Source organism: Opisthocomus hoazin, chromosome 3 (genome assembly GCF_030867145.1).
Source record: "Opisthocomus hoazin isolate bOpiHoa1 chromosome 3, bOpiHoa1.hap1, whole genome shotgun sequence".
NCBI lineage: Eukaryota > Metazoa > Chordata > Aves > Opisthocomiformes > Opisthocomidae > Opisthocomus > Opisthocomus hoazin.
In genome coordinates, this window is record NC_134416.1 from 106,473,076 (window position 1) to 106,596,184 (window position 123,109).

General features: G+C 43.8%; 5 protein-coding genes across 5 annotated transcripts; 4 read left to right on the forward strand and 1 right to left on the reverse strand.

Annotated features, from left to right (window-relative positions):
- Positions 1 to 7,168: 7,168 nt before the first annotated feature.
- Positions 7,169 to 12,201, forward strand: LOC104331186 (ovalbumin). The gene is made up of 7 exons (XM_009936471.2): positions 7,169 to 7,336; positions 7,941 to 7,991; positions 8,574 to 8,702; positions 9,373 to 9,490; positions 10,737 to 10,879; positions 11,057 to 11,212; positions 11,806 to 12,201. The coding sequence occupies exons 1-7, from the start codon at positions 7,169 to 7,171 to the stop codon at positions 12,199 to 12,201; spliced, it is 1,161 nt and encodes a 386-aa protein (XP_009934773.2).
- Positions 12,202 to 22,491: 10,290 nt separating this feature from the next.
- Positions 22,492 to 30,204, forward strand: LOC104331182 (leukocyte elastase inhibitor). Its single transcript, XM_009936467.2, has 8 exons — positions 22,492 to 22,515; positions 23,606 to 23,783; positions 25,073 to 25,186; positions 26,841 to 26,975; positions 27,378 to 27,495; positions 27,973 to 28,115; positions 28,666 to 28,821; positions 29,706 to 30,204. Exons 2-8 carry the CDS (start codon positions 23,616 to 23,618, stop codon positions 30,108 to 30,110), a joined length of 1,239 nt encoding a protein of 412 aa, XP_009934769.2. The 5' UTR covers positions 22,492 to 22,515; positions 23,606 to 23,615; the 3' UTR covers positions 30,111 to 30,204.
- A 2,851-nt stretch (positions 30,205 to 33,055) lies between these two features.
- Positions 33,056 to 41,399, forward strand: LOC104331218 (heterochromatin-associated protein MENT). Its single transcript, XM_075417173.1, has 8 exons — positions 33,056 to 33,114; positions 34,415 to 34,591; positions 35,495 to 35,581; positions 35,980 to 36,117; positions 36,643 to 36,760; positions 37,472 to 37,614; positions 38,748 to 38,915; positions 39,899 to 41,399. The coding sequence occupies exons 2-8, from the start codon at positions 34,424 to 34,426 to the stop codon at positions 40,310 to 40,312; spliced, it is 1,236 nt and encodes a 411-aa protein (XP_075273288.1). The 5' UTR covers positions 33,056 to 33,114; positions 34,415 to 34,423; the 3' UTR covers positions 40,313 to 41,399.
- A 3,853-nt stretch (positions 41,400 to 45,252) lies between these two features.
- Positions 45,253 to 77,396, forward strand: LOC104331217 (uncharacterized). Its single transcript, XM_075417264.1, has 21 exons — positions 45,253 to 45,300; positions 47,111 to 47,334; positions 48,329 to 48,415; positions 50,041 to 50,178; positions 52,864 to 52,981; positions 53,564 to 53,706; positions 54,839 to 55,006; positions 55,829 to 56,210; positions 60,839 to 61,011; positions 62,036 to 62,173; positions 63,213 to 63,330; positions 63,565 to 63,707; positions 65,346 to 65,513; positions 66,408 to 66,803; positions 68,880 to 68,952; positions 69,501 to 69,676; positions 71,600 to 71,737; positions 72,584 to 72,701; positions 73,286 to 73,428; positions 74,187 to 74,354; positions 75,098 to 77,396. The coding sequence occupies exons 2-21, from the start codon at positions 47,167 to 47,169 to the stop codon at positions 75,497 to 75,499; spliced, it is 3,558 nt and encodes a 1,185-aa protein (XP_075273379.1). The 5' UTR covers positions 45,253 to 45,300; positions 47,111 to 47,166; the 3' UTR covers positions 75,500 to 77,396.
- Positions 77,397 to 85,380: 7,984 nt separating this feature from the next.
- On the reverse strand, positions 85,381 to 112,843 carry WRNIP1 (WRN helicase interacting protein 1). The gene is made up of 7 exons (XM_075417176.1): positions 112,290 to 112,843; positions 102,002 to 102,193; positions 100,810 to 101,054; positions 93,354 to 93,583; positions 87,604 to 87,759; positions 86,634 to 86,713; positions 85,381 to 86,150 (listed from the first exon to the last, which is right to left on the reverse strand). The coding sequence occupies exons 1-7, from the start codon at positions 112,812 to 112,814 to the stop codon at positions 85,875 to 85,877; spliced, it is 1,704 nt and encodes a 567-aa protein (XP_075273291.1). The 5' UTR covers positions 112,815 to 112,843; the 3' UTR covers positions 85,381 to 85,874.
- Positions 112,844 to 123,109: the final 10,266 nt, after the last annotated feature.

Sequence of the window (123,109 nt, forward strand, 5' to 3'; positions counted from 1 at the left end):
GTCAGATAGTCCCATCCAGCCTGTTGCTGGCCTGTGGGATGCGATTATTGAAAGAAGCCATGAAGGCCACATCAAATTATGTCAGATCATATATGCTTGGGGGAGCATTAAGAAATCACCAGTTCTACAATGAAGGCTGAGCCATGTCAGGTTAAAATTAATGTAAGACTTGATATGGGACATCCCATTGACAATGAAGAACAGTGAAAAATACCCCTGTCCCAACCTGTGGGAGATCAATGCAACACTGCAGGCAACACTGTCAGTGTCTCCAGAATGGCACAGCACTGCTGCAGAAAGGTGCCAAGTGGGCTATGAGTTCCTGTTTGAAGGAGCTTGACCAGACATCTCATTTTATTTGCCCTGGGGAAAAAAACACAGTCCCACGAAACAACGGAGAGAGAAACCATCGTTGAGAACCACAGCACCAAGGTCTGCACTGACAACCAGTTACACAGTCAGTTGCAGTCGCTCTGGGTAAAATGATTTCTCTCTCTGTGAATGGTTGCTTCTGTCCCTCACGGAGAGGCAGCTTCCAGATTCACAGTGTGGAACGAAGACAAACACAGAACAATTAACAAGCTCCTTCCTACTGGCAAAAGAGCAGGAACAAGGAGGAGAACAAAATCTGAAGTTCTGCGTGGGTTGTTGTGATTGAGTGAGAAGCTTGGGTCTGTGAGCTGACCTGGACTTCATATCCTTTTGGATAAAAAGTACCTTTTATACTGTCAGGTATCCAAGGCTCAGGTACTCCAGAGCCTGTTGGTTTAGGGACAGCTCCACAATGAAACGCCGGGCAGAGCGAAGGGCAGCAGGGCCTTCGCTGACCTCTTTCTCGGGACAAGCATTGTCAAAGCAGGATGTGCGACAGAACTGTTCGCGCTGCTTTGCACAGCTGTGCTGGACAGGCAACCCATGGCCCGTCATCCCAGGCAGCCTTCCAACTGCAGGAACGTTTGCTTACTCTTCCAGACCACACGTCAAGCAGAGTATACAAGACCTTTCACGTGTCAACGCTATCCTGACAGCCCATTCTCATCCAGATCTTCATTTGCTCATGGGTGGATTCTGTTGCTTGCAACTGGCCTTGCCCACAGAGTTCTCTTCCAACCCCTACCATTCTGTGATTCTGTGATCAGTTTGACCACAGAAAACCAAAACAGGCCTCTACAAAAGAGTGCAGCATGTCTTTCTCACACACTGTCAAAGCAGAGCTTCTTATCCTCCATGACTTTGTTTATTGTGGGTGTGCTCTGAACCTGAAACTCCCAGCTCCTGAAGAGAAAACACGGCTTTTGTGCAGCTCATGAAACAAAGCTCTGCATCAAACACACACAAAACTGTTGCGCAGGTCTGGAATCAGGACACTACACAGAAGTAAAATTCACCAGGTGTTAAAAAAACCTCTGGGATCATATTTATTCTATACTTGCAGTGTGATGGTGTAAGAAAATGATTACTGACAAAACTGCAGCTGCTTCCTGGATATGTTTGTAGGTACTAAAACACCATTTGTGATAAGCTGAGCCTGTGACACAGGTCTGGAGACTGATGTAATTCACATACGATAAACCAGATTAAGGGACAGGGAATCATGGTTGTTTAGGAGAGAGGCCTAAGGGACACCCGGAAGGCAGATTTGACTGAGTTAAATGTACTGGTCAGGTCTTCTATGCGGCAATGGAAGACCAGTGCAGTAGAAATAGAAATAAACCCCTGTGAACAAAAAGTGGCCCTGAACAAAAAAGGGATAAAGAGTGAAAACAGGGGCACATATCTGAGATTCACTATAAACAGTGTGAGAATACAGCTTACTATGTGTAGATACACAGACTCATAGAATCATAGAATATCTCAAGTTCAAAGGGACCCATAAGGATCATCGAGACCAACTGCCTGCTCCTTGAAGGACTACCTAAAACTAAACCATTTGACTAAAAGCAACGTCCAGACACTCCTTGAACTCTGACAGCCTTGGTGCCATGACCACTGCCCTCGGGAGCCTGTTCCATTGACCCAGCACCCTCTCAGTGAAGAACCTTTTTGCTAATGTCCAATCTGAACTTGCCCTGACGCAGCTGCACTCCATTTCCTCGTGTCCTATCGCTGGTCACTATGGAGAGGAGATCAGCACCTCCCACTCCACTGCTCCCCCCGAGGAAGTTGTAGGCTGCCATGAGGTCACCCCTCAGCCTCCTCTTCTTCAGGCTGAACAAGCCAAGCGACCTCAGCCGCTCCTCGGAAGTCTTGCCCTCGAGGCCTTTCACCATCGTAGTCACCCTCGTCTGGACACACTCTCGCAGTTTGATGTCCTCCTTATATTGAGGTGCCCAAAGCAGCACACAGTACTCAAGATGGGGCCCACACCAGTGCAGCTCAGAGTGAGACAGTCACCTCACTTGTCTGGTTAGTGATGCTGTGCTTGATGCACCCCAGCACAGGGCTGGCCCTTTTGTCTGCCAGGGCACACAGCTGACTCACATTCAACTTGCCATCAACCCAAACCCCCAGATCTCTCTTCATGAGGCTGCTCTCCAGCCTCTCATCCCCAATTTTTATGTATAACCAGGATAACCCCATCCCAGTTGGAGAATCCAGCACTTGCTCTTGTTAAATTTCATATGGTTGGTGACTTCCCAGCTCTCTAGTCTATCCAGATCTCTCTGTAAGGCTTTTCTACCCTCAAGGGAGTCAGTCCACAGCTCCTCCTGGTTTAGTATCGTCCCCATATGCTCACTTTGCCATGTTCTCTTCAGTATTTTCATCTTGAGTGTTAAAGGCCTCCTGATAATCATTATTTTGTGGGCATGAAGCTTGAAAGCAAAGCAAGGTGTTATACACTCTCTGTGACTCTCAGGGCCCACGCACACCTCCTGGTATTTTATTATAAGCCAGATATTCTCCAGTCACCTAGCATTAGACAGCACTTCTGCACCTTCTGATGTCTGTGTTACCACCTCATATCCCGAGCTACACAAACGAAATGGGGACCTGCTCTGCTAGCAGATACAAAAGAGGGAATGTGGGTACTTGGTCAAGTGTTCAGCGCCTTGGTTCACTGCTACACCAAACTGCTGGGTGACAAACACCCTGTTGTTATTCACCACTCTAAAGACAGGTTATGGTGAAGTGTTAATAAAAGCATTTATTCATAACATCCAAAGGAGGCAACACACTGACCAATATTCATAAAAATGTAATAAAAAAAAAAAAAGAAAAGCTTAATCATATATGCCAGGTTTATTTTGGAAATATGCTGCCCTTACTGACCTGACCTGGTGTCTGCGCAGACAAAATGGCTGATAGTTTTGGCCATAGTGGATAAGCTGCCCTGTTTCTGTAGTGGAGACAGAAATTATTCAGGATCCTCCATCTGAAAATTTAGCCAAGCGTAGAGCTTCTCCCAGAAAGTCTCCATTAAAATAGCACCATATTCTCTTAGTTTCACCATACTCTCTTAGCTTCCTCCTCGCAGGGGAGGCCGAGCTAGTAGCTGAGGGACCAGCTGAGCAGCCCAGTCCCCTGGCTGCATCCATCTGACCTGTTCTCAGACCAGGCCTCTAGAAAGGTTGAAATTTTCTTACTAAAACTGCCTCCTTACCATCTCCCTCTCAAGGAGATCTTCGACCATTCTTCTTAGCTATGGTAGCCCTGTCTTAACGCTTGAAAGTATCTGGAAGCATCCCTTTGAGGCTGGATGTCTTCTCCAGCACCTAGCTGGCTGGTAAACAGTTCCTTGCCTCAGTGAGAGGCAAAACTGTCCTTCTTTTCCTTGTTATTTCACTAGGATGTTTCAGTGTGGCACCACCACACGGTCTACATTGATCTGCATATTAATATACAGGTATGAAGAGCTAAGCAGAATACATGCACACAACTTGTTACTGCTGTTTGATCGACCAGACGGTGGAGATTTTTGATAAACAACGCACCCGCGAGACTCAATCCCGATTCCCTTTCTCCATCAACATACGAATACATATTTTATAGGTATGGATAATGTTTTCTGAGAAGCACTGGTATCACAAGAATGGGCAGACAAGATTTTTAGGCTTTCTTAAAGGCTGAAATAGAAGCAGTAGGCCTGACTTAAAAAAAGTGAGAAGAATTCTGTGCTTAAGTGTAGATGCCTATCTCTCAGACTGCCTGTGGGAAAAGAAAAAAAACAAACCAAAACACTTGGCTCATACTTGTGGAGTAGACATCTAACAAAAAGTAACACTTCCACTATAATCTGGTCTTGCTTAAGTCCTCAGACTGCCTTCGTGACAACACGGCAAGGAAAATGCAGATTTCTACGACATGTTTATTTTCATAAAAGGAAGGAGACTGAGGCAAAGAAAATTGACCTGTTTAAACTTTGGAGAGCAGTACAAGAGCCTGCCTCTTCCCCTTAACAGACATCACAGTTATCTCCACATATGTTCTAAAGAATCATGTTGTAGTGACTTTGGCATTTCTGCACCATCCCCCCGTCCCCGCTGTTTTCTTAAATCACATAGTGCTTTACAGAGGTCAGAATGGTTTCCTCACTGTTTGTCCATTCTATTATTTCAATACAGAACAATAGCTTTTATACTTGAAATGCTTTTATAACTGAAATATGTTTGCTATTGTATATTATGATTGTCTCACAGACCATGAACGCTCCTTTAGCTGGATTTCACAGTTCCTCCGTCATCTGCCAGGCCATTAAGTTACCCATGGAAGATCTGAGAGATACATTGCAAGCACATACCAGAAACACATTTGGAATTGACTACTTTTTGCTTTGTCTGGGGCTATGTTTTCTGTTACTCCCTGAGAATAAAATAGTTTGCTATAAAACCTTCACACACATCAAAAGATCTTTGTTAAATATCCCAACATTTCAAAGAAAATGTGCTTGCTTTTGACTGTCATCTCAATTTGTTTTCTCACATGCACCCTTCTTTATTTCTTCAGTTTTGTTAGTAGAATAATAGCTCAAGTCCTGTTCTCACTCATCTTCTGTCCAGCATGGCTCAGCTGTATTTTGTACACTCAAAAAGGATCAACTGAAAGAGTTCGGGTCTGTCACTAGAACCATAATAACAAATTGACTATTGACAAGTTGACTAATATCTGCTAATTATGTTTTCCATCACTAAGGACTTCACATTTTTTGCTCATATTAACATCCCAGTATCTAGTTGTGAATGAGGCTTAGCGGCTTAAAGGAACATAAGCACTATTTCCCAGAATTTTCTCCAGTTCAACAGTCCTGATGGACTGGTGGAAAACATTCTGTTATACAGAATAAAAACCTAATATTTACTCTTCCTTCAATCAAAAATGGACCCATTGAAAGTAAACTCTGACCTAATCCCATTAAATTATTTTTATGGTGTCAAAGGTCAAACTTCTGAAGGGCAGCAGTGGATGGGTCACCATTCAGACTGTATAAATTCCCAAGGGCTCAGCCAGTCTGTCTACATACAGCTGGAAAGCTGTATTGCCTTTGGTGCTAAAGCTCGAAAGGTAAGCATTTCTCTAGGAAAATTTACCTTCTCGCTATATTATTTATCGCTTATGCCTAAACTTTAAAAAGAGCACTTATTGTGTTATTTTTGGTATCTATCAGGACAGAATATTTACACGATATTCTCTACAAAAACCTCCTCATCTGTGCGTATGCGTTCTACACTATTTTATTATGTGTAAAACTTGAATATTTATTTACAGGAGACTTCAAAAAGTTTATTCTTTGTGCTTAAAATATTATTCTTTTCAGAGCAGATTATCCTCTCACTCAGTATCTTTTCAGTTTCATAAGTTTGGTTGATTGACCTCCGGTTCAACAGAGCGCGCTGAGAACAAAACTGTGGCCTTCGGTGAATTTGCCAGGTTTATTTTAGTGTGAAATTTTTCTAATAGTTGCATCCCTGGAAAATACATCTGCTGAACACTACAGAAGATAAAAATGTGTGTGGGTGTACAGACTTACATTTCTACAATAATCTATAAAGATGAACTTGTATACAGCAAGGAAAGTGAGAGAAAAGTGTGTGCGACTGTGTGCGTATACTCATGTGCATGGTCACTAAAGAACTCGGTGGACTTTAATACTCCAAAGACAAGCTTGAGATTCTGGCATTAAGCACCTGCATAAGGGGCTGTGTTTTGAAAGACAACTTTCACAATTTCTGTAAATCACAGGAATGAAACTAGATTCATGCTGACCTCAAAAGTTGTACTTTATATAAGCACAGTGGCTACACAGGGCCTACACTGTCCAGAGTTTTATAGCAGCCTCAGACAGAAACAAATCTAAAGCTTTTACTGGTCTATGCCACAAACAAATATTCATTTAACAGTGCTGTATTATGGTAGGCATTGCTAATTATATCGTGTCTGCATTTCTATTCTATCTGAATATCACTAACAAAATTTAATTTCTCAGAAAGATTATACTGTAGCCTATATAGATATATTTAAGCAAAGCAAGCTATATCTGAAAGCACAATAGGGTAGAATATGAACTTTGTGCATCAGTCTCTCTCCTAGACTAGATGACCTTAGACAAATTATAATGTCTATCCATGCTTCCATTATTAAAACAAGGGTAAAGATGCAAGCCTTTGAAGATCTACAGACAGTAAGTACTGTGCAACAAGCAGATATTTTACTGCACTTGTTTATTCTTAGAAAATAAAAATAGTCAGCCAGCCTCTGCTTTTACTTATATCTGCTCAAACCCAGAGCAAAACTACTAAAATTTGTGCTTTAAATTTCCAGCTTTGCAAGCATGTCAAATACAGATCATGTTTTCTTGTTTTCATCATAGGTACTACAAAGTATCAAGGAATTCTAGCCTTCACCGAATGAAAATAAGTATAGGCAATTTTTGTTTGTTTGCTTTGAAAAGATAAACAAAAATCACATATAGATGTAAGACCTCTGAAGAACTTTGCTGCCAAAAAGGCAACTGAATACAAATGCAAAAGAAATAGATTTACGAAGACAGTTCCTAACATGCAGAAGAGGTGGGCACGGCAATGGGCATGTTGCCACAGAACGACTTCAAAACTACTTGTTTATATTTCATTGCCCAAAAACTACAGCTAAAATGCACTGTGTTTGTACAGTATTCCATTATTACATTGTCATTGTACTTCTGCTGTTTGCTCTAGGCAACACCGGTTTCACAATGGGCTCCATCGGTGCTGCAAGCACAGAATTTTGTTTTGATGTATTCAAGGAGCTGAAATTTCAGCATGTCGACGAGAACATCTTCTACTCCCCCCTGACCATCATTTCAGCTCTGTCCATGGTCTACCTGGGTGCAAGAGAAAACACCAGGGCTCAGATAGATAAGGTGAGGCTACAGTCAAGGATTTAAACCTTCCTGCTGCTCAGCAGAGCCATAGCATTTAATTATATAATAATAACCCTTGCGTAGCTCAGAGGATAAAAAATCCGAGTCCAAAGTTATCAAAAGATGCGGCCATTTCAAACTCCCACGGTGCTAAACAAATGCATCAGCCAGAAATCTGGAAACTGGATTTAAATTTTAATACTATCATCGTTAGCAGTAGGGTTCTCAAAGAGAACAGCACATTCCAGTGGTCCTTCACTTAAACTAAGGAAAGTAGGCAAAATCTCCAGGGAAATAGCCAAGACATGTCTCCAGTGTGCAAAATGTTTCCTACAGCTCTCCATTCCTCCATAGAGTGGCTGGTTTGTTACCTGGAAGAAGGTTAGTATGAGTAACAGCAGGCACTGGAGCTGACTTGTAGATGCTCAGTAGAAAAAGAGATCATCTAAGTGGACAACAGCATGCACAGATGGATTGCAGCTTTTGGGTCATCCGGCTTCTCAGTTAGCCAACAGGTTTACTGCAAACATCGTGTGCTAATCTCAGTTGCATAACCTTTTTTGTCATACCTGTTATTTCAACTACTGTTATTTTTCAATTACAGGTTGTTCACTTCGATAAAATCGCAGGATTTGAAGAGACTGTTGAATCTCAGGTACAGAAATAATTTCGTGTCCTTCTCTGTGTCGCTTTCTCCTGGTAGCAAAACCTAGCAGATAGTGCAGTCTCCCAGCTGTTCCAACCCCTCTCTGGTGAGCAGCTGGTGCTCTGCATCCAGCAACTGGGGGAACACATTGTTCATAAGAACAGAGAGAGAAGAAGGTAACAGATGATTCAGAACAAGGAGAAGAGGAAAATCCGCACCAAAATCTTGTGCAAATAGGGAAAATTATAGATATATGTACACTTAGGCAATGTAGCTGTATGTTACCTTTTAAAAGGGACTGGTTGGGAATGGAGGAAAGCCTACCTCATCTGCTCGATTACTGTAGCAGGTAATTAAGAGCCCCCAGAGAGAGGTATAGGGAAATTACAGTAGGAAAACAGCAAAGAATTTTACATATTAGAAAATTACCACACCAGTGTAGTTATAGCAACAAGACATACAGGATGAACAACAGTTTTGTAAGCAGAAGTGTTTGAACTACTTTTCTCATACAGCAAGAAAAACCTCTTCAGTACTAAAACTAGAATAACCTCATCTATCTTCTTCTTTGTATTCTTGGCAATGATTCAGTGCGGCACGTCTGTGAGCGTCCACACTTCGCTTAAAGACATGTTCGCCCAAATCACCAAACCAAGCGACAATTATTCACTCAGCTTTGCCAGCAGACTTTATGCTGAAGAGACATACCCAATCCTGCCGGTGAGTTGCTCTAAGATCCGACCTGAGTGTATCTCCATGTCAAAGCCTTACCATTCTGTAACGCAAAAGCACTGCCACAAGGCCAGGTTCTGCTAAAGAAATTTTCTTCCACACGGAAGACAGGATTCACAGCTTCTTTCTATCACAGTCCTAACGCTCTACAGTCCCGAGGGAAAATGTACCCAGGCAAAAAGATGTTTGTGCAAAGTACAGCCATGAGTCAGTCATGTCAAGGTATAATTAATACAGGTAACTTTTGCTGGAAAGAGTTAACTCCAACTGTTTTCTCAACTTGTAAAACAAACTTGAAAAATAAATTCAGATTCTCAAAAATATTCCAAGTTTTTCAACTGAAAGCAACATTTAATTTGATCTTAAAGGAGAATGCCATTGCAAAATAAAAAGTTAAAATGTGGGCGAGATGAAAAAAAACCCGTACTTTGACTGAAATGGATGCCATTTACACAGAAAACATCCTAAAAAATGCAAGCATACACTCCTGCTTGAAGCAACGAATGTCAAATCTTTAGATATTTGTGAACTAGAATCATGGCTTACTGATTAGCCTTAATAAGCAGATTATTCATATCTCTCAATTTCAGTCTTGCATTTCAAACTTGCAAAATGTTTTGACATTCTGATCTGAAAACTGCATACTCTTTCTTTGCAGGAATACTTACAATGTGTGAAGGAACTGTACAAAGGAGGCTTGGAAACTATCAGCTTTCAAACAGCTGCAGATCAAGCCAGAGACCTCATCAATTCCTGGGTTGAAAGTCAGACAAATGGTAAGAGCAAGCCAAGTATCGGCATAAGTATTTTCCCTGCTGTCACCATGTTTGAACAGCATATAAGAACACTTAAGTTACAAGAGAAAAGAACCCAAAACCTTTCCCTCTGTTCCTGCTCCTGGATAATCAGTTCCCAGATACGGAACTATCATTTAACTTTTTTTTTTATGTAATACTTCCAGTCCTGATGAAAAGGAGAGCACTAGAGTATGCTTTGTAGACAGTGACAAGTGGCTTGACACTAATGTTGAGAATCTGGATATCCTTTGATCAGCATGTTTTGCCCTCAAGCTTCCCAGAGTTGTTGTGTGCCTGTTAAGTAGGGCATGCAGTCTTAAGGTACTTGAGAAATCTTACCAGGTAAAGGGCAATCATAGAAGCAATCATTGAATCGTTTAGGTTGGAGCAGACCTTCAAGATCATCGAGTCCAATCATTAACCTAACACTGTCAATTCCACCACTAAACCATGTCCCTAAAGTGTATGAAATGCACAGGAAAAGGTACACCACAACTGGGATTATTACCCTACTGCATATCCACGTGGTTCCTCCATTCTTCCCGTCTCTTCCTGGCCCCCTCAAAATATTCATTTCCCTCATGCTTTAAACACACGGCCTGAGCAGCGAACACAGATAAAAGAGGCTGAATTTTAACTGAAATGAAAATATTCACCATCACACGACCTCTGGTGTGGTGACATACTTTGAAGGAGAAAACCAGGCCATGATTAAGCTACTGGTGGGAAAGGACTTAGGGAGGAGCTTGCTACGTGCATGAGGAATGCAGAATAAACAGGAACAAAATGTAAGAAGAAAGCAGAGTAAAAGTCCGATTTCATTTCCTGTTACCTTCTTTATATGGACTTCTCCTCTCAACTTTGTTTTGAAGCAAGTGTTTACTGTCTGAGTTGGAGACCATCCTGGGATAAGACGTTTCAATGGTTCTTCCTATTGTCACCAAATATACAGCTTTACTTATTTTGTAACAAATAAATCTCTCTATCTTATAACTCTCATTATAATTCTTTACAGAGAGGGAAACAACAGCTATTGCCAACAGCAGTGAGCAAATCAACCTCAAAACTACAAGATTACAGCTGCAAAAACAAAATAATCTCCCTGCCTCTACACCTTCCTCCTCACAAATTCTAAACCCTTCATTTAACGTCGTGATGGCCAAGTAAGATGTGTTATACACAGATGTGTTATATACATGTGTTCTCTTTTCCTATTCATTTAAAGGAATGATCAAAAACATCCTTCAACCGAGCTCTGTGGGTCCCCAGACTGAAATGATCCTTGTTAATGCCATTTACTTCAAAGGAATGTGGCAGAAAGCTTTTAAGGATGAAGACACCCAGGAAGTGCCTTTCAGAATGACTGAGGTACGTGGGCACACATCACCTTAAAGCTGTGATCTTCTAGAGTTTATGAAGTGAGTAGACAAGTTGTTACACAGCCTTCCTGCACAAGAGCAATCAGTAGTTTTAATCCTAAGTAGACATACCTACACTCTAAGAATAATCTTTGTGAAAACTATCTTAGCTTCTTTGGTTTTGCAGCAACAAAGCAAACCTGTGCAGATGATGTATCAGACCGGTTCATTTAAAGTGGCAGTGGTGGCTTCTGAGAAAATGAAGATCCTGGCGCTTCCGTATGCCAGTGGGCAGCTGAGCTTGTTGGTGATGTTACCTGATGATGTCTCTGGCCTGAAGCAGGTATGGCCCTGGCAGTTGGGTTTCGGAAAACCATAAACACACTGAAATTTAGGTGCTGCAGAGCCCTTCAGAATAAATTTATCCTAAAAAACTTCACCAGCACAGATCTGAACACTGGAAACATGGGGTTGTTGCGTAGAAGCATGCAGCTGTCTGAGTTGTCCTGCAATAGTTCATGCTGAGCATGGACTGTTTGAGGAGCTGCTTTAGTGGGTTAAATACTGGTCACTGCAGAACAGACTCTCCTCAGCTAAGCAGCTGTTATTCCAGCAGCTTGAACTCCAAAGGTCTTACGTGTTCATTCTTGCTAACTAAGGAGCTTTCTGGGAAGTTCATGTTAGCTTTACTAGTTGTAGTTGTTTAAAAAAATTAATTGGCACTGAGCCTATTAAAGAAATACAAAGCAGGACAGAGCAGAGAAGAGGGAGTCATAGTTTGCTTTCCTCTCCTAGATACACTAATCTGTATATACACAGAAAAAATGCCAGGCCAAGAGCAGTCAGTTTAAAAGAAAAAAACAGCACTGGTATGCCACTGCCACAAAGGAAGTTGTGCTCTCATCTCAGAGATCTCATTCTCTTGTGTCCTTGTAGCTTGAGAGTGCAATCACCTCGGAAAAACTCATCGAGTGGACCAGTCCCAGCATGATGGAAGAGAGGAAAATTAAAGTGTACCTGCCACGCTTGAAGATCGAGGAAAAATATAACCTCACATCTGTCTTAATGGCCTTGGGTATAACTGACCTGTTCAGCCCTTCAGCCAACTTGTCTGGCATCTCTTCAGCAGAGAGCCTGAAGATGTCTCAAGCTGTCCATGAGGCATTTGTGGAAATCTATGAAGCAGGCAGTGAGGTGGTAGGCTCAACAGGAGCTGGGATGGAGGATTCAAGTGACTCTGAAGAGTTTAGGGTTGACCACCCTTTCCTCTTCTTTATCAAGCACAACCCAACCAACAGCATCCTCTTCTTTGGCAGATGCTTTTCCCCTTAAAGACAAGAAAGCTGAAAGAGTTTCTGTCCCTCACAGCAAGACCCAAAGCACTGCAGTATCAAGGGTAAAAAGAAAGGCATACTCTCTCTTTCATCCATATTTTCTAAATCCGGAAGGCTTTCTTTAAAAAAAAAAAGTTAAATCAGAGAAATTATGCCATGAAAACAGGGGCCCTTTGCCTTTCCTTTCCGCATGGAGTAATATTATTTACTCATGAATGAAGGGTTAAGGGACTGAAAACTGAACAGAAAGACAGCATGAGCACGAACAGAGATGTTACTGGTGCAAGTTAACAATAACATTGCCAAATCACCACACTGAAAAATCACAACCCCATTTATCAGCAGAAGTTTCGTGGAAAAACACGCAGCCTTCCAATTAAGCCAGGTTTCTCCATGGCCAGGCTTCAAGGTGACTTGTCTGGAATTAGTCACTTGAAAACTCCCAGATTAAATTCCAAACTGTCAGCAACCATTCCTACTCTGACAAGGCAATTGCTTTTTCTTTGTGCTCCTGATACTGCAAGGCTCTTCCTCTTTCTAAAGATGAGTTATAGAAAAAATATTTCTACAGAAATTCATATTTCTCCTTAAACCTTTTTCACTCAATCATCATGACCAAATATGGCATGTTACTATTCAAATTGTTTTCCATGTATCCAGATGTAATGGGTCTTGTGGATGTACTCTTTTGCTTCTTGAATCATAATAAAAATATGTTTAAGCAGATGTATTTCATTTGGAGTATTTCAAATGCAACCTGGATGGGGTTATCCTGGTTATACATAAAAATTGGGGATGAGAGCAGCCCCGCAGAAAGAGGTCTGGGGGTCTGGGTTGATGGCAAGTTGAATGTGAGTCAGCTGTGTGCCCTGGCAGACAAAAGGGCCAGCCCTGTGCTGGGGTGCATCAAGTACAGCATCACTAACCAGACAAGTGAGGTGACTGTCTCACTCTGAGCTGCACTGGTGTGGGCCCCACCTTGAGTACTGTGTGCTGCTTTGGGCACCTCAATATAAGGAGGACATCAAACTGCGAGAGTGTGTCCAGACGAGGGTGACTACGATGGTGAAAGACCTCGAGGGCAAGACTTCTGAGGAGCGGCTGAGGTCGCTTGGCTTGTTCAGTCTGAAGAAGAGGAGGCTGAGGGGTGACCTCATGGCAGCCTACAACTTCCTCGGGGGGAGCAGTGGAGTGGGAGGTGCTGATCTCCTCTCCATAGTGACCAGCGATAGGACACGAGGAAATGGAGTGCAGCTGCGTCAGGGCAAGTTCAGGCTGGACATTAGCAAAAAGGTTCTTCACTGAGAGGGTGCTGGGTCAATGGAACAGGCTCCCGAGGGCAGTGGTCATGGCACCAAGGCTGTCAGAGTTCATGGAGTGTCTGGATGATGCTCTTAGTCCTATAGCAAGGAGCAGGGAGTTGGTCTCGATGATCCTTATGGGTCCCTTTCAACTTCAGATATTCTTTGATTCTACAATTCTTTTACCAGAGTTTGTTCATTGCTTAGAGACAGATGAGGAACGACACTCTGTCTGAACTCTGGGTTAAGATACAACATTGAGACTGATGTTCTGCCAGGGAGGGACCAGCATGACCCATAATCCCTCATGCATGCAACTCAAACTAGTCAGATATAACACTTCCAGCACAAGCCATGATTCACCCAGTTTCTCTGAAGCAGGAGTTGACAAGCAGTCTGGAAGCCAGCTGGATACATGCAGGATCTACATCCCACTGAGACAACACCACTGCCTTGGAGGACACATGGGGATGGGAAATGTTTTCGAGTTATCTTTGCTGTGTATTTATAAAGCTTTATAGGCTTTTATTTTCTAACTAAAGAAAATAATCATGCTAAAAGAAGCAACGTCTATGGCAAGTTATAATTTCTCTCTGCAATGGATTATTCTTCCCTTTGTCACTGAGACAAGAAAGCAAACAGACCTGTGAGGAACTGTCGCAGAGAAGTATCAGAAGAGCAAAAGAGAATGTTTTTTTGGGGGGGTGAAGTTCCTGCAAGAAAGCTATGCTCTTTCCTGACTGCAGCATGCACAGTTGGGTGGTCTGTGGTGGTATGTTTTTTCAGTTCCACCACACGGTATTTTGCTAGTTCTACTTGTTCTGGCTACTCTCCCCCACCCCACCACCCCGAGATAACGCATACTTTGGCAGTACCTAAGGTAGCAAACATGATCTTGCAAAAGAAGGAAGATAACCTGACACCACCTTCACTGGTGTATAAATAGTTCAAATACTTTCCTTCACTTTCCTGTATATAAGTCAGTTGCTAGTCAGGAGATAACAAATGGGGAAATTTATTGCAAGAGAGATAACAATGTGTTTACTATTGTCCTGGAGATTCTGTTGATCTGGTCATGGAAATAGGGTACCTAAAATCCTCAGGACACTTAATTCTCAGCAGATTTGTTCTATTTGCACTATTTCTAGGCCGTTGTAGTTCTTATCAATTAAAACTCACTTCTTCACAAACAGAAGACGCAAAGAGGTACACCTAATTCCTGTATGTAGACAGATAGATTCAGAGCGGCCTCCCGATTTCTGCTGATGCCTCCTGCCAGCACAGCAGCAGGCAGTCATATTCTCGTTCTCAGTAGTCACATCCTTAACATTCTCAGCCCTATGTTTTCAGAGTATGAAAATTTTGAAACCTTTCTTGGATTTGGTGAATCACACACCCACTGAGGAATGGATGCTGGAGTCCTCAAATCTCAGACACAGAAATATTTGTCTAACAGTTAAAAACTTCAGCAGCCTTCCACACCTGAGGCACTATAGCTTCTGTCATAACAGGCACATAAAGGACAGGGCCTGGATGTAGCCCCGGGTTGGGTAACAGGCATCAGACCTCCATCACTCAGCATGGAACAAGTCCTCTCCTTTCTGCCAACAGAGAAGGCTACAGCTTTCTCTCTCCACCTCAAAGAAGCAAAATAGTCAGCACCACGTCCCAGAGACTTTGGCTTTCTGCTGTGTCAGGAAGTACAGCTGGATCGCCCTGTCTTCCACCCCCAGTATTTCTTTCAGCACAAGTATGGAAGAAGGCTCAGACTCACAGCTTTAGAACCCGCCATAAGAGGCTTTTACTGCTCTGCCGCCACACCTCATACATATTTGCAATTTCTCACATGAAAAGAGACACGATTAATTCAAAGGATTAGTGGGTTGTGCAGATACCAGACCACACTTGTTCACCTGCCTGCAGTCTTACAGTAGGAAGGTAATTCACGTAATGAAATTCCATAGAGATGACAGAAGTTGACCCTGGAGCTCTATTGTTTATTACAGTCCTAATTCTTCAAATTTGTAAGAATGTAAGTAATACATTGCTAAGTCGAACAAGTCAGTTATTTGCAAAAATTGGTCTCCTGAAGTTCACAGAATTAGAGAGCAACTTGGGTCAGAAAGGGCAGCTGCCAGTCATCTGGTCTTCAAAGTTATACCAGGTTGCTCAGGGCCCTTACCAGTCAAATGTTGCATATCTTTAAGGTTGGAGAATCCACAACCTTCTGTTTAATTTCATTTTAAACATAAATCCAAATCTCACTAATGTAGAAGTAGTGTAAAGCATTCAGTCAGCTTAGTTTTCTCTGACCAAATGAGAGCTGGCCACATGTGGGAATGAGCCTCACCAGTTCTTCCATTTTGCTTCTCCCATGGTCAGATCACCAAGGTCTCACTGTCTCTCCTCACTTTTAACTCTCTTTGAACCAAAGTCTATACAGTATCTCTGTAAATCCCAAGCAGTGCTTAGTTACCCCATGAACAGTAAATTCCTAGGATGCTTAACAATGCTTAGGAGCAAAGTTGAGATAATACATAGTTTCATGCTACACATTTTTAGTCCCAGTAGCGTAATGTACACTTTGTCTCCATTTCGCTGTATGTGGATATAAAGGTGCTATCACTTGTACCTGGCCTCCCTTTCCTCACTGTTGTACTCTTAAACATCACAAGATAAAGATTCTAATACCATACAGTCTGTCTTGTGACATGAGCAAATGCTCACAATTGCATGCAAGTCCTGGGAATAAAAAGACTGCAAACTAATTTTGAGCTTTTATTTTTTTAACTCACACAGCACTTTCATACTTTTTCTAAATGTTAGCAGTAGCAACCCAGAGTCCAAAATCAATGCAGGCAAACAATGAACTTTGTTTAGTTTTAGTGGCACCTTACAGATGCCAGGAACAGGATCTTGGAGGTGAGCAAATCCTTAGAGTGAAAGGCTGACTTCTTAGTCACACAGGTAAAATCCCAATGCTGTGGGTCTGAGAAGAGGTCAATATGAATCGGAAGAATAGTGAGGTGTTAGGTAAGCTCCTGTAAGGAAGGCAGACATATAGGAGTTAAAGGTGAACGAATTAGAGGAGGAGGAATAATTAAACTTCACAGGGCTGTGTGTAAGAGCAGTTCCTCTTTTCTCTTCCCTTTTTTCTCTCCTTCTGTCATCTTTCCCTTGGGCGTGGGTCACTGCTGTCCAGCAACCCCCTTTCCCCAAGGCGCTGACGGCCCTGCCCTCACCATGTCCTCCTTTATCCTCCTTGCCCTTCAGCAATCTCTATCCACTTCTTGGGGCAGTGAGGGGAGAGGGCAGGGCTGGGGTCAAGCCCTGTTTTTAAGAGGAGAAGTGTCAGGGAGAGGAAGGTTTGAGACTGAGGAAGAAAGTGGGAGGAGGGTGTTGCCTCTCCTGCTGCCTAGAGGGATCATCTGCCATGCGATGAGGCCGTGCGCTGCGCAGCTGCAGAGCCCGAGCTGCATCTCAGCTGCATCTGCAGGAGGCAAGGCAAAGGCCCATTCCTCCAGCCACAGAGAGCAAGTGCTCTGCCTCTCCTTACACACACTCTGCTAGCTTTCCTTAACCTGATGTTGCCTCCACACTGCTGAATTCACATTAGTCTTGGTCTATGGCTTGGTCTGTCTATGTTCCCAGACAAGGAATTAGCCACCACAGAAGCAAGGGATATTAAGAAAGCCTTGGCAGATAAAGCTAAAGCTTTAGAAAATGCAGGGAGATAGACCGAGAAGAAAGAAAAGTTTTCAGCAGCTGAAAGAGAAAATCGCATTAGTTTTAAATTACACAAAGCGAGTTCTGCTTTTGGCTTTTTGAAGAGCACAAATACCAGTCCAAAAGATAAAGGAATCATGAAGATCTGGATGCAGCTGAGCCACAACTGGAAAGGGCAGCTCCAAAGAGCTTGGAAATGCTTTGGTAAAGAAGAGCAGCTCACCCAAGGTCCTTGTCAGTCTGAGGGGGAAATTCCACTCCAAGCCCCCTTTTGGGGGTTACTCTCTACCAGGACAAAGGTCCTTTGTCCTGCCTTTGTATGTGCACTTAACCAGGTAGTTCAGATCAGTCCCAAGGGTAGCATGAAACCACAAAGGGCCAGCAGGTGCCAAGCAGATCCACGAATAGCTAAGATTTCCAGTACACTTCCACAGGAGAGTATCAGGGAAATTCTCCTGATGAAACTTCTGGAAATACCAACTGCCTTGTGGAAACCCTGCTCATTCCACTAGGCAAGAATATCTGCAGTTGATCTGTATGAAAAAATCGCAAATGTTTAAATGGGATTCTTAAAAGAGAGCCCTTCCTCTATACCCTCCTTTGGCACATCAGCACAAGGCTCCTGTTTAGGATGCACTCTTGTTTAGAATTATGTTTTGAAGATACATTGACTTGATATTCACATTCTTCGTCCCACAACATAGCATATCTTACACTATAGAGCTGCAGCCTGGGAAACTCCCACAAAGCAGGGATCAGCTTTCTGATTCAGTAGTCGTGCAGTTGACGTAGTTACACCCTTTGAAAGGTTTCTTCGGAAAAATGACAAGTTGTGGCTAAAGTGCATACAAGCCACACATACACCATTACTCATAACGCAGTACTATGTATCATGATTTAGAAATTCAGGTCACTCTTCATATTTTTAATGTTAACTGCTACCTGGGATACTTTAAACGTGCTCACCGCCTGAGTCACTCAAAGGAAAACTGCACCCTTGCTATGTGAAAACAGGGTGCATATTCATGAATAGATTATCTCTTTTCAGATATAGAGATCAGTCCTTTCTCAGAAGTGTTGAGCTTCTTAACAGAGCTGAATTTCTCAGGATAAACACTGCCTTTATTAATTACAGTGTCTAAGCCAAAGCATGTAGACCTAATAGTAAAATATGACGAATTGTGCCAGCACTGTCACATTTCACCACACCTTTACTTTCTGCAGGTGTGGAGCAAAATACCTCAGTAATATTTACACAGGAACCTCACCACACCCTCTGGCAACTCATAAGGTTTTAAATACTGTTAGAGTATGTCAGTGAGGATCGCTTGGCAAGGGAAGGCTTGCAAACTTACTCGTAGGAGGTACATAACAGATAGCTATCATCTGCTCTGTTTCAAAATAAAGACATGTGTGTTCTCAAGCAAAGCTTTAAAGGGAAAAAAGATACCCAAAGAGCTAATCTCTCTTTAACTGAAAAAATATTTGAAACTTACAGGATGATACAAATTTATCCTATATAAAAATCTGTTCTAGCACAAACCAAAATCACCAGTCTAAGTGATGCATATACATTATTTTTTTTTTAGTTGATAAGGTTAGAAAAAGCTCATGTCGTGCTCCCAATTACATGATGACAGAGACATCACCCAGAAGACAGTCCTCCTAAGCACAGAAAAATTCATGTACCTGGTCACTCAGCACCCTTACTATTTCCCCAGTTTCCATGCCCCTGTCCTTCTTACAGTTTTGGCCCTTGTCAATAACATGACTGTTTTGAAACTAAACATTAAAATTTTAACTTTAAATCACACAGATCAGATTTCAAAACCCTTCTCCTTCCCATGCCTCTTTATCTCCTGAAGTCCTTTTAAAGGTTTTGGGACATTTAAAACCCTTTCATGTTTAAAATCTACTGACTTGCTCTGGGTGAGCCAAAAATGTGAAAGGAGTGCTTTGCTGGCTGAACCAGAAATTCTTCTCTCCCAAGGAAATAAACAGTGTTTATACTGGTAAAAAATATTTGAAATGTCAGGGAAATTGAACAGCTTTCCTTCAAATGTCACTTTTTCTTTTGATGTACCTGAAATTTAGAACATGTTAGTTTTGAATTAAATCAGATCTCCAAGAGCTATACAGAATTGATAGCTAAAATAAGCTACCAATGAACGTGAAAACCAGCCATGGAAAACTGTATCCTAAAATACCATGTGAAAGCAGAAGCTACCATCTTTCTGTGACAGAAAGTCTTTCTCTCAAGATGCTCAAAAGCCTTTAAAATGTTCTGTTTAGACAGCAGGCATTTTGCCTGCTCTTGAGCCCAGGTGCTCATGAACAGAACAACACGCTGCGTAGAAAAGTCACAAAGACTTGTGCAAAGTTACACTGAAACGGGAGGAAAACTAAATGCACTTGTATAGCTGAGATCTGGCCAGGGCACTGATGTCCTGCCAATATTTGTCCTGACCAAATGGAAACAGGAATGACCACAGTGAAAGAGCCCACAGGTTTACTTCCCACAAGAAGGATACTATTAATACAAATATAAGGCTTCTAGTGTGCTGCTGTGTTGACTTAGCATAGAGTGGGAGGGAGAGAACTGCTGCTACTGAGTCAGCAGCAGCACCACCCATTGAGCCCTGCCCTCTGGTGATTCTAATTTTAAAGAATATTGGAAAACATTATCGATCCATTACATTGATTTAGTATATGTTGTCCTTTGAGACGAGTATAACTTTAGTTACCCGGTGTGCTTTTTTTTTTGCTAATGACCAGCCATGCCATTCAAGAGGTGTTTTCAAAACGCAGCTTTAGAATCTTGTACAAAAGCACAAGCCTCTCATTCAGTCTAACCCAGGATTTCGGCATAAACAGAACACCTCAGCCGCTTCTTGTACAGCAGCAAGCAGTATTATAAGCTAGCAAATTAAATTCACCCCTGCTTTAAAACCACAGTAATTTAAAATCCTCAGTAATTGCTCCAAGGGATGAAGTCTATCCAGCGTACCCATCACTCGTTCAACAACATGGCTAAATTTGCAAAGATTACTCAAATCATTTAGGCTTTGGAAATCACTTAATGCCAATGTAAACAGTCTACAACTTTCCCAGGCGCAATGGAAGCAATTAATTCTGCAGGGAACACCTCTCCTACGCTGTGCTGCTCTCTGGAAAAACGTAACAGATGCATCTAATTACAGCTCACACTGAAACATGCTGGTTTTCTGTAGCTACAATTTCGAGACACCCACGGGGCAGGAAAACATCCTCTTATTAAAGTCACGCAGATCTTCACAAGTAGGAAAACAACTTTAACAAAGCTTTCGCTTCCCAAAATATACTGATGCAGAAGGTTCACCATCGGCAAGGCACCCTTTGCAGCTGCACACTCCCATGCCCTACACCAAATTTTGCAGGTACTCCCATGGCTCATTCCTCATAAGTGGATCCTCTGTGCCAGCCACTGACCTACAACACAAGCCCATGTTAAATGCATGCTCACAGACAGCAGGGCAGAAGGAAAGTCTCAGAAGCCAGCTTACGCCGAGGAGATGGACCTTGTGAGTGAGTCTTTCTCACTGTCGAGGAGGCAGCCCTGGAGAGACAGGTAGCTCCTATCCAGGTTTTCAAGGTGGTATTATCAACAGTGCAGAGAGTGAAGAATGGAATAAACAGCAATGGTAGGATTACACAGGGCTTTTCAGTTAGAGGTCAGAATGAGGACGGACACCCACAAAAAGGACAACGAAGAAAGGGACAGCATGACTGAAAGGAAAATCAGGGAAGGAGATAGATATTCTAGCAGCCAAGGCAACAAGAAAAAAAGGATTTGACAGAATCTACATTTCTGGAATGGAAAATAAGGAATGCATCTCTGAGGTGCTACACTGGTCAAACAAACAGCAGCTTTCACAGAATCACAGAATCACAGAATCACAGAATCACAGAATAGTAGGGGTTGGAAGGGACCTCTGTGGGTCATCTAGTCCAACCCCCCTGCCGAAGCAGGGTCACCTACAGCAGGCTGCACAGGACCTTGTCCAGGCGGGTCTTGAATATCTCCAGAGAAGGAGACTCCACAACCTCCCTGGGCAGCCTGGGCCAGGGCTCCGTCACCCTCAGAGGGAAGAAGTTCTTCCTCATGTTCAGACGGAACTTCCTGTGCCTCAGTTTGTGCCCATTGCCCCTTGTCCTGTCACTGGGCACCACTGAAAAGAGCTTGGCCCCATCCTCCTGACACCCACCCTGCAGATATTTGTAGGCATTTCTAAGGTCCCTTCTCAGCCTTCTCTTCTTCAGGCTGAACAAGCCCAGTTCCCTCAACCTCTCCTCGTAGGAGAGATGCTCCAGTCCCCTCACCATCCTCGTAGCCCTCCGCTGGACTCTCTCCAGTAGCTCTTCATCTTTCTTGAACTGGGGAGCCCAGAACTGGACACAGTACTCCAGATGAGGCCTCACCAGGGCAGTGTAGAGGGGAAGGAGAACCTCCCTCGTCCTGCTGGCCACACTCTTCTTGATGCACCCCAGGATCCCATTGGCTTTCTTGGCAGCCAGGGCACACTGCTGGCTCATGGTTAACCTGTCGTCCACCAGGACACCACGCAAGCAGAAGAAAAAAGAAGTCTAATCTAAGACCCACTTCAGGTTCTAGTGATGTTGCCACTGACAATAAAAGCAACGGTCTGGCGCCTGTTTCTCAAACTTCATTATCTCACAGTGACAGCTTTCCCCTGGTTGCACAGTCTTAGAATCCTCCAAGATAAACAAAACCCATTTTTCTAAAACAGAAACCCACCAGGAGTGACAAATGCTTTCTTAGTAAGAAATGGACAATAGGAAAATGCACACATAAGAAGTCAGTCCTTTCTCTGCCTGTCTGTTCCTTAGAAATAATTTCAATTAGACGAAGCATAAAAGAAGTAGGTCAGCAACTACATGTTTTTTTAAACCCTCCAAACTGCAAAAGAAAGGTTGTTTAAAGTAGTGCGGCTTCAAGTCGTTACTAGCCTGTTGCCACAAAAGTGTTTACAGAAATACTTCTGCAGTCAGTTTTGTGAGGTTCTTGTGTGATATCATACTCACCATCACTTCACATCCTACTCTCGGATGATTCAGTTCTTCCAAAGCGATGTGGCCTTTAGGGCATAATGAATTGCAGAGTCATGAGTCATAAGAACCTTGGCAGAACTGGCCGGACAGACTATAAATTCACCGTACCCTTCACGTGAACTCCAGACACCTCGGAGATACCCAGAGCAGCAGTGTTCCTCCCCGCACAAAACAAGGTACTGTAATGATTTCTAGAGATTATTTATTTCACGTACTCTTGGATGATGTTGCTTTATTGACAAATGCATAGATAAAAAGGAAGCAGGGATCTGAATTGGAAACAGCAAATACTTGGGAAAGTAATTTACTAAGATGGCACAGGCATGGTCTAGAAGGTGGAAGTCTTAAAAATATGCAGGAAGAGCAATTCATTGTACAGAGTTCTGTAATTTCTAGAGCTCACTGGCTAGCACATGTATCACAGCAGAGTAAGAACTGCTGTGTTTGCTTAAGTCAGCTAATTTGTTCTTGTGCTCCTCAGTTCTTAGGAACATCGGGTCAGCTCCTGGTTTGCATGCTACTCAGGACACAGGGTCTTTATTCTAAGGCCATCCTATACCATCCAGAATAGCTCCTGGTCCCTGCCTAGAGCTCTCAGCTAAACCTGCAATGCAGATGGCAAATAGCAGCACTTGTGGTCTACTGAATATGGAAACCTTGTCCTGCAGAAGAACTGGGAAGCTAGGATCCAGGCTACTGCTGTAAGACAGAGTTTCAGGACATGGGTGAATGTCAAAAAGGGAATTCAGGATGCTTAGCGTGCAATAGTTGGGGCAGTGCTTGCACAAGCATTGGAAGGAGTATTTTGTCCTGTCTAAAGGAACAGTTTGACTGTTACCAGGGTATTTGTTCACTACAGTTAGGAGCATCAAAGGGCTCTTGCACAAATCGAAGCATAGAAGTCGTCATAAGAGACAGTCTCTCAGTATCCTCTAGCCCAGGCACTAGTGAGTAATATTATCAACTGTCACTCCAAGGTGCTGTAAAGGACAGTGCAATAAATGTCCTGGCAAACAAATACAAAAGAAGGTTGGAGGCTGCTTTTTCCCTAACCTACGTGATAGCTAGTGTCACCAGTGAAACAGCACGTGCTAAACCGTATGTGACTTTATCAAAGGTAATCATCCTCGTTCTTCATACAAATAAGTACCTTCAGAAAGACTTTAAATCACAAAAGAAACTTCAAAAACTGAAGACAAACTTGCAGACACACAGCAGTCATAATTAGTGGTTCTCTAATAGCATCTTTTTTCCCTTTTTGTGCAGGTTCAGAACAATGGAAGCTTTGAATAAAGCAAATACAAGCTTTGCTCTTGACTTTTTCAAATATGAGTGCCAGGAAGATGGGGACAGGAATATTTTGTTCTCCCCTTTCAGTTTATCAACTGCCTTGGCTACTGTTTATTTAGGAGCCAAAGGTAACACTGCAGATCAGATGGCAAAGGTGAGTCTGGGCTTCAAAAAGTAGCTGTCTGAAAGGGCTGATCTCTTTGAGTAACATCCTCTATGCAAGAAATCTACTGTGATAGAACTGAGGAAAGCCATAAGCAGAAAAAATACTTTAATCAAAACTCTATACACATATATGCCAGCTCCCGCTTCACCCCTGATGTGCATTGCAATGAAAAGACCAGTTCTCCACTTGTGCAGGTCAAAGAAATAGTCTAGTCTAGCCTCTGGAAACAGGCCCCCAACAAATGAGAGAAGTGGCACTGGTGACATTGACTCCTTTTAAATCTCACCAGCAGAAATAAGGGATCTTTATCCCAAAGCTCAGCAACCTGAGCACTCACCAGGGAGTGGGAGACCTGGATTCTCCTTCTACTCTGCCACAGACAATTCCCATCTCGTGTCTCACTTCTTTGGAAACGACCCCCCACATAAAGACTCTCCCATATAGCTATTCTAAGTCTTGCACTTTGCTAAACATAAGTCCACGTTCACAGGATCAGAGAAGAAACACGGTGAGGCTACAACCCTTTCGTTGGGGTATGTATTTTACAGCCAAAATCACTTACTGAAATCCCTAAGTCTTATTTGTGCAAAGTTCATAGCTTCAGCAGGCAGCAGTGGGAACAGCCCCGACGCACACTTCCCTAGCCCCTATCACCTAGGAGCTGAGGCTTCTGAGCTTGCATCTGCTAAGGCAGAAGTCATCCCAGCTGATAAGGCAGTGATCTAGCTCCCGATTGACAGGACAACAGAAAGCCAGCAGGGTGACAAAGGAAGGAGTGGTCTTCTGCTAGGAAGCAGGGAAAACAACAACAAAAAATGCATAGCTCTTCTGAAAAATGTTCCAAGGTGGGACATGCCCCTTTGTAGCCTGGGTAAGGTGCACATATCCAGAGCAAGAGATTTAGGGCATGAAACCACATCATTTTCACACATAGCAGCGCTCCATTTAGATTTCTGCTTTGGTAGTCTCCTTCTGGAGATCATCGGTTCTTCCCAGGCATTAAGTGCTCAGCCTGGGGCACGACTCAAAGCAGGCAGATTCTTCTAGAAAGGCCAGCTACATCAGAATTTTGCCCTGCAGCCCTCAGCTTAGTGTGCTCAAGCCATTGTGTATACATGCGCCTCAAGACCTAAGATCTCATATTCAGTCAGGACTGGACACAAGAATAAAATCTGAGTTTGACTCTCTTCATTGCCAGTCCCACGACATCACTGAAAGATTTTACTGAAACAGCAAATTTTTTATCGTTGCCTTTATTATTGATTTTTCCACTACAGGTACTTCACTTTCACAAAGTTGAAGGAGCCAAAAACGTCACCACAACCATTAAAATGCAAGTCTACTCCAGAACGGAAGAGCGTCTATCAAATCGATGTGCCTGTTTCCAGAAGGTATCTCACCAAGTCTAGTGATCAAGCTATGGGCATGGTCGCCTCTTCTCTTGCTTGCATTTTGCTTCCACGCTTGCATTTATTTGCCTTTGTTTGCCTTCCTCGGATGTAGCATACACAATTAATTGGTACAGCATCCTGTGATAACTTCACGTAATGCAATACTTATTACATGCTTCCCTTTTTTAGGTAGAATTGCAAAAATTAACCTCAAATTTGCAAAATTTAAAATTTAATGTTACCATTCTCTGTCAATAGATCTCGATCTTTTTCCTTTAGCTTTCAGGAGAGATTTCTTTCCAAATTATTACTGTTAAAAAGCTAGCTATTTAGACACGACATGTTCTTTGAACAGGACGGTTCCTACCTCAGAGAGCTCATCGCAAGAACAGAGCTGCCCTCCCACACATTTGATTGCAGCATCAAGACAAAAAAACCCAGAGTCTTCACTTTCCCAGGCTACCTATGCTTGGTGACAGCCTTCTTCAGAAATTAGTCTCCGTTTCAGCTGACCAGTTAACAAAATAAATTGACATGCTGGAATTTCCCCAGTTAGACCAGTTGCTGGCAAATAACTCTTAGAGAAACGGAAATCATTATATTCCCGAGATCTTTCTGTGACAGACTGTCCGGCATCTTGTATCAAAGTGTACGTAATTAAAGACTGCAAAAAAATACAGAAATGTAATCCCTCTGAGTCAGTAAAGGCAGATCTTCCTCACTGACAATTCAGCCATGGCAGCATCAAGCTCTTCCCCCTGCTCTTTCCCATCATCCTGACTCTTTGTGGGAGTGAGCCACTTCCCTGCAGGCTGCCCACAAAGCCCCAGTGGCCGCGAGTTCAGACGAACGGGAACTTGGATCTGCATCCCACAGCCAAATCCTGGGGCAGGAAGATTTATTTTAGGGGCTATGTCAACAACTCCTTTGCACTGCATTAACAGGAGGGGGGTTGTTCCTCATGAGTAACGCTTGTCTGAATTGTAAGAATTACAGAGCGCTGTGGGTAGGGTGAAGTGACTGTTCTAATAGTTTAGAAACTGAAATGTCTGTTCATGGCTGATTCTGATGTAATGACAAGATGAATACAGCACAGATTTTTAATTCACTAATTCACAGCTTTTCCTTGAGCTCATTTGACGATTTGAGCCCACATTCATTTAATCCTGTTACTTCAATATAAAGAATTTACTGCAATTACTGTGACATAAAAACAAAATAAATAAAAAATACTAAGAGGAAGATTAAGAAATTTAGGGGCAAACTTTCCATGTAATACACTCCACTTTCATAAACGAAAGGAGTCACACAGCCAAATCTTCATGCATTGTTTAACAATTACACTCTGTCTCTTACTCTCTGGATATACTTGGAAACCCTTAAATGTTTTACATACTTCAGGCTCTTACCACTTGCATTCTGAGATACTTACAGTGTCTATACCATGTCCACAACTTTTAATATTTTCAAATTATTCTTTTAACAGCTGCCTGGTTTAGAAAACCTTGTATTGCAATACAGGTAACAGATCACCTTGATAGAAATACTTTACATGGAACTGCATCAATCAGAATCACAGACTGAAGGAGGAAATCAGAAATTTTGAACTATTTTATGCAACAGATGAGTAACTTCTTTTTTCCTTTTCTCCAAGACAGAAATTGGCAAATCAGATAATACCCATACTGGGTTTAAAGCACTCAGCTTTGAAATCAACCAGCCTACTAAAAATTACCTGCTTAAAAGTGTCAACCAGTTATACGGAGAAAAAACATCGCCTTTCAGTACGGTATGTAGGCCATTTATCAGATTGTGTAGTGCTGCTTGACCTTCACGATGTATCCATGATAACATACCACAAACTATATGTTTTTAAATATTTTCATTGTATCTGCAAATCATGTTGTTATCCTTAATTTAAATATTTTCTATGAGACTCATCCTGAGACTTTGGATACTAAAATTTTAGTTTTATGGGATGTGTATCTAATTTCAGGGTGATTTGCGGATGTGGTTACGCGCCAACTTTTAAACTGAGTATTTCTACTCAAAAATACTTTGTTTCTTTGACAAAATGCTGTGCTTGTAGTCTATGTCATTTTTATCATGTTTTCTCTCTATTTGGCTGCAATTATTTATTAGCATTCATACTGGCAGCAGCAAACATAAGACAGCTGTCTCTCTTGCACAGGAATACATACAGTTAGCCAAGAAATACTACAATGCAGAGCCACAGTCAGTTGACTTTGCGGGAGCAGCAGATGAAATCAGAAGAGACATCAATTCCAGGGTCAAACACCAGACTGAAGGTAAGCTCCAGCTTCTCCCCTCTCAATTCAAAAAGAAGCCATTTTGGCATTGAACCAAGTCTCTGTACCCAAGGGGCCCAAGGCGGGTAAACATTTCACCTCAGAAAGGTAAATCAGATCTGTTTTCCTAAAGCAATCATCCACTGACAAGCCCTTACTAAAATTAGCGTCCTCCAGCTGAACATGTGAGGAATGTGGCTTACTCTGCAAACCAAGGTTACCCCAGCAACGATGTATTTGCAAATAATCTCAAGCTGGAAGCATGCTATATCAGCATTTACAATTTCCCTAGCTTATATCTGCAGAAATTGGGCGAACACTTACTCTGAAACAGCCTGCTGTAGGTGACCCTGCTTCGGCAGAGGGTTGGACTAGATGACCCACAGAGGTCCCTTCCAACCCCTACTATTCTGTGATTCTGTGATTCTGTGAAACAGTAAAACTGTACAAATGTGTAAATCCCTCTGTTTTCTCTAGGTAAAATTCAAAATCTGCTGCCTCCAGGATCCGTAGATTCACTCACCAGGCTAGTCCTGATAAATGCGCTCTACTTCAAAGGAAACTGGGCAACAAAGTTCAACGCTGAAGCTACCAGGCAAAGGCCTTTCAGAACAAACACGGTATGGGAATATACTGCCCTATATCGTAGGAGTGAAAAAGATGGGGGAGAGAAATTCCTGTCAATCTTTAAACCCACACAGCACGAAAGCTATTCCATTTAAAGCATACAGGACATTTTCTTCACCCCATCTTCAGCACAAAGACTGCACACACTTACTAGCACCTGTACCACAACTAAAATTGTCAGCAGCTGACTTGAAACAAGCTTCCATTCCCTGAAAGCAGGGAAAACAAAGAGGTGAACAAAGCTGTATGAGTTAGTTCTTTACGTTTTCATTTTTAACCATACGACAAATCAGAGTGGCATACAGCTTGCTATAGTAGGTGTCATCTGAGACAGCTTAGATTGCCTGCCTAACCTCCAAGTGCCTTTCCAGAAGACCAGAGGTCCTCTGTAGATCCTGTGTCCTACCACTTGGAGCCACAAGGACGTCTCAGACACATTGGCAGCTTCTACAGTAAATACAGTAAACCTCCACTGTGCTACTTTAACTCGGTCCTTTACTGTTCAGAGTACAAATGGCAAATATCTAATTTGATTTGTTGCAGCATACAACTAAACCAGTGCCAATGATGTACCTGAGTGATAAATTTAACTGGACCTATGTAGAATCAGTCCAGACTGATGTTCTTGAGCTTCCATACGTCAATAACGACCTCAGCATGTTTATCCTCCTACCAAGTGACATCACCGGCCTACAAAAGGTAAAGCAACTGAGAACATAACTCATGCGAAAAACAAGAGTGTCATTATTTACTTACTTCATGCATGCACAAGGTAAAAGACCAGGCTGCAGTTGTATTTCTAGGAAAGAGGGTACTGATCAGGATCAAGGAAAATCAAACCCCGAACTTGCTCTGGCACTGTGAACTTGAACATCTTGGAGCTCAGACTAGATTTCTTATTCTTGGCAGCTGACACTTCTGTGGCTCCTAATGTTGACCAGTCCTGAAAATAGGTAACCCAAACCCCACAAGACGGGCTCTTCTTCCAGCTGAACAAAAACAAGGATAGAAGGACAGCCCTGCTGAGATTCACTGTCTGTACCAATTCAGACATATACGATTTCATTCCAAAACAGAAAAAAAAACCACCCACAAAATGGACAGCCCCCATTACTTTCCAGGATGTCCAGAGCTGACACATATGGACACTGCCACCTTCTGTAAAGAGACTGATCCTGCCTTTGGATAATAAACTCTCACTAAATTCTCCTGTACGTTAGTGGGTGCTCTGTAGAAAAAAATCTCTTTTCAGTAAAACCTAAAATGTAGGGAAGACAGAAATATGAACAGCGAATCAACCAGACTACTGTTACTTGACACTGATGTTTTTGTTCTACAACTATTTAACCCTGCTATATTCCCTGACAATTATTGAGAACAGTTCAAATAGTACACTGACCTACTGTAGAGCAACATGCTCCTCTAGTCAAAAAGTTCTGAAAACTGGTCTTTTACTACTGTTTACTTTGTACTCTCACAACAGCTTGAAAAGTTCCCTATTTAAGAAAAGAGAAGAAATAGCCCTTAGGGCACAGGTTTTTGATCACTCTGTAATTTTCTGATTCTCTTTTTACTAACTGCAGCTACAAAGAGAATTGACTTTGGAAAACTTGTCTGCATGGACCAGCCCGGAATCAATGGAGAAAGTGAAAATGGAGGTTTATCTTCCCAGGTTCACATTAGAAGAGAAATATGACCTCAAATCTACTTTGAGCAGGATGGGGATACAAGATGCCTTCACTAAAGGTCAAGCTGATTTCTCCGGAATGTCACAGAACAGCGAGCTGTTCTTGTCACAAGTTTTTCACAAGTGTTATCTGGAAGTCAACGAAGAAGGCACAGAGGCAGCAGCTGCCAGTGCAGCAGCACTAGCATCACGAAGTCTTGGTGCTACTGTTATTTTTGTGGCAGATCACCCTTTCCTCTTCTTTATCAGGCACAACAAGACCAAGAGCATCCTCTTCTTCGGAAGGTTCTCTTCCCCCTAGAAACTTGACCATTACTAAACAGGCTCTTGCAACAACAATAATGAAGAGAAAACACACCACAAAGAGCATCTCAATAGTCTGTGCACTTCTTAATTTTCCTGTACTCTTGACAAATCTCTCAATGTTAGCAGAGAGCACATATTAAAAATAACCTGGAATTCAAGCCTCTGGCTCCTTTTCCTGGCCAAAGAACCCAAACATGGTAGCACTACACTATAAGCACCAAACTGTGCACAGAACAACATTGATGCATCTTCTCAGCACTTTCTGAACCAGAACTGCCACAATGCAGGACAGACTAAGCTGATCAAAAACAGTAATTCCCAACACATTTGCTTTGGTACACAAGAAGAAAAGAAACAGGAACAACTGCCTCCTCCAGAATGCTGCTGCATCTCCATTGGTTTCAGCTCACTAAGCTGGCCATCCCAGGAGGGCTACCTCACCCACATTCTTGTCAGTTTTATACCAACTTTGCAGCCTCGCTCAGCTGGCTATGAAAAAAACCTGAAAAATCCTCTGATCCACCTGATCCCGGTGCTTCTTTCTTGCATGCACATGTACTTTCTAACCTCTGTCCCACAGCAAATGGAAAATATTGAACAACACTACAAATTGTAGGAAAATAAAACACACGTGCCTTGAAACCTTCTCCTGTGTAACCTTTCATGCATTCAACACTGTTGCCAGCGCAGCACTGCACTGCTTTACTCTCATTTTGCTTTCACTGGTTTGAGGCAAGATCAAGTTGGAGAATCAAGCCTGTCATACTAACTCCCTACGTGCTTTCGGGAAGATTACATGCAAATCTCCCAGTACGCATTTACTCCTGTCACAGCTCTTTCTCCTAAGGAGGACAGTGTCCTAATCAGTCATGCATGTTTGTAAGGGATGCTCCTAACTCTCTGAATTCACAACAGAGAGCAAAGGACTGGGTCTCTTACAGGACTTTGACACACCACCAGCATCTTACTAGAAATGTTTCTTCTTGGGATGGCAGGACTCCCTTTTCCTGACAGAGAGGAGACTGCTGACTGTCACTGAGACCTTTCTGTTTTCTTCCACATGGCCAGCAGCTTCCAGGGTCCCTTTTGGCTCTGCCTCCCAAATGGGAAAGAGCACAGGAAAAGTGTTGTGAAGCAAGTGCTTTATTCTACCCCCATATAACCTCAACAGCACTGCCTTCTCTCTGTCTCAGCTGTGAACATGACACAGGATCACCATGCATTCAGGTGCAGCCCTGCCATGCCGTGTTCCACCTAATGCAAGGGCATCACATCCCCACGGCCAAGTCCCTTCAGCACTTCCTCATGTGCCTCAGCAATAAAGACAGGAAAGCCATGCCTGGGAGGTCAAGGAGGAACAAAATTGTGACAACATGCACCCAAACTCACTCACAGGCCTTTAGAGTCAATGGAAGTGTGAGTCACCTTCTCTCTCTCACCTTCAATTACTTTAAGCACGATTGCAAAGATGACAGAGTTAATGTCCTCTTGGCAGTGCTAGATCATTACCACGAGGCAATGGCCACAACACTTGAAGGGTGAGTTGCACATTAGGGAGCAACCTTTTCCCAGGGTGAGCAGCACAGCACTGGAGAAGGTTGTCCAGAAAGGTTGGGGAATCTCCATCTTCAGAAGCGCTGTGGCTGACCTTATCTACTGATAGCCCTGCTCCAAGCAGGAGGTTGACCTCTGGATGTCCCTTTCAACTAAGGTGTGATTTTCTCTCTCTTGTCAAAAGCCATTCTGCCTTGCCACCTTCCTTTCTCATCCTGCCTGGCATCCTTGCATCTTGACTAGCAAAGGGAGGTAGCTTGCTCACTCTCCGCATACTTCTTTGGGACTTGGAGTCTCCTGGCCTGGGTTTTCCCACCACCTAACCATCCAGTTGACCTTTCTTCTGTCCTGATTCCTTGAGGACTTACTCATCATACTACAACCAACACTTGTTTAATTTCTGGCATTTCTTCATTGCCTTGCACAACACTGATTTCTGCCACTTTTTAGAAGACTTGACCCACTCCGTTCCTGTAATCAGGCTTGCAGCAAAATGCTTAGCACACAGTACAGTTTCCTTCCCTTCCTCCACTCCTCTTCCCCCGTCCCCCAGGGTCTTACAGTTGTTGACACCACCTTCTCCCACCACCCAACAGCATCCCAGCTCTCTTCTGGGACTGCAGAGTGACAACTACTGTGCCACGTTTGCCCCCACTGTATTTTTTCATTCCATCCTTGCTCCAGCCCTCCCAGTGGTGTTGTTTCAGTCCCTGCCCTCCTTCACTACATGCAAGTACTGTGCACTAGCTCAGTGTTTTGCAGTGTTTCTCTCAAATGATTCTCAGCTATGGTTGCAATGAGATATCTTCACCGACACAACCAGTGGGGTGTCCATCTCTTACCCTAAATGGTCCTTCATCGCTTTGCTTCTGTCTGTCCTCCTACTGATCTTCAGTCTGAAGCTGGACTCCTTGTGTCTAATTCAATCACCAAGCTTGACGTTTAAGCTGATGTGCTGCATTTGAAACCCAGGAGTCACAGCTGCACAAAGCCAGAGAGGAGAATCAGGCCTACAATAGCCGCTTAATTCCAGAAACCAAAGCCAACCATTCTAGTTGTGTAACCTTTTTATTAGTCATTTACTTTAAACAACATACTACCTGTCCCCATAACACCAGAAGAGCACTGGAATGTGTGACCTGCTCATTTATCCTGTCCATAGACTATTGTGGTGTAACAATAGAGCTGAGATTTTAATTCCATTGTCCCTTTGAAATGTCTAAAATTGAAAAGTGACAAGGTCAACAAGGAAGGCAAAATTATGTAAGATCTTTTAGGGATTTGGTAGAAAGGAACTTTGGGTAGGCGGAAACAACCTGGATGTAAGGGAGAAGGAAAGGGAGGTGCAAGCAGTACTATATTTCTAAATTTATTCATTGCTTAACACACAAACGCAGAACCTGACCGAGGACAAGACCTAAGTCTTCTCTCTCACAGGATCAGAGGTAAATAATTAAATCAATTTAAGTAATTTTTCTGATGCTTTTAAAAAGTGATCAGTGGCTTGCATGAGTGTATATTTAAATTATAATATACCAGTGTTACGGTGCATTATGCTTGCCTCCTGTTTTTCTAGGTGTCGGCTCTTAGAGAAAATAAATCTGTAAGGCGAAGGAAAACTGCTAATTTGGGGCAGAACTGATCACAAGAAGGAAAGTTTTCTTAGGGCAGTAACTGTCATTAATTAAAATCTTCAGTTTGATAAAGGAATCCCATAGTTCAGGTGAAGAAAAGGCCATTTTCATTCTGCAAAGGCACAACACTGCACATTATCAGGCCAGGGACTCAGAGGAGTATTCACTAGCAAAAAAAGATAAATTTCCATCTGGATGCTATCTCAGTTATCTTCTCCAATGAAAGAAAATCACTCTGTGGTACAGATTTGGTACTGACAGCAAACTGACTGCCAGAAGAACTGTAGTGGTTTGGCAGCCAAACACTTGAGACTTCAGAGGTTGCCCCACAGTTTCTGTAGCTCCATTCCATAGATTTAAATCTTAATAATAATAACAACAACAACATTTCTGATCTGTTGACTAGAAACCAACATGAGGCAGGTACTATTGGGAAGATATCTTAAAAGTCTGGAATACTCATAACCTCAAGGAATCTCCCAGTTTCTGGGGAACATAAAATTGCTGGAACATACAGAAGGGGTGGGAGGTATAAATCATGAATAAAACTCAAGCAATCTAAAAGCAAATAACAGCTTTGCTATTCATGATACTACTCAGAATAGGTGGTGGGCCAGGAAAAGCACATGAGCCTAAGAACTATGCATCAATTCTTTCTCAGTATCAGCTCTCAATTCCATAGAGAACCAAAATGAAGTAGTGGGAAACTTGGAAGTGTTGCGAACCTAAGTACTAAAACTGCACCTGGGAACATCACTTTGATAAATAATTAGTTAAAGACAAAAAAGGAAGAAAAATACACAGCTTACAAATCTTCACATTTTTGAAAACCAAAGGCAGAAAGAAACAAATAAAATCACAGCTGTATAAAAGAGGACATATGTACAATTATAGGAAAATCTTATCTTGATAACAAAAAAACTAAAAGAAATTGCTGCTCCTAACAGGTGCCAAACAGTATCTGTGTGGAAGATAAAACATACAACTAGGCTGTTAGTTTCAGTGGGTGCCAATGCATTGTGCTGCACATGTAACATTTCTCACTAATATGCACTGTGTACATAATTTTAAACATTCAAACAGTACAATTCTGTCTGTTGCCTCTTTCCAGGTTGCAGCAATGGAACTGGTCTCAACATCAGTTGGCAAGTTTACAGTTGATGTTTTCAACAAGTTCAATGAGACCAGCAAGGGCAAAAACATTTTCTTTTCCCCTTGGAGCATAACATGTGCTTTGTCTGTGACGTACCTGGGTGCAAAAGGCAATACAGCAACAGAAATGGCAGAGGTAGGTTGCTCTAAGCTGCCCAGGCCCCATACAATATCTGGCTCCTGTACTGGCTGCAAAATGTAGTGTTGGAATGGTAGAACAGAGAACATAACAAGTGAACAGTAAATTTTATTTACTTCATAGCAGCTCCCCTCACTTCTCCACTAAGAGAAACTTGTCCTGTGCGTATCACATGCCAAGGACAGAGGTTCTCTGAACCTGACTTCTAAATTATTCTACACCTTTTAATTCAACCTGTGATTCTATGATTCTGTAACAGATGGGATATCCCCTCTGAGAAGCAGACAGCCGATGCCAGTACCTCCTAACTAACTGGCAGGAAGCTTGCAGATCCCAGCACCCTCCCTCTCTCCCCTGGCCAGGATTCATCTTTCTATCTTAATTTATACTTTCCTAAACAACTGCCTGACAATCCAGGAAGAAAATAGGAAGAGCTTTGCTATCTCCACATCCTCCAACCCAATCCTTCCTAATGCCACATGGGAACACTGCTGGTTCAAAGGCAGCTGTGGTGCTCAGCACTGCCCAGCACTCTCCTCTGTGTCACCGCACTCCTGTTCAGATGCCTTTGTACCATTATTGTGGGGAGAACCATTTGGGTTTGCACAAACACTTTGCTACTGCTGAAAGCAACAGCTATGGAAGGGAGTTCAGCCTTGCAGTGTGCAGACAGGAGCACTGCATCGATGCTCTGGGAGGGGGACAGTGCTACTCCTTGTTACTCTACAGGATTTACGTATACTATGGCTTCAGCATCCCTTTGATTAGTCACCTAAGCAGCAGATAGCACAGTGAATTATGATACAGACAGAAATAAGACAACCATTTGATCCCTGTTTGTCTTTAAGTCACACCAGTTCCTTCATGCCTATTTCTTACCTTTGGAAACTGTGCTTGCAGGTTCTTCATTTCACTCCAGCAGCAGGAGATGAAGGCTCTTCGTCTGTGGCCAGACCTTCTCGGGGGAGACCAAAGAGAAGAAAATTGGTATCTATTAGAACTGAAATCCCAACACAGAGAATTTCCATAATCATCATGTCCAGATACAGCTTTAGGAGTCCACTATTTCTTGTCAGCTCCCCTCTTTAAAGTATAAACCCCAACATACTTCATAACAGGTTCACGCTCAGTTCTTTTCACTCACTCAGATTCTGAGAAGGACGGAAGCCACTGGGATAGTCTGGAAGGTTTGCTATATGGCAAATCAGTTCACCCAGTCATAAACAGAGCCCTGCAAATTGCAGTGGTAAACTTGCAAAGTAAACTTGGAAAAATAAAAAGTAAGAGAGAGGAACTCAAATCCCTCTCCCACGCACATCACTTAGCATGCTTTGAAAACTTCATGCAAAAATGCAATTGCTAAATGTATGGTTTCTCTTTCCAAGGATCCTGAGCACAAGCAAGCTGAAGGCATTCATTCTGGCTTCAAAGAGCTCCTGTCTGCCATCAACAAACCCAGAAGCAGCTACTCGCTGAGAAGTGCCAACCGCATTTACGTGGAAAAGACCTTCCCATTAGTGCCTGTAAGTTAAATCTCAGAGAGGACTAAGAAAAGGCGTGAAAAATATTTCTCATTTTAATTACCTGCCATTAATAGAACAGGTTTGAAGCTGACCCCGAATACTGCAAATAAGACCCCTGGATGCCAGTGATAAAGTTAACTGGAAAATACCAGTCGGTCTGCTCACAGTATTTAAGGATGCGTTGCCCTTTGACTGTAGCATAGGGATTCCTTCTCATGCAACACGGCTTTATTATTGGAACCCCCAATATACACAATTTTAAATGAGACATTAAAATAAGCACATCCAAGGGATATGCACAGCCTTCCTCGCTTCTCCAAATAAAAATGGGAACAAAAGAAGGGAATTTTCTGTCCTTTAGTTATTTCTTAACTGTTAACTCACAGTCCAACAGAGAGTAACAAGCAAGGTCCTGCAGTCCTCTAGGCCCAAGAAGCTATCAAAAAGTCCAAATGCTAACAACTTCCCTTCAGGACTGAGAAATCCAGTATAGTATAGAACTTTTTTTTTTTTTCTATTTTTCAGAGATACATACAGCTCAGTAAGAACTACTACAAAGCAGAGCCACAAGCGGTCAACTTTAAGACAGCAGCAGAACAAGCCAGAAAGGAAATCAATACTTGGGTTGAAAAACAAACTGAGGGTAAGCTGAGCTCAACCCCAACACCTTTCCTCTCCTATTTAAGTCAGCCTGACGTTTCCTCTGGGCAGGTGCCCTTGCTTCCCCGCGTGCTGCTGCAGCAGCCAGGTCATGCCTTCCGATGTGGACAGCGAGCAGACACGCAGTGGGAGGACAGAGAAAGAGCAGCACACTTAAGCAGCTTCAGATATCTGATCCAGACCTCAGTGAGCTCCCTGGGGAGACTCCCACCGACTCTGCTGTGCCCTGTGTGAGCTGGTCCTCAAGCACAGCCGCTGCCCCCGTGCTGTGCCCACGCACCGCAGGCAGAGCAGGCAGAGGGGAGAAACGCCTCTGCCTACCAGTGTGCTCTGAGGTGGGTGGGGATGCCCACCTGGAGGTACCATCCAGCACCGGCCAGAGATGCTGGCCTCCTCCTGCCTGGCGTAACCAGCTGGCGAGGCAGTATATGGCTTTCTGCTTCTAGCTGCTTGCCATGAAACTGTGACATTTTGGGGGGAAGGTGTCAATCCCTGTCAGCTAGCCAGGAGAACCAGGCAGCAAACAGCTTGGGAAACTGTAAACTAACCGATTCACGTCAGGCTAGTATTTTAGGGAGTAGGGCACTGAGGCACGGCCTTTTTCACTAAGGAGCTGAACTGAGAGAAAAAACAATGAAAACATGTCCTCACTGTGCTACTCTGGAATGAAACCTGACTCTTCTGATTTCAAAAGGCAAAATCAAGAATTTGCTGGGTTCACGAGACGTAGGAAGCGCCACAAAGATGATTCTGGTAAATGCCATTTACTTCAAGGCAGAATGGGAAATGAAATTTCAAGCCCAATTTACACAACTGCAACCCTTCCGACTGAGCAAGGTAAGCTCCTCCAGTATCCTTCTGCCCGTAAACAGCCTGGTGACAACAGCTACTGCTGAAATCTTTCCATTTCGTAAGTCTTTCAGGTATCCTTGTGGTAACTAGGGTCTCTGTGAAAAGCTGGTTACAGCAAAACATGTCAGTGCTCAGCTCACTGCAACATTAAGATGCTGCTCAGGTAAATGTAAATGAGCTACAGGTAACAGACACCGTTTCCAAAAGTGCTAGAGTCACTTAAGTCCTTTTTGTAAAACAGTGCTAAAAGTGCTAGATTGTAAAAACATGATTTTGAGAGTCCAGGCTTCTTGGATAGGAACTACACGCCATGTCACGGGTGAGCACGGTACCCAAGCCTGCGTGCTGTGCAGCCTAGCTGGGCACAAACGTCCCTGCTCACATACAGGTGCAGCACGGTACCCTGAAAGGGTGCACGCTTGGGCAAGTTGAGAAGAAATGTTCATGGCACGTATCCAGAAGAGATGCCAATGAATTCACCTCAAAAGCAAAGAGCTCTGTGCAATTTCCACCAGCTGAACCTTCTGCCTTCTGATTAGCATGTGTACATAGGCTGCTTCCCTGGATGAAGGGATGTAGAAGTTAAGAGAGCTTACACACTGCTGCAAAGGTGACTGCTTGCTGGGAACCTTCCTCATCAGGTGCCAATTTGCTCAGACATTAGTGCTATTAGCTTCTGTTACGGGTTGTGACATCAAGAGCAATCAGCTAGTCACTTTTTATTGCCAGAGAGAGATGATCACAGAAAAACTGCACAACATTTGTTCTCTTGAACCACAGCTATTTCTCTGCTGCAGAGTTGTAAGGCCATATCCCACACCTGCTCCATCCCCTTAATCCTTGCAGACATTTCTAACTCTCTTCCTCCCTCCTCTGCGGGCTGCTGTAGATGTTTTGGGGAGAAGAGAAAAATCAGTCAGGTCAGCACCAAACAAAATGCTCTGGGACAACCACTGAGATAAGCAATATTGTCCAGTCAGGAAAAGCCTTGGAAAACGAATGACAAATCACTGTTACAAAAGCTGCTTACAAAAGTTTCCTCTCTCTCCACTGCACTGAAGCATTGTCATCCTTCCTTTCAAGGAATTATTTCTTATTTTTAAATAAATACTTTACAGAACAAGACTAAGCCTGTGAACATGATGCACATGAGACACGTATTTCCACTTCTCATCGTGGAAACAATGAATTTCAAAATGATTGAGCTGCCGTATGTGAACCGTGAGCTCAGTATGTTCATCCTCCTTCCCGATGACATCAAAGACAGTACTACGGGTCTCGAACAGGTAAAGTAAGCTTTACATCCATTTTGTATCACTACCCAGTCATTAAAAAAGAAAAAAAGGACAGGCTGGCAACCATACCTCCCCCTCTGAGGACATGCTGTTTGATCTCCTCCACTAGCTGAATGAATTTCCTTTAACACCGATCTAATCCCAAGAAAGTTCCTGCACACGGAGTGCCCCTAGTTTAGTAAGAACTGATGACAGTCAGCACTGTGCATAATCAAATTCAACAGCCCCATGACCGACACCCAATCCTACATGATCTGCAAGTGTTACATCTCCCTTCACCGCACGTTCAGGAGGGACAGTACTGCACAAGTAGTCACAGTCTCTTCCTGAGATAACAGACACCTCTTCTCCGTGGCCTGGGATTTTATTCACCACCTTGTTCCCACTTGTTTGCTCTCTGAAAAACTAGGATTTTGGTTAGGCAGCATTTGCTACAATCATGAGATCTGCCACTGCATTTACTACAGTTGCAAGACTGTTAAATTCTTAGCCTCTATCATGTCATGAACATGATTGCTCTCCTCCTTTTGATCTGAGCTGAACCCTGGTGACATAGTGTGCAGGACAGAGGGGCAGTGAAAGATTTTGCTGGAAGCAGTTTATTTGAAATTGCCAAGGAAATATGTGCAATATTAACATGTGTTTCTCTGGAACTGGACCAAACCACCTGCCGCACAGCTGGCAATCTCCCAGCAACTTCCTTCACATCAAGACTGAAATAAAAGAGAGGAAAGAACTACCCCAGGGGATGGCAGCTGCAGGTGTTGAGTGCCCTTTCTTTCTTTTGCAATGAAATTTGGCAGGGGTGGTGCTCAAAACCTTGCAGCATTAAGTCTCAAATCCTTGTTGTACACCCTGTCTCTGATCACCAAAATTATTTAATTCATTAAATTGCCATAAAATTGATTAATTCATAGCTAATGGATTGTTTTATCCTTGCAAACATCAAATTACTTCTCTTTGTTAAATGATAGCTGGAAAGAGAACTGACATACGAGAAGCTGGCCGAATGGACTGATTCCAAGAAGATGACCCAAGCTCTTGTGGATCTGTGCCTACCTAAGTTCAGAATTGAGGAGAAATATGACCTCAGTGGTAATCTGGTCAGCATGGGAATGCGCACTGCCTTCAGCCCCGCTGCTGATTTCAGTGGAATGGCTGAGCAGGGAGATGTGATGATCTCCAAAGTTCTTCACAAGTCTTTTGTTGCAGTTGATGAGAAAGGTACTGAGGCAGCTGCTGCTACTGCGGTAATTGTAAATCTAACAAGTGCATATGATGTTGAAGTTCTGAATTTTCAGGCTGACCACCCCTTCCTTTTCTTCATCAGACACAACAAATCCAAAAGCATCCTCTTTTTTGGCAGATTCTGCTCTCCTCCAGAATGAATTATACTTGCTCCCAGACAGCACCCAAGGTTTGCTGTTCATTGGAAAAAGGTGAACTGCAGTGTTAAAACCTCAGCCTTAAGCCATGTAGCCATACACACTGAAAGCACATGTCCTTTTTCCTCACCCCTAAGCAAGGCAGCACCCAGAGACCACCCTGTGCCCGAAAGACCATCCTTCTACTGCTCCTTTGCATTGTCCTAATGACACAGCCCACCACAGAAAACAGAGTGCAGAATTTTGCCACCTTGCATCAAACCTGCTCTTCTGGCTTTGTTGTTCAAGAGTAAGGTGGAGCCATAAAGGCTTTCTGCACACAGGCCATCCTCTAGCCCCATGCCAAGTGCTGACTTCAGTGGAAATGCAGTTCATCCTCTTGAATCTCCCAGAGAGGAAGAAAATCCCTGAGGGGAAAAAAAAATACCTTCTAGAAATCTACATGCTCTCTTTTCCTCACTGGAAAACCTGCATTTACATTACAATGCAGTTTTCTTATGTTCATTTCAAATTTAAAGACTGTTGGAAATTAACAAAATTTAATACAAACCCAGAATAATCTCAGAATGCCCCTCATCTTCCTGTCTCACCGTGTGTATACAGACATTTTATATTCATTCTCTTCTGCCCTTGCAGCTTCATGGAAAATGAGGCAGCAAGGGAAAGTGATCCAGCCCTTAACATTCAATCGCTGACCTCTAATCACCTTGCATTTTTTCCTCATTTTTTAAGCTTTGTAGGTTAAGGTTGCTGAGAGTTACAATCAGCAAAAATGGTAAAAAAACTATGAGCAACATGCTTCTTGCTACCTCATATTGATAGGCAATCTAACACCTGCAAAAATCAAACCTGCTTCTTCTTTTAAATTTAACCTAATCATACCTGTTTCCTGGCTAATATCTGCACAGCTTCCTTGCTACCTATATCATTGATCAATGTAGGATTTATGTAATGATTTATGACAAATTATGTAACTTCTGAATGCATTTCAGCAAAGATAGTCATGGTATTGCCAGAAACAGCAGTGAGATTTTGACTGATGCTTTACTTCATAATTTTATCATGATCTGCATTTAATCCAATAAATGAATTTGGAGTTGTGTGTGAACATCTTTTTAAGCATTCAGCTTCCGATTTTTGACGACTGCTTATTGCACTATCAGCCCCCCGGGACCTAAGCAGGAAGCTTATTTTGCTGTCACAACACACTAGAAGTAAAAAGTCTGACTAGAGCCTGTAGTTCAGCAGCTTCCAAACATCCCATGCACAATAGTGAGCAAGCAACGCTGTATTGGCAACATCAGTTCCCTCCGTTGGCTTGGGAGGGCACCAGTGGTGCTCCTGTGGCCAGGAGGACTAGTGTAAAATTTTGTAGCCATCATGGTAACCACGTCAGAGAACATTATCTAAGGCAACAAGATCTGAACGCAGGAGGGAGGTACTGTAAAAACATTCACTCTCAGCAAAATTCCACCTACAACTCACTCCACCCCCACAAAGGTATTCTATTTGGAAATATATCTCTGTCCAACAAAGTATACCTGCATCTTCTTCCCTGTACAAAGCGCTGCCCTCCCTTGCCTGTAACCCTCAGCCCAGGGTTCAGCTGTCTGTCACCCAGGTCCTACCTCGGTACAGCCCAGCTGTGTGATACCGACTCAGCTTTAGCAAGAAGTTTGTTGTTTAGGTGTGGAAAAGCCCACCAGTGAAAGCCACACAAAATAAGAAAAGCAAAAACACAAACAGAGAAGTTATTGTCAGGATGAAATAGTAAGCATAGCAAGGCTTCAAGAGGAAAAGCACTTGTGTGAGGAGCTGTAAAACCTTAACTAAAAAAAAAAAAATCAAGAATTGGAAGGCAGCATCTAGCAACATCAAGACTGAGCCTTTCCTAGGGAGCAACAAAACGAGCCCTCCTCCTGGCCAGCAAAGATTCATCAGGGTGGTGGGCATGTTAATTCTCAGCTTTATATCTTAATCCTCTCTCTCTGCTATGTGTATTCAACAGTAAGTAATTACTGGGAACCCCTAAATCATGTATACCCATTTTGAAGAGTCACTTTGCACAACAGCAAAAATTGCCAAGACAAAGAGGTGGTGTTGTTCCAGAAGGCCTGGGGTGTCCTGGAGGTGACAGACTGGCTGGCAACAGGCCTGGGTGCCGGAAGGGAAGAGAAGACAGATCTGAGGCAGAGCAGCTCCTACACCAGCAACGGGCCATGGTGTTCAGTGCTCCTCTCAGCAAGGGCTCTCCGAAGCACTGTTCTTTCTCTCCTGTCTCCCACAGAGGGTGGCTTGATGCTTTTGAAAAACAGTTCCATTTTATTCTCTCACAGTAAGGAAAATGCTGTTTAATCACCTTTCTAAAATACTCCAAGGTAGCCAAGTAATAGGTGCTACATGACTGCATTTCCAATAACTGCTTTCAAGAAGCCCTGGATTTGTTCTGCACTACCGAAATTTGTAACTTCAGGTCCACAAACTCCTCCTTGAAAGGTCCCAGAACTTTGAAAACTAAAGAAAGAAGTATCTACAGGAAAGTGCTGAGATAAGCCTCAATACAAACACACTGCGAGCATGGACTGCCTGTCACTTAGTGATTCCATGCCTGTCAAAACACAGAAGATTAACATGCTTTCAATTTATCCTACAATGAAAGATGGGGCTTTTGTCTACCAGTGCAAATCTCAGTGTCAGAATATAATCCCTGGCACCTCTGTGGCAGACCTCATGACAAACAGAAATGGCACGCACAGCACACGGTAATAAGGTCAAGAAAGTGCTGTTGTAGTGTTAGTATTCAAGGCAAGGACACATAAAAATCCTGCTTTCGAACTGAAATGCAAATGCATCCATATTTTTAAAGGTTTTGTCTTCCCTTCAGTAACAGGCACAAGAAAATCACTTCTTAAATGTAATGTATAGTCCAATCCTTTAGAGTTCTGTTGCAACAGATGTGATCCTAGGTCTCATTTTCTTTCGGGGGCATGTAGCTGAATGGGATTTCCTGCAGAGTAAAAATCCGTAATTGGACTTAGTCTAGCATTGATTGTAAATTGTGCTACTTTTACTAGATGTAACTGAAAGAGAACTGATCTGCAATGAACGCCCAAATGGTCCACTCAGAATAGACCATTTACAAAGTACAGGTATGAGAGCATGACAATCAAACAGGCAGAAAGATAACAATCTCACATCCGTGCTGAGCAAGATGGGGCTGAAAGATATCTTCAAAAAAGGCCAGAACGACTTCATCAGTATGCCAGAGGAAAATGACTGGTTTTATCAAAAGACTTTTTATGACCATTTCTCAGAGGTAAATCCACTTGAGGTCAACAAGTGAGGCGCTGTGATGCTGTGAAAACTTATTTCTACCATTCTGGTTGCAGCAGTTCATGATTTCTTCTCCCTATTTCCATCTAGCACAGAAAAAACAAGACCACCTCTTCTTTGGCCAGTTTGCTCCCCTTTGAAACTCCACCCTCTCTTACTAAACAGGATCTTGCAGCAGCTGGAATATACCGCAAAGACTGCCTACACAGTTTGGGTACCCTTTCTTCATTTTCCTGTATTTTTGGCCAATCTTTCCAACTTGTAGGACCACTAACTGTTGTTTGGCTTTTTTCTTCTATTCATTTAGCTAAAAAATAGACAACATCAGTTTCAGATACATAGCAGAAACCTTTCCTAAGCACGTAACTAACCATAATAGTGTCTAATACATTTCTGAAGCAAGAAAATAAGATGCGTATTTCAGGCACAAAACCTGCATGCACTTAAAAACAAAACGTGTGAAAAAAAGACAGGCTCCTCTATCATTCTTCAAACCTTGTATGGCATATGTACCAGTCAGATTCAAAGTGAATATAAGCACAAAAATGCAATTCTATTTCAAAATACGGAATTGTACACTTCATACTGATGCTTTTTCCGTCTAGGTTGACTGCATGTTGGTAATTGGTTTACTCTGCATGTGTCATGCTAGTGGACAGAGGCCATTCCTAACTAACCAAATGTAGCAGAAAAGACATACAATGATCACAAAGGAAATTTATCAATGCAGTTTCATCTAAGTCACACAGATAACAGCAGAGTAAACCAGCAGAATTGCTGATTTCATTGTTTTGAAGTAAAACATTTGTGTACACATACCGTTTTGTATTACACCTTTGCTGATATCCAATTTTACACATTCTGCTGTTTTGGCTCTCTGCTCCAATGCAACAGTTTCAGTAAATGAAATCATCACAAGCAGAGCTTCCAAGCAGTTTCGCAGCTTTTGGTGGATGATCCAAACTCCCTCATTCCATCACAGAGGAATAACAAGCTCAGTACAGTGTAGTGCCTGTAGGTATCTAAAGCACTTTACCCCCTCTGCTAGGAGCAGCGTTCTCTTAAAACAACACCCACCAGTTAAATAAGCAGTGTTCACTCTTATTTCATCATTTATTTTAGGTGACTGTGTAGATACCTTCTGAGCTTCCTTTGCAATCTGTTTTCTGAAACAGAAGAGCAAAAATGTAAAATATCACTAAATAAGGGCTTTATGTGACCTAGAGGTCACAAGCATTCAAATCCTTCTCCTCTCAAATTTAACCATGGGATAAATGAGACTGTCTATTTCAATATTCCCTTTTAGACATATCTTTTAGATTAGTTTCTATTCATTTCCCCAGTTTGTAGAGTAAAAAGAAAAGGAAGCTGTACAGTTATTTCAACACGTCCCTTGCCAAAGCAGGGTGGTTGAATTCTTTTCTGCAGTTCCTACATTTCTGCAGGCCAAACGCCAAGGTTGTGGAGGACACCTGTCCTCACGGAGAGGAGAAGTAGGAATAAACGAGAGAACACGCACATAAATACAAGAAGAGGATGTAGAGAAGAAAAGGGCGGTGCAAATGGTTCTACGTCTCCAAAAGTCTTCACTGCCTCACAGACTGCCACAGACCCTGACTGAAGACAGATCTTAACTCTCCTCTCTCTCAGGATTTCAGGTAGTGTAAATATTAATAACAAAATAACTAGCTTTACTTTGGAAGTCTTAAAAATTCACGTTAAATTCTTTGGAATTGAGTGGTTAGATGATGGCCTAAATGTCACGCAGGGGAAGGGAGTGCTCATTTTTTAGTACTAAGTGCAGCCTTTAGGAAAACCCACCACAGTGGTCAGAATGCAAGCCCAGGTCGGGCAAAACCTACACAGCCTGGGAGGGCAGAAAGTTTCCTCACCTGTGGGAAGGCTACTCGTTGACTTTGGATCAGAGGCCTGAGACCAGGCTGCAGGAGAGAATACCCTCCTACTGATCCTGGAATTGAACACACAAGACAGCAGGACTCTGTAGCACAGCATTTTGGATGCTCAGCGTGGGGTGTACTGGTTCAAGCCTCTGCTTTATTAATACCAAATAACTACTGGATCAGGCATCCAGACTTTTCCTTTCCCAGATGACCAAAGTGGCTAGTAGACCAGTGAACCTCACAGAAACACATGCATGTTCTCTCTCAAGCCCGAGAAATGCTTGATTGCTCCAGGCAGATTCAGCTCAGGTACTCGCTGAGAACAGGAGATGGAGATGTCGGTTTGAAATTCTTCAGGCAAAAATCTTCAGCTCAGCCCTGCTTCCTAGATACGCTCTGGGAGCATCAGCATCTCCAGGAACAGCAGTAAGAGGTATCCGATTTGAAGGTCCTAAAAATGCTTAGGTATGAGCTAGGCTGCAGGGTATTCACTCTGAAGCACACTGGGAATGCTTCAAAGCAGTTGTGGAGCCCTGGAAAGCTTTGAAATCAAAATTTGAGGATCCCAGAGGCTCTGGGCATCTCTAGCACTGCATGGCAGCTGGCTTTGAGGACTGTAGTTTTTGATTTAAGCATGTAAATTGTGGGTGAAGATCGATTTATATGTCCAGTTGCTTTTGTTGATCTTCACCTGATGCCATCTTACAATGACTTTAGTACGTGTTTTAGTAGTCCTTATATTGGTGAAGACAATGGAAATTTCTGAATTTATCCTAAGATCTGCCAACAGTATCAGACTGATCTAAAATATGGTAATAAGAAGTACAGGTTTGTTCTGGATCCATGTATGGAAAGTCAGTTTAATCCTGGGGTTGGGTTTTTTGTCTGCTTTGGGTTTGTCCTGTAAAAACACACTTGGAAAAAGAAGTAGAACAAGGGCGGAAAATGTGCAGCTTCCGATAAGCCAGCAGAAAACAAGGGAAAAATTGTGGCTTGAAAGCGAAACTGTTTGGGGTTGTATGTAAGATACAGGAGTTTACTTGAAAAACAGTGAATAACAAATCTAGTTACAGCTTCCAAATGGGGGTTTACCTACACCAAGAACATATAAAAATCTACAGATCTCTAGTAGCCTCCAAGATACATGTAGTGAATCACATGAATTCATGCTTTTTTCAGCAGAAAATAATAGCATAGGAAGTTTAAAGAAATAGAAAAAAAGCTCAAAGCAGCTTCTTTCTCATCTCACAGCAAGAAATTATTCTGTTTCACTCCCTCAGAATCGAAGAATAATTCTACGAAACTTAAGCAAATGGGTTTTTGAAACAAATTTGGTCTGTGAAAACACTTCCAGCTAAAATCATGCTCAGCTGATGAATAATAAATAAAAAAGCTGAGGACACTGAGAAGTGATGGGGAAGGAAGAAGTAGTGCAGGTCTTAAAGAGACCTACTAGCTGACTGTACTTGGTCTCTGCGCAGTATTTTACCCATTGCAGTGACACCCTCACACTGTACTTGAGAGGGTGCAGGCAATCTCCCACTAGCAGCTTTGTGTTTTTTAGCAGAAGTGAAGAAGCAGCCATCACCTCTCTCTGACACTCATTTGTCTCGGGCTGTATCAATGGAGTCTCTCTCAGTGTCAACCAACAGTTTCACTCTGGACCTTTACAAAAAGCTGAATGAAACTTCCAAAGGCCAAAACATTTTCTTCTCTCCTTGGAGTATTGCAACTGCTCTCGCCATGGTCTACCTGGGTGCAAAAGGTGACACCGCAGCCCAGATGGCTGAGGTAAGCTCTGAAATCAGCAGTTTTTCACCTTACAGGTGGTTCACACATAAATTGCATTATTTTTCTGCCAATGGGGAACAGAAAGGAACACTTCATTTCCAGGATCTCTCTGCTCTGCACTACCCCTATATTTAGGTTACACTAACAGCTCCCAGAGCATCGCAAGTGGTCCGCCAGAGGGAAGTTATTGACGTTAGAGACTACTGCTTGTCTTGCTTGAACTCTACCTTCTATTTTAATTGCCTTTTGAATGGAATAATTCACTTGATATGGTGCTCAATTAGTAATAAGGAGACAGCTTTATAACAAAATTAATATGGCTCTAAGATAATCTAGAAAAAGGAGTGCCAGAGATAAAATCACTGTTTCTAGACCCCAGCTGGTTCTGGTTTCTCATACTGCATACCAAAGTCAGTAAGCTCTCCTGAACACGTGTTGGGCTGCACAGGAACAGTACAAATACCTTTGCTTGTGACATAGGTAGTCCATAAAGAAGGTAATCCTCCCACAAATAAGGGAGATATACTAGTACTGAAAATACAATTTCACTTACGCCCACTTTAGCACAACTTTTTAGTCTCGTACTCTTTTAGGTTATATGGATTTACTTAAATACATTAAATGCAGAATTTTTCATTCCTGTACCAGTAGTAAGACTCTAAAGTGCACCGTGCTCTTTGTTGTGCTTCGTCACGATCTGAAAATAAATTCCATGTAGCCAAGCATGAACTGACTATTTATCTAAATAAATTCATATTTGAGCCATAATATTGACTCTTACTCAGCAGTAAATATGACTAAAATCTATACAATAATGACATAGTTATAGAGATTAAATCAAGGCTAAGGTCTTGTCCTTGAAAACTTTAATAGACTAACTGTTATTAGGCATGGCTGGTGAATTACCATAGAAAATTAACATAATTACATAACTCTTGGGTACATTTATATTCAAAAAACAACCTGTCTTTATGAACATTCACCATCACCACAGGTTCTTCATTTTAACCAGACTGCAGGAGAAGAAGGTTCGTCTGGGACAGCAAGGCCTTCTCCAGGGAGACCAAAGACAAGAAAGATGGTATTTATTACAACAACAGACTCAGAGAAAAAGGTCTCTGAGAAAGGGAAATTTCATCACAGCTACTGCTTTAGCCTTCTAACATTTGCTTGTCTTCAGTCTATATCTACTCTCTCACTTCAGTAAGAGCTATATATAGAAAGAGAAAAAGCGAACAAGCAGGTAAGATTACCATAAAACTCATGAACTCAGGCCTTCAAAAGCAGAACTGAGGCAAAAAACAGCATTTGATTGGCTCTAATACTGTCTTACTTAGTTTTAGCTGGTCTGTGGCAATATTAACAAATCATTTGTCCTATTGTGCTTAGGACAACACTATCTCTTGTCAGCTTCAGGGTTTTTTTTTCCTGTAGTGAAAAACTGCTACTGCATTCACATCTGACTCCAGCCCTAGCCAATAAACTCCCTCCCCCCTTTTTCATGCATGGACGTAACAGGCAAACAAAATTCCCCTTCCAGCTAATGCATGCCGATCCACCTTTGCTCATCAGCTCCCCAGAGACTTCCCCCAGGAGGAACTGCTCAGATCTTTTTCATCAAATGAACTCCTTTAGCACTGAAAGGCTTGTAAACTCAAACAAGCCATCTTTCTCTAGCACAGAAACAGAAAGCTCGCTCAAAGAAACTAGATTAGACAAACTGGAAATAAAAGAGGGGAGGAAGTTATATCATTCTCTCTGTAGGTGGTGGGGGATGGATCTTCAAGATGAATCATCACATCCACATTCATTTTAGCAACTCATTGATTTTCTGAATTGTAGCAAAGTCTGCCTCGTCTGGTCCTTCAGACATTTCCCTCCATTACCTCTTCAGTCTGTTTCCGTCCCCTTGCAAAGCAGCCAGCCTCTCCTACCCTGTCTCCTCTGCCTACCAAATTCTTTCCCAGGTGTCCTTCCTAGCAGCCCACGTCTCAGCACGAGTGAGAAAAGACTAGAGCAAGGAATGCCACCTGACCAACCTTACGAAAAATCATCGTGAGTCAGTGGCATCGACTCTCAGTGTCTCAAGTGCAGGGCACGGTACGGACCACGGAGGAGGAGACTGCACCCAAGCAGCTGGTGGGGAGCAGCTGACAGGTAGCAGCTTATTCCTCCATTAGTGAAGCAACAGCTGGCAACAGCTGGCAAGCAAGCTCATGCTCCCTAAAGCCATCAGCATTGACATCCAGGACAAGCTTGCTCTATAACCTAAACAGCAATAGCAAAATTCATGTGAAACAGGGAAAATCTGAATAGTTGGTAAGTTCATGCCCTGACATTCATTAGAGTCTGTCAGAACAGAGCACCTCCTCAAAAGCTGCCAGGCTGCATTGATGTGTCCTTGTGAAACTGAAAACTAGGCCTCACCATAACTGTCATGAGGACATTCAACTTCCTGGGTGCACCATCAGCTGATGTTCCCAAAGGCCTACACAGCACTGCAGAAACAGGTCATCTCCCTACAGACAGAAAATAATTTGTCCAGTTACACATAGTGCTGCAAAAACGCAATATACTCAAAAAAGAGCTCCATCCTCTGAAATTCTGTTTTAATTAAGACAACCTGGGTATTTTAAATAACCACAGCAGGTGCAACACTTCAGACAGAAAAAAAATATTCCATACTAATTGGTGTCTCTTTCCAAGGATCCTGAGGACAACCAAGCTGAAAACATCCACTCTGGCTTCAGAGAGCTCCTGTCTGCCATCAATAAACCCAGGAGCACCTACTTGCTGAAGAGTGCCAACCGACTGTATGGGGAAAAGACCTACCCCTTACTGCCCGTGAGTTAAACACCTTTACTTGAGAATACTTTGACATTAAGAGGAATTATAGACATGATAAACATTTTCCAAATGATAGTGAGAAGATGAGGACCGCCACGCGGGGCTAGCCTTCCACAGACAAGAGGTTCATTTGTCTCCAACAGTGTGCAAGAGTTTAGGAAGTGTATGGGAACAAGGCACGCTGCATAGTGATGCTTCTCTAGAATCTGCTCTGGTCACCAAGCGATCTGCAGCTCAAGGACTTCCTGAACCAGAGGGCATGTCTACTTAACAGACCTTAGGTCCTGCATCTGGGTCGGCGCAAGCCCCACCATCAATACAGGCTGGGGTATGAAGGGATTCAGAGCAGCCCTGCCAAGAAGGACTTGGGGGTACTGGTGGATGACAAACTGGACATGAGCCACCAATGTGCGCTCACAGCCCAGAAGGCCAACCTGAGCTGCATCAAGAGAAGCGTAGCAGGTCGAGGGAGGTGATTCTGCCCCTCTACTCTGCTCTGGTGAGACCCCACCTGGAGTCCTGCGTCCAGCTCTGGAGCCCCCAGCACAAGGAGGACATGGAGCTGTTGGAGCGGGTCCAGAGGAGGGCCACAAAGGTGATCTGAGGGCTGGAGCACCTTTCCTGTGAGGAAAGGCTGAGGGAGTTGGGGCTGTTCAGCCTCGAGAAGAGAAGGCTGCAAGGAGACCTTAGAGCAGCCTTCCAGTACCTGACGGGGGCCTCCAGGAAAGATGGGGAAAATCTTTTCAGCAGAGCTTGTTGCGATAGAACAAGGAGCAATGGCTTTAAACTAAGGAAAGGTAGATTTAGACTAGACATAGGAAGAAATTTTTTACCAGGAGGGCAGTGAAACACTGGCACAGGTTGCCCAGAGGGGTGGCGGGGGCCCCATCCCTGGAAACATTCAAGGCCAGGTTGGATGGGGCTCTGAGCAACCTGGTCTAGTTGAAGATGTCCCTGCTCACTGCGGTGGGGTTGTGCTAGATGACCTGTAAAGGTCCTTTCAAACCCAAAGCAGTCTATGATTCTATGATTCTACGACCTTGATGAGCTGTTCTTTCATGAATTTCCAGACTTGCCTTTTGATTCTGCAGCAACCCTCAGCAGCAGGAGTTCCACAGCTGAACTGCCCACTGTAGGAAGCACCTGTGTTTTCTGAGCCTGCTACCTGTTGGCATCATTATTGGTTTATTTTTCCTCTAAATTACGCTTCTCCATATTGCTGGTCATCCTCGTCCCCTGTCTCTGTATCTTTTACACTCTAGCATTTCTGAGACTGGGGAGGCCAGAGCTGCATGGAGAACTCAGAAAATGGGCACACCATAGCTTTATACAGTGGCGTTCTAATATTCTTCCTTTTGTGCCCTACTCCTTTCTTTGTAACTCTTAAAATTGTGTTTGCCTTTCCGGCTACAACTGGGCAGATTTTTTCATGCAGCTCTCCATTATAGCTTCAACGCCTCATTCCTGAACAGTAATAATCACCCTCTGTAGTATATATCCTTCACTGGATCATTTATAAATGTTTTAATATAGATATTTTAATGTAGTTATTTAGACCCGTATTTTATGGAATAAATACTTTAGCATAGACCCCAGCACATACTCCTGTGGTACTCCAGTAGTCATAACCCTTCAGTGTGAACACTATTTCCTCCTACTCTTGGCTTCCAGTCCTTAGACAAACACGACCTATCTCTATGGTTCCATGAACGCTCAGCTTTTGGTGAGAAGTCTTACGAAATGCCTTTTGGTAACTCACATAGACTGTAATGGCTCAACCTTCCTACTCGCATGCTTCCTAACACCTTCAAAATACTCCCAACAGATTTGTGATTTAGGACTTCCCATGACAAACTGCTGTTGACACTCCTCCAACACGTCATGTTTATCCATACACCCACTAGACCTATTCTATTCATTTGCCCCGTACAGACTCATGAGTTTGTAATTACCTGTATTTTTGAAATCTTTCTAAAAACTGGCATTGTATTAATCATCTTACAATTTCTTGGAAGGTGGTTTTAAGTGAGATTACTGTTCTTTGATCTTGGAGTTTGTTTTGATCTCCTGAGTAATTAGTAATTTGTCCTTCTGAATGCTTATTGCTCATTTTCTCCATAATCTTGTGTACCTATGCTTCACAGAGCATCTAGAGAATTTCCTGCTGTGAATCTCCATGAACTGCTTCACAGCAGACAGCAATGCAATCATTAATTCTGCTTTACTGCCATGACTTTATTCTACCAAAACATTCCCTTTATACCAGATCCTCTATCGTCCTCACAAACTCTTGGCAGGTTCCTTGCCTCTGAAGCAATCTAAAAGCCTTGTTTCAACTTTATGTAAGGCTATTCTTCTCTCTTGTACTGAACTCTACATCATAAATCAGGAAAAAGTATTTAAATTATATAAAAAGTCATTTTGAGAAATTAAAAAAAAATAGTGAAGAATGTTCGCCTTACTGGATATTTCAAAATTACAAATTAGCACTTTGGATTTCAAACACAAAAATCTGAAGTATCAGTTTCCTTGAGACTGAAGTTTGATCAGTCCTTACTTAATATTTAGCACAGAGTGTATCAGACCTTAAGGGTCATCCCATTTCAAACAAATGATATTTTCTTCAATTATGTATAACTAAATAAACTAAATAAGCATACATTTTCCAATTCTATCTTTCAGAAATTCTTACAACTCACTATGAGCTATTATAATGCAAAGCCACAAGCTGTAAACTTTAAGACAGCTGCAGAACAAGCCAGAACACTGATCAATTCGTGGGTTGAAAATGAAACTGAGAGTAAGTACCACTCTGAGGGCTTTCTTCTCGTCTCACTTTCAAATCATTTATATTTCCACCTATATTGCTCTTGCTGCCAAGGATCCATAAAAGATGGAAACTCAGGGGTGATGAGTAAAATGCGGTTAAACAGCTTGAAGAATGCCTCTCTCCAAACCTAACTGCTGCTCCTTACAAGGTCCTTCCCTTGATTCTTCATGCCGTAGCCTCTTCTGAGTTACTTCTGTTCAGAGGGAAGCACAGGTAGATACTGAGTGGCTCCACTCTGATTACTGAGGGTTTTACTTCTGCATTCTTCAGCTGCTTGCAACCAACTTCGCAGAACATCCAAGCTATTCCACTTTACCCACTTTCTAGTATCATTTACTAGCAAAATTGCAATAAATATATTTTAAAAAAGAAAGACACAGAGATACTCCAAAAGTCATTCTTACCATATAAACACCATGAAAAATCTACAGTAAAAAAACCTCCCAAATGCAAACACTTTTGCTAGATAGGTAGGCACAGAGAAGGCATAATGAAAATTGTCGAGTTACACAGTCACACTGGAATAACAGTCCTATTTGTCTGATTTTGAAGGCAAAATACAGAATCTGCTGTCTGCAGGATCTCTCAGTTCTTGCACTGTGTTGGTCTTAGTAAACGCCGTTTATTTCAAAGGAAACTGGGAAAAGAAATTTCTGGAGAAAAATACTTCTGAGATGCCCTTCAGACTGAGCAAGGTAAATTCCTTGTCTATAAGCCTATTGTCATATGTCAATATGTCTAGTACTGAAGAGCAAGAAACCTCTAAATATTTCGCCTGCGTTTCGTGTGCAACTGCAACACTGCTCATAGCTGGGCACATGGTATAAACTCAGGGAGAACAGCAATCGTGGAAATTAGTCAGCGTTATCTTATTTACACATATCCATGAGAACAGGATTTTCACTTTAATAGCCCTTCAGTATCAAAACACTTGAGAGCACCACGGTTAAGCAGCTTAACAACAAGAGGAAATTTCTGTAAGTACTAAGGTCCCATTTTCAAAAAGGACTGAGTTGCTTTTGAGAGCAGCGCTTACACACCTACATCTCTTTACTGCTTTTGAGTCTATACTCTCAGTTCAAGGAAACCGAATCAACTATTCTTTCCTCACACACCCTGCGTGTTGTGTAAAACTCACAGGGAATTTTCACGGGGGTTCGTCGCTGTTAGCGAAATGCGTGAGGATGATGTATTCAGTTCACCCTCAGGGCATGTTCTTGAGCTAACAGTATTTCAATGATCACACGCTGACGATTCGCAGTAGCTGACTGCATGCATATTTCTGGACTGTGTCAAAGGCAAGCAAAATTATTTGTCAATGGAAGCATGTATCTTGTTTGACCTAGATTACCAGTGCAAACACCATTTGTATGCCAGGCAATGTGAAGCAATGGTGTTGATGATGTGACTGTGTATCTGAAACCGACGATGCTACACATGCAGTTTTAGGATCCATCATGGTACATGGCCATGGTGGGTTGACGTTGGCTGGCCACCAAGTGCCCACCAAGCCGCTCTGTCACTTCCCCTTCTCAACAGCACAGGGGGAGAAACACAGGATGAAAAGCTAACTCCTTTATTTTAAAATGAGAAACACATTACATGTGATTCAGTTGTGTCTATGTGACTTTTTCTAAAGATCCCAATGACTTTGAAAAGGGGGCGTATGTGATGCTATCCAAAGGAAAGGGCACCAAATATACAAATGCTGCTGAGTCTTGTACTTTTTTACAAATTTTTGCTTTCGGTTCAAAGAAGCAAGTAATCTTTACCATCCATTTTAAGGAATGAAGTAACACTATTTTTTATGTCCGAATTTTTCCACAGACCAAGACTAAACCAGTACAGATGATGTTTCTGAGAGATACATTTTTGATACTCCATGAAAAAACAATGAAATTCAAAATTATTGAGCTGCCATATGTGGAAAATGAACTCAGCATGTTCGTTCTCCTACCAGATGACATCAGTGACAACACTACTGGTCTGGAGCTGGTAAAACTGACCTACTGTTGCATCACATACACTATGAGTCAGTAACAGAAACAGACGAAAAGAGGAAGAACGAGCTTCAAAATCACAGTAGAATAGGTTCTGATGTGTGCATACTTTGTCTCATAGACTGTCATGATTTCTCAGCTTAGGCTTCAGGGCACCTGATAACATTGCAAACATAGTATTTTACTTAGGGATGCATCTAAAATCTTATGTTCACTTAACTGTCTTAGCCTGTTTTGTGTCCTCTTTTCTATTGCCAGAATAGCACACAGAAAATGAGGACCAAATCTGAATCACTGTGCTCTAGAGTTACCTTCTCCTGAGGGCTGCCTTAATTCAGTTTTATGTCATCTGCAGTCTGATATTTTGTGGTGAGGTTTCTCAAACTGAGTGCTGACTACCGTGACCCAGAAGGTATTAACAGCCACTCATGGCCATGCCAGGATCGGTTTCAGATTCTAAACAGATCAGGGCAAACATCTTTTTATTTGTACCTGAGGTCCCATGCGTTCCACTTATTTACTACTACTAAGGGAACAGTTACCCGTGCACACACATATCAAGCACCTGTTAATATCATTATGAGTCACACTTTGCAAAAAAGCAATATTCTCCACACCAGAAAAAAAATATCTACCTACTCTGTCACTCGGCACTTTGCAGGATCACGCCCCACAAATATGGCGCACGTTCCAGGTGTACCCATTGCTGGTAGCTGGGCTGTTTTACAGGTTCTTGATGAGCATTAAGACACTGGTGTGTGCACGTCTTGTCTCTACCCTTCACGCTCCAACTGTTTGCTTCCTCAACTCATTACAGGTCGAAAGAGAGCTGACCTATGAGAGACTGGCCGAATGGACCGAATCAGCCAACATGATCAAAGCTGAAGTGGATCTGTACCTGCCCAAGCTGAAGCTGGAAGAGAATTACGACCTTAAATCCACTTTGAGCAGCATGGGGATACGAAATGCTTTTGATCCTGTTCGGGCTGATTTCACAGGGATGTCAGCTAAGAAGGATCTTTTCATCTCAAAAGCTATTCACAAAGCTTTTGTGGAGGTCAATGAAGAAGGTACTGAGGCAGCGGCTGCCACAGGTGTGCTGGTGCTGAGATCCAGAGCACCAACAATGACTTTTAAAGCTGACCACCCATTTCTCTTCTTCATCAGACACAACAAATCCCAGACCATCCTCTTCTTTGGCAGACTCTGCTCACCCTAGTCAGGGTCACTCCAACACCTGAAACTCACAGAATCACAGAATCACGGAATGGTCGGGGTTGGAAGGGCCCTCTGTGGGTCATCTAGTCCAACCCCCTGCCCAAGCAGGGTCACCCAGAGCAGGCTGCACAGGACCTTGTCCAGGCGGGTCTGGAATATCTCCAGAGAAGGAGACTCCACAACCTCCCTGGGCAGCCTGGGCCAGGGCTCCGTCACCCTCAGAGGGAAGAAGTTCTTCCTCATGTTCAGACGGAACTTCCTGTGGCTCAGTTTGTGCCCATTGCCCCTTGTCCTGTCACTGGGCACCACTGAAAAGAGCTTGGCCCCATCCTCCTGACACCCACCCTTCAGATATTTGTAGGCATTTATAAGGTCCCCTCGCAGCCTTCTCTTCTCCAGGCTGAACAAGCCCAGTTCCCTCAACCTCTCCTCGTAGGGGAGATGCTCCAGTCCCCTCACCATCCTTGTAGCCCTCTGCTGGACTCTCTCCAGTAGCTCTTCATCTTTCTTGAACTGGGGAGCCCAGCACTGGACACAGTACTCCAGATGAGGCCTCACCAGGGCAGAGTAGAGGGGAAGGAGAACCTCCCTCGTCCTGCTGGCCACACTCTTCTTGGTGCACCCCAGGATCCCATTGGCTTTCTTGGCAGCCAGGGCACACTGCTGGCTCATGGTTAACCTGTCATCCACCAGGACACCCAAAACTCCTGCTGCAGCTGGGGGGAGCGGGACCTGAACCCTTTCCCCACCAGACCACAGACCCCCCAGGCCTGAGGCACGGCTCCTCCCGCGCCTCCCCCCTACCCCCAAGGAGAAACCATGGCGGTGCCTGGGAGAGCGCACGACGCCTTGCATCCACAGAGCAATCCTGGTTGTCGTGCAGGCCCAGCCATCGAGGGTAGCTCTGTCCTCACCGCTATCAGCTATGGCATTTCTATCGCTTCCCCTCACAGCGGCGTGCGCAAATGTGTGCTAACACAGCCCCTCTCCTCCCCTCACACAGCCCCAGATGGGGTCTTGGCATTCACTCCCACCCCGCACCAGTTTGACCCTGCTCCTGTTCAGCCCTTGATTAGGTCTGTGCATTACAAATGGCGGCAGACCCTCCCCACCTGAGGCCATCCAGGTGCCTTCCTTCCACAGCCCAGCTGTACATCTCCTTCAGCTCCCCATTTCACCTCAACTGGCTTCACATGTCACTTTAGTGATTCCTTTAAAAAAAAAAATTAAAAAAAATTAAACACACCTCACTCATCTCCTCAGGTGCGTGAAGAGGGGACAAGCCCATACAGTCTCTGGCTGCAGCAATACGCAACACCTCACCTTCGCTCAAAACAACCCCCGCTTCAAAATTATTAATAAATAATAATCACCCCTGGAGGTGTTTCCTGTCAGCTCTGCCACGAGAGGGAGGCAGAGATGGAAAATCACCAGCTGCGGCGAGGCCCGCGGAGATATAAAGGGGGTACGGGGCTGTAAGGACGCTCCGTGGCGGTGGGCGGCGGCCGCCATTTTGTTGGGACGGGGGGGGGGGGGGGGCAGCGGCGCTTCCCCGCCGCGACGGCCAAGTGGCCATTTTAGTTCCAGCCCGGGGCGCGGCTGGGCAAGGGCCGAGCTCCCGCCCTTCCCCGCAGCCCAGCAATGCTTCCGGGGAAAGGCCGAGCCCCGGGAGCAGAGCTGAGCTGAGCTACGCGGCGGGGTGAGTGCTGCGGCCCCGCTGTCCCGCAGCTGCCGTTTTCCACGGGAAGCTTGCGCCGGTTTTTTTTTTTTCTCTTTTAAAGAAGCAGAGGCTGCATGGCCTTGCTTTTATTATTATTTCTTTTCTGTCTCTTTCGTGATGTGCCAGCTGGAGTCGCAGCGGCGCGCAGGGAGCGCTTCTGGTGTCTGGGAGTGGCGGGGGCACCGCGGGAGCGCGGAGTTTGAAGGTGTCAAGTCCAGCGCGGGGGCCGTGGAGGGGGGGGGGGGTCTTTTGCCCCTTCCCCGTTCCCCAGCCCGCGCCCTGGGTAGCGTTAAACCCTCGGCTTCTGGTAGCCGAGGTTGAGGGGGCCGCGTCCGCTCGGCGGGGGCTCCTCCCCGGCTCCCTTTCGGCCGCCGCTGAGGCAGACGGGGCCGCCGCCTCGCCGTGTCCCACCGCCCGCCCCCGCTGAGGCGCGATGTGAGGGACCATAACCCGGAGCTGTCGGAGGTCTTGCCCTGCGAGTGGCGGAGCGTCGCTGCCAGCTCTCCGAACCCCAAACGACTTCCCTGTCCCCGAAGGAAGCTTGGTTTGGTTGAGGGGGTGGGAACGGGGATGTCTGCGCTGGCAGGCGTAGCCGCCATGGCTGTGCTCAAGCTACTGGAGAGAGCCCAGCAGAGGGCTATGAGGATGGTGAGGGGACTGGAACATCTCTCCTGCGAGGAGAGGCTGAGGGAGCTGGGCTTGTTCAGCCTGGAGAAGAGAAGGCTGGGAGGGGACCTAATAAATGCTTATAAATATCTGCAGGGTGGGGGTCAGGAGGATGGGGCCAGACTCTTTCCAGTCGTGCCCAGTGACAGGACAAGGGGCAATGGGCACAAACTGAAGCAGAGGAAGCTCCAGCTGAACATGAGGAAGAACTTCTTCCCTCTGAGGGTGACGGAGCCCTGGCCCAGGCTGCCCAGGGAGGCTGTGGAGTCTCCTTCTCTGGAGATATTCCAGACCCACCTGGACAAGCTCCTGTGCAGCCTGCTGTGGGTGACCCTGCTTGGGCAGGGGGTTGGGCTGGGTGACCCACAGAGGTCCCTGCCAACCCTGACCATTCTGTGATGATTCTGTGGCTTGCGGCTCCTCCGGGGCAGCCGAGGTGAGGTGGGGGGGCATCTGCGTACCCCAGGAACTAATTCACGTTGTAGTCGTCGTGGGATGTGCCTCTTGGCTGCACCCTGCTCTGGCCAGGTGCCATGGCAAAACTGGTAGTTGGGAGACTGCCGTTTGTATCTGCTGTTTAATCTAGATAGAGCCTTCCTCTCCGTAAAGTTTCTCCTAAAGCATAGATGTCTACCCCTGGGAATAACTACTTCAGATTCGTAGTGGTGGGAATACACAGGGTCAGGGTATCCGTGAGCCTCCTCACAAGAACCTTGCCACTGACCTGCAGAGCCCGTGGGGAGACCAGAGTGAGAGACGAGTTGCTGTGGGCAAACCCTCTGGTCACTGAGGGGTTTGCAGCAAGCAGTTTACAAACGACTGACAAATAAATGCTCGTATTGTATGTTTTTTGTTTCTGGAAGTCTGGCGGTTCTATATTCTCTCCAAAACTGCTTGGGTGAGAAGAGTGCGAGTAGTTATGTTACTGTTTCCTGAGCTGCAGAAGAAGCATGGAAAACTAGAGATGCAACTTCTAGCCTTGTGTCCCAGCTGTTAAAATATTGCTTGTAATTTGGTTGAACGCACCAATTTTTGGCCAGGCAAATGGTGGGATTTTGTCTGTAAGTCCTTGCTTGTCATGGAAGCCCTACAAAAACTTTCTAGATAACACTGCTTGCTGCTGTCACTATTCCTCTGCATTTTGACCTCCAGGTCAAAAACCCTTATTGCTATCAATCCGTCGGGTATCAGTGTAGTAGGGGAATTCTGGTCGTCTTGTTCTTTCCACCTGTTTGAGATAATCAATTAGTAATAGGAATTAATGTGTTGGTTTTGTATTTTGTAGCAACATATCAACACTAGGCAGTGCCTTAAGGGGAAAAAAAACCCCAAAAACACAGAAGCCTTTGCTGTCAGCTGATATCTTACAATGGCTGGTGATACTTATCTGTAGTTAACTCGGCATTCTAGTACTTACTGCTCCTTTTATAGCTGTGTGGTTTAATCTCAGTTCATACATACACCAACTGTGTAAGTAGTTTTGTGTGCACGCTTCAACATGTGTAATTTGATGCCTGTCATACTCTAAAGTTATCTATAAGCAGGTTTTTTTTACTATGTGTTTCTGTGTTGTAAGCAATAAAACAGAACTGAAATGGACTTTGTTTTTTTTTTTTCTTTATACTGCAGCAGGAAATTACACTAATGTGTAACTAAAAGATAACTTTTTTCTTTTTTAATCTTGTAGGTCAAGTCATTCAGCTGACTTCTACTGGACAGGCTGTTAGGATTAAAACACAGCGTGTGCACATATAAGTAAGCTGAAGGTAATACTGAAGGTATATACTTAGAGAAGGTAAGAGTTTATAGTTACGCTGTTCTGATGCCTAATTTTTTGCTCTGATTTTTCTGTAAAGGCAAGTAATTATTTGTGAAGTCAAAAGAAACTTGTTTTAATAAATCCTGAACAAAATACTGTTATGTATGATAATCTTAAAAGACGTGATATTATTTACCCAGCGAAGAGTCTAATGACACTAGTGGAAATTGCTGTCTCTGTTGCAAGTATGGGATTGAAATAGAAAATAACTCAAGTGCCTGGTATGGAATTCAAGGTGCTTGTTCCACCGAATTAGGTTTTCAATGAGTTGACAATTGTCCAGCCTAATTATGACATTTGCTGTACAGTTCATCCTGGGAAATGTAAAAGAGAGAAATGACTTAGCTGTTTGTTTTCAAATAAATTTGAGCTGTTCTTGTTTTGTGCTTTATCTCCCAGGCTCTGAACCATGGATAGCCTCTGTGTAGCAAATACCACTTTTGCACTTGACCTCTTAAGAAAGCTGTCTGAGAACAAAAGCGGGCAGAATCTATTCTTTTCTCCTTTTAGTATTTCTTCTGCTTTGTCTATGATTTTGCTGGGTTCAAAAGAAAACACCGAAGCCCAAATAGCAAAGGTATGTCTAAGTAAACTTAGTGTACTGAATTTGATGGAACCGTATGAACAACGAATCTGTATTGTAGTCTGTGACCTGCACTTGTGCTAAACTGTTGCTATTCTGGTTTCAGAGAGCAGAGGTCTTCCTTTGGTGTGTATGTAAGCAGTACCTGTTTTTATTGGTTTTGTAGGAAGAGCTTCCTTCAGTATGAAATTAAGAGGTTGCTGGTTTTTGTTGTGGGGGGGCGTTGAGACAGAGATCTTCCTTCAAGAAGTCATTAAGTCACCTGGGATATTTTTGTTGTTATTGCCTCTAACTACATAGAATATTTTCTTGTGCTGTCTTCTTTGGGTTTAATATCAGACTGTACATGTTTTGAAAATGTAGCCAGGCACATTAAAAAATAAATAATTAAAAATCTGTCCTGCATGCATGACAAAATGATAGCTGCATCTTGGTTGAATTTTTTTAAAACTTGCTCAGGTGGCAGATACCACTTGGCAAATTTTTTTACATACGCTATTGACAGTACGAAGTCATTTGTATTACTATGTTTGCCTGTTTTGCAAAAAAGTGGAAGAGGAGTATAAACATGCTTTGTTTTCATTTAAATCCATAAAAGTTTCTCCAAAATTATATTGTATTATTGCCATCTTTGGAGATATTCCAAAGTTATCTGGACATAGTCCTGGGCTGCTGGCTGTAGATGGCCCTGCTTGAGCAAGGGGGTCGTACCAGCAGACTCCAGAGGTCCCTTCTAACCTCAGCCATTCTGTGATCCACTAATGCTTGGCTTGAGTGAAGGAAACTAGATACTGCTGACTCTTCTGCACCCTAGTTTATTACTTGTGCAGCATCTGGCTGGGTGCATCATATGTGACTTGCATGATAATCTCCAGATGGGAGGTGTGATGAAAAATCTTTTGGCTTCAAGTCACAGTTTTAAAAACCAAAAGTAATTTAAAAAAAAATAAAAATTGTGCTGAAGCAAGTATGTTTAGAGAAGGCATGGACTGTGCTGAGGGTGTTTGTCTTTCTACAGGTGCTTTGTCTGAACAAAGCTGAGGATGCTCACCGTGGGTATCAGTTGCTTCTCTCTGAAATTAACGATCCAGGCACCAAATATATACTGAGAACTGCTAACCGGCTTTATGGAGAAAAGACATTTCAGTTTCTCTCAGTAAGTAACCATTAAATTCGTGGTGTTTTTAGTATAATGTACTTGCTACGTATTTGCTTTGGAAGTCAGACAAAGGCTTTGTGTTTTGCTTTCCAAACTTTCTAGGCTGAGACCTACCAGTGCAACAGGTTATGCCAGAGTCTTTTAGGTAGCCTGTGAGCTGAATGCACAACTGGTGCAAAGAACTATAAAAATCCATCATACACTAATTTTTTGGGATTCCATGATCCATTCATATTTTTGACAGTGGGACAAGTGGTTGACGTATCTCTTCCCTTGATCATTTGTAAATATGATAAAAAAGAATTGTTACTGCTCTTCAGCATGGGCAGTATTTCGTAGTTTTTCTGTTATGCAAGTCATCCAGAGAACGTACTGAGAGGATTACATGACTTCTGATGTTTTTATTATCAGAAGATCTAAATAAGGATAATATGTATTGCATTTTACATGTTCCTTGAGATGCTTGCCTAGAATTGAGAAGACTTAAGGCACCATTTCCCCCCCGAATGATTTACAGTCTCTTTTTAATGAAGAATGCTAGTGTTTCATTCCTCTAGTAGATAAAAATTACTGTAAAACTTTGCATCTGTTTAATAAAGATCTAACTATATTAAATCAGAGAGAAAGTATGTTTTTTCCTCTCTCTAAGAAAAATCAGTTTTCCCTCTAAAGTGAAAGTTTCACATTAGTCTGGGAGGTTCAGCAATGAATTTATGTAGAGAGAAGCTTACAAAATCATACATTCTCTCACTAAAGCACAAAAAACTCCAACCGAAAATGAGGCACATAATTTCTCAATAAAGTTTTGTAGAACTTTCTAGCATAGTAAACAAGCCCTTTGACTTAACATACAGTGGACAATTCCTAGTTCAAACAGGTGGTGTAAAACCTAATAGGAATGTGTGAGACAACTTCAGCGGCTCTGTATGAAGCTGGGGGAGGAGAAGGGGAAGATTTTCTTGGTGTATTTAAGAATCGTGTGGCTTAATGAGAGTAAAATATATTGCTGAAAAGCTGGTCTGAATGTCCATGTTAGTCATTTATAGAGTCAAGTCAGAAATTCTACCATGCTGGACTAGAACAGACTGACTTCATGCATGCTTGGGAGGATTCCAGAAAACAAATAAATGGCTGGGTAGAAGAAAAGACTGAAGGTGAGTGTTTTGCAGAACACCCTGTTGTATTTAGTGACACCCAGGGCTTGGCTAAACAGCTATTTCAAGATACGATATTGTGAAATAAAAAAAACCCAAACACTGAGCTTTTGCTCTGTTTGGTACGTAATTCTCTTGTCTATTGTGTATTAATTATGGCGTAGATACTATATTAGGTAACTAGATAAATGTCAAGCTGTTAACAATTGGGGTTTTTTTCTGTGTATCGTAAAGGTAAAATTCGGAACCTGTTGGCTGAGGGGGTTCTCGATTCAATGACCAGACTTGTGTTGGTGAATGCCATCTATTTCAAAGGCAACTGGGAAACGCAGTTTGACAAAGAGAGCACAGTGGAAATGCCATTTCATATTAACAAGGTATGTTGTGCTAAAATGCTGACAATACACTCTGCAGTACTCTGAAGTGAATACATTTAACTCTGAACAACAACAACAAAAGTCATTCAAGCAGAGTTACCTTGGATAGGTTGTATGAAATTCCTTATACCTCCTCCCTTCAATATGAACACTCTCCTTGTCTGGTTTCTGTGAAGTTTCACATCATTACTAGAAACTTCGATATAACAATTAAGTATTTCTTTCATTCTGCCTCTTTTTTCCTTTTACCCTTAGAGAGAGGTAGCCCTCTGCATAGTTACAGCACTTAGAACTGAAGAGAAGAAAACAATTAAGTGAAGCTGTCAGGCTGTTTGGGAGTCGTGAACAATTTCACAGAAGCCAGTGAACTCGGTTACTTTAGCATAAAGCTGGTGCAGATAAGGAAAGAAATGTTCCTTTGGATTGTAGGCAGCAAAGAGCACTTCTGCATGTGCAGAAACTTCTGAATGGAAGTCTTCCTCAGACAATGATTATTTTAAGACTAGAGTCTTTAGGATCCAGATAACTGTTGGAGAAAGTTGTAAGACTGGAGAACGCTGCCCTGGCTCACCCAAGGAACTCACATTTAGATATGCAAATAACTGCAATTCTCTTTCTTTGTAAAAGGGCTTAAGTTTGCATTTTCATCCTACTAATGACTAGCCACTGATGAGCTGCAGAAGCCTGTGAATAGGCTCAAATGAGCAATTGGAAATCCCAGGTGTAATCTGAAGCTTGAAGATAGTTATTTTACAATCTGTCTGGCAGCAAAGAGTTACTTTAACATCCCAGGAGCCTTCCCAGCATCCTGTGACGTTATTTCTGTGACTCTTGCACACCTTATGACTCACTGGATGATTTTCTCATGCTGCGTGGCATTTTCTTCCCTTAGACATTCTTTTCAAGTGTCGCTGCTGCAAGGTTATGTCTGCTGTATTCTCTGTGGGCATTTTTTCAATGGGCTTTATTTTAAAAACAAAAAACTAGTTGCATGGTTATCTCTTGAAGGTGAGGGAGAAAGCAATGAAACTGAACTGAAAAGGAGGAAATAATGATGTAAACAATAGTAGCTGATGGAGATAGTGAACGAAATTAAGAAGATTCTTGCTGCTCCTTTACTATCCATGTGACTTCAGAATTCAAAATAATGCTCTTGCTTTCTTGGCATTTTTAGTATCATTTTAAAATATTTTAATTCATCTTTGTTATAGCACTTGGAGCCACATGGACTAAAATACCATATAAATGTAATACCAATATAGCATCATATAATACCAAATAAATGAAAATATCTACACAGAAATTATTTTGTATTCGTTTAAAGCAAGGAGCACAGGCCCTGCTTCTTATCAGCTCTGTTTAGTGCTTGCCAGTAGCTCTTAAGTGAGCAAACACATGTCCTTCCCTCTTTGCCTTAAAGGAAACTTCACAGGCATTTCCACATTAGTGATTAAAAATTAGATCTCGGGGATCCTTACTTCTTATCTCTTTTACAAAAGGTGGTGGTGGGGCTGCACTTTGTGGTGTTTTACTTCTCTTAGTCAAATTCTAAAAAGCCCTGAGTAACTGGATGCCTGCTTTGTATTTGAGACCAGCATATTAGCTCAGTACTAACTGCTGACATCTCTTTATTTTTAGAAAGAGACCAAACCTGTGCAGATGATGTTCAAAAAGGATAGATTTAACATGACCTATATTGGGGACTTCAAGACCCAAATCCTTGAGCTCCCTTATGTCGGTAATGAACTCAGCATGCTCATCCTGCTCCCCAATGCAATCCAGGATGAATCCATGGGCTTGGAAGCTGTAAGTTTGTGAGCTAAGTGCTAAGACAGTCTGTATCCTTCCAGGGAGGAGAGTTTGTTGCGTGTAGCCCTGCAGTTCAGTTCCAAAGCTATTATGTCATTGGTGCTCAACACCAGCCAAAATGTCCCACGCCTCCCTGCCCCTGAAGTGACTGGTATGCCTTGTGTAGCTCCTGGTCTAGCTGTGTGTTGCCTGCTGCGCCAGAGGCTCTGGAAGCAGGCCTGACCCTCCTCAGGAGCAGAGGTCAGCTGTGGGGGTGGTGAAGAGGGGACTTGAGGGACTTCCGAGGAACTCCTGTGGCTTGTCCCATAGAGCTTCTGATCTGCAGCCGGCAGATTCTCTGGCCCACCACCTGGAAACAGGCTCACAGGAAAGCACAGGATATCCTCCGTTGTGGAGATATGATAGAAGTTCTGGCTATTTCATGCTCTGGACAGGGAATTTGTTCATAAAGCTTTCTGATGCTGACTGCAAAGGGCATTGTGAGCAGACTTTTTTCATTGGCCTGTCAACCTGAGAGGGGATCCTGTGGTTAAGAGACCGAAGAACTGGGTTTGGTTCCTTTGGGTCCTTGCCATCAGTTCTGCTGTACCTTTTGCTTCCCAGATGTAAAGATGTAAAAAAAACCAATCTAACATGTTTTATAAGAGTAAACTTTGTGTCAAGGACTGATCCTTATTGTGTCTACCAAAAAAACACAGGGGATTGAGCTCAGCTGGGGCCGTAGTCTCTAGTGAGAAGTGTAACTTGCATTTTGGGCTTGAGACCGTCTGAGCTGTGGGAGAAAGATGCATGTTGTGCACTGTGTAAACAAACACAGTAATTGCCACTTTTGGCTGTGAGAAACTAACTCTCTTCTAGTTCTAATTATGTAACTTTTGGGCTTTTCTTCAGCTGGAAAGAGAACTGACGTATGAGAAGCTGATAGATTGGATCAATCCTGAAATGATGGACTGCACAGAGGTGAAGGTGTCTTTACCCAGGTTTAAACTGGAAGAAGATTATGATCTGAAACCTCTTCTGAGCAGCATGGGAATGCCAGATGCATTTGACTTATCGAAGGCAGACTTCTCGGGAATCTCAGCTGGCAGGGAGCTGGCGCTCTCTGAAGTAGTTCACAAGTCCTTTGTGGAAGTCAACGAAGAAGGCACTGAAGCGGCAGCGGCCACGGCAGGGGTGATGATGCTGCGCTGCGCGCTGATCGTTCCAGAATTCACCGCTGATCATCCCTTCCTCTTCTTCATCCGGCACAACAAAACTTCCAGCATTTTATTCTGTGGCAGATTTTGTTCTCCCTGAAAAGATGATGCCTGGGCAGAATTGCTGCCATTACACAATAACCTTCTTTAGAATAGAGCTAATCGTTTTGCACTAATTGCCTCTTTCAGCTGTGTGTGAATCCACTGCTGTGGTCTTTGTCTCGGGCTTGGATAGAGTAAGAGCCACTTAGACATACGCAGCAGCTGCTGCTTATGGCAGCTCCCTTGCCCTGTGCACCTGAGTGTGGAGGCCTCCGACTTCTTGCTGACGTGAGAAGCATCCCCCTTGCTTGGCGAGCGGTTTGTCTGTCCTCGGAGCCCCCACTGCACTTCATTTTTTGTGGCCGCCAGGCAGCGAGTCACCCAGTGACATCTCGCAGGAAAGGAAAAAGTTAATTTTGATTCCGATGAGGCTGGAGCGCAGCTTTAGCTCTCTTCCCTGTTTTTCGTCCCATCCCTGGTGGGTGGGCTTTTTTGTTTTCTTTTTTGTTTTTCCCCCAGGTTCTAATCTCTTGATACATTCCCTAGAGACTAAAGGATGCTTTGGCGGCCCCTTCCAAGTGTTGCTCAGCATCCTGACTAGACAGGGGGTTTGGGGTAAGAACTGGACAAGCCCTGAGGCAAGAGTGGGAATAAAAGAACGTCTTTGTGCCAGATGTCCTTACAGGGTGTTCAGGGGTGAGGATTGTTTTGTCACCGTGGGACACCTGGGTTTGTTACCTATCACCTAGTTTATTAGTCCTTTAACAAAGATTGTAATGAAAAAGCATCTGGGTGCCTAAGCAATATTTAAATGACAAAGCTTTATTTTTTTTGTTATATATGTTTCCTATTCATAGTTTCTTAAACAGTTTAACTGAATATTACCAAAGACATAGCTGAAACAGCTTTGCTAAGACAGTGATTGGTTTTGCTGGTTTCTGTTCCTGAAATAATACAAGAACTGCAAGCGCTGTAGGCCTCTGTTTCTTTGATCAACCATAAATGACACGTTTCTTTCAGCTGTAGTACAAAGCAAGCAATCGCCTGTTGGTTAGAGGACACCCAGCTTCTGCAGACCTAGTTTGGAATTCGTTGCTGTAGGTGGGATTTGCTGAATGCTGGGAACCCGAGGTGCTTTAATTGAGCTGCGGTGAAGTTTCGGCTTGGCTTCTCCCGCGAAGGGCTGGGGGTAGGGGGCTGGTGCTGCCCCTGTCCCTGTGCCCCCCTCCAGCCCAAGGCTGGGTGGCCGTCACCCCGAGGGTGCTCTGTTGCCCCGTGCTGAATGCAGTGCGCAGTAATGCACCTGCCTCAGGTGGAGGAAATAAAAGCAGTATTTTATGGGGCGGGGGGACATCCCACACCCAGCAGTGGGAGCACCTTTACCTTGAGGTGAAGGGCTGGTGCCTGGTGGGGAACGAACACTGGGCTGAAGCGAAGAGCCCCTCTGCACTGTTGCTTTCGTTAATGTAAGGAAGTGATGTCCACCCCCCCACGCTGTTCTCTTGGCCGGGAAGTCCCGGGCTTCCCGCCGGGGCTCGGCCGCCCGGGCAGCAGTAAATGAAAGTAAAAGTACACGGTGGGGTCTGTGTTTGGGGATTTTTGTTTGTTTTTTTTTTTGTTTTGGTTTGTTTTCTTAGCGCAGAGCTAGATGAGGAAACGCTGACAAGATGCGGGGCGTTGGTCCATCTGCCCGTGGAAGCAGATAGCGTCATTTTGCAATTCCTTTAGAAAGCCCGTGCTGGAAATAAATACCCGAACGCTGTTGCAACCTCCTCCTACTCCACGCAGCTGGGTCTGGAGAGCAGTTCCAGCAGGACCACGGGGTTGCTGGCTGCAGATGCACAAATGCCCACGCCTCTAATGGAGCTCCTTGGGGAAACAAGCCCCGAACAGCCGAACCCAAGGGTCCCGCCGTGAGCAAGCAGGCAGGGAGAAGCAGAAGTCCGAGCCGGGCGGGCGGGAAGGTGCCGCTAACCCTTGGGTAGGTTTTTGCACCTGACCCAGCCCTTGCACCTTTCACCCCACCCCACTCCAAAGGCCTCCGAGGGAGCGTCTCCCCGGAACGAATCGCCACTCGGGCTGCGCAGTGCCAGCCCCGAAGCTTCGCCGCTTCTGCCTTCGCTAGCCGGGCACGTCACCCTCGGCTGACACCCCCCAGCTCCCTGCCCCTGCGCTCGGGGTAACCCCTGCTGCTGAAGGTAAGCGTGTACGTGAGCTGCTGGCAGGACTGACACCTTTTTGTGGCACGGTTTGTGCCGTGCAGGCGGGCAGCTTGCTGGAAGGCGACTGTATCGCCCTGAGCGGTTGCTGCGGACGTCGTTCGTGCAGGGTTCGGGTAGAAGAGCGGGGGGAGAGCGGCGTGGGAGAGCTCTCTGGGGCGTGCTGGCTCGCTGAGACCGAAGGGCTTCAGCCTGCAGTCCTGCCAGCACACAGACTTCCTATTGCAACGTGGAAGGCAAGGAGTTTTTTTGAATAATGTCTTTAATGTGATAGGGAAAGTTGGGATACACAATTTACGTGGGAAATACAATATATTGGGATATACAGCTTAGGTTGGGATATACAATTTACGCTTTTTCAACGAGACTGATTTCTTCTAAAGATGCACTGACGATGAAATTCTTGCTGTGTCTGTACTAAGCTGCAGCCAGATTAATCTAGTCTTTGCTCCGTGAGTCCCACAAGGTTAGGTTAGTTTTTTGAAAAGTGTACCCCGGGAGTCCTTGCTGACGGTTTTATTTTTCAGCTGTCACCATGGAGAACCTGCGTAATGCCAACAGCAGGTTTGCACTTGATCTGCTCAGGAGGTTTAACGAGACCAACCCAACGGGCAATATTTTCTTCTCTCCTGTCGGTGTCTCTGCTGCTCTGGCCATGGTCCTTTTAGGGGCCGGAGGCAATACAGAAGCCCAGGTGCTGAAGGTGAGTAAAAAAAAAAAAAAACAAAACCAAACTAGTTCTCTTTTGCTGTATATTTTATTTACATTAAAAAATTGTTGTGTTTTAGAGGAGAGAAAATGAAAGGAGGGTGTTGCTTTTATGTGCTCAGGACAAGATTCCTGCCATGCTCACTGAGCCTTCCTCAGGCTCCTTTCTGCAGTTACCTGCTGCCTGCCCTGCTCCAGAGCCCTCTTTCCGTATTTGCTGTGGCTCTTGTTTCTCGCTTAATTTCACTTATTAAATTAATTCTTGAAGTAGGAAATTAATTCCATTAATTAATCAGTCTTCATTTAAATTGGCTGGAGTTTCCAGCAGCAAGACCTTCACTGAGACGTTTCAGCAAAGAAATACTGCTTTGTCATACAGGGTTACGAATGGTGTGCTTATTACTAATAATATTGTGTATTGTCTAAGTGACACAATATATAGTTTTATATTTCAACCATAACTATGATAATATATGACGATGCTACCTAAGTATCAGTGTTGTAGTAACAGCTGGGCACTTGGATACCTCAGAGGAGCTGAGCCCAGATGCTTATTCTTACCGTAGCCTTAGGTGAGGTAGGATAGTTTAAAAAAAAACTCATCATCAATGGCAAAAGTGGTGGGGAGTGTGCCAGTTTCCCCTGAGGCCTCCTGCACGGAAGGTCATTATTATTTTTCCCCTTCATTAGGCTAACGCCCACTAATGCAAAAGGGCGTACGAGACTTCTCACCGCAGCCACCGTCGTGTGCTTGCAGATGAATAATTTCACCTTTGTATTCTGGACTTTAGGAGGAACTGGTTTATGCTGTATGAATAAGACAATAAATTCATTTTCTTACTACTTGTACAAACAGACTTTGAACGTGTATGCCATGCAATCAAACTGACAGCCCCACCTAAGATAAATTACTGACAGCAGAAATCCTGCAAAAGGAACTTGGGGAAAAAAATGTGTTCCAGCACAATCACCTCAGTACTGCGTGTTCCCATACCGTAGTGCTTTACTTATGAAAACGCAGCTAATTAGGGAGGCAGTGATGGATGGCTGTCAAGGGCTGTTGCAAGTGTATAGAAGTTTGTTTCTGTGATTATAATCCTATTGTAAGTTGCCTCTGTGATGTTGTTGCTGAGCTATTCATTTGTACGACACAGCTTGCATTAATGTGGGCGGCAAGGCCAGGCCAGAAAACCCAGTGAGATAAAATGAGGGCTTTCCTTTGAGTCCCGTGGGGTTCCACAGCAGCCTTGCCCACTGAGAAATACATGATTTAAGTCTGAATGTGAATGTCCCTGCTTTGGTCTCGTCTTCCCTGTCAGTGAGGCCTGGCAGCTGCTGCTGTCCTATCTGTAAGCCTGGGCTGGCTGGCTTGCCTCTGAGCATGGAGAAACTGCAGGGATGCCTTTGATTTTTAAGATTGTACAGTTTTTTTGTTTATATATATATATAAAAGCAGTTATATTTTCATAAAACCATAAAAGATAATTGTTCTAAGTTTTCTTAAGACCTCACCTCTGCTAGTTTTGATTGTATGTTCTGAAGAGCAAAAAAACCCCAGGGTCCCTTGGGCCAAAGGGGCAGCAGGAAAGCAGAGGTGCCTCTGTGGCATCGTCTCCCTTCTCAGTTCCCCCCCTGGGAGCGAGTCCTTGTGCCCAGTGGTCCACGGAAGGGAGGCATCTGGATGTCACACGGACAGGACTCGGGGCTGCGATCAGCATCTTCCGCTGTGACTGTGTAAACCAGGAGCTTAGTACGAGTGGCTGACACGGGCAGCATAGCACTGAGAAACAGCTTCACTCATTCCTTGAGGTTTACAAAGTCCCTCTTCTCTTTCTTCAACCCACTTACCTGCTGGAGATGTACTGTATGTTCTCTGAAGACAGCATTAGCAGCATCTAGTTCTCTTCTGTTATTTCAGACGCTTCATTTTGACGAAGTTGAGGATATTCATTCGAGGTTTCAGACTCTGACTATGGATATAAACAGAAGCAATGCTCCCTATCTCTTACGGCTTGCCAATCGGCTTTTTGGAGAGAAGTCCTGCAGCTTTTTGCCGGTACGCTGGTGGAGATTGTGATGGTGTGGTGGAACCTGGTGGGAAAATGCAGCTATTTTTGAGTATTTACGGAGTAGAAATATTTCTAGGCGTGTTTCTGAAGGTTACTGGGCAGTCGACAAAAGTGTTGCACAGGTGCGTATGCATTTCTGTATCTGTAGGCACCTGTGCATCTTACCTAAAGGATGTTACACAGAAATCCTTTTCGCTGCTTGCTTGGTTCTGCTGCTCTCGGGCTCAAGAGAAAAATTGCTTGTCTAGTTTCTTAGTTTACAGTAACTACCACAACATCCCACTCTGTTGCAGGCAGCTTTTTAGGATGCAACCAGCTCTGTGTCTGTTGCAATCAACTTTTTAGGTTGCAACCAGCTCGGTGTCTGCTGCAATCAGCTTTTTAGGATTTTCATTGGTCTAGTACCACATTACTTAAATATTTTTGAAAACACTATTTAGTTGGGAGGGGATGCTCAACATGTCTAAACAACGTGCCTCTTCACCAGTGAATTATACCTTTGTGTGTACCTAGGTGGCTATTTTTATCCTTCAACTCTTTCGGGGAGTTTTGTTTTCATTCTAGCTGTGCTGGCGCCTGTTTCAGGAGAATGGCAGGTAAATATTGCAACACCTGCAGTAAGCACACCATCAGCCGTAGATGTGGCAGATTTACTGTGAGGCTGAGAGGGGAAAAAAAACCCAGCCCAACCTCAGAAACCCCCCCAGGCAGTGCACTGTTAGAGCCCACCTCAGAGCAGGTGATACTCTGTTCGACAAGCACCTTATCTACCTCAAAGAGATGTTTTCTTACCTGCAGGCACTGAAAGCTATTCTTATCGTTCCAAAATCTAGGATTTCCTGACTAATACTCAGAAATTCTATGGAGCTGATTTGGCTACAGTTGATTTTCTCCAGGCTTGTGATGAAGCCAGGAAAGAAATTAACCAGTGGGTAGAGGAGAAAACTGAAGGTAAACTGCTTTGGTTAATGAAGTAACTGGTAGTGTTTTCATACTTTATTTTCTGCCACCTTTGGAACAGTTTAGTTTTGCCCTGGGATACTCAATTGATGCATTGGCAGATCCAGGAAATGTTTAAGCAAGACCCTTAAACAGTTCCGTAAATTCAGAGACATTTCCATTTTTTGTGTGTTCAGGCCAGTGAGCGCAGGGGAGATGCCTGAACATAGATTTATAGACACGAGTTGGAGAATTTGTTTCGGACAGTCCTGGTCCGTATTGTGTCTATATTTCTAAACCCAATAATCCTAAACGTGGATATCTTCTGATTCTTGTATGATGAATGTGATGAGTCATATGTGACAGTTTAAGCTAAAAATATTACACTTTCATCAAATTACTGTATCTCAAAAGTATTAGTAGTCTGTAATATTAAAAAGTATGCTAAAGAGGTACTGAAACACACTTTATTACAGGAATGGAGTAGAGTTTTATATTTGTAGTATTTCTATGGCATCTGTTTCTTCATGTATGTTTTATATGCATCAATTTACTACCAGATTTTGTTGTGACTTATTTCCCTGCCCCCTCTGAAGGTAAAATCCCTAACCTGCTGTCTGAAGGCTCGGTTGATAACATGACCAGGCTCGTACTGGTGAACGCTATTTATTTCAAAGGGAACTGGGCAGAGAAATTTGAAGAAGCCAACACCACTGACATGCCATTTCGGTTAAATAAGGTAATACAGATAATGTCTTGGTAGCATCTATCCAACGAAAAGGTCAAACAATATAGGTGCTAAAGTGAAGCTTTGCTTAGAGATAAAATAATTAAAAAAATACAAAGACTTTCATGAATGTTTTTAGTTCACCTGAAAGAGTTTTTTATGGATTTTAGCATTTTTCTGTATGCAGCAAGCTATTCTTTCTCTCACTTTCTGGAACAGCATCAGAGACAACTCTCTGGTGCAGACGAGGACCCTGCCTGTGCCCAGGAGGGTTTCTGTCCGCTGGCAGTTCCAGCTGCCAGGAACTGGGCCTGTTTGTGATGCTGGGTAAGCAGCATTAAAATGCTCACACGTTTTGGTTAAGCCCCGTTTTCTTGTTCTATGTTCTGCTTATGTTAACAGCTTTACAAGATGGTGTTCACAGCCGTCTGCTTTGTGCTGAACAGAGCTGATCTTTGAGTTTTAACATTGTCATTTTGGGGGCTAGAGCAATACAAAGGCACAGCAACTTGAAGAAATTGTTTCAGTTTCTGCGAGGACTGTGCTGTAGAAGCCAAAGGAGAACCAAATACAACACAAACTCCTTATGTCTTCAGAAGAAACTGTTATTAAACAGGCAGTCAGGAGTCCGATGAAGGCAGATTTATGATCACCTGATCTAATGGAGGAGGAGTTTTTGCAAGAATGCAATTTTTAACTTACTTATTTTCTATCAGTTCTTTAAATTAGTCTTTGCTTAACTGTTACTTTTGGTACCTTTATCCATCCAGAATGAAAAAAAGACAGTGAAAATGATGTATCAGAAAAAGAAATTTCGTTTTGGGTATATCCCTGAAGTGAAGGTCCGTATTTTAGAGCTGCCTTATGATGGAAGAGAACTCAGTATGATCATCCTGTTACCTGATGACATTGAAGATGACTCCACTGGACTGCAGAAGGTGACCCATCAAAGCTAATGTGGTTATTTAATGGATAATTTCTTCCATTCAAAATTAAAGCCTTAATGAACCCATGTTCTCAGAGCCCCATATCTATCATCAAGCATATTTTTAGGCAATGCTCTGCTAGCACTGCAGTAAAGCATACGTACACGTGGTGCATCACGAAGAGAAGTCGTGTTCGGGTTCTGTTGCTTGTGTTCATGTGTCCTTTCGCTTGCTGAACTGAACCATGAAGAAGACTGAGAAAACAAAGTCAGTTATGAGAACTAACTCGCCTTGCTTATTTTTTTTAACGACAGAACTTTTCTTTCGTGACCTTTGAAAGTCTTTATTTTCTTAGCCTTAAAGCAGTGAGGCTGTTTTCCAGTAAATGACCAGGAACACATCAGATTCTTCGAGCTCTTGGATGATTATTTTTGTTACTTGTTTTTAATTATGTAATTCTATTTAGTTAAACAGTAAGAATGACTGGGTTTAGTTTCTATCAGTGCCTGTTTTTCCCTTCTGTACATTGCAGCAAGAAGCAAATGACTGTGGTACCTTGTAAAGTAAAAACTGCACTGACTCAACTGTAATAGCATTTGGTTGGTCTGTGTGGAGCTATCAGAGATGTGGGTACAGTCATTTTTGTGTAGTTGCTTTACAGTTGTATAGTGCTCTATAAAGCCCTGTAAATGTTACTGAAAATGAAATATTTCTACGCTGTTGATACGTAATGATCTCTGTCTTTTTAATTCTAGCTGGAAAAGCAGCTCACCTTAGAGAAGCTCCAGGAATGGACATGTCCAGAGCATCTGTACTCCACTGACGTTCGTGTGCGTTTGCCAAAGTTCAGGCTGGAAGAAAGCTATGACCTTAAATCAGATTTAGCCGCTCTGGGCTTGTTGGATGTATTTGACAGTGGCAAGGCTGACTTGTCGGGAATGTCAGGGGCACGCGACCTCTTTCTCTCTAAAATTGTCCACAAGGCTTTTGTAGACGTGAACGAGGAAGGCACAGAAGCTGCGGCTGCCACTGCTGGCATTGCTATGCTCTGCATGGTTACGGAGGAGGATTTCAATGCTGACCATCCTTTCCTTTTCTTCATTCGGCACAACCCAACGCAAAGCATACTTTTCTGTGGCAGATGTACTTCTCCATGAAAGAGGCCTTAGCATTGGCAGACCGGTTCCTGCTGTAGTCCATCAAAGCTCTGCTCCTGAGTGAGCTGGATTTTGATGTAGAAAGTCAGTGCTCCTTGTCTTGAGCTCCTAGCAGCTTTCATTGACATTCCGCCTTTCGCATTAAAACAATCCCAGAGAAACTGAGAAGTAATTTATTTTTCTTTCTTGAGACTGAAATCATCTAGGCAGAAGAAATCTTTTGAAAATGGACGAGAAATAGAAATACTCTTGGAAGAAACTTGTGTGTTTTAAAGCACAGGATCCCCCTGTATGCACCCTTGCATGGGTTTCTCTGTTTTGACAGCCCTCCGTTGTAATAACTTACAATAATCAAGCCATTCCTTGTGCACGTATACTAGGATGTTCTTGCAAAGCTGTTCCTCCTGTAAAGTCTTGCTTTTCAAAGATATCTTAATAAAATACTTGTAGGCTCCAAAAGGTATGTTCCTGAACAGCTGAGTTTACCCAGTACTGCTGTGAAATAGAAGGTCAGATAACATTTGTTTGGAGACATCTATTAATAGAAAAAGGATTAAGCTATTTAAACAAAAGTAACCCCTTCCAGTCATTAGCCAGAAAACTTGCAGTACATCTTTTGATGGAGGAGAAGTGAGTACCAACTTCAGGTGACATGTTTAAAGAGAGTTTGTAAAACTTACAGCCTCGTGCCATTTAAGCCATTGAAAATGTGTGAAAATGTGTCAGGACTTGGAGGTTTTAGGGGCTTGAAGCTAATGGGTGCCTTTCTGCCAGTTCAGAAGCTCTCAGCACTGTGTTAGATTCTGGACAGAACCTGTGTGCTACTTCAGCTTCCCTGAGGATGACTGCGTATCGTCTGCAACAAATACCTGACGTGTCTCTTTATGAACAAGGATTCAGCAGGACTTCTCTGCCTCTTTAGAAGCAAACCTTTTGGGCTGTACAGCGGCCTTATGCCTGGGAGCGACCGTCATTCCATACCGTTGGTGGTCTGTGTTGATTTACAGAGGTCATTTGCTTTATCGTGTGCATCTTGGGTGCTGTAGCATTCACAGGTCTAAGTGGGGCACAGCAATTTCTGTGCAATTGCAAACTTTATATTCATTTTGTCTTTAAGGAACAAAGTCTTTTTCTTAAACTTGGGTTCAAAATGGAAATTTCTGCACCCAATTCAGTATTTCGGAGGACAAAAATAACTGTCTACCTGAAGGCTGCCTCCAAAGAAGACCGCTGGCGCAGCAGCTGCGATCAACTGTATGAAGCCCTCGGCCTGTCCAGGGTAGGTGAAAATCCTGAAAACCACATTACTCTGTAGAAACCGAGATGATTGCGTGAACCGTCAGCTTCCCCTGCGAGTGTCCTGACCGCAGCGCGAGCACCTGCGGGCAGCGAGTAACGGCCGATGCGTGTTGGCTGCGAAGGCTCCGGTGAATTCGCAGAGGGGAGCGTGTATTGCAGGGCCTAACCCTTCCCGTGCTGAGTGCTTCCAAAAACCAGGGCTTTGCAAATAAATGAGAAAAAGGTCACTGCAAAACCCATGTAAAAAAATTTGGAGTGGTTTGATGCTGCGTTAGTTCTGGGTTTCTGGGCCTTCAGCCTTTTAGCTAACTAAGATGTTGCCATAGATGGGTTTTGACTAAGTAAGGCTCAAAAATTCCATTGTAATGACATCCTTATCTTTATACGCTTAAACTCCATCAATTCGTGCAAGATAAATGACATCTGAAGGCTTCTAGGGCTGTAATTACCAGGACATCAAATGAAAGATAAAAGCTTGCATTATAGTACAAATCAGCGTCGCTTTATGAGGAGACTCAGGTATTTCTTTATTACTTTGGTCTCGTTATTCAGGAACTGAACTATTGTATTGAGACACATTTGGTTTGCTACAGACAGGATGCACAAAATAAAGTCTCAACAATAAGAATCTCAACAAAGTCAGTATTATTTGCTTCACATTCAACCATTGTAAAAAGCACCAGCAACCCCACTGGCGCATATTCCCTTCCCGTCATGTCCCACCGCAAGACCATGGTGGGTGTTTTTCCTTAATACTTTTTTCCTGTGCTTCTGTCAGAAGAAGTGACTGACAAGGGCTGACTCCAACAGGGAAAAGTGGAATGCCAAATATAGTCACATTTCTGAAAAACAAAATGCTGCCTCAACTAGCTCACGCGGAGGACTTTACTTTTAGATCTGCTGAATGAGCACAGGTCTCACTGAGCTCAAAGCATGGGAATTTTCAGTAGGAGATGCTTTAACTGTGGAAAAAGGATGAGTTTTTTTAATGAGTTAAAGAGATAACGTACAAGATGAGAGAATGTGACAACCCAAACCTCAGAGCAGTATTTGCTCGCTGCCAGGGGATGACTAAGCCAGACTTTGTACTGCTTACACAGACTCTTTACGATAGCCCTTTACTTAAGTGATTTAAAAAGAAAAACCACCACCCACCACCACAACCATTTGGCTGCCTTCGATTTATACAGTTCAGGATGCTCTTCCTAGAAGTGTGGATAAAGAGAAGAGTTATCTCTGGGTTTTTAGTCACCTTATTCTAGAGATAAATTTACATAGATGAGTTAACTCAGAGCATGTTTAGTAATACTTCCACTGTTAAATGTTTTTATGTGTTTACCACCAAAATCCTGGTGAAGTATACAAAACTGATCAAGTCCCACGATGTCTTGAAGGCATATTTGTCTGGATTTTTTAATATGGTTTCACAAGAGAGGCAGAAGATCAGTGCAATTCACTTGCACCTACTGAGATAAAAAGATGCAGCTGAAATCAGAAATGGGCTTTTTTTTTTTTTTTCTTCCACTGTAGCGAGCCTGTCTAGCTCTGTCATGTCATCTTATGGTACCAACTAAATATGTTTTCTTATTGACATTCATGAAGGGGCCTAGGCAATCCCTGACTGTTTAGTAGCAAGAAGAGATGAAAACCACAGCCAAAATCCTGGATAGCTCAGCCTGGCTGGAAACGTGCTGAACACACGCAGAGGCTGCTGGCAACTGAGCTGATGAATTCATGGCATCAGCCAGAAAATGCTGTATCTTCAGGATAAACAGAACTTTAACCGACCAGCTTGTAGAATCATTTTTATTTTTAAGTCATATCATGGAAAGTGGTAGACAGCCATGTTGGCCAAGAACTTTTCTCTCAACAGGAGAGAAAACACTCACGGAAAAGGGGTAAAACTGCAGCCCAGAGGTTAACTCAGGATTTAAACTCTTTGTGATTGGAAAATAGTACAAGAAAGCTAAAACAGAAGTTATGATTTCTTATAAACATTTAGAATAAAAGCCTGGACAACTCCTTACCACCTACATTATCCCTTCGTTTATCTGTGAGAGTTAAGCTAGCTAAATAATGGAAACAATATTAATTAGACAATTTTCTAAAAACAGCAATGGAATTTATTCAGGGCATTATGCAATTAATGTTTTTGGTCTTACAATCCATATCTTTGACTTTGGTGTGCTGCTGTGGGGAGACTATTTAATAGGCTTGTATTAAATTCCCCAGCATTGGCGATGGCACGGCCTTTCTCATGGTCTGCAGCACGTCCTAGTGGAACAACTTCTCTAAGAGAAAAAGAGATTGTGGTATGGCAGATTTTCATGGTGCTCCATGATGGGATCACAGATCTCATCCCCAGTGAGATCTGGTCTTTCCTTAAAGCTCTGCGCTCTGAAGATAAACAAACACAGCAGCGTATCACCATGCGATTCTGAAGAAGAGACCATTCTGGCCCTTAAGTGAGCTTCCAAAAGTGAGCCCCAGGCACTCAAAAGCCAGAAAAAAAAGAAATATACTTCACTATTTTTTAATTTCATTGTGCTTTAGAAGCCATTTCACTAGGAGATTGGCTTCTGCTTCAGAGGGACTGGAAATGGCGCGGGGTGAAATGGCCACCTGTGGTCATGTCTGGTCCTGGTGGGCTCTTCAGTGGAGCACGGTCGAGATGGCCTTCTTCAGAGGGAATACAGAAGAGATGCACATCAGCGGGAGGGAGAGCGGGGAGCTGCCGCTCTGTTCCCGTGTAGCATTGCAACAGGGAGGAAGGGAAAAAGTAAACACTACTTTGCTTGGAAAGGGGCCACGAGGCACGATGGCTTTGAGACTTTAACTTCTTGTTGCCAATGTTTTAGCAGCCCGTTAGACCGCCCCGTCTGATGGAGCCGTCCTCAAGGGCACAGTCTCTTCTCATGCAGGACTGGCAGAAGAACCGCTGCGTGGTCCTCTGAAGGCGAGCAGACGCTGCTCGGATTTACTCCAGCACCGGCAAAGCCACCGTGACTGACCCTGCTCTGAAGTGAGGACGTGGGAGGAGACAACTGATAGTTTCCAAGGAAAGGGAGGAGTAGGGGAAGGAGATGACTACAAGGCATCCTACCCAGAGCACGCAGTAAACTCGGTCACGAGGCAAAATATCAGCCTGATCAAACCTCCCTCCCCTCTTCCACGTCAAATACACACCACACAGTTGATGGAAACCCAGGGCTCCGTCTCACCCCACACTACACCTGCTCAGCTCCCTTCCTGGAGGCTGAGCCCGTGGCAGCGGCTGGCGTGGGGATCAGGGACGGAGGACTCGCCACCGCGGTTCTGCTCCGGTCCTCAAAGAGCTGCTGCGTGGGGACCCGTCCCAAAGCGCCCAGCCCAATTCCGTGGTTTCACCCTCGCAGCCAGCGCTGATGGCAGCACTCCTGGCTGCTTGGAATGTTCTGAACCAGTGTTTCAGGGGTGCCTCCTCACTCCGAGACTCTTCTGTGTAGATTCAGCTACATGTGTGCAATCAGCAGTCCTCTGCTTCCACCTCAGCCCACGTGTTCCTCCACACAGCGCTCAAAAGCGCCCAGGCGAGCACCAGACAAGACCCCTGGCTCAAATCTACAGGTTATGAAAACTTTCTCTGACCTGGATTTGTACAGAATCAAGTAACTCGCCTTGGTGACCCTATCATGACCACATCTTGCATTATTTCTCCATATGCCTTCCAGAGGACTAGCAGGACAAAAATACTAATATAATTAATTACTGTAGTAATACAAGCAACAAGAAACTTCCAATCAAACAACAAAATCAAGTGAATTGTGGGTTGAAAACATGCAAATTTACATAAATAAAGCTTGTCAAAAGATTTGCTCATCTTTAGGAAGACATTTTGCTCAAAGCTTTCACAAACTATCAGCATCATCAGCTTCTGGGCCTCATCAGATGCCACCAGGAGACACCAAGCCCACTGCCACTTTTACAACCCACTGCTTAGACAAGACAGGGCAGCTGCTGACCAAAATCTCTGGCAACGTGTGTCCAAGCCCAGAAGAGAATAGTTGTGACATATTTTACAGCTGAATTATCTTGGTAATTTCAATTTCTTGCAATATATAAAAGCTAACATTACCAAGAACAAGCGTCTGAAATGTCTCACTAGCAATTCTAAACCTGTCTTCACACTTTGCTGGTATTCTTCATCCCTAAATCCCTCGCCTAGCATACTCCACAAGCATGCACCAGGAATGTCCTCTAATATCTGACCCAAATAGCAACACCTTCTGTCCTCCAAATACTAGCCTAGCAAGGCAAAATAAACCCGCTTTTTTGTTGCTGTCTTCAGTGTTTGCGAGTAAATTAATCTGGAGTTAAACTGGTCTTGTAAAAATAATTATAGCCCACTAATGGGTTGTAACTAACCAATATATCCTCTGCTCTAGGCAATGACTTCTCATACTCATGCCACAGAACGCAACAGGCACTACCTAAGCCCTCAAAGAGATGGAAAGCCCTACTTCTTGCATCAGTACACGTATGACCCCGGTCAGCCACTTGGCACCCAATCTCAGAGCTCCACGAGTAGTCATCTTGTGGCTACCGTACACTGTACCATGAAAGGGTGTGGAAAAGTTCTACAAAGTGGGAGAAATTCTTCCCCTTCAAGTACAATTTTTGGTGTCATGTATTTTATAATTCTGGTATTACCCTGAAGGTTCTCACCCGTTTATTTTTTTTTTTTTCAAAAGTCAGTTAATCTGTATGAGGGGACAGACACTGTAATTACTAATTTTAGCAAAAATTTAGCCATATTATGATTTCAGCCATCTCAGTTGTTTTTTACCAGATAAAACACAATGACCCTGCTAGACAGCTGAGAGACTTGACAGTTTATGGTTTACAGTTCTGTATTTTCTCTGTAATATGAGGCATAAGGAATGATGCTTTGTGGGTACTTCAAGCTTCTGCAACTTCTGTTGTTGCATAACTTGTCTGTAAAATTACAGGAAAGACAATGCCTACATCTCCATCCCAACGTACCCATTTAAGTCATATTTTATCTATTAGTACAGAACACTTCAGTTATTACCTTTGTGATTGATCTGACCTAATTTTTTTCCTGCGTTTTTTAGAGAATTTGCAATTCTGTCCATGAACAGGCATAGCCTCATCATCATCAGGGAGTGCGGAGAACAGATCCCTTATCCTTTTTCCTTAACATTGCAGCATATTATAAAAGAATATTTATATATCATGGTGTAGATGGAAGTGTGAGTTGGTAGATGAGGAAAAGACCCAGGCTTTGCATAGGGCTATGGGTCTTTGCCTCCTTCCAACTAACAGGGCTGCCAAGTCAGAGAAAACCTTCAGTACAGCACTGTATGGATCATGCATGAGGCCAGTGGTGGGAGAAAGGAGCACAGACCAAGTATTTACGGAGGGAGAACCCACAGTCTATTCAGACCAGGGCAGAAAAATCTGTATTTCCTTAAACCACAGCTCATATTGCTTACAGAGAAAGCATAAGTACCACCCCTAGACCGTCCCGCACTGGCGACCCAGAGTGTTTGGTGCACAGACTGTGCAGCATTGCTGCAGTTTCCCCTCACCTCCAGCTCTTGCTTCTGTCGATGCAGAAATTTTCAGGCCACGTTTAAGGGGACAAAGAGCTACAGTCAAGAACTGCTTTTAAATCACTTTGCCTTACCTGCAGGCCTTCTCAGTGCCTCGCTCGCACTCCCTCCATGCAGCAGCATATGTTCATTGCCCTCGTTTCAGCCACAAGCTCAGCAATGCCAATCTTCTGCGCTTTCCCTGCGGAACAGGACCATCACGGGAGCACCAAGAACGCAGGAGAGGCTGTCTCTGCAATTTTGCAGTGGCCTGCAAGCAACTCAGAGGAGATACTGCAGAGAAAATAGTAATCTCAGCACAGCTGGACTGGCTGTAGCCTCTACAGCCACAGAATTACTTGGCTGACAGGAGGCTCTATCAGCTACGGTCCACCAAGTCTTTGCTGAGTGGAGACCATCAGAGGATTCTGATCAGGTCCACCTCGAATACATCAAGTTGCTTCACAACGTGGGGTACTACAGGGGCTTACGGGGCAAAACACGATGAGCATCCTGCAAAACTTCCGTGCAACTTTTGCTGTAACGTCTGTGACACAATTTGTTGTAACAAGGGAAGTCTGATCAAGTTTTAAATAACTAAAAGAAGAGCTGTAAATAGAAAGTTAAGGCTTTGAGTAAAGATTTCTGCCAACTACAGGCGAGAAACTACAGCCTGGAGTTTCCCTTGGGTAAAACTTTACAGGGAATTAGATTTGAGCATTAGTAGGTACTAGCAAAGTTAAAATCCAGTGAGGTTACTCCATGCTTTTTGCTAATAAAGTAAGAACGGAAAAATACCTCGGACTGCATTAGGCCAACACTTCTAACTGCCAGTTGCGTCAAAAGGAAGCACACCAACCTCTCCTACACCTGTAAGACGAACAAACATCTTGAAGTTTCCATTAATTTGATTTGTTTTGCAAGCAGGGGTCAGCTTGCAAATCATGGGCCATTTAAAGAAATATTTACATCAACTCTCTGTATCTTAAGAAATAAAATGAACGTTGGTTGATAGCACAAGTAATTTTACCAAGAGTATTTTCGATTAATGTAATCCATGTTTTCCACCTCTGTTCCTGTCTTTCTGCATATCTTGAAAGGGCAGACACAAACTCAGAGAAGTAGCTCCCACCCTGCTAAAGCATCCTGCTGTGAGGAACAGCGGTCCTTGTCTGGGGAAGGAGAAGACATAGAAATGTTTAAAGAATCCGACTCAAACCCGCTAACAGCACGCCGTCATGCAATCAGTTTGATTTCTGAAACATTTCAGTTACACCACGATCCTTAAGTCCTACTTTAGTTTTTGTCATGCAGACGAACTTCACACGCTGGGAGCTTCACAACAAAATTAATCTCCGATACAAACACCCTTCGGTCAAGAGAAGACGGTCATCAAAAAGTTTCTGCATGGACCGCACGGATTTTGCAGGTTGTGTGTTGAAAACCTTCGATCCAGGCCAAGGTCCAGCAGTGGTATCTTGAAACACAGAGTAACCAGCGGAATTTCCCGCTGCAGGAAAGTTAAAAGTTGGCTTCCTGACTTGGAACCGCATCCTCAGACCACCGACCTCCTGGTCTGCAGAAGCTGCTCTGAACCAAGTCCGCATGCGCAGTTGTGGCATCGCCTGCAACCTCAGCTCCGCACAGCACCAAATCCCGCTGCTCTCGCGAAATGCCCGCCTGCAACTCGTGTACGCCGGGCAGCTGGTCAGCAGGTGGCTGGGTTCCGGCACGCCGACGCCTCGAGAGAGGTGCCAAGAGCTCGGCGTGGCTCCAGTGCAAACCAGTTTTCTCCCTTTGCCCAAAAAGGAAATATTTATTTACAAATTTAATTATGTAGCTGAATGTGAGCTTTAAAAAACTGTCAAATGCAATATTGTAAATGCGAAGAACCAGTTATTGTTCGGCCAATACATCAGGAAAATCCAAGTGATTCAATATTATTTAAAAAAAAAAATCTGTCGTACATAGTCCTTTTGGAGGAGAGTTAGTAACCTTCTGCAACCTGTCAGGGAAGTCAGCAGAGCCACCTCCTTCTTCTAGCAGAGATGTGGCATTCTTGGTGGAACAGCAGAAGATCACCAGAATTTTTACATAAAGCACTGTCAGCATTAATCTGGTCACATTTCATAAACTAAGCAGGATCAGGTCAGGAATCCTTGAAGTCCGTCAGGTAACCAGTATAGACCCAGTCACAAAGGTGTATCGGGCACACAGGTAGCAAATCCTGAGTAGTTGCTGAGTAAATCCAGCTGTAACTGCACTGTGTAAGTGGTAGTTTCCAGCCAAGACACATATCCTCATCGCTGGTGGCCAGTTTACTCCAGGGCACTTCGACAAGTGCGGACAGTTGACCCAGTGGCTCCTCAGCATTTCAGTAATGAAAATCGCCTTCACTAACTAGCTGTTGTAATTCCAGCCACACGGCGGTCCTCTTCTGCTGCCCAACTGCTGGTTAGCACGGTCACACGCGGTCCTAGCAGCTGCTGGCTCTTCAGCACTGGACCACTGCACACTGAAGGAGGACTGAGGAGAAGAACAGCGATCAGCACTGATGTTCTCCACGTCAAGGACGCTGCCATGGCCGGACCATCCACTCACTGAAACCTTCAGTCAGCAGCATCTTGGATGTGGGTGTGTTTACTCTCTGTTGTAACAGCAGTACCTCAGTTTGTGTCTCTCAGCTTTCCAGCTCAAAGCTGATGGAACTCCTGACGCACAACTGGAAACGCACGAGCCCGTCTCACTACCAGGAATCTCCTTTCCAAAAGCACTTCCCAAAATGTCATCACACAATAAAAATTTAAGTGATACAACTTCAAAAGCTAACATATTTCAGCAATTTTTATGACTATTCTACTTCCAAAATGATTTAAACTTGCTCTGGAAAGTAGGGGTGATGAAGTTAAAGGAACTTCAAGCTTTCAAAACCACGCTGCTGTCATAAGAATATTTAAATAAAGGCATAGACACTATTTTTAACAACTTTATTGGTTTAATAAATGTTGTTGTACAAAATTAGTCTCTGGAACATAAGAGCAAGAATTACACTGTAATTATTTTTTTTACCGTATTTTAGCAGGGGGGCACAATGTGCTATTTTTCCAGAAAATAAACATTCTCAGAATCTGAAATAGATGCTGATTTCAAAAAGCAGCACAATGATATTCCTCATCTCACGCCAAGAGCCAGAAATACAAGTCTCTCATTTTTTTCTGCCTTTCATTTGAACCAGAGGGCGATGGCACTATGCTGATAAAGCTTATTTTTTGCATTTCTGCACTGCCCAATTGCAATTTTTTACAATTTTTTACAAAACACCTTCAGACAGTAGTAAAACCAGAAGGATATGAAAGTATCTGAAAGGCTCAGTGGCTTAACACTTTCAACCACAGTAAGAGACGGCTGAAACTATACGGGGAATTTCCATCCCAGTACAAATACACGAGTCATAAAATCAGAACCCATTCAGAGCAAGGCCGTCACGTTTCTCGTTCCCTGAAGAAGTCTGTTCCTTTCAGCTCTTCTGGCAGATAGTCCTGCTCTACAGGTGTCTTGTACATGGGGTTATATTTATAGCCTTTACCATAGCCCAGGTTCTTCATGAGCCTCGTTGGGGCATTTCTCAGGTGCAGCGGAACAGGCGGCAGCGGTCCCGTGTGCGTCCTTAGACACTCTTTGACATTGCTGTACGCCCTGTACACCTCTATAGACTTTGGTGCTCTGGCAAAATACACTACACATTGTGCTAGAATGACCTGGAAAGGACAAAAGGGAGAACGTTAAACGACTTCTTTCCAGCTCTTTGCGAAAAGGTCTGTTAGTCAGGTTGTGTAGTGTGACGGGGGTTATGTTTTTAACCTGACCTCTCCCTGCTGCTGCAATATGAGTATTATTATTTAACAGCAACACAGTTCTTTGTGATTTTTCACAACTAGAAAAGAATAGCCAATTTAGAACAACACTACATATCACTTCATTTATAACAGAGAAAAAATGGACAGAGCAAAATCGCTTCAGTTCACACACCACGTTTTAGCAACAAATACGCAGGGAATTTTATTTCAAATTACAGCATCTATTTTAAGAGCTACAGTGGTCTCTTGTCAGAGAAGAGGCATGCCGAATGAACAAGTAATTAAATTTGTCTTGTCCTTGCAATCTCTGCTTCTTCTTACAATTACACCTAGATTTTACAATTTGCAGTACTTTAAAAATCAGTAAATTAACGAAGCCTTTACCTCACATTCTGGCATTCCAATAAAGTGACAGCCTTGATAGGCAGCAACTGCTTGTGTTAAAGCCAGAGGATCTGCCAGCCCTGCAATAAGGGATCAGATAGAAGCAGGTTAAAGCCAGTTTACTTTAGTTACCATCTCTTTCCTTCTTTCTTCCTGTCCTTCCTTTCCTTCTTTCCCCCCTCCTGTGACACGGAAGGTTAGCCACACATGTCTCAAAGTTGCTTTCTCAGATGTTGGAACTTCTGGTACAACGCTTTGCTCTACATAAGATGTACTCCCTCCATCCACAGCCTTCCTCCTTCTGTCTGTCCCCCCCCCAAGAAAGGTCTAAATCATGGGCGTGATTTACAGTCTGAATCTGCTGCCACACCGTGGCAGCCTGAGCAGCAGCTGCCAGCGTACGATCCGCTGACTTTCTGGAGGTGAGAAAGAAATGGGGAAATATTGCTATATAGGCATAGCTTCCCAGATCTCATAACTCTTCACCTGCCACATATTTACTAAACGTGTTGCTGCGTCTGTTACTTTGGGTACATCAATCAAGATGTCTTACAACTAGGGAGCCAGCTATCAAATCTGAAATTCGCAAGTCGGGGTAAGCATTCACCTTCCACGGTCATTAAAAAACCAGACATCCCCAAAATACACATTTTCTGTGACACAAGCTTACTGGTGACCTACAATCGCTAGACTTTAAAAGAATCCATATTAATACACTATCAAAACCTGACCTAAAAAACCCTTGCTTCGCCTGCAACAGGTAATCACCACAATGACACCACATGTAGGTCTCTGCCTGCACATTCCAAGCTTTTGGTGGATGTGGAGCATTTCAGTATTTTGTACCTATTTGGGGTATCGCAGTTTTGTGGTTATTTTTTTTTTTCCAAACATCAGTTTTTGGAAACCAGAAGCCTGGCAGATCTTCATTCAACACAATATTCCAACATGAAATACTGCAAATACTGACCTATATCTTCGCTTGCAAACCTCACCAGCCTCCTTGCCACGTAGAGTGGATCCTCACCACCTTCAAGCATTCGAGCGAGCCAGTAAAGAGAAGCATTTTCATCGGAGCCTCTCATGGACTTATGCAGCGCAGAGATGCAATTGTAATGTTCTTCTCCTATTCAGAACAGGGGAGAAGACATACACAGAGCTGTTAGGGGGAAATCAAGTGAAATGCATTTAAGGGAACAGAATATATTTTACTGGATCACAGTACGTAAACACAACCTGCTTTTTCAAGTTCTTTTCATGTATACTTAATTCTGGTGTTCATTAACGTTTTCAGCAGCTTCACGCTTTGCCACATGGAACATTCCACTACACAAGCAGAACAGAGCAACAGCAGATGAAAAGGAGGGTTTTTTTTTTTTAAACATTACAAGGCAAACAATTTGGTTTTGGTAACCTAATGACCTTTCCTTCAAAAGAATAAAAATACCAATATTTTAAGCAGCTAGGAAGAAGATTCTATATTAATATTTCCTAGCTGACAAAGAGTATGAGCACATATAAACCACTGACCACTGCTTTTGGACAGGCACACAGCTCTGAGAAGACAACAGAATAATCACAGAAATCCAGTTCTATACACTAGTGATATTTTAGAAAAAAGATATTTCGCATCAAGTAAAACTTGCAAGTAAAATTGCAGTAAATCAGACACGCATTTGCTGTATTATACGGGGGAACAAAGGAAACGCTGCTGTGGCTGTACAATGATGGCACATGACACGATCTGGGGGAAACAGGATCGCAGCACACAACCCTGACAAGCCCCTGTGAAATGCTGGGTTCACTTGCAGACACCTGCACTACTGGAAGGGCCCTGAAAACTAAGCAGCTCAAACAAAAAACCATGAACAGAATGAAACAAAAAAGCCAACTGCCTGAAATGCCAGACTAAGTAAGAGGTGGGAAGACTGAATTATTTACAAGGAATTTTTTTTAACATTAAAGTTCAGTATAAAATTAGATACAGACTCCAAGGAGAAAGCAAGCCATTGGAGGTTCTCCTTCCCCTCTACACTGCCCTAGTGAGGCCCCATCTGGAGTACTCTGTCCAGTTCTGGGCTCCCCACTTCATGAAAGATGAAGAGCTACTGGAGAGAGTCCAGCGGAGGGCTACGAGGATGGTAAGGGGACTGGAGCATCTCTCCTACGAGGAGAGGCTGAGGGAGCTGGGCTTGTTCAGCCTGGAGAAGAGAAGGGTGCGAGGGGACCTTAGAAATGCTTATAAATATCTGCAGGGTGGGTGTCAGGAGGACGGGGCCAGACTCTTTTCAGTGGTGCCCAGTGACAGGACAAGGGGCAATGGGCACAAACTGAAGCAGAGGAAGTTCCGTCTGAACAGGAGGAAGAACTTCTTCCCTCTGAGGGTGACGGAGCCCTGGCCCAGGCTGCCCAGGGAGGCTGTGGAGTCTCCTTCTCCGGAGATATTCCAGCCCCGCCTGGACAAGGTCCTGTGCAGCCTGCTGTGGGTGACCCTGCTTGGGCAGGGGGTTGGGCTGCGTGACCCACAGAGGTCCCTTCCAACCCCCACCATTCTGTGATTCATTTAACAGATCTTTCAGGGTTACAGTTCAAAATACACGGCCAACATTACAAACCCTGAATGAGACCCTTCCTGCTTGCAATTCTTCATGCAGCTGGTTTTGATTCTTATGCATTTCTTTTAATCAGACTTGCACGAGTATTTCCCTGTGATACTGCTGTTAAACTTCCCACATAATCCGCCTTTTCTGTTTTTCAAAGTGCCTGGCATTCCGTGGCTCACAGCTAACTGTGTGTAATAAAGGCAACTGGCTGCACGCACAGCCATCTGTTAACATTTCTCTTCTTCCTGCGGGTAGAAGGATTTACAGCCCGAGGGCCACAGCAGAACACGTCGCCGTCGCTTGTGGGTCCTGCAAAACAAAAGGCCGCACGCATGAGTTCAGAAACCAAAGCCCCCACACCGCTGCGATTGCTCCTTTCGTAGCCTGGGAGACCTCCACCTCCCAGGTCAGAACCCGGGTCCGCCTTCCTGCACCGCTGCTCGTAGCGTGGTTCCACGGGGAATTCTGCACACGCTGCTGGCAGACAGCTATTTCTGATCGGCCTCCACACAAAGAGCCCTGCGGTACGCAGCCACTACTGGTGCCAACACAAACAGCGTGTCCGTGCTCCGTCACAACACTTGAGTTAGCAGCAATAAACCCCAGCAGCTGAACGCGCATCGTCCTCTTGGAAAAGGCGTCTCTTGGTCTCTTAAAAGTCAGGAAGATGGCCTTTAAATATCTCCAGAGGTTGCACTCGCCCAGATTCTTTTTGCTGGAATGCTTTTACGCGCTGTTTGGGCTACCATGGAGTGTCGTACTTGGAGATGCCAACTGGAGAGGCAGAAAGAATCCAGAGGATGAGTTGGGACCAGAGATTTGTACCTGTGAGGTATTTCAGAGTACGTGCCTGAGGAAGGGGACAGCGTTCTCCCTTTAAGTCTTTCCTCACAATGTTAATGTTGGTGACCGAGCCATCAACGTAATGACAATACTTACACATTGTACTTGGAATTCTTCAGAAAAACTGTGCAGCTGTACTTTATATGCAGTTTTAATTATAGACAAAATACAGTTACAGTTGAACAGAGGTTTTATGTTTCCTTTAAAAAAAAAAACAGTTTACATTTTCAAAGTGAGATCCCAGAAGCAGTTTAAAAAAATTAGACAGAACCTTTTACAGACCTTTATTTATTTGTTCTGTCTCTCAGACTCGTTAGCCAATATATAGATTTTGGCCTTACAAATTGAGCTGGGAGACAGACACGTGCAAACTTCTCTATCACTCTTGTTCTGCATCCCGGATACCTCTTGAAATCAAAACTCTAAAGAGTATTTGGAATCAAAATACATTTGCTCTATGCAATTTCCACAAAGGCAAATATCTTTCTTCATAGAAAGAAGATACTGCACAGAGGCTTTGTGAAGGACAGGATTTTCTAGTGTCTAATGTATATAGATGAATAAATTTTGTTGATTTCCAGTTTTGTGCCCCTGAATCGCTTCATGTGCTCACGAAGAGTTTTCCAGCTAATTTACTTCAGGTGTTAATTCATCTAAAGTCTTATTGGTAGAAAACAGGCTTCATTCACTGACCATAATTAATATCTGGAATTCTTAAGCAATCCCTGTTGGCACCACAAAAGTCAAGCATCAGTCCCTATCTCACACTGTCTCCTGTCTGTCTCAGCCAAAGGTCAACACCAACTGCTCACCGATAAAAGACAGAAGAAAGCCCTGGAAGAAGGACTAGAAAGACAGCATGGGTAAAAAGACTTCTCATTCTGGTCCAGCAGAAAAGAATAAAGCTGGCAAACAAACACGATGATGTGAGACACCTTCTCCATAGAAAAGGAAGGAACAAACGTGTTCCAGATTACAGAATAAATTATCTCCAGTTTAACACATTCCCAGTCTTTAGCAAAGTGAAGCCATGTTACCACATAGATGCTGAGTTAAAATCCTGCAATTATTCTGATATTTATCTTTAGTATTTGCTGTTAAATCAGTATTAGCAGTAAGACACAAGACGTAAGAGGAAGAAGAGGCAATACAACTCCTATTTTAAATATCTAGTCTTTGTCCATCTGCATTTAATTGCAATTAAATTGGTTGCTGCATAATTTTCTCCAAAAAGTAAAATTTTTAAAAATGCAATGAAAAGCTAAAATATGACTAAATAGTTTTGTTTCCACTCACACTGCAAATGCCACTCCTGGGAGTAAAATTTGACTAGAGCTGTTTCTTTGTCCCTCCAGCTAAAACACATCAATTACCTGCACAAAGATCTTGTCTCTACTTGTCTGCACACGGATCAGAACAATCACCTAATGACTGGATTACAAATAATTTCCTTCGTGAAAGCACAGAAAAGAATGCGTAACTACATATATTTGCCCAATTTTGCTGAAGGTGAGCAAAACAATTATGTGAAATGAAAATTCCGTATTTACACAACTCTGAACACGCTTTTTTGGCGCTTTCTACATGAACGCAGTACACTCAAACGCACGCTGCTGCTATCATGATCAGACAGCATCATCTCCCTTCGTTTTATAAGGGACACCATATCAGAAGAGTGCAGATTCCACCACAAGCACTGTGATTCAAGAAGTATTTGCTAAAAGATGCTAGAAAAGTGTCTTTATGTATACAGCAGCCTCTCTCCAGAAGCCCTTTGTACACAAAAGGACAACCAGGTATCTCTACTCTGGACAAGAATGGTCAACCAAGACACGGACTACTCTGCCAAAGAGAGGAGTTTTGTAAAGGCACGTCCTTAGGCAACCTGCTATTGTGAGAATATCTATCGCAGGCTTTTTGGCATTCATCAAGAAAACCAGAACTTTCACCAAACCCCCACACAGAGCTCGAAGGATTCCTGTCACGGAGAAGGGGCTGACACATGGTGGTCCTCAAGCCTCAGCAAGAGGCACTCCGCGCCATCTCCGAGGGAATCCGTAGGCGTAGGAGCGCTGGGCGCAGCCAAGAGCTCTGCGTGGCAGCGGCCACAAGGCGACAGCAAACACACGAGGGACCCACACGACGCAAGGGACTCGGGCCAGTAAACTGGTCAGATTTTCTGCTCCCTCTTAATCATGACCTCTTCCTGCCATAGGTCCTATAAAATTTTTCTTCTCCGTCCCCCTGCTTACCCTCCACTTCCCAGCTGCCACCGTATCAATATCTGCCGAGCCGACTTTTTCCTGACAAGGAGCCATCACTTCCTCTTCGTAGCAAGCAGACTGCCAGCAGGCACATGCACGTCACACACAACCTCAAGAAATTTGAGATTTTGAGTAGCGACAGTTAACTGAGCACACCAGGTAACAGTGGCAAAACAAAAATCAATCAGCTGTCCCAATACTGCTTGGCATAACCATTTGATACTGTATCACACGGTGATTCAAGTATTGCTGAAGAACTAGCGTAAGCCTTCAAGGGGATTTACCTGATCTCCAATATTCACTCACTGATTTTTAACCCTCTCGCATAAAATGGTCAACTATTGCAGTGCCTGACATTGCCAGGTCACAAATTCAGCAAGAGTGGTTATCACGTTAGGAAGCCTTATATGCAATTAAGATTTACGTGACCTGCCCTAAGCAAGCTACGAAATTCATTACCTTATAAAGCGACTCTAAAAATAAGGCAAACTGCTCAGCTTCCACAGAACATATTGTTGTAAAAGTGAGCTGCTCAGCTTCTCACAGAACATATTGTTGTAAATGTGAGCACTTCCAAGACCTTCAAAGGAGCAGAAGTGCAATGGAAGATTTCCAACCCTTCGAGAACAGATCTCCTCATCAAATTACTTCTCCCTCTTTATATTGCAGCCCTCCTAAAAGATGACATTCTTTATATTGCAGCCCTCCTAAAAGATGATATTCTAACAACCTTAAAGAACAAATAATTTCACCATGCAACTGTTTGCAAGGCAGCAACTACGTGTCTCCACCAACCTACACTTCCTAAGCGGTAAGAGGAAACGCTGTTTAGCAGGAATTTCTGAGTGAGCCTGCTACACTGTAAAGGAAAAGTAATTTTTAGGTCAGATTTCAGTGCAACCACTGTTTCACCAGAGCGGCTGGTACAAAAAAGGGGAGAAGAAATAGAAATTATAGAGGCTATCAGCTCTTGAGAACACTGCAGGTCAGAAACTGCATCCGGTACTCACCTGCTCGGTCATACAGGATGTGAGATCGCTGTAGCCCTTCCTTTACGTGCTCTTCTGTTATCAGAATGCCCTCTGCAGAACCACCTTTGGTCACATTCAAAGCAGTGGTCTTCCCCACTGCTAATCTGGCCTGAACCGCTAACTGGAGCCCGTTCAGTGCCGTCCTCGCATCGCCGTCACAAAGGTAGGCTAGGGTGTTCAGAGCCTTCTCCTCTATGTACACTGGGAGTCTGCAAGAGAATAACCACACGCTGTTAGCCCCCATCATGGGCCTCTCCTCACGAATCATGCTAGAGGTGGCGTTTCTTCACAAAGTTTGCTGAGAGGCAGCTGGGTTGAAGTTTTGTTCTTAACTCCTTCTGTCATGACTAAGCATTGCAGAGCCTGCGAGAACACCGTGGGACCTCACCCCTCTTCCTCCTGCCTCAATACATATTAAAATACAATTTCACACGAAAAAAGCAGCGCAGGAGCTCTCACCTACCTAACTCCCCTTATTTTTCCTCATCTCATTAAGTTCTATGAAAACCAGGGTTAGGGTTTTGCCAGAGCACAATTCTGGCACAGCCAGCTGAACTTTACAAGGTTTTACTCCATCAGCATTTCACGGCTAGCACTTCAAATTCCTTGTTGGAAGGACAATTAAAAAGTAGGAAGCTATCCATGTGCATGTGACAGAATACAGTGAGGTATAAAGTAATAAGCATAAGGTTTTGAGCTAACTACCAGCAGCAAGAGCTGCTGTCAGATGTTCTTTGAAAAGCAATAATTGGGAGGATTATTTACATTGCAAAGCATATATGCATCTTACATTCTTTTTTTAAATGGTAACAAGTGCTACAACTCAGTCACAGGGGTACAAAAAATATCTTCACTAGGAAGTCACTGTTCTTGCTGCCCACTACTCTAAGTGTGCCAGGCCTACACAAACACCCCAAAAAAGGCCAAATTCCAGTGAACACACAATCTAAACGAAAAGATGGGAAGAGCTGAGAAATGCAGCAACAGATGAAGGCTCTCCTGAGACCTCACAGCAGGTCTATGAAAAATCTGGGAAAGTACCAAAGTCCTCCAGCTCCTTCTCCAGGTTTTCGTTCGCCGTGCTGCAGTCCCCACCGGCAGGGCACACGCAAACCAACTCGCTTCTGCACATTTCACATGCGTGCTGCTGAGGATTTGACCCTCAAACTTGAGTTATGTAGACAAGGTAATGGCTAAGGTGTTTGCCAGGCAGAGGGTACAACTGATCTGATCTGGAAACAGCAGCTGGTGGGGTTAAGACATGGCATTAAGTAATGGCCCTAACTTTGCCATTTTTAGTACTGCATGGAAAATCAAGAGTGACACGTATCAGCGGAGATTAACGCACAGAGCTTGGTGTCAGAGGCAACTTCTTATGAAGCCCTTCTGTGCCAAATAATTAAGGATTCACAACAGCCCTGCACTTCATTTACCAGAAAGATTTATTGCTGCTATTAGCAGTGGTGTACAAAACGGCAATGACAGGGTTCCCAGACACACGTATCCACTAATCTTCACTACTTGCTTCCTCTTCCTCCTTGCAAACCCACTTTCCACTCATCACACAAAAGAAAAAAGACAGCGAGTGCTGGAAGAACTTCAACAGTCAGTATTCAACCCTCTCATGCCTACACGTGAGAGGGACAAGCTTGTAGATCTGCAATCTTAATCCACACCACTGCAAGTGAAGGCCGCCAAATGTCTTCTAGGGTCATAACCCATGCTGCAGAGAGTAGGCAGCAGGAATCTCGCCCTGTGGGAAAAATAAATCTATCTATATACACACAGACATCTTGTCATACTTTTATTTCCATCTCCTATTTCTCACGTATTTGATAAAGCTAGAAAAAAAAAAATTAACACGCACACACTGTGGCACTCCAAAATAACCACACTTTCTCCAACGTGTTTCAAACGCCTCCTCTGTGTTTGAACAGGGAAGCAGAAAAATATAACAGCACAGGGACTTACTCAGTCAAGAATCTCATGCATCAAATTCCTTGAAAATCAAGGAGCAACATTCACCCCTCAGCACTACAGATGGGCCCCAGATTTTTCTATATGAAATGAAAGAAGCCAGCAAAGAAAGCAAAAGCTATTTTTAAAAAACCCAGCAGTCGCTACACACAGATGTCCTCCTGCTAAATACCTCCACCAACAGGGAACAAAACCCAATATGCTGCAAACCCTTTGGATACACCAGCAGGGCAGACTGGAGAGAAGGTTTCACCTGCAAGGACTGAGCTGTTCGCTGGCTGTTGGTAGAGAATCACAGAATCACAGAATGGTCGGGGTTGGAAGGGACCTCTGTGGGTCACCCAGTCCAACCCCCTGCCCAAGCAGGGTCACCCAGAGCAGGCTGCACAGGACCTTGTCCAGGCAGGTCTGGAATATCTCCAGAGAAGGAGACTCCACAACCTCCCTGGGCAGCCTGTTCCAGGGCTCCGTCACCCTCAGAGGGAAGAAGTTCTTCCTCATGTTCAGACGGAACTTCCTGTGCCTCAGTTCGTGCCCGTTGCCCCTTGTCCTGTCACTGGGCACCACTGAAAAGAGTCTGGCCCCGTCCTCCTGACACCCACCCTGCAGATATTTGTAAGCATTTATAAGGTCCCCTCACAGCCTTCTCTTCTTCAGGCTGAACAAGCCCAGCTCCCTCAACCTCTCCTCGTAGGACAGATGCTCCAGTCCCCTCACCATCCTCGTAGCCCTCCGCTGGACTCTCTCCAGTAGCTCTTCATCTTTCTTGAACTGGGGAGCCCAGAACTGGACACAGTGCCCTTAAGGCTTCCTCACACCAACACCCACAACCGCACTCTGTGACTGCAAGTGGAGAAGTGCTTAGGGTGCTCAACAGCAGGTACTACCCTTGCAAGAAGCTATGAACAGTCTGTCCCAAACAAAGGTGAGGCCTCAGATCACTTTTGCCATTTATTTGCTAATTAGAAGCTGGGCAAGAAAGCTGAGTTGTGTTCCTGTCTCTTCAATTTCCCTGTAGGACTCTGAGCGCCCAGCTGACTCCACACAAGGAATTGGTATTACAGGAACTGGAACAAATACGCACAAGGAAGTACAGAAAATCTGGTTACAAGCAAGGGTCTTGTCCACTTCCACTGTGAAATCCAAGTTACAACCTATTGATAACGGAAATTCCGCTCCAAATAATGTATTATTCTGTATTAGGCTGATTAGGTCACGTCTACAACAACAGCACGACATACAGGAGACGATGAAGAACAAGAATAAACACAGAAAATTTCCACATACAAGCTGTTTGGGCAGTATATTGATGAGAATCACTAGTTGAAAACAACATGATGCTTCCCTGTACCATAATAGCTCCGTCCGCACTCAGTATTTCAAAATAATAAATTTTATACTCGGTATAACTGAATTCAGTTATTTTGTCTGAGGAATTAAAAATCTTAAATTCCATTTTTTTATGATTTAATTTCACTAGGCAGGAGCCTGATTTCAAAATCAGGGTGACAATTATTTCAATACCTTGGCTTCCAAAAGACGCTCGTTGTATTTTACATTTTTAAGCCCACCCTGTCCTCAGAAGCTCAAATGCCCCACACCCTTCCACTTTACCCGACTTCTGCACACCCTAGAACTGCAAGGCACAGTAACTCCCACGCTTTCTGACCTCTTCCCAAGATCCTGATCCTCTTGCAGATGGGCAATCTCGTATTCTTTTCACTCTCCAAAATTAACACTGAACACCCACTGGGAGGTAATACTCAATGTTGGTACCTTGTAACTGATGATACTTGGAGACAAAAACATAAACAAGCCCAAAGGGACACCCCGGGACTCATCACTCACTGAGCTGAAGGCGATACACTGCTTAAGGGATGGAAAACTACCACTACAGGATAATAAATCCTTCTTCCAATTCCTCCTTATGTCTGTACCCTCAAGACAGTTTGTGCCAAGAATCAACACGAAACGTGTGACCAACTACCCATAAAGCCTGTACAACACCGCAGGTTTTGAGCCAACGACGAGAGGGTGTCAGCAATATCAGAGAGTAAATACAAGTCCCAGCAAGGAGAACCCGTATGATGACAGATTTAAAAATAATTGAGCAGAACATGAGATAAAGTACCCACTGCTTCTTTCACATATTAATCAGTACTTTCTTATTTTCTCAGTGCAGTTATTCTCACTACACTCACTCCTTGACAGACTGCAGCGTTTTTACAGGCAAATGCAGTTCTTCACCTGAAATCCTGCAGTGGGATATGCGTTGCTCACTGCCTTACAGCACTGTCTTTGAATCTCAGCTCTCACCCCAGCAACTCCATTTACTGCAAGGAAATTGGATGGATGTTCCATAAATGGAATAATTATCAAGCAGGTGTTGAACACTGATGACCCAAAGGAAGCCCATCTTCATCCCTGTCATTTACAAACCTGTGAATTCAGAACCTGTCAGTACTTGTGATACAGCCACTAATTAGCTGAACTGCAGGATGGCTGGGCTTGTCAACAGGAAACTGGGGATCCTTTCATTTCCCACAGCTGTGTGCCTTCTGTGCTATCTAACTTCAAATACTTTAACTCACCACCTAGTTCACTGCCTACCTTCAATTAGAGATACCACTCTGAGGCCAACACTTCAACGACAAAAACAAAAAGGCAAGAAAAAAAGAATTTGATTTCTTCCAACGCTGACACAGTACAAGTATAGTAATCAGTGTACACATGGAACAGTTTGTGCCGTTACTGAGACAGCGTAAATTGCAGAAAGCACAAGCAAAGATTCAGCAACATAAAGCGTTGTTAACATTGACTTCTCCTCACTTTTCTTCTTCACGAGTATTTTTCTTCCTTTCATATTCCCCCACCTTTAAGTTTAATTTACTGAGGCACAATTTGATGGCAGTGAAGTTGATGAAAATACTACACAAAGCACATCTTATCCTAAATAAATCCAGTAACTAACATAAAAACTGTCAAAGAAACTTTATGAGCGTGATTACGTAACAAAGAAGGAGATACCACAGTAGGTAACACCTCCTGCTAGCTCTGTTTCAGCTTTACAGCAAGAAAAGGCCACAGCGGGATGAAAGAGAAGCCAGGTGACCTAACCTCATCAGAAACCTGCAGCGATGGTGGAAGCCAGGTAACAAAAAGCCACCAAGAAGATTTAAGGCAACAGATTCAGGCAGAGCGTGAATTCCTTTTGATAACTGCTGCCACGTGCATGGAGTGCAGAGACGATGAAACCTACTGAATCACTCAGCGATGGCTGCATTCTCGTTGAGCACAGAAGATGCCTGTAGAGACTAAGGAAGAATCACAGAATCACAGAATAGCAGGGGTTGGAAGGGACCTCTGTGGGTCATCTAGTCCAAGCCCCCTGCCCAAGCAGGGTCACCTACAGCAGGCTGCTGGACCTTGTCCAGGCGGGTCTTGAGTATCTCCAGAGAAGGAGACTCCACAGCCTCCCTGGGCAGCCTGGGCCAGGGCTCCGTCACCCTCAGAGGGAAGAAGTTCTTCCTCATGTTCAGACGGAACTTCCTGTGCCTCAGTTTGTGCCCATTGCCCCTTGTCCACTTTCACCTTCTTCCTCAAGGTAATAGGAGAGACCATGAAGCATCATTCTTTGAAAGACCATGAAGAATCATTCTTTTCTTGAAAATCTCATCTAGGTCAGCCACCGTGTCAGACAAGTGATGTGACACCAAGGCCATCTGATAAACTGAGGCCAAGCAGCGCATGCAGGACTCCACATTACACTTCCGTGCTTTGGGAAGGGAGACTCACATGGGAAATGAAATGAAAAATTCAGTGTACACATCTCTTCTGCCTTCCGGCTGCAGCATTTTCAAAGTGGGCACATCCCACATTTGGGGACATGCTGCCTTACAGCTCCTTTTCCAGCTCTGGAATGTGAACCGGAACCACAGCAAGGGACAGGACGGCTTATAAAAAACCTAACTCATTAGCAATAATATGTATCAACTACAGAACAGAACCAGGCAGCAACAGGAAAGACAAGAAAGACCCAAGTGCAACAAATGCTCCTAAATTCTGAACCCTGTTTTTATTTTTAAAGGCTTCACTACCACGTTAGCCATTGGAGGTGGGGCCCTCTCTCTCCATGGACAGATTTCTGAAACTGTGCTAGTCTGACGCTCTGCCTGCCAGACTTCTTTCAGTTTGATGAAGCACCACACCGTGCTGTGTAAATCATCCCTAGCTAAAGGGAGGTTACAGACACGGAGGGTCTAGCGAAACCCAAACCCAAACAACTGCAGCTGAAACTATGCCTTGTACGTTAATCCTGCACAGAAAGGAAAGTCTCCCAACCTCAGTCCGGGTGCGGCCACAGCCACAGCTGTGCCGGGACATTAAGGCTGACATGCAGTACTGCCCTCGCTTCTAAAATTCACATTACTACGTCCAAAACTCACATTACTACAGCATGTAAAAGTTACAAACAAGTAAACCATGAGGCAGGGTACCCTAAAAATAAAAAGGGAATAGCTTTCCTTCCCTGCCTGGACCGCAGCATTCAGGTTAGCAACTCTTAGTGCTTACATTCTGTGACAAAGCTAAAGAACAGAGTGGATTCCCCCTCATTTATTTCATATGGAGTGCCTGCCCAATTACCACCACGCCAATACACTGTAAATTACTTGGAGTACAGACAAGCATTAACATGAAGGAACTGCAATAATTTGCACGAAAGTAACGCAGTGCCAAGCATTATTCTGATTTGCCAGCTAGCCATTTCAGAAGGCAGGCAACATTCCTTATGGACAAACCTGGACCTCATTTTTTTAATGTGACTCTATCTGGCTGGGACAACAAGAAGCAGAGAAAAATAAAGTCTCTGTGAAAACAATCTACTAACACCTCACAGCAATAGCTCCCTCTCCCCACAGAATACCATAAAACACACCCTCAGCATTTATCCTGAACTGAAGAACAGCAGAATCCTCCCTGATCTTATTAAAAAAAAAATTCTCAGGAAATAACAAACTTTCGTCAGGCACTTCCAAATTATTTTAAGAGGGGATGCCCTATCCACCACTTAATGGTAACACGATGCTTTTACAACCAGTAGCAAAAAGTAACACACATTAGGACATGACAAAGACGCAGTTACAGGCTTCCACAGCAAATCCTCAGCAGCAGAACCGATTTAAATATCCTGGGAGGGTGAGTCAGGAGCTACAGATCCAAGTATAAAACTCTCCTAATCCAGATGGTGAGACTATGTTTTGGTTGGAGCGAGCCAGTGCTTTGAATTCTCTCTCTCCTGTCACCCCCTGCCCCTGCCATATGCTGCCACTTCTTTTCTTTACTATCAGGAGTGGCTAGGGTTTCTCTTCCCACCCCCAACTGCTTCATTCTCTCCCTGGCAGGCGGTCAGTTCCTCGGGCTGCGTGCGTTAACACCCTGCAGCCCATAAAGTACTCACTCCGAGCTCTCGCTGCTGCTGCCAGTCGCAGAGCTGCCGCGCTGGTCGCCCTGGCCCAAAACCTGGACCCCTAAAGACCTGACGGCCCGCATCAGAATCGCCTCCATCGCTTCAACCGAGAGCTTCTCCAGGACGATCACCCGGCATCGGCTCAGAAGAGCGGCGTTAACTTGGAAGGAAGGGTTTTCTGTGGTCGCTCCTATCAGGGTCACCGTACCACACTCGACGTGAGGAAGGAAAGTGTCCTGGAGATGGGAGGGAAGCAGAAAAAGCTGATCTCAATCAATGACAACCTGAAACATCCCATGTGAGTAGGCTACGTTTTTCGTGTCTTGTGGGTCTTCGGGTTCCCTGTTGGTATGACAAATAACCTCACTGACAAGGCAGCTCATCTGCTCAGCTATCTACATGATTTAATTTCGCACACGCAGCGCGTTACGGGCTGTTCACCTCAGTACCTCACGCTTGCACTGAGAATGACCCTATCAGCTGAAAAGAAACTGTCAAAAACCTGCAAACTTTTCGTTTATGTGACTGTGGTTTATTGCTTGGCAAACGTAAGATATCATGAAATTGTCTTACTAAATATAACAAACAGTGAGCCTACTTCTAAATAGTCTTTGAACCAATCTTTAGTGCCACAGTCCCTACATAATTCTGTAGGATGGCTCAGAAAACTACAGGAGTATGGTTTGATATAGAAACTGCTACCTGTAATATAGAATTCTAGCTTCATGTCAAGACAATGGTCTGTTTTTGTTTTTTAATGGTATCACGGTGTCTTTTCTCACAAAGAGAGGGGACAACACTAAACCAAACAAACACCCCAGGCACATTCACATTCCAGACTTTTTTAAAGGTAATGCAGAATGCTACCCCCAGGGAGAATACTGAAATGAAGACATGTATGGGAAACATTATTAACATGACTTTGCAGAAGTAATATTTCAGAAAAATGTCACAAAGCCCAGCACGTAAGTCAACTATAAGCATAGCTTGGACTTCTGAATCACAATAATTAATCATTGATTCGAAGATAGTTACAGAATTTAATATTTATGTTTCTTCCTAATTCATCTACTAAAAACATTAACATTAAAATCAAAAACCCAAAGCAAGCTATAAGACACAGCAGGAAATTTTATGGAAGTGCTGACAAAGCCTTTTTCCAAAAAGTGGTATAGTACTATACCTGCTGAGATTTATTGAAACGATGGATCTCGTCAATAAATAGGATGGTTTTTCTCTTGAAGAGTCTTTTTTCATTCTGGGCCTGGCTGATGACATCTCGAACATCATTTGTCTTGGCACTTGTGGCCGACAGTGTCACAAACCTCGTGCCATTCTTTTTGCTGCTGTTGGCTATGATGTGTGCCAGCGTAGTCTGAAACAGCAACAGGAGAAAGCTTTGTAAAAATAGTTTTGGACACAGAAAGTACGCATTCGAAGGAAACACGTGAAGAACAAAGCTATAAGTTCTGGACACTGGGAGAGTGTTGACAGTTTATAGAGTAAGGTATTTCAGTTCATGCTGTTCTAGCACACAGAAGACTTAAAAACTCCCTGCTAGAGGTAGCTCCACCGCTGCATTTCTAACGGCTGCACTTTTAGGCACCAGACATCTTCAGTCACAAGACTGAAAAAAGCCAGCAACGACAGCTGTCTCCTTTACCATGGAAGGAGAACTCTTCGCCAAATACATTTCTGTCACAGAAGATGGGCTGATGGCAATTTGCTGTGCAGTTATTTCGCAGAGTATGTTCATGGATAAAGAGGTGGACTACCCCAAGACACCCGCAGGAGAGTTTACAGTGCAACCACATTTAGGAAATAAAAAGCTACAATGTTGTTACTTAAAGCCTTTTGTAGTTCCACTGCACATAAACAAGAAATTAATCAGAAAGCAGTTCTCTACAAAGCATGAAAATATTAGTACTGAAAAATGACATGAATACTTACAAAAATGTAACTCTTTAAACAGTCAACAGTAATCAAATGGTGTCCTAGGGAAGTAAAAAGCAGCTGACTGAAACTGTCAGCTGGTTTTAGTGAGCAGCTACGTTGTTTTTCTTTCCTTATAGACAACTCCTTCAAATCAGAATTTATTCACGGGGAATTTCACTGAGCCTACCAAAGCACAGCAGCAACCTCCAGTGCTACCTACTAGGCAGATTCACTACACCTGAACACGCCACAGGCATAATTTTCAGACTTTCCTTCACAACCCTTAGCAAAGGCAGGTGTGTCTGCATGTCCCAAGCAGAGCCTATCTCTGTTTGAAAGTACTGCTAAACAGGTGATTCCTCCCTTGAGCTCCCTCTTCTATCAAAGGGGCCCAAGGAGACTGGAGAGTCACAGCAGATGAGGAGTGGGACAGGTGCTGATGAAACTGCTTCAGAGGATATTCCAAGTCCTGAGGTTAAAGCTGCAGGTCCCACCAGCTTGATCCTCTTGCAGGGAGGCTGCAGAAGCAACCACACAGCTATCAGTGCAGCACTGCTCTGTCTCTTTAATGGATCTCCTCGCCCCTGAAATGGCAACCAGCCCAAGATGGCAAAGGGGAGGCTAAGGGGGAGGATGTATCGCTATTTATTCTTGCTTTAGTTTTAGTAAGGGCTTCCTGATTGTCTTCAGAAAAGGTGTCATTTCACGTCCTGATCCAAGACTCGCATCCCGTGTCAGATCCTTTCTCACCCCTTGGAGCTCAGAGCACCAGCCCCTCCCCTCCTTGTCTTGCTGCAGAAGACCAGAGGACTGGAAAGACACGCTTGCAGCAAAGCCTACGGAAATCAGGAAGATCTGGGAAACCAAAGAAACAAAAGTGAAACTATCTTTGAAACCAAGCTAACAAAATAAAACCAAAGTTGGAGTTTCCTTACAAAAGGGCCCTGATTCTGAATCACAGAATCACAGAATAGTAGGGGTTGGAAGGGACCTCTATGGGTCATCTAGTCCAACCCTCCTGAATGTACCTTCAGAGGATGCACCCAGGCCTTAAACATCACTGAAAGCATGGAAACCCCCAACACGTCAAATTTGGAGATGAAAAAGGAAAAATGTACCTCTTCCTTCTCTAAAAGTGCCGGGGGAGGAATCAAGTGGCTATTATTCTCCTAGCTCCACTTGAACTGGTAGCTCACATGCATCCCATCCCTCATTCACCAGGTCACTGATAGTTTTGATAATTAACAAAAAAGCAGCAAGGAACTGTTTATAAACACATGCACAGGAGTCCATATTTCTACCCCTAATTTAGGGGGGGAAAAAAATACACAGAGATTTGTTTGAAAGTTATTGTTTAGACCAAGAATCTACTTGAAAGCTGCTGCACAGCTTAGCCAGCATGTACCCCTCCAGCTCTGCCAACTGCTGGGTCAACGAAGGCTGTAGTAAGAATAACATACATTGCCTTTCAAAAGCAGTGCTCGCCACGGACAGGCGTGTTCATGGCCTCTTCCTTCTGTTACACACAATCAATCCTTTGGCAAGCCAAACTGCCATCACATACAGGTTGAACTTTCCCCATTCCTCTGCGAGCCTGTTATTTCCCACGAGCTCAAGTTTTTATGCTGCTTTTTCTCCTGTCATCTCAAGCAGAAGTCAGTAACACGCTACACTGTTTTCCCCCTCTTTGTTACTATCAGGTTACAACCTAGGGGACATGCAACCCAGTGGAGTCTAGCTTTAGCAGGGTAGCCTAAGTATGAAGGCACTACACAGAACTGCAACTAGTATGCTAAACCCCTAGTTTCTCTCACGAAATTCAGCAGCAATGGATTTGAGGAATAAGAAGACAATTAAAAATCCGATATGGAATAAGGCAGGAGAGAACACACTGAACATCCTTCATCATCTGAAATAAATTTTGAAGCAAGTTTGATTGTTACATTAGAAAAAAAGGCTTTTAACACTGTGACACTGTTGTTGCAATTCAATATGAATGAATACATCCGCATCAGAACCAGCACAAGCAGCAGGAAGAGGAAATCTGAACAAGTTGATATTCTGCTCCTTTCATTATACAGGTGTTTCTTCTTTAGATCATGTTTTTTCCTTATGGGGAGGAGCAGAAGTATTGTTTCCTGTAAATTAAGTGGTATTTGTATCAATTAGGGTGATCCTGCAAATTAACCTTTTGCTAACTTCACTAAAAATTGCACTTTACAAAGCTCGCAGGGTAATACCCTCGGTCCCTTGTAGAAATCATTCTGTTTTCTTCCATTATCCCACCAACTGCCCAAACTCACATCTATCATCTCAAGTTTTACGCTGAAAATTGCAAGACCTTGCTGACTTCTCTGTTTAGACAGACTAAAGAAATGCCATCACAAGGTGCTGTTCTGAAACATATCCCCCCAGAAACGCAGAACCATTACTCACCAACGAGTAACACTTCCAGCTCGAGCCTGTGGTCACTTATTTCCAGATCCATCACACACAGAACTAACACTTCCCTACTGAAGCTCTCCTCCGCCATCCCGCACATTTCTTCATGTCAGCCCAAAGAAGAATATACTTTCCCAAAGGCTGAAACCATCTGAGATTTACAAAACCCCACCCACCAACCAACAAAAATAGCCAAGCAAGCCCACTCCCAGCAACTATGCCACCAGTTCTTCCAGGCTTTGGCAAGAGTTATGGATGAAATACACGTAACTCACAAAGCGTGCTTGGCTCCACACACCTCACACTGTCAGAGCAGATCAGTCAATCAGATTTGCTGTTTCGCTTAGTTGGATGCTTGTACTAGGAGACAAGAATTTCCTGTATATCCACAAATTTTCTTGACTGGGCAACTCTCTTTGAGTGTAACCTATTTCCCTATTCTCTGTGCTGCCCCGAGTCAAAGCAACCTCACACCCACAGCTGGAAGAAAATACTAAAAAGCAAATACAAATTAAGCCTGTCCTACTGATGCTGATGTCCAATGACTAACACTACCTGCCTAGAAGTAAGGTGGTATTTTTACTTTTGCACCTCTTTGCCAGGTCATTAAATTATCCCCACTGCATTAGCTCACCAAAGCCCCTTCAAGGAATAAAGTGTGGTACTGCCTAACTCTCTTCAGAAAGTGGAATTGAAAAAATTGGGAGGAGATCAGGATATATGGTCAGATCATAGCCAAGAAGACTCCAGCCAAGAAGTTGACTGTGAAACCTAGGGTCATCCTTACCTCACTCTTGTGGAAGATCAGGTAGATCTTGTTTAGGGACCTGCCTATGGCTGTCTGCTCAAGACTTTCCTTATTCATTCTTAAATTGCATAAATTGAGCAAAACAGCCATTGTAGAAGTCAATCACAGAAAACACATGGTCTCTCAGGTTACATCTATCCTGTGTTCAGCAGCCATGTCAGAAAGCTCCTGCGAGGTATGCAGAACAGCTCACGGTCCTTCTGCTCCAGCCTCACAGCCTCTTCACGGGGAGCTGGCATTCATGGGAGCTCACTGGTGCAAGAGCTCTTCTCGTACCTGGACAAGCCCTTACAACATACATGCTTCTCCCAACAAGGCTGCATGGTCTGCCAGGCCATGTTCAGGTGACCAAAGCAGATCTGGCACAGATCTGCACTAGTGGATAGCCTGCAGCGCAGCAAGGGATAATCTAGATGGCATCTAGGCTTCCCCACCAAGTGACTTTGCTGGTTTGTTCCAGAGCAAACCACAGTGTTAACTATGTTTGAGGCAGGGATAACAAAAGTCTGACAGCCTAGTGCAAAACACAAGCCCACCAGGCTAGCTACACATACAGACCTGTAGGGTCTAAACTACGTTATCAGAGTTCTGAACTGGCACTCTGCTTTCTTCTGCTGCCCTCTGACCATGACTTTCCCCTGTATTTTTGCCTCTTGCTTTATTCTGGCCAGGATTTCCATATCTTTGCTTACATGGTGTTGCCATCAACAGCCTCTCCTCACCCTCACCCCTCCCTTTGCAGGCAGCGGGGCCATACTGTGGTTGATGAGCAGTCAGGAAAGGCCAACTCTGTCTCACTGCCCCGAGTGAGACACCAACAGTGCCAGCATCCCTGGATGCCAGCCAGGGAAGCAGATCCCTGGGATGCGGCTTAAAAAGCTGCGGTCTGTCCTACCCAACGCTGCTGAGCTGACCCCAAGCCACCGCACTGCGTCACAAGTGATGAGATGGGCTACGTCTAAACGAGACCTGCAGGACAGCAGATGAACATGGCCCAGGGACACGGTCTATAGAGACAAACGCCATCAAAAGTGGCAGCAGTTGGCATTTATGTAAGGGCAGATGCTATTCTTACCCGTCTTCTTTGGTTCCTCTCACCCCAAATAGCCCACTGTGAGACTACTGGAGGAGTAAAGTGTCACTGAACAACAGCCACAGCGCATGGTTTGCAGCACTTCCAGGATCCAAGTCCAACCAGGCATAAACAGAGGCAAGGTCATTGCATAATGTTTACTGACATGGAGCTGTGCCTTCATTTGCTGCATCCAGATTCGTCTCCTTATATTCCATCTGCTTCACAAATACAATTGTATTTTCTCTTCCAGTTTTCTCTTCCTAGAGAGCTACCCTAAATTATTCCTGATATAGCTAGGTAACAAAATCAAGCACACTGTAGTTGAAGACTGCTCCCAGGCAACTCCAAAGACAAACCCGTTTTTCAGAGTTGTTCGGGACTTTCACTCTACGCTACTGTAAAAGACATGAATTTTCAGTTAAAAATTCCATGGTAATCAATCAAAACAATTCATTACTTCAAACGGTTCAAATCAGGCCCCAAGCAGCAGGAGTAAGAGAAGATGAAATACACTCAAGTAATCAAATAGCCATTTAGGTAATCACTTGAATTAGCAAATCAGGAAACGCTGGAGGGAAGGGACGATAAATATCCTGGGAGCAAAATACGTAAGCTGGACTTGCTGTCTGTGTTTCAATGTGTCATATAGCAAAGTCTTAAAAAACAAAAAAACAAAGAAAAGAACTACAACGGAGTCCTAGAAATACAATTTAAGCTCAGTGGAGATTTGATAGAAACTTCAAAGACCACTTACTGGGGTATTTAATGTTTTGCACTCATAGCAACGCGGCATATTTTACCTTAGTACTAGATTGCTGATATGGACCCCAGAAAATCATGCGTGAATGCTCTTTGTCTTATCTTCTGTAGGGAGAAGGTTCCAGACACTTGCTGCCTACATTTTTTCTTGGTGAACAGAAACATAAGAGGGAATATTTACCGTATTTAAATTACAGAATGTCCGGGTTTATGAGGCTTAAACCGTATCTGTGGCAGCAAAATTACTCAGTGCTCAAGTTACGCTGTGTCCCCCTGCTAACTCTTTACTAAAATTGGTGCCCCGTGGCAGACAAGCAAAAATCTAAATCCCTGCATTAAGGTGTCATGAATCACAGCATGGCTGACTCGGATTACACGAGGATTCATACAGGCTTTTAAAAATTTGCATAGTCAGGATGAACAAGCTAACTGTTCTTAAGTTAATAACCACGGCATCCCTTTGAGGCAGTGTTTCTTCTTCTTCTGGCCTGTGCCTGGTCAGCTTCTTAGGAGAAGAAAATATGTTCTTGTGTTCAACACGTGATCGTGACAAAAGTAAAAACAAACACTAAGAGTCAAAGCCTTTTCACCTAGAGCACCTTGGCTTCCTAAGAAATTAGGATGGCAAATTACAAGTACAAAGATCATGCTCCCTTAAAATAGGAAGATGCAATACAGATGGACACTCAAACGAAAACACACTCACAACAGAAGTACCCTGATCTTGTCTTTTCAACTGCGCTTCCTCGAATACTCAAGTGCAGCTGATGCCGAAATCAACTCGGGCAGAGCAGTACAAAGCACATGTATTTTTATTCAGCCACCTAGCTTTATTACTTTAATAATAAAAATTCTCTGAAAGTACTCTTGACCCACAATATGAAATACTGCATTTACAGCAGTTTAATAGCCAAGATCATTCTCTTCTTGCTTAGAAAAAGTCTGTTGAACTACTGCTTCTCATAAAGGTACAGACTGACAAATAATATAGAAATTAATTTGAAATTTGGCCCCGTGGATCAATGTCATCTCCAGTTATTTGTTGGTTTTTTTCTTAGTCCTGCTCTACCCTTTTCAAAAAAAGTATCGGTTAGTGTGGCGTTTGGCTGTAGAAATGGAAGAAAGCATAGGTGGGTGGCAATAAACAGGTCGCAGGAGTGTGAAGAGGTTTGAGAAGTCTACAACCATCTTACACAGCACTGCTGAATTTAGACCAACGTATCTAATCATACTCCTATTTTAGCACCTACCCTCTAATGTAAGGCTGTTTTCTTTGGTGGGCAGAGCTTGGCATGTGGGCTTGTTACATCTGAAGCTACATAAGGCGCAATTATTTCTTGAAAAAGACTGTACTAAACAGAAGTTGTTCTTGATTATCAGTCCAACCTGGTCCTGAGGCAGTGAGAATATTTATTTCTCCTTCACAAGATCTTTCAAGTTTCAAGCACTAAGTTATGTGATTCTTCACACAGCAAGAGAAATACGCTTCCTTTTCATCCGTCCATCCTCCACCCGTTTCAGGTTACTTCCTCATGAAATGTTTTCTTAGACATGTTACACGCAAACAATCCAAATGGAAAGTGATCGACGCAGGCAGGCAACCACGCACTTCTTTTTCCATCTTTTGTGGGACTATATTGGCTTGCAAGTTAAATCTGTAAGGGCAGAAGTGTAATAAAAAATATCCAAGTGAAGGATAGAATTTACAGCCATTTACCTGAGACAGACAATACAATTTATGCAGAAGGTGGCCCAGGACAAAATTATACTCTAGCACTGTCCTAGAAGTATTGATAGGCATGGGTGAAGGGAAAAGCTCAACTTTTTCAGTAGGAATTTCATGTTCAGCCAGGAATGGATGGTCCATCAAGAGCTAGCTGAAAGCATATAGACTTCAAACCGTTTGTTGAGAAGGAATAACCTAGAAAGGAGATGATCTAACCAACAGCTTAAGTACTTGGAGAGAGAAAATGTAACAGGTAAGTTGTGGAACTGTTCCTTGACGGGGCAAAAGGCACAGTCTTGAGGAGGGTCAGATGACTGATGAGCAGTAGAATTTAAACCCTGTGAGAAGCAAGCTTACTGAATACAACTCTGCATAAGGCATACGGGTGAGGAAGATGGGTCACAAAGAAAGCAGAGTGCAAGCTGTGTTATTACAGGCATGAAACAGACCACCCCTTATTCAAAGACAGTCTTAGTACTACAGAAGCTTCCTAGAGAAGACCTGAAACACAAGCATAAGCTGTCACAAGCTCATGAAAAGGCACTTCCACAGCCAAAAAAGGTGGGTTCATCAGATCACAACCCAAAGGTCACTGAAGTCAGATCTAATTTCCAGAGACTGTATGTGGCCTTTGCTTCGTTACCACTGTAACAGCATTTTTTTCTAAGGAAAAAGGCTTGAAGGAAGAGCAAGCAGACACTGTTGACACAGGTAACAAGAAACCAAACACAGAATAATATGAATAACTACAGAAGCAGGCCCCTGACCGCATTACTAATTCAATAAGGTGGATTCCTATTTATTCAAGAATTCCACTTCTCTCTCTGGCCATCTTGCTTCAGTCAATTCACCTCTCCTTTAACGAATTTTTAGAAATAGCCCTTCTTTACCTCAGCTCCTCTGATCTCTCTGTTTCTGGTATTACCTTACTATTTTAAGGAAAGTGGCCATTATTTAAGTTCACCAGATGGTTCTTTTCAGGTATATGTTATCTAGCTTAAACAACCTGTTGCATCATTACTAATGGTGTTCATCTATCAATTATTCTCACACCTGCTCCTTATTAACTGTGATTAACTTGCATTATTGCTCAAATACCATACAAAGAATCACAGCATGGCTTGGAAGGGACCTTATAGATCATTTAGTTCCAACTCCCCTGCCATGGGCAGGGACACCTTCCACTAGTCCAGGTTGCTCAAAGCCCCATCCAACCTGGCCTTGAACACTGCCAGGGACAGGGCATCCACAACTTCTCTGGGCCACCTCTGTCAGTGCCTCACCACCCTCATAGTGAAGGATTTCTTTCTTATATCTAATCTAAATCTATCCTCTTTTATTTTAAAGCCTATTTTTACCTTCAAGTAAGTATGTGGAGAAGAGCAAGCTGCCGCTCTGTCCTTAACTTCTCTACTAGCATGAATTCATTAGCCATGCTTTTCCCTGTCCCAGCTTTCCCACACATGCTCTTACGCATAACTGTGGCAACTATCTATATGTATTTAATATGCAAAACTTGGTGCTACGGCTGCGGATCCCTTCACTGCTGTGTAATTAGTGCCTTTTGGGGTTCACCAGGGTCAGCGCCCGGTGTCCCAGAAGAGGCAGAACAAGAGCAGGCAGCAGTCGGACCCTGCAAAGACCACCAAGGGTTTGCTTCTAGGTGGGTGAGTGCTGGGCCACAGCGTTACCTCCCTTCCACACCTCAGGGGCCAGAATCCGTGAGGTAAAGCAACCCTACACCAGCCACTGTTTCTCCTCATTTCCTAAATGTTTTTACAGATTCTGTTTTGTTGCCCGTTTTCTGGGTTTCTGTGTTTTTAGCTAACAGCTTGGGAGTTTACCAAATCTGAACCGCATGAAACCAACACGGGCGCGTACGCAAGGCGCGAGGTGCAGAGAGCGGGGCTGGTGGAGGCAAGCCGCTTCGGCTCCATTCAGGAGGCAGGATGCGTTTTTGGAATCCAGATGAAAGCTTGAGGGCATCACCCCACACCAAGACATCATAGAGGCAGCCAAGAAACCAGGGAGCAAAGAAATAAAAAAAAAGAGGGAAAGGAGGAAGCCAAGAAAAAAAAAAAAGAGGGAAAGGAGGAAGCCAAGAAAAAAAAAAAAAGAGGGAAAGGAGGAAGCCAAGAAAAAAAAAAAAAGAGGGAAAGGAGGAAGCCAAGAAAAGAAAAAAAGAGGGAAAGGAGGAAGCCAAGAAAAGAAAAAAGAGGGAAAGGAGGAAGCCAAGAAAAAAAAAAAAAAAGAGGGAAAGGAGGAAGCCAAGAAAAAAAAAAGAGGGAAAGGAGGAAGCCAAGAAAAAAAAAAAAGAGGGAAAGGAGGAAGCCAAGAAAAAAAAAAAGAGGGAAAGGAGGAAGCCAAGAAAAAAAAAAAAGAGGGAAAGGAGGAAGCCAAGCAAAAAAAAAAGAGGGAAAGGAGGAAGCCAAGCAAAAAAAAAACAGGGAAAGGAGGAAGCCAAGCAAAAAAAAAGAGGGAAAGGAGGAAGCAAAGAAAAAAAGAGAGGGAAAGCAGGAAGCAGAAAAAAAAAAAAAAGAGGGAAGCAAAGAAAAAAAAAGAGGGAAACCAGGAAAATAACCAGCTCCCGCGCTCGGGCGTTCGTCAGCCCCGCAGGCCACGCAGCGCGGCCCGCAGGCCCAGCCCGGCGCGGCCCCGCGCCCGGCCGCTGACCGCCGCCCCCGGGCCCGGAGAGCAGCCGGCGGGGCCCGGCGGGCGCCACTCACCTTCCCGCAGCCCGGCGGCCCCCAGAGGACGAGCGAGGGGATCTCGTGGGACTCCAGCAGCGACCGCAGCAGCGTCTGCGCCCCCAGCACCCGCTCCTGCCCCACGTAGTCCCCCAGCGTGTCCGGCCGCAGCCGCTCGGCCAGCGGCTTCCCCTCCAGCTTCCGCGCCAGGCTCGCCCCGCTGCCCGCCGCCGCCGGGCCCCCGGCCTCCGCCCTCACGGCGGCCTCCTCCCGCCGCGCCCCGCTCTTCCCGCCGGGCGCTGCGGGGCTCTGCCCGCCGCCGCGGCCCTTGTGGAAGAGGGAGCAGACGGCGGCCGGGCGGGCCTCCTCCCGCTCCCCGTCCGCCCGGCTGCCCGGCGGGGCGGCGGCGAGGCGCGGCCGCTTGCAGGGGGGGGACGCGCCCGGCTCCGCCTCGCCCTCTGCGGCCCGCAAGCAGCGGTCCAGGTGCGGGTTGATGTGCGAGCCCGGCAGCTCCCGCAGGCACACGGGGCACCGCACCAGCGCCTCCTCCTCGGCGCCCTCCATCGCCCGCCGGGCGCGGCTGGGGCAGGAAGCCAGGCCGCCGGCCCGCGCCGCCCGCAGCCCTTCGGGAGCTGTAGTCCGCCCGGCGCTGCTCCCCGCCCCGAGCACCGCGGCGGGCGGGTGGGGCGGTGCGGCCGGGCCTGGGGACGGGGGTGGGAGAGGCGCGGAGCCCGCCCCGGCCCCGTTCCGACGGGCCGAAGCGCTGCGGGGATACCCGGGGGTCGCGGGTCGTCAGGGTCTGTGTCTGGGGTGGTCCGCCTGGTCCGTCCTACAGATGTGTGAAAACCTCATTCTCAGTTGAAGAGCTACCATTAAATTCCTTTTTTTTTTTTTTAAATATCAAAAATATATCTCTTTTTAAATATCAAAAATAGATCTCTTTTTTTAATATCAAAAATATATCTTTTTTAATATCAAAAATAGATCTCTTAAATATGAAAAATAGATCTCTTTTTTAAATATAAAAAATAGATCTCTTTTTTAATATCAAAAATAGATCTCTCTTAATATCAAAAATAGATCTCTTAATATCAAATAGGTCTCTAATATCGAAAATAGATATCTTTTTTTAATATAAAATAGATATCTAATATCGAAAATAGATCTTTTCAATATCAAAAATAGATCTCTTAATATAAAAAATATATCCTTTTATAATATCAAAAATAGATCTCTTTTTTAATATCAAAGATCTCTTAATATCAAAAATTCTTTTAATATCAAAAATCTCTTAATATCAAAAATATCTCTTTAATATCAAAAATACCTCTTCTAATATCAAAAATATCTCTTCTAATATCAAAAATACCTCTTCTAATATCAAAAATATCTCTTTTAATATAAAAAACATCTCTCTTTAATATCAAAAACATCTCTCTTTAATATCAAAAATATATCAAAAATATCTCTTTAATATCAAAAATCTATCTTTTAATATCAAAAATATATCTTTCAGTATCAAAAATATATCTCTTAATATCAAAAATAGCTATATTTTTAATATCAAAAATGTATCTCTTTTTTAAATATGAAAAATATCTCTCTCATATTACGCAGAGTGCAGGGCAGGTTGTATCTGAAAGAAAACCATAGTAAGTGGTACCCTTGGCGTCCCGATTTACCGCCTGACCTTGCCCCGCTGCCAATTCTTCCCGCGTTACATCTTGTTTTCTGTCTTCAATTATACATTTAGGTTTAATTAGGCGCTGTTACGTAGTCGTTCGCGGCCGGTAGAATTCCGGCCAGTGGAACGTCAGGATGCGCTGGGAGGCAAGCGAGCCTGGCCGCTGCCTAACGGTGCCTGTCCCCGGGCTGGCAAATGGCCCGTGGGTCAGAAATGAAGATTTTTTTTGGAGATGAAGATGGAGGCCAAAGGGCTGAGCTTGGAGCCAAGCGCTTCGCGGCCCGTCGTGTCAGCCTGGTGCTGGCTGCAGGGGTTACGACCGAAAAAACAGGTGGTGAAAGAAAAAGAAGTTGTTTGTGGGATCTTCTTGTTTTGGCTGATACCTATTTGCCTGCCCATTTCTATTTCTAACCAGTTTTATAAAGCTGTATTGTTTATCTTTTTACTTTGCAAATTTTGTTACTTTATGTTTTTAGTGTGCAAATTCATTTATTTTCTGCTGTTGGGTAGAAAAAACAGTAGGACTGTCGGTGTGTACCCCCTGTGCACACAGCGTGGCAAGTTTCCGTGGTTTTGTGACGTGCGTGCGGTTCCTGCGCCTGGAAGTGAAGGTGCGTGGCTCAGGAGGAAAGCTGTTTCTCTTGGAGTGAGAGACTGGCTTGCTGGAGATGACTCGGAGAAAAGCATCCTCCAGGCCGAAACTGGGGGATGGAAATGGTGGGGGGAAGGTTTTCACCCTTTTCTGGGGGAAACAGAGCTCAACACCTATTTCAATATTTCATTTTTTCTTTTTCCTTTTCATAACGTGGAAGGCCATAGCCTCCCGTTGCTCACGTGACCAGGGTGGGATTGCTTTTCTGGGACTGTGGAGGAGACACTTGCAAACAAATTTCACCGTGTGGCCCTCAGAAACTATTCGTTGTTTAGCTTATTTTTTCAGAGATAAATTAAGGTAATAACGGGGGAGAGGGTAATCACGTCTGGACTCAGTCCTAGTCTCTGCTTGGTAACAGAGCATGGTAATACCTTCAGGCTTTCCACCCCATTAATATTTTCCTAGATGACTGACCCATTGGTCATCTTGAAGGAACAACACGTCCTTTCAGTAGGACATGTCCTTCTCGTTAGATGAACAGCCACATTTGGTGAGCGTAACCTCGGGGGTGATGTGCTCCTTGACGAGCTACGGAGAACCTGCATCAGCTTTCCTTGGTTGCAGTCATGTCAGGCCAGAAGTAGTCTTCACGGCCAGGTCGCTCGAAACCGCTGTGGGATTTGAGTAGCTGGAGTACATAGTGTGGAGTGTGTTTTGTCACTCCTTGGTGTGGAGTAGATCAAAGGATCTGCAGAATAATGGCTCAAAGGTCAGATGGAGCCCTTGTGGTGTGTCACCTGCAATTGCCAGTGCCTCCAGGAGAACTCAAGAACCCTGCTCTTGAGAAACAGGGGAAGACCATCTCGTATAAAGTGTGCTTGCACCTGAAGGGGTTGGAAAGGGATGTCAAAGCCACGAGAGCTGGTAATAGAGGTGAGAAGCAGCACACCTGGAATTTTTGCATACAGAGTCCACAACTTCTTCAGATGATGAATGTCTGACAGTCCCATGCTGGTGTCCCTGCATCTCACATACCAACACTGCGCTCAAGGGCTGCCGTAACATGGTAGCAGGAGTCCCTCTGGAAGGCTCATGTGCAAGCTGCACTGTCTTTTGCTGTCCATCATCTGTGTCACTGCCAGCAAGCCACCTCTTGTGTCACACGTCATAGCACGTGGCGTCTTTTGCATCTGGGAAGAGTTTGGAGGGCTGACTATGGACAGTGGAGTCCGTTGGTGTAGGTGTACATCTAATCTGTTGCACGTGTACAGATGTGGGGTCGAAACACAGCGAGGAACATTTTCTGTTGGAAGGTGTTTGGGTAAAACTAACTGATTTAACTGAGTCTCTGTTTGTGCACTGAAAGCTATTTCTCTGTGTATACATTCTTAATTACGCCATATAGTTTATGGTATTTATGCAAGTTAAAGTGAAAACCATGAGCTGTGTAATGAGATTGACCAGATTTGGCTTTCTAGAGCTAAAGCTTTAGCACTGTGCTTTTGTAGCTGGGTTTCCAGCACAGTGAAGGAAGGGTTGCAGTAATAACAACGAAAACTTTTCTGTACTGTATTTCCTGGGTCTACACAGAGTTCCTAAGTGATATTTTTTAGAGTAGTTTCTTTTTTAAAATAGGTTGTGCAAAAGGATATGTTTTCCAAGTCTAACCAAGTGATTACTTGGTGGGGGGAACGCACCACCTTGCTGTGGAATAAAAGCCCTTCTACAGAAAATTAATCAAAACGAACAGCTTGACCTGCAGTAACTTTCCAGCCGATCTTACCGTTAGGCAAGCCTTGATGATCCTGCATCATGTAAGTACTAGGCACATATAGTGGGGAGGGACCCAGCTGAGGACTGTGCTTTTCACCAGACAGCCCGAAATCACCACTATTTTGGCAATTACATATTTCCATGGTATAGGATAGTGGGAAGAGAGAGAAGGGCTGTGTTCAGGCATAAAACGCTTTGTTTACTATCTAAAATCTTAATGGGCTTAATAACAGGGCCCTTGTGTGTGCACTTGCTGGAACAGCAACAGTGAGAATGCATTGAGCAACAGGGAACCACTGAAGTGGTTAAAAAGTGGGGAGTGACCCATAAACAAGGTCTGCAAGCGATGGCAATATGTATTGCTCTGATACAGCTGAACAGTGTCTGTGAATGAATGGAATGGCATCGGTCTTGTAGCCTGCTTGGCTTACCTGGCGTTGAATGCAGGTGAGTAGGTAGAACGGCATCGGGGAGCAGCTAGTGCTGTTAACTCTGTGTTTGTGTGTTGGTTCAGAATTTATAAGGAGAGTTGAAATATAAAATATTGCAGCAATGGCGGTTTTCGAAGCTAAAATACATGAATAACACTGACGCTTCTTGTTTTTCTTTTGTACAGCCAAGAAGGAAGAGAAATCAGAAGTTATGAGTGTTCACTGGTTTACGAATCTAAGGTGGAGAGGAAAACAGACAGCAAATTAACTGGACATAGTATGAAGCTACTGAAGATCAACAGGCTGGAAGAGATCAATACACGACACAACAGCAACAGACTGGGAAAAACAACCTTTTTTCAGAGCATGGGAAAAATGGAGAGGACCGGAAGCTTTCGGGAAGAAAAATTCAGTGAATCAGATCCTGGAACAGAAGATGAAAAGGTAGTTACCTAACAAACTGCAGAATTAATTTTGTCTTCTCAAAGCACAGTCCTTTTCTTCTTTCAGCAGGTTAAAGAGTTTACTATGTGTGTTTCCCAGTAGAGTTGGATTTTTCGTTATCGTCTGTGAAAAGGTATTGCAGCTGTGAGAAACTGGTCAGCATATTTTAATCTTTTGGATTCGTAGAAGCAAGCATGTGTGTTTTTTCTGGGGTTTATAGAATCATAGAATCATAGAAAGTTTTGGGTCGGAAGGGACCCCCAGAGGTCATCTAGTCCAACCCCCCCGCAGCGAGCAGGGACACCGCTAACGAGATCAGGGTGCTCAGAGCCCTGTCCAGCCTGGGCTTGAATGTTTCCAGGGATGGGGCCTCCACTACCTCTCTGGGCAACCAGTTCCAGTGTTTCACCACCCTCATTGTAAAGAATTTTTTCCTTCTATCCAGCCTAAACCTACCCTGTTTTAGTTTAAAACCATTACCCCTTTATTATTTACTGCTGGACTTACATTCAGGAGTTGTAAAGAAGTTTTGTGGTTCTGCAGCTCTTCAAAATCAGAAGGTAAACATGGATTTTGCTGGATTCATGTTTTGAAAGCTTTTATCCTCCAGCTCTGGAGTTAGTGGGTACTGAATGAATCCCATGGAAAGAGCAGATTTCCCAGAGGAACTGAGGCACCTTTTCCTTTGCTCCTCCTCATTAACACTGGGGGAGCAGGGCATGGTTACGTGCCACGTGCCGTGCTTGCAGGGCCGAGTGTCGTCCGGTGTATCTCTGTGCTACACCAGTCTGCAGTAAGAACAGTGCTGGGCATCGTAGTGAGGGGTCTCTGGCAGGCAAATGACTCTGTGGTCAGCCAAAACGTGCTTAGAAATAGCAACACATTTCCCTGTATTATGCTTTTTTATGGGAAAAGCATAATACAAGGAACCAGTATTTTTATTGACACATCATTTAGACAAGAACTGAGAAAATCTGCTTCCAACAGGGCAATGAGAAATGAGTTTTACACACCAGTTTGTGAAAAGACTTGAGAACGTTGTGCTGTGGCTGTTGGTGTGCTGATTGTGCTGATATGGTAGAGCAGTTTTTCAAGTGTCTTTCAGATGATACTCTGGAGCGTTGGTGTAAAGTAAATTTCATGATGTTTTCATTTGTATTGACAACTCAAGAAGCTGAAGTTTTGATATTTCTTAATTTCCTGGGTGACTTTTGTACAAGATTATTCCGGTCTTCAGTAAGCTGCTACATTTTTTACTTAGTAGAGAAAGAAATTGATCTGTATATTAAAACAAAGCATGTCTCAGGTAAGTAGGGTGTGTTTATTTTGGAGAATTTTGTTTAGTCTTACACTGAAAATGAGAATTAAAAAAAATTAAATCTGAGTAGTAGAGAAAGAAATTGATCTGTATATTAAAACAAACAAAGCATGTCTCAGGTAAGTAGGGTGTGTTTATTTTGGAGAATTTTGTTTAGTCTTACACTGAAAATGAGAATTAAAAAAAAAAAATTAATCTGAGTGGTTGGGATTTGGAGGATGTTACTAGCTGTCCTGAGAAAGGTTTCTTCCAGTATGAAAACAACACCTTGCATGGGTGAAAAAGTAAAAACTGCTGTTGCTGCCATGTGGCTCTTCCTTTGCGTTTTGTCCCTTTAGGGTCAAGAGGAGGCTGTGCGAGCTGCTTTGCCTATGTTAATACATCTTAGTTTGGTGACAAATTGCAGAAAATAGCTGAGGTTGGAGAATTTCCACCACTTGCTGCTGCAAGAACTCTGGATGTTTGCTTCTTCCATCTAATTGTTAGAACTGGCTCTTTGATAGGAGTGCTGTAGGAAAAGGCAGGGAGAGTTTGGAGGAGCAGCAGGGGAGAAAGGACTAGGTTTAGAAGATGAACAGCTGGTGGCTGGTTGCAAGCTGGAGAAATAGCTCTGTATTCCCATTTTAGCTCATCAGTCTCCTGGGGACAAGGCTTCAAAGGGGAAAGGCAATCCAACTGAACTCTGGTAATGTACCTCACTGGAGTGAGGTTTCCAGGTACATTAGTTATATTTCTCCGAAGCTTTTACAAACTTAAGAAGTTAATTGCAAAACTTAACTTTCACATGAATTTTTTAGGAATTTCTCAATGGGATACAGAATTGGGCCCTAGCTGCGCTGTTGATGAAAGAAAAAGCAAGACCTTGCTTTGAAAGGCCTTAGCTTGGTCTGCTTGTCTGACGAACAGTTTTATTACAATAATCAGAAAAGGAAGGAGGGAAAATTGTGCCGGCAGAAAATACAGTAAACTTGACTCAGATGTATGCGTGTGGGCAAAGTACATTATTTCTGTGGATGAAGTCCTGCTCACTTTGAAAGCAGTGACAAAACATCTATTTGCTTCAGTGGGAGAGGGTTACAACTGAGGAGACCATCTAGAAAAGAGTGGTCAGACTGTGTGCTTGGTGGAAGAAATAATTATTCTGAGACTAATTGATTATAATTACAGAAGCAAATGATCCCCTTCCTCAAGCCAACTGTTTTTCTAGATATATTTTTTATAAAATAAGCAAACATAATTTTAATCTTTCAGTACAGTATCTTCTTGCAAAAAAACCCAACAAACCCAAATCTAAAAAAGAAGAAAAAACAGACTTTCCTGAGCCATTAAAATACAGCTATGGACCATCAGTTATGAACAGCGACTTTACAGTGCCAGGTACATCTGGGTGCTGTGAACAGGCTGTGGGGTTGCAGTCCTCTAGATGGCATTCTCTGCCACAGCAGCTCTCCACCAGCCGTTTGCTCTTGGAGGGGCTGACTCGAAATAACTCATGGCAAAAAGGTTCTTCACCTGTTTGACGTGTGTTTTGTTCAGAATGTCCTCTTGTCCCTCATTTGTACGGTTGGCAGCACATGGCTTTGTGTCTCGGCTATGTTCTGCCTTCAGGAATGAACACAAAGTTTTGCTTCAGGTGAAACGTTACCACGTCAAAGACATTTTGTTTTATAGGAACGGTTTTTAGGTTAACCATGAGCCAGCAGTGTGCCCTGGCTGCCAAGAAAGCCAATGGGATCCTGGGGTGCATCAAGAAGAGTGTGGCCAGCAGGACGAGGGAGGTTCTCCTTCCCCTCTACACTGCCCTAGTGAGGCCCCATCTGGAGTACTGTGTCCAGTTCTGGGCTCCCCAGTTCAAGAAAGATGAAGAGCTACTGGAGAGAGTCCAGCAGAGGGCTATGAGGATGGTGAGGGGACAGGAGCATCTCCCCTACGGGGAGAGGATGAGGGAACTGGGCTTGTTCAGTCTGAAGAAGAGAAGGCTGAGAAGGGGACCTTATAAATGCCTACAAATATCTGAAGGGTGGGTGTCAGGAGGATGGGGCCAGACTCTTTTCAGTGGTGCCCAGTGACAGGACAAAGGGCAACGGGCACAAACTGAAGCAGAGGAAGTTCCAGCTGAACCCGAGGAAGAACTTCTTCCCTCTGAGGGTGACGGAGCCCTGCCCCAGGCTGCCCAGGGAGGCTGTGGAGTCTCCTTCTCTGGAGATATTCAAGACCCGCCTGGACAAGGTCCTGTGCAGCCTGCTGTAGGTGACCCTGCTTCAGCAAGAGGGTTGGACTAGATGACCCACAGAGGTCCCTTCCAACCCCTACTATTCTGTGATATTCTGTGATATTCTGTTTTCATGTGTGAGAACCAGATTAAAAAAAGAAAAAGAATAACAATCCAGATCTGTCCTTGAGTCGTTGCACTGAACAGCCACACCAAGGGTTTGTGGTCCAAGGGAGGGGGTAGCACAGAGTAGGAAGTAGCAGCTGTGGGAAGGTAAAACCACCTCTTTTGGCAATAGCATCAGCTTATGCAGAGATAAACCGGTTGTGGAACTGCCGCACAGTTTACCCAGCTGCATCAGCTCCCGGTGAGCTGCATGTTCCCCCACCTAGACTGCTTCTGATGGCCAGCCAAACCTGCAAGCTGTTGGTCAGCAAACCTGCACTGTCTTCCTTCTGGCTTTTACCTGGTAAATGATGGCTGCAAGAATGCAATTCAAATTGTTGAATTTTGAATCACTATCTGGAATGAGGGCACTAACTTCTTCTCACCAGTGACTGTTGAGTTTTAAATACTGTAAAATAATCTTTTTCAGTGTCAGTGACTTGTTTTTAAACTCTGGCTCCATGATTCAGATGCATGCAGCTTGAATCTTTTCTATTAGTAACATTCACAACTAGAGAAGCTCCTAGGCTCATATTTACCAAGTTAATAACAAAAGTAACCCACCCATGTTGGATAATAATTACATGATCACTTTTTCAGGAGAGCGATGTTAAATAAACATCCAACAAAAGCTAACTCCAGTCCTAAGCGAAGCTTCAAAGCTTTCTGAACTCTGGCAGACCACCCAGGCAAAGAGATCTGAAATGCAGGGGCTCTCTGCAAGCATCACGCTGCTGCTCTTAAAGTTCTTGCAACCTAGAGAGCTACGGCTACAACTGCGGTTCCCGAGGTCGAAGCTATTATTAGTCGACAGCGTAACTGCAGGCTTTCTAGATCTTATCAATTTGCATCAGGAAGGCTTGGCCATTAATTGGCTTACCATCCATCTGTTTTTTGCTGTGTGGTGCCAGTACATTCCCTGGGTAATATGCTGGGACAGGAGAGATGCTCCCCGTGCATGGACGTGAGCAAGCTTTCCCGTGGAGGTGTGAGCGTTGTGAAAGACCTTTGGCTAGGGCTCAGGTACAGCTGAGCTAGTGTGGGTAACGCATCGCTTGCTGTCCCATGGGTAGTGGTGATGGATTGTTTCCACAGCCTGCTGCAAAATGGGAAGAAAAGGCACTGGTAAAACTCATTAAGTGTTTCTTTTACGATGATTTTACCTTACATTTGCAGTGTTGCACTCTAGTCATCTACTGTGGTTCAGTTCATAAGCTGAGATATGTTAAATTAGTTAAACCACAGCCTTATGTACCAGAATAGAATTTCTCCCATCATTATATACATAAATGTGAATCCTAACAATGTGACTGTCATTTGAAACTTACTGTTGTATAAGCAATAACCTCTAGTAGCTCTACTGCCCTTGCTGTCCTCCTTGAAAGAAGTGGCAAGAAGCAGAGCTGCTCTTTCCTTACTGCCATATGTCAAGGGCTTCTTAGTCCTGCTCTTTTAAGGAAACAATAATTTAATAAGGATTAAACCTCCCACTGGCTAATTTTATTTGAATAGATAGTTGCTATGCCAGCTCATTTTAAAGTTCTGGAGACATTTGGAGTACTTTCAGTTCAGGACAGGTGTTTGTTTTCTTGATTATTTTTTTTTCTTTACAAAAGTGAAGAAAATCCTTCTCATTGGTATTTTGTTTCTTGAGTTGGCAAAACGATTTTCCGTGCAAAAGTATCCCTTTGATGGTATCCTGAAAACAATTTGAGGACTAACTTTTAAATATTTAGCCCAGCTGGAACTGTTGGTTATACTCAATATTTGGTGTTCAGTTAAGCTAGGCCTGGGGATGGCTAACAGTCCTTTACTTCCCTGTCTCCAGTCAGAACATGATCAGCCTTGTCTCCTTTGAGCCTTCTTTCTCCCTTTTGACCACTGCCACAATTTCTCTAGCAGTTGCTTTCTCTGCAGCTTCTGTGATGGAAACGACCGTGGTGGTAGTGATACGGGATACCTTTGCAGGTTCCTTTTTCCAGGGGAGGCCAGAGTCATGGCAGTAATTCGAACAGGGAACAAAATGATCACTATTGCAGAATTTAAAATAACTTTCCTCCGGCCCCAAACACTGTTCAAGATACTGATCTAAATATTTTGACAGAAACCTATTTCTTGGTTTACAATTTTAATCAAGAATGACTCTCTAACAAAATCCTGCAAGGGATTCTGTCCATTTGCAATGAGACTTCTTAACCAATGAAAAGATCAAAACTCTCAAGGCTTTCTTCAGCCTT

Excerpts from the sequence above, each read along its gene's own strand:
- LOC104331182 (XM_009936467.2), top strand. The coding sequence starts at position 23,616 with ATGGAAGCTTTGAATAAAGCAAATACAAGCTTTGCTCTTGACTTTTTC. Across the intron at positions 26,976-27,377 it reads AAACATCGCCTTTCAGTACG|GAATACATACAGTTAGCCAA; the intron begins GTATGTAGGCCA and ends TCTCTTGCACAG. Across the intron at positions 27,496-27,972 it reads GGTCAAACACCAGACTGAAG|GTAAAATTCAAAATCTGCTG; the intron begins GTAAGCTCCAGC and ends TGTTTTCTCTAG.
- WRNIP1 (XM_075417176.1), bottom strand. The coding sequence starts at position 112,814 with ATGGAGGGCGCCGAGGAGGAGGCGCTGGTGCGGTGCCCCGTGTGCCTG. Across the intron at positions 101,055-102,001 it reads GTTTCAATAAATCTCAGCAG|GACACTTTCCTTCCTCACGT; the intron begins GTATAGTACTAT and ends TCCCATCTCCAG. Across the intron at positions 93,584-100,809 it reads AGCAGCAGCGAGAGCTCGGA|ACTCCCAGTGTACATAGAGG; the intron begins GTGAGTACTTTA and ends ATTCTCTTGCAG.
- LOC104331186 (XM_009936471.2), top strand. The coding sequence starts at position 7,169 with ATGGGCTCCATCGGTGCTGCAAGCACAGAATTTTGTTTTGATGTATTC. Across the intron at positions 7,337-7,940 it reads CCAGGGCTCAGATAGATAAG|GTTGTTCACTTCGATAAAAT; the intron begins GTGAGGCTACAG and ends TTTCAATTACAG. Across the intron at positions 8,703-9,372 it reads AGACATACCCAATCCTGCCG|GAATACTTACAATGTGTGAA; the intron begins GTGAGTTGCTCT and ends CTTTCTTTGCAG.
- LOC104331217 (XM_075417264.1), top strand. The coding sequence starts at position 47,167 with ATGGAGTCTCTCTCAGTGTCAACCAACAGTTTCACTCTGGACCTTTAC. Across the intron at positions 56,211-60,838 it reads CCAGACCATCCTCTTCTTTG|GAACCATGGATAGCCTCTGT; the intron begins GCAGACTCTGCT and ends CTCCCAGGCTCT. Across the intron at positions 65,514-66,407 it reads AATCCATGGGCTTGGAAGCT|CTGGAAAGAGAACTGACGTA; the intron begins GTAAGTTTGTGA and ends GCTTTTCTTCAG.
- LOC104331218 (XM_075417173.1), top strand. The coding sequence starts at position 34,424 with ATGGAACTGGTCTCAACATCAGTTGGCAAGTTTACAGTTGATGTTTTC. Across the intron at positions 35,582-35,979 it reads GACCAAAGAGAAGAAAATTG|GATCCTGAGCACAAGCAAGC; the intron begins GTATCTATTAGA and ends TCTCTTTCCAAG. Across the intron at positions 36,761-37,471 it reads GGTTGAAAAACAAACTGAGG|GCAAAATCAAGAATTTGCTG; the intron begins GTAAGCTGAGCT and ends TGATTTCAAAAG.